The sequence below is a fragment of the Mobula birostris genome, chromosome 6 (genome assembly GCF_030028105.1).
Source record: "Mobula birostris isolate sMobBir1 chromosome 6, sMobBir1.hap1, whole genome shotgun sequence".
Taxonomy (NCBI): domain Eukaryota; kingdom Metazoa; phylum Chordata; class Chondrichthyes; order Myliobatiformes; family Myliobatidae; genus Mobula; species Mobula birostris.
The window spans coordinates 7,779,184-7,901,079 of NC_092375.1; the positions used below are offsets into that span (position 1 = coordinate 7,779,184).

Sequence of the window (121,896 nt, forward strand, 5' to 3'; positions counted from 1 at the left end):
TAACTTAACTGTTTCTCACTGTGCATTTTTTTACCTCAAACATCTTGCTGTGCTTCAACAGGTAGGTGGTCATGTCTGGTTCATTTTTAAAATACCTCGTCGCCACTGTCATGTTTTGTAACTTCAAAACATTAAACTAAGTGAAAGGGAAAGAAGGGAGCCGGGAAATAAGTCATGCACTAGTTTTTACTTTAAGCGAGGCGTGCATGTATATCACATGGTGGAGTGATGACATATTCTGTTCATCTATTTTGTATAAATAATAATAATGAATTATTTAAACAGCAAATTTTAGATTCTATTATTGGGCAATTAATATTTGATATTTAAAATTTTGGCTACAAGATTTGGACGCATCTTTAAACCCTCATTGGGTAAATCTTGAATCTAATTCATTACAAGGGTTTTCCTCGGGTTCGGTTTTAGGAACTTTACTTCCTTTTACTTCTTTTAAATCATATAAACAAATGAATAACCCAATAGTTAAACATACTTTATGTATATGGTTTCAATTCCGAAGATTTTTTGGGTTTAATCAATTCATTCTAGCAAGTCCCATTATATCAAATTTTCTTTTTCAACCTTCCATGATGGATCAAGCTTACTTTGATTGGAAAACCAAAGGTATAATATCTTTTCGCGATTTATTCTTGGATAACTGTTTTATGTCTTTTGATCAACTCTCTAATAAATATAACTTACCCAGATCTCACTTTTTTAGATATTTACAGATTAGAAACTTTTTAATTACTGTCTCTTCTAATTTTCCACACCCATATCCAATGGACACTTTGGAAAAAATCTTAGACTTAAATTTTTCTCAGAAAGGTGTAATAGCAATTGTATATAATATAATTATGAATTTATGTCCTGATGCCTCTAATAAAATTAAAGCTGACTGGGAAAGAGAACTTGAGATTAATATACCGACTGAAAAATGGGAAAAAATTTTTCTGTTGGTGAATTCATCCTCTGTATGTGCTAAGCATAGGTTGATACAGTTTAAAGTAATTCACAGGGCTCATATGTCCAAAGATAAACTATCTCATTATTACTCTTATATTAATCCAATATGTGACAGATGCCAGTCTGAGATTGCTTCTCTAACTCACATGTTTTGGTCATGTCCCTTGTTGGAGAAATATTGGAAAGATATTTTTGATATTATTTCAACGGTCCTAAACATAGACTTACAACCTCATCCAATTACTGCTATCTTTGGACTACCAATGATAGACTCAAATAATTTAACCTCTTCATCACGAAGGATGATTGCATTTCTTACTTTAGTAGCTAGAAGGTCCATTTTGTTGAATTGGAAAGAGATCAACCCTCCTACAGTATTTCATTGGTTTTCACAAACTATGGTGTGTCTGAATCTGGAGAAAATTAGAAGTGCAGTTTATGACTCTTCCATTAAGTTTGAAAAAATTTGGAGGCCATTTATTCAGCATTTTCATTTGATGTAATTTGATCATTTCCAAACTGGTTTTATTTCTCTGTACTGTTGTTGGAGGGGAATGGAATCGTCAACGCTGAGGTTTTCTTCTTTTCCATTTTTAAGTTGTTAGTTTTGCCCAAGTCTTTTAGTTTAGTTTAGTTTTTTTTCTTTTGGGATGGGTTTTTTTTTCTCTTTTTCTTTCTTTCTTTTTTTTTTGCTTTATATTATCTGTGATCAGTTCTACATGTATGGGAGTTTTGGTAATTTCCACTATTTGGTTTTGCAATTACTCTTTTTTTAAATGTAACAATACATCTCATATTATCTGTATTATTGCTATGTTTTGTTTCTATATTTTGAAATTAATAAAAAGATTGAAAAAGAAAGAATTATTTAAACAGCAGAGAATGCCTAATCAAACAATTTACAATATTACTCAAATATTATTGATATATTGCATATACAACAGCCAGGATTGAACTCCAAACTATGAACAAGCTGTATTAGTGTCCTGCTAACCGCTACACTATCATGTATGTGTTAATCTGCAGAATCTCTTGTGGTTATGGAATCTTTGGTGATTCGCTGGGAAAATTGGCAGGAGGAGAAGATGGCGGCACGACGCAGCACGCAGCGGCCACTCCGGTGGTGATATCTGTTATCTGTTAAGTAGGTGCCGTGTACAATCCTGATTTGATGGAGACGGACGTGAGAAGCACGGAGGAACATCTGGTGAAACTTCTGAAATGCCTGCTTCGCTGCTGCTGCTACTGTGTGATCCAGAATCTCCGGAGGAGAAGGCCCCGAGTCCTCGGCTTTGCTTGTTGCTGGGCGGCCGGGGTGGGGTTGAAGCGCTCGGCAGAGGATGGTGCTCAGAGAGGCTGTGTCGGAGGGGCTGGTCGAAGGCTCGAAGTTTTCGGACGGTTCATGGCAGGGAGAGTTTCTCCCTTCTACCGTCTGTGTGAGATGATGGGCTATCGGGACTTGAGACTTTTTTTTTACCGTGCCCATGGTCTGCTCTTATCAAATTATGGTATTGCTTTGCACTGTTGTAGCTATATGTTATAATTATGTGGTTTTGTCAGTTTTAGTCTTGGTTTGTCCTGTGTTTCTGCGATATCTTTCTGGAGGAACATTGTATCATTTTTTAATGCATGCACTTCTAAATGACAATAAACGAGGACTGAGTGTCTTCATAATCGAATCTAATCTAAATTCAGTTTGAACTCGGAACAAAACTGAGTGCCACCACTGAAACACAGTCAGCACACAGGGGTGGGGGGGGGGTGTTCTGCTGTAACTTCTACCTTCACTGTTCCAAACTTTTCTAACAAATAGCAGGCAAATGCAGAATACCTCGCTGATTTGTCTCCATCACTCAATAACACTCCAGGATAGCGTGCATCTTCAGTCACTGCTTCCCGTCAGAACTTACCTGATTGAAACAGTTCTCTGTTGGAGTTCTGAGAGTATTTGTGCTGCCTGCAAGAATGGAGAGGAGGGAGGTTTTATTTTTGCTTGTTGTTGAATGAGTAAATTTCAAATGGTTTTCTGCACCCACTGAGACAGGCTGAAGAGCAAATATTAAAAGAACCTTCACCTTGTCTTCATGGCCCCTCTATTACTGATATTATCATTAAACAGTGAAAGTGCCAGTCTCGTGCAAGGGTTCTGCTCCTCTGAATGTCAGTGAGCAACAACACACAATGCCACAAAATTCTGGAGGAACTCAGCAGGTCAGGTGACATAAATAGAGGGGAATAAACAGTCGACATTTTGGGCCGAGACCCTTCACCAACACTCCTGTTAACCAATTGTTGTAAACGAGAATCAGAATCACAAAAGGGCACCAAAGTTGTTCACGGCTAGCGCAACACTATTACAGCTTGGGGCATCAGAGTTCAGAGTTCAATTCCAGTGCCATCTATAAGGAGTTTGTACGTCATCCTCGTGACCACATGGGTTTCCTCTGGGTGTCCAAAGATGTACTGGTTAGTAGGTTAATTGTTCATTGTAAATTGTCCTGTGATTAGGCCAGGGCTACTGGGCAGTATGGCTCATCGGGTTTGAAGGGCCTTTTTGCGTGGTATCACTAAATAAATTAGCAATTAAATAACATTTTAAAGCACCTCCTTAGATGTAGAAAAACTCCAAAGATACAGGCTGTTCAGGTACAATTTGTTTCAGCCCACAAGGAGGCCAAACTCAAGTTAGAGGAACAACATCTCATATTAATCTGGGTAACCTCCAATCTAATGTCATGAACATCAGTTTATCTAACTACCAGTAATTTTATCGCTTCCTACTTCTTTCTTTTGTCATTCTGCATTCTGCTTCCTCCATCACCCCTTCTCTTCTCCTCACCTGCCCATCACCTCCCTCTGGTTGCCCTCTTCCTTCCCTTTCTCCCATGGTCCACTCTCCTCTCCTATCAGATTCCTTCTTCTTCAGCCCTTTAATTTTTGCACCTATCGCCTCACAGCTTCTTACTTCTTCCCCTCCCCCGCCCACACATCTTCCCCCTCACCTGGCCTCACCTATCATCTGTCAGCTTGTACTCCTTCCCCATCCCACCTTCTTAGTCTGCCTTCTGCCCCCTTCCTTTCCAGCCCTGATGAAGGATCTTGGCCCAAAACATTGACTGTTTATTCCTTTCCTTTGATCTGCCTGACCTGCTGAGTTCCTTCCGCATTTTGCATGTGTTGCAGATTGTTTTTAGTCTTCGGGAAGGTTGTTGGGTGCTTGGATTCCATTGGGCTGCATTGAAACAGCGTTAGCAGTCAGAGTCAGAAAGGTCAGAATGCTGGTGAGATGGGAAATTAATGTCAAAATGTTTGAATATGGCCCAAGTTCGGAGAGAGAGATGTACTGAAGCTGGGCAACAGTTCACTGACTTTAATGAGAACAGTTGCAGAATTTAAAGGGAAAGAAAAAAACAATAAATGCTAGGCCAACAGGGCCGTTAACTAAAACTCTCAGAATGAACGTTAAACGACAATATTCTGGCTGGAAACAATAACTAAATACTAAATGAATACTGCTCTTGACCGTGTCAGTCGAAATGGCAATCCTCTCTCTTAGACAGGGATGAGGGCAAGCAGGGAGGGCAAATGTTGCTGTGCTTTTGGTCAAGTCTCACAAGACCAGAATGAAAAGAAGGGAATTAAATACGAATGGAACTCCAAGCAACACACACAAAATGCCAGAGGAACTCAGCAGGCCGGGGACTGATGAAGGGTTTCGACACGAAATGTTGCTTGTACTCTTTTCTACAGATGCTGCCTGGCCTGCTGGGTTCCTCCGGCATTTTGTGTGTGTTGCTTGGAGTTCCAGCATCTGCAGAGTTTCTCTCGTTTGTAATGACACAGTAATTAACTGGATCGTGCATACTCACAAGCAATAAGCAATTGCCAGAACTGCTATGCCGCCAGCCTGTGGGGGCATATAGACACTGCAGCAGAGTACGTGGCTGTGGCAATTAAAGTGATAAGATATTGGAAATTCAGGATCCACGTCATGGCCTGAACAATGTTGCAGAAGAGCCTCCCTATCATATCCCGAGACCCTTCATGCTTGGCCCGAAACGTCGATTGTTTATTCCCCTCCATAGATGCTGCCTGACCTACTGATACCCTCCACCATTTGCTGTGCATTGCCGTGGCTGTTTCCCCACCAGCTTTATTTATGGAACACAGAACTGAAATACTAAAGGTTAAGCTAACGCAGGCCAGCCTGACACTGATGGAGCATTTCAATGGAATAATTAGCAAGCAACTGGATCGAGCCTTTCTGATAATCAGGGTCCAGGAGGCAGCAGCAGTGGAGGGGAGCAAGGACAAATTAAAATCATTAATCAAGTATATCGGCAACGAACAGATGCTCTACAGAGAGATTTCCCATTAGTAATGACGAGCAATTGAAGAAAAAGATTCTTAATGTATATTTGTTCTTGGAACTTAGGCAAGGCTATGATTTGTTGTCTTTTCCCCAGATGATCTTTTGATGTCTATTTCTTCTTAAGAACAAGAAAATGAGAACCAGGTTCTCAGGATAAGTAACACCAGAGGCAGCAGGAACTTGTATCTCTACCCAACTGGCCCAGATGGAGTCAACCAAGTATTGAAATGAACATTGAGGGTATTGCCACGTTGTTGCCTGAATCTGTACCAGCACTTGTGGGCTGTCACCAGCACATCCTTGAGTGCATTGGTTGTTGATGCAAAACGATGCATTTCGTTCTATGTTTCGATGTACTCTTCAATCTTGAAATATTTAAGTGGCAGTCATGACATCATACAGCATGGAAACAACACGTTCGGCCCATCTGGAGCACGAGACCATAAGACATAGAAGCAGAATTAGGCCCATTCACCCCATTGAGTCTGCTCTGCCGTTCCATCATGGCTGATCCCGCATCTCACTCAACGCTCTCTCGCTATATCCTTTCATGCCCTTCCTGATCAGGAATCCATCAACATTCGCCTTAAATGTTGATGGCCTCCATCACAGTCTGTGGCAGAGCATTCCACAGATTCAATATTCTCTGGCTAAAAAATTTCCTCCTTACCTCTGTTCTAAAGGGTCACCCCTCAATCTTGAGCTGTGACCTCTAGTTCTGGATACCTCCACCTTATCCTCTCCACATCCACCCTATCTAGTCTTTTCAGCACTTGGTAGGTTTCAGTGAGACTCCCCTCTCATTCTTCTAAATTCCAGTGAGTACAGGCCCAAAGATGCCAAATATTCCTGATATGTTAACCCCTTCATTCCCAGAATCATCCTCATGAGCCTCCTCTGGAACTCTCTCCAATAACAACACATCCTTTCTGAGATATGGGGCCCAAAACTGTTGACACAAAAATGAGTATGCTAACCCAGATACCCATCTAAACCAGTTGCATTTGCACAAGTTTGGCCGTATCCATCTGAACATTTCCAAAAATGTATCTGTTGTTAATTCAAGTTCAAATTCAATTTTCATATGATCGTACATGAATACCCATGAATACAACCAAACAAACAGTGTTACTCTGGGGCCAAGGTGCAGAACACAATGCCAACAGTCATACACAACGCAAGGCACATATAGCACAGAAAAGATAGTAATAAACTTATAAGATAACAAGCACATATAAGCTATCAGTAAAATGCAGTTACACAGAACAATATAGTCCAAGACCCTGAGTCCATCAAAGTTGCAGTTGTCAATAAATGAACACAATACAGCTTGTCTTCTGCAAAGTGAACACTGGAGGGCAGCAGTGACTCCAGCCTGGACGCCCCACCACACTTGACGTTCACTGACTCCAATCCCTCTCTCTTGGATGGCTGTAGACAGGTGACATCACAGCGTGAGGGCTTGTTCTCGCTGTGACGAAGGCCATGCAGCTCCCCTGCTGTCTGCCCCCTTGCAGTTCACCAATAAATCAATGAATCGGACTTGCAGCGTTCCATGTAACATTGTCCAACTGTGTCTTGCGATCGCAGGAAAAGTGACTAAGACCATCATTCGCTGTTAGACTGCACGTGCCTTTGTGTACTGACTCCTCCAATGCCTCTCAGGAGCTTGAGGTTGGAACCTAGAACCAAGAACGTGGAACAATGCAGCATAGTACAGGCCCTTCGGCCCACAATGTTGTGCAGACCTTTTAACCTGCTCCATGATCAACCTAACCCTTCCTCCATATACAGCCTATAACTCTCCATTTTTCTTTTATCCATGTGACAGTCCACAAGTCTCTTAAATGTCCCTAATATATTAGCCCCTAGCATCACCCCCAGCAGTGCACTGCAGACACTCACCATACTCTGTGTTTAAAAAAAAACTACCTCTGTCATTCCCCCTAATATCTCCCCCCACTCACCTCAAATGGATGTTGTCTGGTACCAGCCAACACTGGGCTCTGTCTACACTCCTCACAGCCTCAGCAAAGCAGCCAGCATAATCATATAACTCCCTCCCCTTTCCCATTGGGCAGAAGATACAGAAGCAAGAAAAAACACACCACCAGGATCAGGGGCAGCTTCTAACCCACTGTTATAATACTCGTGAATGGACCTCCTATACAATAAAAAAAACTCTTGTCCTTGAAATCTACATTCCTTATACTGTACCATTTTCCATCTGCCACTTCTTTGCACATTGTCCTAATCTGTCCAAGTCCTTCTGCAGACCCCCTGCTTCCCCAACACCCGCTCGTCGTTTGTTCATTAAGTGCTGTATTTTATATTGTGGATGATTGTGGTCTTTCCATAACCATAATTGCTCTTGGCAAATTTTCCAACAGAAGTGGTTTGCCATTGCCTTCTTCTGGGCAGTGTCTTTACAAGACGGGTGACCCCAGTCATTATCAACACTCTTCAGAGGTTATCTGCACAGCATCATTGGTCACATAACCAGGGCTCGTGATTTGCACCAGCTGCTCATACAACCATCCACCACCTGCTCCATGGCTTCATGTGACCCTGCTCGGGGGGCTATGCAGGTACTACACCTTGGCACAAGGGTGACCTGCAGGCTAGTGGAGGGAAGGAACACCTTACACCTCCTTTGGTAGAGACGTATCTCCAGCCTGCCACCCAATTCTCAACAATAACTGCTGTGAAGAGTCACAAATGCAACACCAATCCCTATGATCTTGCACCTGTACTGCACTTTCTGTGTAGACAATAGACAATAGGTGCAGGAGTAGGCCATTCAGCCCTTCGAGCCAGCACCGCCTTTCACTGTGATCATGGCTGATCATCCACAATCAGTAACCCGTTCCTGCCTTCCTCCCATATCCCTTGACTCCACTATCATTAAGAGTTCTATCTAATTCTTTCTTCAAGGCATCCAGAGAATTGGCCTCCACTGCCTTCTGAGGCAGAGCATTCCACAGATCCACAACACTCTGGGTGAAAAAGTTTTTCCTCAACTCCGTTCTAAATGGCCTACCCCTTATTCTCAAATTGTGGCCTTTGGTTCTGGACTCCCCCAACATCGGAAAAATGTTTCCTGCCTCTAACGTGTCCAATCCCTTAATAATCTTATATGTTTCAATCAGATCCCCTCTCATCCTTCTAAATTTCAGTGTGTACAAGCCCAGTTGCTCCAATCTTTCAACATATGACAGTCTCGCCACCCCAGGAATTAACCTCGTGAACCTCTGCTGCACTCCCTCAATAGCAAGAATGTCCTTCCTCAAATTTGGAGACCAAAACTGTGTCAATAGTAGCTGCTATACTTTATTCTGCATTGTTATTGTTTCACTTTATTTTAGTACGATGCACTGTGTAATGACCTGATCTGTATGAACAGTATGTGAGACAAGATTTTCACTGGATCTTGGTACATGTGACAACAATAAACCAATTCCAATACCCAGCTTACAAACACCAGAACTAGGTGTAGCCTATTCACATAAATGAGTGTTTGGGAGACTGACTGGTAGGGTCAATTGCTATGAGGCTGCAGACATCTTCTGCTGTGTAAGACCTTGGTTTGCAGCCACATTTCCAACTTACAAACTCTTCAGGTTGCCAACATTTCAAAGATTCAAGGTATGTATACAGAATGCAACTCTGAGATTTGCCCTCCCACAGGCAGCCACGAAACAAAGAAACACCATGGAACCCATTCAAGAAAACATCAAAGCACCCAACGTCTGAAAAAGAACAAATTGCTCAACTGGCAAAAGCAATTGAACAACTCATAGAATATCAAACATCAAATCAGTAGTTTTGTTCAGTTCAGCACCGCATAGCCATTCTTCACCAAAATGCTCCTTTCTGGGGCCAAACCTCTGGGCGCAGAGCTCAGAAAAAGCGACACAACGGACTTTTAACCTCATAAATCAGGGAGTTGTTTGTTATGTCTCCCCTCTCGCTGTGTAAAGGGGACACCTCGTTTTCCCTTATTTGGGAGGGAGAGAGCCTGTGGTAAGTCGAATTACTGGGTGAACAAGTAGTCTTGGAATATTGCAAGTCTGTGTCTTTATTGATGCTTTGCTGCATGCTTGAGTGCTTGGTGGAGGGTGCTGATGCTATTTTGCTGGTGGGAGAGGGGGTCGTTGCCTTGCTGCTACTTGTACGTGGGGGGGGAGCTGGGGGGGGGCGCTTTGTGGTTCTAACATTTAACTGTCATTCATTCTTTGGGGCACTCCTCTGTTTTCATGGATGTTTGCAATGAAAGAGAATTTCAGGATGTATATTGTATACATTTCCCTGACATTAAATGTACCTATTGAACCTATTGTACCGAGATACAGTGAGAAACTTTGCTTTGCATGCCGTCCATATAGATTATTCTATTATGTTAGCATATTGAGATAGTACAAGAAGTGCAATAACAGAATGCAGAATAATGCAGTTACAGGGAAAATGCATTGCAGGCAGACAGCTCTGTGCTGTTGCACTTTATCCTGCATTCTGTTATTGCTTTACCATGCACTGGGTAATGAGTTGATCTGTATGAACAGTGTGCAAGACAAACTTTTCACTGTATCTCAGAACATGTGAGAATAACAAACCAATTCTAACTCTAATAGAAGATGTAACACTGTGGTGAGGTAGATTGTGAGGTCATGAGTCCAACTTATCAGAGTAAGGAAACATTTAATAGTCTCATAACCGTGGGGCAGAAGGTGTCCTTGAACCTGGTACTTGCTTTCAGGCTGTGGGACATGGAAGAAGACAGAATACTTGAGATGGAAGGGATCTTTGATTACATTGGCTGTACCAAGACAGCAAGAAGTGTAGACAGAGTCCATGGAGGGAAGGTTAGTCTCTGTGATGTGCTGAGTTGCATCTACAACTCTCTAAATGTTTTTGTGGTCTCATGCTGAGAATGGTTTAAGTTCTCTGTCAGAGCCATGTATCTATCTACTGTCTGTCTGCACAGTATTTATGATACACATCTTCACTCTGGATTAAGGGATTTTGTCACGTAGGTTTAGCACGTGGGTTTAGATAGTGGTAAAAATGAATGAATATGGTCACCTGTTCACCTACAAGGTGGCATAGAGAGAGGGTGAGTAGGGAGCACATATTTTCTGTTGATTGCTCATCTTTGTTTTACATGAATTACAGAAGAGTTGAATGATTTTATTGTTGGTTTGTAATAAAGGATTAAATGTACCTCTTCGACTTGGAATTCAGTTGGAAGCAGGTCATACAGTGTGATACTCCCTCACTTCACCTCTCAGCGATGTTTAGCTTGTTTACAAGTAGTCGCTACATTATATAAACATGAGAGATTCTGCAGATGCTGAAAATCCAGAGCAACACACACAAAATGCTGGAGGAACTCAGCAGGTCAGGCAGCATCTATGGAGAGGAATAAACAGTCTACGTTTTGGGCCGAGATCCTTCTTCATGACTCCTGACTCGATGACCTAATGAATGTCCTCGGACTGAAACATCGATTGTTTATTCTCTTCTATAAATGATGCCTGATCTGTTCGGTTAAATTCTGTGCATTTGAGAGAACTTGTGCCCGAGAGGTTTCTCCCTGTAGAGTTTCAATGGTTAATTTATTTCAACTAAATTTAAAGTGTCAGGGAGAAATCTTTAAAATTCGAGTGGGACCTCTGTTGCAATACTGAGGGCCTCGAGCTCAGGCAGCAGAAGCTGACGGCTGATTGTCAGCGTCTGACAACAAGCACCTGATGTACTGTACTGTGCCTTCTGGAGGCACAAACTAATTCTCTGCAAAAACAAGATGGGAATCTTAATTCAATTCTTCCCCTGACTTTTGATCTCAGCCATTGAGCAGATCATTACGAGGTGAGGAATGGTGTGTGTTCACTCACAATTCACTTCTCACTGAAATACCAAACCGAGTAACACATTGGTCAAGGACAATGAAAGCAGTTACATTTAGTCAAGTCAGTTTTTTTGTCATTTAGCAACAGTATATACATGTATATAATGTACTGTATATAACCATATAATGTGTATAGAAACGAGACAATGTCTCTCCAAACCAGGATGTAAAGCACAGGAGTCCACAAACACACATAACACACAATAACTTATGAAAGTAAGGATAAAATCTACAGATGAATCACACATAAGTAGCAAACTAAAGTGTATTAATATTAAATATTGTAAAGTATGGGGCAGATTAACTAGTAACACTTTCAATACGATGCGGCAGAGAGTTCAGAAGCCTAATAGCTTTGGGCAAGAAACTGTTTCTCATTCTAACCATTATTGTTTTTCTGCATCGTAGTCTCCTGCCTGATGGTAGGAAGTCAAAGAGGGTGGATGGGATCCTTCATAATACTAAGGGCCCTGCTTATTCATCGCTCCTGATAAGTGTCCCCGATGGATGTTAGGGAGGCCCCTGTGATCCTCTCAGCAGTTCTCATAGTCCTTTGTAGGGATTTCTGGTCCGATGCTCAATTGCTCCCATACCAGATGGGGGTGCAACTTGTCAAGATGCCCTCAATGGTGCTCCTATAAAATACAGTTAAGAGGAGGCACTGCTGTGCCTTCTTCGGGGAAGTGAAATTAAGCGACCAGGTGGGGTCATCTATAATGTGAGCTCCCAGGAACTTGGTGCACTTAACTCTCTCTACAGAGGAGCCACGTATTCACAAAGGGGGATAGTTTGTTTGCACCTTCCTGAAGTCCACAATGATTAGCTTTCATTGCAAGCGGAACAAATACCACACCTGCCCCTACATCACTTCCCTCACTGCCATTCAGAGCCCCAAATAGTCCTTTCAGCTGAGGCAACACTTCACCTGCAAGTCTGTTGGGCACATAACACCCCACTAGCCTCCACGTCCAACACACAATTCTCTGTAACTTCTGCCATCTACAACGGGATCCTACCATCAAGCACGTCTTTCCCTCCCCCCATCCCACTTTCTGCTTTCCATAGGGATTGCTCCCTATTAGACTCCCTTGGCCACTCATCCTTCCCCACTGATCTCCCTCCGGTACTTATCCTTGCAAGCGGAACAAGTGTTACACCTACCCAACTCCTCCTCCCTTACTACCATTCAGGGCCCCAAACAGTCCTTCCAGATAAGGTGACACTTCACTTCGCCTGTGAGTCTGTTGGAGCCATCCTCTGTACTCGATGCTTCCAGTGTGGCCTCTTGTCTATCAGGGAGACCTGACGTAGATTGGGAGACTGCTTGGCTGAGCACCGACGCCAGAAAAAGCAGGATCTCCCAGTGTCCATCATCTTCAATTCAATGAACATCGATTTCACAAACTTCTCGAACTTCCAGTAATTGCTCCCCCACCCTCCTTCGCCATTCCCCATTCCTGTTTCCCTCTCTCCCTTTATCTCCTCCCCTGCCCATCACATCCCTCTGGTGCTCCTCCCCTTCCCTTTCGACCACGGTCTTCTATCCTCTCCTGTCAGATTCCCCCTTCTCCAGCCCGTTCTTCTTCACCAATCAGCTTTCTAGCTCTTTACTTCACCCCTCCCCCTCTCCCAGTTTCACCTATCACCAACAACCTGGTAATTCTTCCTCCCCTCCCCACACCTTCTTACTGTGACTTCTCCTCTTTCTTTCCAGTCTTGAAAGAGAATCTCGGCCCGAAACGTTGACTGCTTACTCTTTTCCACAGAAGATGCTTGACTTGCTGAGTTCTTCCACCAATTTGTGTGTGTTGCTTCCAGCATCTGCAGGTTTTCTCATCTTTGTGAAAAGTTAGCTTTATTTGTCATATGTACATCAAAACATTGAAGCATGCAGTGAAATGTGTCACTTCAGCCAACAGCCAAGGACGTGCTGGCGGTAGCCCGCTCGGGTCACCACACTTCTGCGGCAGCAACATAGCATGCCCACGTCTTACTAGCCCTAGCCCATATGGCTTTGGAATGTGGGAGGAAACCAAAGCATCTGGAGGAAACCTACGCAGTCACAGGGAGGAAGTGCAAACTGCTTACAGAGATGGCGGGAATTGAACCCTGATTGCTGTTTGCCAGCACTGTAAGACATTAATGTGTTGGCGCATGGCCAAGTGGTTAAGGCATTTGTCTAGTGATTCAAAGGTTACTAGTTCGAGCCTTGGCTGAGGCAACGTGTGTGTCCTTGAGCAAAGCACTTAATCACACATTGCTCTGCGACAACACCGGTGCCAAGCTATATGGGTCCTAATGCCCTTCCCTTGGACAACATCGGTGGTGTGGAGAGGGGAGACTTGCATTATGGGCAACTTCTGGTCTTCCATACAACCTTGCCCAGGCCTGCACCCTGGAAACCTTCCAAGGCACAAATCCATGGTCTCATGAGACTAACGGATGCCTATAATACATTAATATGCCAATTCCAATGCATTATATCCATTTTATTCTTTCATGTTTTGCATATTCCCAATAGCCCAAGCTTCCTCTCGCTTGCTCTGTCTGTGCAGAATCTTACACTCTGAGCGGTCAGTGGAGAACAGGTGAATATGCTAGAACACATCGAGATTACGAAAGAAGCAAACATTAAGACAGATAAGTGCTCGGGTCTGAGCAGGACCTACACTAAGTTACTATGGAAAATGAGAAAAGGGATTGCTGTGGTGTTGACGTGAGGCATGGGACTCATGGAAACTTGACTGTATGGATTCATAGAGTATAGAACATTACAGCACAGTACAGGTCCATCAGTCCATGATGTTGTGCTGACTTTTTAACCTTTTGTAAGATCAATCTAACGCTTCCCTCCTACCTGGCCCTCTATTTTCCTCTCAGCTGTGTGACTATCTAAATTTTTTTTAAATGCCCTTGTAATGTACCCATCTCTACCACCACTATCTTTCAGTGTGTTCCATGCATTCACCACTCTCTGTGCAAAAACAACCTCTGACATCCCTCCCAATACTTTCCTCCAATCACCTTAAAATTATGCCCCTGGTATTGGTCATATCTGGCCTGGGAGAAATTCTCTGGCTGTCCGCTCGATTTGTATCTCTTACCATCCTGTACACCTCTATCAATTCAACTCTCATCCTCCTTTGCTTCAAAGAGAAAAGCCTAGCTCACTCAACCTACCTTCATGAGGCATGATCTTTAATCCAGGTATCATCCAGGTAAATATCCTCTGCACCTGCTCTAAAGCTCTACATCCTCCCTAAAATGAGGTGACCAGATCTGAACACAATATTCTGTGTGGTCTAACCAGGGTTTTATAGAATTACCTTGCAGCTCGACTCATTTTGTAATTAGCTTTCCCGCAGAAGACAGAGGGTTGTGGTATATGGAACGTATTCTGCCTGGAGGTTCATGAACAGTCGTATTCTTTTGAGAATTAATTCATATTGACAGATCAAGAGGAACAGGCCCTTCCAGCCCTCCAAGCTGTGCCGCCAGTGATCTCGCAATTTGATCCTAACCCAATCACAGGACAACCTACAATGACCAATTAACCTACCAACCGGTATGTCTTTGGACTGTGGGAAGAAACCAGAGCCCTCGGAGAAAACCCATTTGGTCACGGGGAGAACGTATAAACTCCTTACAGGCAGCGGCAGGAAATGAACCCGTGTCATCTGTACAGTAAAGCACTGTTCCAACTATTACACTACAGTGTTCTGCAGAGATCAGTTCTGGGACCCCTGCTCTTTATGATTTATGATAACTTGGATGAGGAAGTGGAAGGGTGGGATAATAAGTTTGTAGATGATGCAGAGGTTGGTGCTGTTGTGGTTAGTCAAGGAGGTTGCCAAGGGTTGAAACAAGATACAGAAAGGACGCAGAGCTGGGCTGAGAAATGGAAGATGGGGTTCAATGCAGAAAAGTGCGAAGAAATTCAGAAAGCTTTGGAAGGCCAAACTTGAAGGAAGAGCAGAAGGTTAATGACAGGATTTTTAACAGAACGGAGGAACAGATGGATCTTGGGGTCCAAGTCCATAGATCCTTCAAAGTTGCCACGCAAGTTGATAGGATGGTTAAGAAGGCATATGGTATATGCTTAACAGCCATATCAACCTCTGCTGACCTGGAGGAGAGGTCACCAGCCTTTACAATCCCCACCCTCGCCTGGAACTTGCCACCCTTATGGACCTCCGTTCCAGTACCAGATTAGAACACCAATCACTGCTTTGCATATTTAGCATAATCAACCTGATATGTTTAAGAAGTATGATCTAACCCCTTTAAATATTGCAGATACATTGTCATAATGTACAAAGACTGCACCATTTTAAGGCAAATAGCACCCATTCCCATTAATGTTGGACACTGCTGACTTGGTCCTCTCCATTTCCTGGACGCTGTACTATGGCAGTTCTGAACTTGCCACAGGGAGAATAACCTAAACTTTGAGACTGACACTTTGTCAGAATGGAGTTGTGTAAATTGTTTGAGAATGTGCCAAACAGCCAAAGAGCAATAATGAGAAACCAAATGCATCAAACATAAGGTCTCCACATCTCTGGCTGCTGTTCACAATTTCCATAAAAAAGACAAATCCAAAATTGTACCGGTTTGTAGCTGTGTATCTGTCTCAGTTCCATCTACAACACATTAGTCCACCGCAGAACGCACATTTAGCAGAATAGGGAAAACATTCCGCATTATTAATCAAGAATTAGGTACACTGGGGGGCAGGGCTTGGATCTGGGCTGAATGCAGGAAATTGGGACGAGCTGGGTGAGCATTCTGTTTGGCATAAACTGATTGGGCTGAAGGGCCTGTACTTATTCTGTATTGTTCTATGACTCTATAACGCTAATTTATCTAATTCACTTTTGTAAACTCCTGTTGAATCTGCTTCCATTGCACACTCTGGCAGGGACGTTACAATGTTGATGACGTACTATAAATGCCATCTATCAGTTTTCTGATGACACAACCATTGTTGGCAGAATTTCAGATGGTGAGAGGGTGTACAGGAGTGAGATATATCAGCTAATTGAGTGGTGTCATAGCAACAACCTTGCACTCAATGTCAGTAAGGTCAAAGAATCAATCAATTGTGAGTTCAGAAAGGTAAGATGAGGGAACACACAGCAGTCCTCATCGAGGGATCAGAATTGGAAAGAGTGAGCAATTTCAAGTTCCTGGGTGTCAATATCTCTGAGGATCTAAGCTAGACCCAGCCTATCGATGCAGCTACAAAGAAGGCACGACAGCAGCTAGATTTCACCAGGAGTTAGAGAAGATTTAGTATGTCTCCAAAAATGCTCAAAAATTTCCACAGATATACAGTGGAGAGCATTCTATCTGGCTGTATCACTGTCTGGTATGGAGAGGGGTGGGCTACTGCACAGGATTAAAGTAAGTTGCAGTGTTAGAAACTTAGTCAGCTCTATCATGGGCACTGGCCTCGGTAGTATCAGGATATCTTCAAGGAGTGATGCCTCAAAGAGGTGGGGTCCATCATTAAGGACCCCATCATCGAGGTCATGCTTTGTTCTCATTGTTACTATCAGGGAGGAGGTAAAGACGCCTGAAGGCACACACTCAGTCATTTAAGAACAGCTTCTTCCCCTCTACCATACGATTTCTGAATGGACGTTGAATTCATGAAAACTACCTCACTACATTTTTAAGCAACACACACAAATCGCTGGTGGAACGCAGCAGGCCAGGCAGCATCTATAGGAAGAAACGTTGACTGTACTTCTTTCTATAGATGCTGCCTGGCCTGCTGCATTCCACCAGCATTTTGTGTGTGTAGCTTGAATTTCCAGCATCTGCAGATTTCCTCGTGTTTGCGTCACTACATTTTTACTTCTATTTTTGCACTACTTATTTAATTTGGCTATTATATACATATTTACTGTAATTTACACTTTTTCTCTATTATTATATATTGCATCATACAGCTGCCGCATAACAACAAATTTCACAGCACATGCTGGTAGTACTAAACCTGATTCTGATTCTAGGGAGCCTTTCCTTAACAACCTCCACGTTCATTTGTCAATTGCACCAAGTGTTATCCTGTGATTCCCAAAATGCTCACAAATGGAGGCAATTTCTCCTAATTTATGACATGAAAACCCCTTGATATTTTGAGCACCCCTCTTAAATCACCTGCAGACTCATCTTCTCAAAGGAGAACAATACCCATTTTCAATCATCTTGTTTTATAACTAATGTCCTTCAACTTTAGCATTATTTGAATGAACCTCCTTTAAAGTGTGGTGCCCAGAATTAAACACAATTCTCTAGAGGAAGATGAATCCACACTTAAGTTTGAGGAGCACCATCTCATATTCTGTTTGGGTAGCCTCCAACCTGATGGCATGAACATCAATTTCTCTAACTTCCAGTAATTTACTGGACCTTTTTTCTCCTTTTCCATTTCCCATTCTGGTTGCCCTCTCACCCCTTCTCTTCCCCTCATGTCCCCATCACCTCCCTCTGCTGCCTCCTCCTCCTTCGCTTTCTCTCATGGTCAACTCTCCTCTCCTATCAGATTCCTTCTTTTTCAGTGCTTTACCTTTTCCACCTATCACCTCCTAGCTTCTTACTTCTTGCTTCAGTCACCTCTCCCCCACCCGTATACTTTCTCCCTCACATGGTCTCTCATCTACCACCTGCCAGTTTGTACTCTTTCCCCTCTTCCTACCTTCTTATTGTTGGATTCTGCCACCTTCCTTTCCAGTCCTGATGAAGGCCTGAAACATCAACTGTTTATTCCTCTCCATAGATACGGCCTGACCTGCTGAGTTTCTCCAGTACTTTGTGTGTTTTTGTCAAGAAGAAGGTTTCACAGTGTACTAAAACCAGAGATTTCTTGCTCGTTAATAGACTAAGATTTAAGAGAGGTGTTCAAAATGGCAAGGGAGTAACTGCCTCCTTTTGAATGTGTACAGCACAGTAAAAATGGATAAGGGGATTATTGACACTACAAACTCATCAAAGCCTAGATTTATAAAGCCAAAGATCTTATCTATTTTTGTTAACAGCCTACCCATCCTCATTTATTGCATGTGTACATAAATCCCCTCACCTTCCTCTGTTTGTTTAGTCAGCAGAAGCCACATAGAAGGTTCTGTCAGGGGTTTAAAAGCCCCATCGCCAACTGAATGTTTCCCAGATTTATCCAATCTTGTGCTGTGTCGTATGACGTGGGTGATCAAGGCTCAAAAGACATCATGGTCATCCACTGCAACCACGGAAGACCCCAGTTTGTGACACTTGTTTGTACCATTTGACTTGGACATCTGAGAATCCATTTAATGAGCCTCCTTTGAACCCTCTCCAAAGTCAGCAGATCCCTTCTAAGATAAGGGGCCCAAAGCTGCTCGCAATACTCTAAAAGATGCCTCATCAGCACCTTATAAAGCCTTAACATTATATCCTTGCTTTTATATTCTAATCCTCTCAAAATAAATGCTAACATTTCATTTGCCATTCTCACCACTAACTCAACCTGCAAATTAATTTTCAGAGAATCCTATACAACGATTCCCAAGTCCCTTTGCACCTCAGATTTTTCAATTTTCTCCCCATTTAGAATATAGTCTACAGTTTTATTTCTTCGACCAAAGTGCATGACCATACACATCCCGACACTGTATTCTATCTGCCACATCTTTGCCCATTCTCCTAATCTGTTTAAGTCTTCTGTAGCATCTCAGCTTCCTCAACACTACCTGCCCCTTTACCTTTCTTTGAATCATCTGCAAATTTGTCAACCAGACCATCAATTCCTTCAACCCAATCATGGCATATATTGTAAAAAGAAGTGGTCTCAACACAGACAACACAGACTGCTGTGGAACACCACTGGTCACCAGCAGCCAACCAGTAAAGACTCTATTTATCACCACTCTTTGCCTCCTGCAAATCAAACAGTGCTCTATCCATGCTAGTATCTTTCCTGTAATACTATGGGCTCTTGTTAAGTAGCCTCATGTGTGGTGCCTTGTCAAAGGCCTTCTCAAAATCCAAATACACAATATCCACCAATTCTCCTTTGACTATCCTGCTTGTTATTTCCTCAAGGAATTCCACCAGATTTATCAGGCAAGATATTCCCTTAAGGAAGCATGCTGACTGTGGCTGATTTTATCATATGCTCCCAAGTACCCCAAAACCACATACTTAACAATCGACTCTAACATCTTCTCAACCACTGAGGTCAGACTAACAGGCCTGTATTTTCCTTTCTTCTGCCTCCCTCGCTTCTTGAAATGTGGAGTGACATTTTTAATTTTTCAGTCCTTCGAAACCATGTCAGAATTTATTGATTCTTGAAAGATCATTACTAATGTTTCCACAAAATCTTCAGATACCTCATTCAGAATGCTGGGGTGTAGACCATCTGGTCCAGGTGAATTATCTACCTTCAGACCTTTCAGTTTTTTCAAGCTTCTTCCCCCCATAATGGCAACTTCACTCATTTCTGCCCCTTGACACTCTCGAACTTCTAGCATAATGTTAGTGTCTTCCATAGTGAACACTAATTAAAAATACTTATTCAGTTCATCTGCCATTTCCTTGTCCCCTATTACTAACTCTCCAGCAACATTTTCTTATGGTCAGATATCTACCTTCACCTCCCTTTTACACTTTATATGTCTGATGAAATGTATGGTATCCTCTTTAATATTATTGGCTAACTTACTTTTCTATTCCATCTTTTCCTTCTTTATGACCTTATTAGTTACCTTCTGTTGGTTTTTAAAAGGTTCCCAATTGTCTAACTTTCCATTATATTTTGCTCTATTATATGCCCTTTCTTTGGCTTTTATGTTGGCATTGACTTCTCTTATTAGTCACAGTTGTGTTATCCTGCCTTCTTCTTTGGGATTTATCAATCCTGCACCTTCCAAATTGCTCCCAGAAAACTCCAGCCATTGCTGCTCCACTGTAAACCCTGCTACTGTTCCTTTGCAATAAATATTGATAGACAATTAATTTTGCAGGCTGTATCATTGTCAGGTATGGTGGGGGCTACTGCACAGGATCAAAAGAGGCTACAGAAAGTTGTAAAATTAGTAAGCTCCATCTTGGGTACTAGCCTCCATAGTATCCAAGACATCTTCAAGGAGCAGTGCCTCAGAAAGGTGACATCCATTATTAAGGATCCCATTACCCAGGGCATGCCCACTTCTCATTATCACCATCAGGAAGGAGGTACAGAAGCCTGAAGGCACACATTCAGTGATTCAAGAACAGTTTCTCCCCCTCTGCCATATGACTCATAAATAGATATTGAACCCATGAACACTACCTCACCTTAAAAAAATATATATTTTTTTCTGTTTTTGCACTATTTTAATCTATTTAATATACATATACTGTATATATACTTATTGTAATTGATTTACTTATTTGTTTTTCTGTCTATATTATCATTGTACTACTGCTGCTAAGTTAGCGAATTTCACAACAAATGCCAGTGATAATAAACCTGATTCCGATTTTGAATTTTGCACGGCTCCTCTCTCATGCACCTACTGTTATACTGAAACTTCTGACTTTAGCTTCTCCTTCTCAAATTGCAGGGAAAATTCTAACAGATTATGATTACTGATACTTGAGAGTTCCCTTACCTTAATCTCTCTAATCAATTCTGGTTCATTGTACGACACCCAATCCAGAATATCTGATACCCTATTGGACTCTAACATGAACTGCTCTAAAATGCTATCGTGTCAGCGTTCTACAAATTCTTCCTGTTCGGATCCAGCACCAACCTAATATTCCCATATTGAAATCCCTCAAAATCAGAACCCAATTCCTGTGCACTTGGGTTCTGAAACTGCCAACACACATCATGCATGGAAGGGACGTTGGTTTCTGTGATGGACTAATTTGTGTCGACAATTCACGGAACACAGAACACCACAGTACAGTACAGCCCACGATGTTGTGCCAATCTTATAACCTATTCTGAGATCAATCTAACCCTTTCTTCCCACATAACCGTCCATTTTGCTATCATCTCTGTGCCTATCTACGAACCGCTTAAATGTCCCAAGTGTATCTCTCTTCAATTTCTTCTGGTTACAGGCAGAGAAATTGACATACCAAGCCATGGTCCATCTTCATATTTTATTCAGTACCCTTTCATCGAGCATTTTATTTGAAAGTGGAGCAACATTGGTTACAGACATCAAAATCGTTGGGCAGGACAGAAGACACTGGTGAAAAACAAAGTGGGGGTAGGCACCATGGTACAGATTGGAGTGCTGCTGCTTTACATCCCGATGAGCCAGATTCAATCCTAACATCCAGTGCTGCCTGTGTGGAGTTTGCATGCTCTCCCAGTGAGTGTATGGATTTACTACAAATGTTCTGTTTTCATTCCATATCCCAAAACACTAGGTTGGTGGGTTGGTGGGAATTGTAAGTTGCTTCCAAGTGTACAGATAAATGGTAGATTCATTACGGGGGGGGGGGGAGAGAATAACATAGGCTGGGGTAGAATTTGTGTAAAAAAAAGTGTTAATGGTCAACTTGGACTTGATAAACCAGTTCTCCAGAGGAAGTTTTGTAAAATTAAGAGCGGATTAGATAGAGTAAGACAGCTGGCATCATTCTTATTTATTTTTACTTATTCAGAGATAAAGCACAGTGACAGGACCTTCTGGGTCAACGAACCTGCACCACCCAATTACACTCATGCGACCAATTAACCTAATAACCCATACATCTTTGGAATGTGGGAGGAAACCTACATGCTCAGAGGGAGAACATACAAACTACTTACAGTGAGCAGCAGAAATTGAACCTGTGTCGCTGCTAATCGCTACACCGCCATGCCATTGCACCATGCATTTTCCCGAGGGTTGAAATATCTATTGTTAAAGGCCATGCATTTAAAGTGAAGGGGGAAAGGTCAAAGGAGGTGTTTTAAACACAGAGAGTGATGAGTGCCTGGAATGCATTTCCAGGGGTGGTTGTGGAGGCAAATACAACCGAGGCATTTAAAAGGTTCTTAGGCAAGCACATGAATGTGCGGAGAATGGAGAGATACGGACCCCATCAAAACTGAAGATTCAAATGTATTTACTGTCATTCTTCAGGACACAAGTGTCAAGGAGAATAAAATAATTGCTGAAATCAGAATCAGGTTTAATATCACTGGAATGTGCCACAAAATTCTCTAACTTCTCTAACTTCTGCTAATGCCCCACCTCCCCCTCATACCCCATTTGTTATTTATTTTTATACACACATTCTTTCTCTCTCTCTCTCCTTTTTCTCCCTCTTTCCCTCTGAATATACCCCTTGCCCATCCTCTGGGTTCCCCCCCCCCCGTCTTTCTTCCCGGACCTCCTGTCCCATGATCCTCTCATATCCCCTTTGCCAATCACCTGTCCAGCTCTTGGCTCCATCCCTCCCCCTCCTGTCTTCTCCTATCATTTTGGATCTTCCCCTGCCCCTCCCACTTTCAAATCCCTTACTCACTCTTCCTTCAGTTAGTCCTGACAAAGGGTCTCGGCCTGAAACGTCGACTATACCTCTTCCTAGAGATGCTGCCTGGCCTGCTGCATTCACCAGCAACTTTGATGTGTGTTGCTTGAATTTCCAGCATCTGCAGAATTCCTGTTGTTTGCCACAAAATTTGTTGTTTTGCAGCAGCTGTTCATTGCAGTACATAGTGATAAAAACTATAAATTACAATATGAGCATATATAAAAATAAATTAAATAAGTAGCTCAAAGAGAGAGTGAAAAATAATGAGGTAATGTTCATGGGTTCATTGTCCATTCTGAAATCTGATGGCAGATTTGTTCCTGAATTGTTGAATGTTTGTCTTTAGGCTCCTGTACCTCCTTGATGGTATCAAGATGAAGGGGGCATGCCCTGGGTGATGGGGTCCGTAATGATGGATGTCACCTTTTTGAGACATCACTTTTTGAAGGTGTACTTGATACTGGTGAAGCTCGTCCCCATGATGTGCTGGCTGAGCTTACAACTTTCTGCAGATTTTTCTGATCCCATGTAGTGCCCTCGCCATACTAGACAGAGAGACAATCAATCGGATTGTTACTCCGGATCCGATGCAGCATAAAAAATACGATAAGCATAAAAGACACAAAAATAGAAACCTGAAAACAATCTTATAAAACACAATGTACAGTAACTGTCGAGTTTGCCCATATATACATAATCCCTGTGTAGGGATTAGTTAGGAAATTAATTACGAGTATAATTACTTTGGCACAGCATCACGGAACAAGGGGATTGTTCCTGTTCTGTACTGTTCCATGTTCTGTGTTCTATTAAGCAGGAGTCTTGCTTCTCTGCTGGAATTATGACTGAGGACTCTGCCAATAGGCTTCTATCTTCATAAGGAAAGGGAAGAAAATTGTATTAAATACTGAAAAGAGCTGACCTGACAATGTTATTGCATGCTTTAATACTGAGTTCAAAATCTTTCTTCTGCTTCCTAAACTGCTTGAAGGAGAAGCAGGAGAGGGTAACTCCTGAAATCCCTCTAACTTTGCTGTCATGTCTCATTATTGCTGAGGTGAACTGTGATCTCAGTCTTAATGTCGAGGGATATTCATGGATTCTGAACACACTTAGCTGATATGTGCCTCGTTTATCCCCAAATGTACAGAGAGCATGCAGTCAGCCAGAAGGCTTATCGATCAACTTTTCCCTGAGAAATACCTCATCACAGACTGGTCGCTTTGCCCATTATAACTTCTCTGTGCCTCCAATCACATTGTCCTATCATAACAAAACACAGATGATGGAAATCTTAAACAAAAACAGAAAATGCTGGAAAGACTCAACAGGTCAGGCAGCATCCATACAGAGAGAAACAGTTGCTAACATTTGCTATTTAGTCAGAGGGTGGTGAATGTGTGGAATTCATTATCACAGACACTTCACGCTCACTATTCACAACATTCTTTGCTCCCGTCAGGTTTACAGACTAGCTCTCTGCTCCACATTGATAAATACAGTACTGTGAAAAAGTCTTAGGCACCCTAGCTATATGTATGTGCCAAAGACTTTTTCATAGTATAGTATGCTTACTGTTTTGTTTATTATTGTGTTCTTTACCTTATTGTGATTTCTTGGGCTGCATTAAATCCAGAGTAACAATTATTTCGTTCTCCTTCACACTTGTGTACAGGAAATGACATTAAACAATCTTCAATCTTGTATTATGAATCTCGAAATGTGTCAATTGCATCAGCAGCCAACACAATCTAAGGGTGTGCTGGGACACCTTACAAATGTCGTCACATACTTTTGTTTCATTGTGTTTCACAATGATGTTACCAGTGACTGGAGGACTTAAGTCATAAGGAGACACTAAATAGGCAGCAGTTGTTAGGAAGCTGGGGGAGACATTGTAGGGGTTTATAATATCAGGAGGGCTCTCATGGTGAATGGTCACAGTCTTTCTTTCCCAGGGTAGGCGAGTCCAAAGCAAGCAGGAATAGGTTTAAGTTGAGAGGGGGAAGACTGAAGGGAGACCTGATGGACAAGGTTTTCATGCAGGGGGCGGTGGATGTATAGAACGACTTATGAGAGGAGGTGTTAGAAGTGGGTACAATAGTAACATTTTACAATGGGGGGGTTGGGGCTTGATGTTCTTGTTGCAGTTTGCATGATTTGGTTTTTCTTGTGCATTGGGGAGGGGATTTCATGTTCCTGTTGCCATTTGTGGGACTTGGTTTTTTTTTGCATGTTGGGGGAGGGAGTTTGATGTGCTTTTTGCTGTTTGCGTGATTTGTTTTTCTTTGTGCGTTGGGGAGGGGTTTGATGTTCTTGTTACCCTTTGCGTGAATTGTTTCTTATCGCGTGAGGTGTACTGATGTTCTTCCCTGAACGATTGCCATGGTTTTCTTTGTTTCATGGCTGCCTGGAGAAGTCAAGTTGCAGAGTTGTATATTGCATACATATTTTGATAATAAATGTACCTTGAACCTTGGAACTTAAAGACATCCGGGAGGTATAGTATAGGAATGGTTTAGAGCAGGAATTCCCAACCTGGAGTCCCCAGACCCTTCGGTTAATGGTAAAAGGTTGGGAACCCCTAGTTTAAAAGGGAACAGGTCATATGGGACAAGCTTAGGTAGATACCTTAGTCAACATAGACAAATTGGGCTGAGGGTCTGCTTCTGTGCTTTATAGATCTTTGAATTTATGTGAGAGAGAATAGAGGAGGAGAAGATGGCGGCGCAACACAGCTTGCAGTGGCCACTCCGGTGGTGATGTCTATTATTTGTCAAGTAGGGTGCTGGCACAATCCTGATTTGATGGAGATGGACGTGAGAGTACAGAGGAACATCTGGGGAAACTTCTGAAATGCCTGTTTCACTGCTGCTGCCACTGTGTGATCCAGAATCTCCGGAGAGGAAGGCCCCGAGTCCTCGGCTTTGCTTGTTGCTCGGCGGCCGGGGCGGGGTTGAGGTGCTCGGCAGAGGATGGTGCTCGGAGAGGCTGTGTCGGAGGGGCTGATTGGAGGCTCGAAGTTTTCAGACGGACTCAGAGTCCGCTGCGGTCGGGTGCTTCCAATGGTGCTGCATTGGCAAGTTGGCGGCACTTGGAGGTTCATGGCTGGGAGAGTTCCTCCCTTCTGCCGCCTGCGTGAGATGATGAGTCTATCCGGACTTTGAGACTTTTTTTACCGTGCCCATGGTCTGCTTTTTATCAAATTATTGTATTGCTTTGCACTGTTGTAACTATATGTTATAATTATGTGGTTTTGTCAGTTTTAGTCTTGGTTTGTTCTGTGTTTTTCTTGTGATATCATTCTGGGGAACGTGGTATCATTTTTTAATGCATGCATTTCTAAATGACAATAAATGAGGACTGAGTGTCCTCATAACCTAATCTAATCTAATTCCAAAGAAATAGGTAACTGGATGGGATAAAAGGAATAGGCGTATCTGTTTGATGGGCTGAATGGCCTGTGGTGTTAAAAAATCACATGAATCAGAATCAGAATTAGAATCAGGTTTATTATCAATGTCTTATCATTGCTGGAAACCACTGTTTTTTTTAAAATAATACTTTTCACAGGATTTGTACTTCTTAACGAACTCGTATTTTTCACATGCACTGGCAGAAAACGGTATAGCAATTTATCACCATTGCCATTTTTCATCAGGTAAGTATTAGCTAGTTACCTATGTGATGTAATTGTTTTAATTATGTAGCCTATTAGCTAATTCATCGCTATCTAAGGAATTTTCTTTATCTCGTCTATAAAAATGATAGATTTTTCAGAAATGCCATCTTTATTCCTTTGTCTTACACTCCTTAGCATTAATTCCCCGCTTAGCATGGTTTCTCAGCTCCTTATTTAGTTTGCTTCGTATTTGTATGTTTGTTTGTACTCTAAAATGAACTGAAATCCTGGAATTATGACTGCTCACCATTCTTGACTCCTGGAAGAACCCTAAGGACCAGAAATTAAACAGAGATGCAACATAACGCATTAAATTCATTGTTTTGCGGCAGTAGTACAGTGCAAAGACAAAAATTACTATAAATTAAAAATAACTAAAGAGGGTAAAGAAAAGGAATTGATGAGGTAGTGTTCATGGATTCATGGACCATTCAGAAATCTGATAGTGAGGAGGAAGAAGCTGTTCCTAAGACATTGATTGTGGACATACTCCTCCCTGAAGGTAGCAAAGGGAACGGTCACACAATCTTCAGTGGTTCTGGGGTAGTTCAGATAGAAAATGGTTGCTGAATGTCCTATTGCAGAAATCCTTGATGGTAAAAGAGTTACAAAATCCTCTTATGGATACAAGGAGTCGTAAGATAAAGGTGATTAGACAGAAGTTTGGAGGAATTGTCAGAGCTGTTTTTTTTTTACAAAGAATGGTAGGTGTGTGGAACATGTTGCCAGGGCTGGTGGTAAAATTATTCCCCTTGTATAGCCATTTCTGACTTGGGGAAGAAAAAACTCTGTCTATGCACTCCATCTGTGCCTCTCCGTGGTAGTGTAGTGGTTAGCGCGAGGCTATTACTTGGGGTGTCGGAGTTCAGAGTTCAATTCTGATGTCACTTGTAAGGAGTCTGTGCATCCTCCCTGTGGAATGTGTGGGTTTCGTCCATGTGCTCCAGTTTGTTCACACAATCCAAAGACATACTAATCAGTAGGTCAGTAGACATACTGGTCATTTTCAATTGTCCTGTGATTAGGCTAGTGTTAAGTAAGTGGTTTCTGGGCAACATGGGCTCATTGGGCTGGAAGGGCCTGTTCCACCTTGTATTTCTAAACAGTACATAAATAAATAAGCACCTGTATTAAGTAACCTCTCATCCTCATTCTCTCCAAAGAGAAAAGCCTAAGCTTGCTCAACCTATCTTCATACAACATGCCTTCTAATCCACCCTGGTAAATCTCTTCTGCACCCTGTCTGAAGCTTCAACATCCTTCCAATAATGAGGTGACTAGAACCGAACACAATACTCCAAGCACGAGGAAATCTGCAGATGCTGGTATTTCAAGCAACACACATAAAAGTTGCTGGTGAACACAGCAGGCCAGGCAGCATCTCTAGGAAGTACAGTCAACATCTCTGGCTGAGACCCTTTGTCAGGACTAACTGAAAGAAGAGCTAGTAAGAGATTTGAAAGTGGGAGGGGGAGATCCAAAATGATAGGAGAAGACAGGAGGGGGAGGGATGGAGCCAAGAGCTGGACAGGTGATTGGCAAAAGGGGATATGGGAGGATCATGGGGCAGGAGGCCCAGGGAGAAAGAAAAGGGGGAGGGGGGGAAAACCCAGAGGATGGGCAAGGGGTATAGTGAGAGGGACAGAGGGAGAAAAAGAATATATAAATAAATAACGGATGGGGTACGAAGGGAAGGTGGGGCATTAGCAGACGTTAGATAAGTCAATGTTCATGCCATCAGGTTGGAGGCTACCCAGACGGAATATAAGGTGTTGTTCCTCCAACCTGAGTGTGGCTTCATCTTTACAGTAGAGGAGGCCATGGATAGACATATCAGAATGGGAATGGGACGTGGAATTAAAACGTGTGGCCACTGGGAGATCCTGCTTTCTCTGGCGGACAGAGCATAGGTGTTCAGCAAAACAATCTCCCAGTCTGCATCGGGTCTCGCCAATGTATAGAAGGCCACATCGGGAGCACCGGACACAGTATATCACCCCAGCCGACTCACAGGTGAAGTGTTGCCTCACCTGGAAGGACTGTCTGGGGCCCTGAATGGTTGTAAGGGAGGAAGTGTAAGGGCATGTGTAGCACTTGTTCTGCTTACAAGGATAAATGCCAGGAGGGAGATCGGTGGGGAGGGATGGGGGGGACAAATGGACAAGGGAGTCACATATGGAGCAATCCTTGCGGAAAGTAGAGGGGGAGGAGTGAAAGATGTACTTAGTGCTTTATAAGGCACTGGTCAGGTCTCAGTTGGAGAATTGCAAGCGGTTTTGGGACCCTTAAAGGATGTGCTGGCATTGGAAAGAGCTCAAAGGAGGTTCATGAAAATTATTCTGGGATTGAAAGGCTTATCATATCACTAGAACTCAGAAGAATGAGCGGGGATCTCATTGAAACATTGAATGCTGAAAAGCCTTGATAGATGTGGAGAGAATGTTTCCTATGTTGGGGAGTCTAAGACTGGGGATAGATTAGAGGCAGCCTCAGATTTGAGGGAAGTCCATTTAGAACAGAGATGAAGAGGAATTTCTTTAGTTAGAGAGTGGTGGCACTGTGGAATTCATTGCCACAGACAGCTGTAGAGGTCAAGTCATTGGATATATTTAAGATGAAAGTTGATAGATTCTTGATTGGTCAGAGAATGAAGGTTTACGGGGAGAAGGTGGGAGATTGAGTCTGAGAGGAAAATGGACCAGCCATGATGAAATGGCGGAGCAGACTTGATGGGCCAAATGGTCTAATTCAGCTCCTATATCTTGTGGTCTTATAGAGCTGCAGCGTTACCACATGGCTCTTGAACTGGTAATATCTCACCTGAAGCAGGGAATGGAATGAACAGAGAGCTCTTTGAAATAGTTGACAAAGATATGACAGAGCAAATACAGTAGTTACTCGTTGGAAGCTCCTGCAGCTCCCTGCATTCATGGCTTTTCCAGAGCTCATGTAGTGTGAGCCCCCCACTGTGAAAACCCTGCTTAATATTTCATTGCAGCAATTAACAAGAGCAGAGCCGGGATTGTAAGGAGGAGGGGAGATTGAGGGGTGACCGTGGGATATCAACAGCGGGAGAAACACATTTGTGACGAGCTGGTGATTTGAGGAACAGCTTGTGGTCCTGTTAACTGTCTCAGACCTTACGCGTTGCCACCGATCAGGGACCCGGCAACACACGGCTTCGGCAATTACCAGAATCAATCTTCCATTAGCGAGCAGTCAGGAGGCAGTTTTATAATTGGCAGGCTTGTGGGATTCTTTTGAACAAAAATGAAGCAGTTTATTTGGTGAGTTTCGCATTCTCCCCAAGGTCTCCCACACACCAGTCGGAGCCCCACAACCCCATCGCCGTCGAACACGGTCATCAGTGCCAGCAGTCACCAAGCCCTAGAGGGGTTAATAATTGCATTAAAACCTAAGATCATAAACAAAGGAGCAGAATTAGGCCATTTGGCCCATCAAGTCTGCCTTGCCATTCACTCATGGCCGATTTATTATCCCCCTCAACCCTACTCACCTGCCTTCACCCTGTAACATTTAACTCTCTGACTAATCAAAAACCTATCAATCTCCACTTTAAATTTACCCAGTGACTTGGCCTCCACAGCCGTCTGTGGCAATGGCTTCCACGGATTCACCAGCCTTAAACAACTTATGTTTTAGGTTTAAGAGTTAAAGACCACCACACTGTTGGAAGAGCAGTACTGAGGGAGTGCTGCAGAGTGCAAGAGACAGTTCTGAGGGAACGCAGGGCTGTACGAGGGCCGTAATGAGGGAGTGTTGCTTTGTCAGGTTTCAAGATTCAATAGTCAAATTTATTTATCATATGTACATTATAACACACAATGAAATACATTATTTGTGTTAACAACCAACCCAAGGATGTGCTGGGGGCAGCCGTCAAGTGTTGCCACACATTCCAGTACCAACATAACATGCCCACAATGGCCGGCAGCTCAGCACCAAACAAAACAAGGCTCTTTCTTCCCTCCCACCGCCGCACATACAGGGTCCTCCAACCCCACAACAGGCTGCTCTCAGCCTCAGCCCTCCAGCCTCCATCAGGCTTGGGCTCATAGACCAATGGCGTGGAGGCCAAGTCATGGGCCTTCCTTCTCCCCAGAGGGCTTGCAGAGATTCACAGACTCGGGCTCCCGCTGAGCATAGTACTGAGGGAGCATCACACCACTTAGGCAGAAGGGCAAGAGCAGCATAAATAAAGGGAGCACCATCACCGAGAATTTGCCCTCCAAGCCACGCACCATTGTGACTCAAAACTCTGTCACCACTCCTTCACTCTGAAAGCCTGCACATGTTCCTCAATTGCACTTTATTTACTTGTGCACACGGAGAACAGCCCGGACCCTGTCACCACATGATGGATCTGTATGCTATCTTTTGGAGATTCACATTCCAGAATTCCAAGAACAGTGTAAAATCCCACAGATACTCAGAGTGAGCCCTTGAAGGCAAAAGACTAGCCATTGATTAGAGCTTGGAATTGGATAGTACTCCATTTCTGTTTTCCAATTGTTCTGATTTGCTCAGGATTCCTTAGAGACATTGATATTGAACATAATTAGCCTTTTATAATCCCTGGTAGCCTCCCACACTTGGGAAGCAGCTCCCTTTATACTTTCGTACCTGCAGTCTGCAGTCAAAAACACTTGTCAATAAGGATTCTGTTGTTCAAGTGCCTATTGATTTTACCTGGATATGACTTTTGTGCAGAGGAGCCTCAGACTGGAATCAATAGGATAAATATAGAAACGGTGATGTGAGGGCAAGAGCTCTACATAGATGGATGAGATGCTATTGTCCAATTACGCTGATTATTCATTCTCCACATGTGAGCTTCACTGGGAAGGCCTTTAACTATTGCCTACACAAAGGCAAGAGATTCTGCAGGTGCTGAAGATCCAGAGTAACTAACACACACACACACACACACACAAAATGCTGGAAGAACTCATCGGGTCAGGCAGTGTACATGGTGGGGGATAAATAGTCAACCTTTCAGGCCAAGACACTTCATCAGGACCCTATGCAATGAGTGACTTTCCAAGGCAGGTGGCAGTCAACCACTTTGATCTGGAAAGGAGTCACATATCGGCTGTCCCTAAAGGGAAGGGATCCAGTGGGAATTGTGGGGCAGGTCAACTTCCCTTCTGAGACAATAGTCAGAAGCTCCAGTGAAGTATGGAGGGTGCACCACAAGATCGGAGATGTCATATGTTGGACAAGACAAGATCTCCACTGTTCTCCCTAGTGGACATCCCTCCTGCTTTTCCACAGTTGAGCAGGGAAGCTCTCTCTAGTACTTTGTGGTCAATATACACGAGTCAATATCGCATGTAAGTATTTTTTAATTTGGGAAATTGGTTTATTATTCTCATATGTACCAAGGGAAGTGAAAAACTATTTTGCATGCCATCCGTACAAATAATTTCATCCCATCAGTACACAGATGTTGTACAGAATAAAATAATAACAGAATGCAGAGTAGAATTTTATAGCTACAGAGAGAGTGGAGTGCAGGCAGACAAGAAGGTGAAAGATCATAACAAAGTAGATTGTGAGGTCAAGAGTCTAACTTATCGCACGGTGGGGTAGAAGTTGTTCTTGAGCCTGGTGTTTTGTGGTTTTAGGCTTTTGTATCTTCTGCCCTATGAGAAAGGGGGAAGGGAGAATTCCAGGTGGGTGGGGGTCTTTGATTATGCTGTCTGCTTTACTGAGCAGTGAGAAATGTAGACAGAGTCCATGAAGGAGAGGCTGGTTTCTCTGATGTGCTGACCTGTGTCCACAATTCTCTGCAGTCTCTTGAAGTCGCGTGTTGCCACACCATGCCAGGTAGGATGCTCTATTGGGCATTGATAAAAATTGGTGAGGGCTGATGGGGACATGCCAAATTTCTTTAGCCTGTTGAGGAAGAAGAGGTGCTGGTGAGCTTCCTTGGCCGTAGTGTCCACATAGTTGGACTGGGATTCAAAGGTTCAAAGTATATTAATTATCAATGTATGTATGCATGCAGTGGGCACGTGGCCAAGTGGTTAAGGCATTTGACTAGTGATCTGAAGGTTGTGAGTTCAAGCCCCAGCCGAGGGAATGTGTTGTGTCCTTGAGCGAGGCACTTAATCACACATTGCTCTGCGACGACACCGGTGCCAAGCTGTATGAGTCCTAATGCCCTTCCCTTGGACAACATTGGTGTCGTGGAGAGGGGAGACTTGCAGCATGGGCAACTGCTGGTCTTCCATACAACCTTGCCCAGGCCTGTGCCCTGGAGAGTGAAGACTTTCCAGGCGCAGATCCATGGTCTTGCAAGACTAACGGATGCCTTTATTTATTTATTCAGTATACAACCCTGAGATTCATCTTCCCAGAGACAGCCACGAAACAAAGAAACACCGTGGAAGCCGTTCAAAGAAGAACATCAAACACCCAACACGCAAAAAAAAGAACAAATCACGCAAACAGCTAAAAGCGAGTGGGAAAAGAACGGAATATACAACATCAAACCACAGAGTAATTGAGACAGTCTAGGAATGTTCAGCTGAGTTCCGTGTCATTCGCTGACTGCTGGCTGCAGAGCCAGTCCGCCCTGATCAAAATCACACAAAATAGCGATAAAAAAAGGAGAAACCAGAAACAAGAAACACATAAAACATGAACTATAGAGTCCAATCCACAAACTGCTTTGATTAAACCTTTCCCAATACCTAAGACACTGGCACCATCTTCCGGCAGCATCGAGCGAGAGGCTATTGATGATGTTCATTCCCATCTACTCTGAATCACGTTTATTATCACAGATTATGAAATTTGTTGTTTTGCAGCAGAAATACAGTGCAATGCATAAAGAATTACAATAAATTACAATAAGAATATATTAAAAATAAATAATTCATGCAAAAAGAGAGGAAAATAGTGAGGCAGTGTTCACTGGCCATTCGGAAAACTTTAACCCAGTGATTCCCAATGTCTGCGGGGCAGTGTTCATCAGCCATTCAGAAAACCTTAACCCACTGATTCCCAATGTTTGCAGTTACGTAAGGGGGTGTTAGGGAAAACAGAAGTCATCGGGGAGCATTCAAGATTCTTCCTGGGGGCGGGGGGGTGCAGTAAGTGGCACCCCGACTATGGCACTATAATTATGAGACCTTACGTGATTAGTCAATCACGCCAAATGGAATAGTTTAATCGTAGCTTGCGAAACACCAATGCTATCCCAACTAATGTTCAGAATCCAATTTGAATCCTTGCCAGTGTAAAGTTCGCTGTTGTGATCATCTTCATCGTTGTCTCGCTATTCCTTTGCGTACCACTACCATTGTTCCATCCAGGTCAACTCACTGCCATCATCAACATGCAATAGGCTTTCCCAGTTTGTGTTAAAGCTGGATAAATATGTACGGCATAATCTCCATGAGTCTGAAGGCAATGAAGCCTTGAATTCTAATCCTGCTAAGAAACAGAAACTATAGAAAGTGCATCAATACAATGTTACATACCTGGAGTATGGTTTTATTCCATTCCCATCAGATCAGCAACACCCCATGTGTCTTATTTGTAATACTGTAGTGTCTAATACAGCCATGAAACCATCAAGATTGCAGGAACACTTCTGTAAAAGGCACCCTGAAGAGGCTACTTATGGTATTACTCAGTTTCAGAAGGTGAAAGCAGCATTTGAAAAATGTTGCACTCTTAAGACATTTGCCAAGAAAACTAAAAATTACCTTGATAGTGGTCTAATTGCTTCCTATAACATCTCCAAAATGATAGCAAAGTGTGGAAAATCTCATACAATTGGTGAAAGATTACTAATGTCTGTTGTATCAGAAGTGCTCACCACCATTCTCAAAATGGATACCAGTATTTTAAAATCAGTTCCTCTGAGTAATAATTCTGCAGCTCATTGTATTGACAAAATGAGTGAAGACATTGAGTATCAATTATGCACAGAGCTACAAAAAACAGAATTTGAGAATCAACTGGATGAGTCAACTGTGCAAGATAACGAGATATTACTAATGGCATATGTAAAGTTGATCAAAAATGGAAAAGTTTATAAAGAGATTTTCTTTTGTAAAAAGTGAAAATCAAATATCAATGGAGAATCAATCTACGATGAGCTTAAAATGTATATGGAGGATAAAAGTATTCCGATTAGGATCATGCTTTCTTGTGCAACAAATGGAGCACCATATATGACAGGTCACCATGCTAGTTTAGTGGCATTTACGAAAAAGAAATTGCAAGTCAGTTTGCAAACCATTGTGTAATTCATCATCAACATCTCGCAGCCAAAAACTTCAGCCAGTGACATTTTTCAAGCATGACTCTTGTAATATCTGCTATCAAGAAAATTAAAGCCTATCCATTAAATAGCAGAATATTTCACTAGTTATGCCAAGATAACGATGAAGAGTTTGAACACTTGCTTCTTCAAACTGATGTGCATTGGCTGTCAAAAGGCTACTGCTTAAAATGTTTCTTTGATCTTTTTGACACTGTGATTGATTTTTTGCTCAAAATTGATAAGAGCTTGGGCAACAAGATAGAATTTTTACTTGGAGATATGGCATACCCAGCCAATCTGTATGACAAAGTGAATATCCTAAATATGAAACTGCAGGGTGAGAATTTTAACTTAATTCAGGCAAAAAGTTCAGTGTCCTCTTTTATAGAAATATGTAAGCAAAACATGGAGAGAAGAATGTTCTCACATTTTCCCTGCATGGAAGATATGGTATTCTCTTTCACAGACAGTGATTTGCAAGAGTACTGCTTACACCTGTGGTCACTGAAGAAGGATTTTCAGAATTGATTCAAGGATTTGAACAACCTGGAAATTCCAGACTGGGTAATTAACCCATTTCTTTACAGGGTGGAAGAACAAGAAGAGAGCTTGCAAAAAGAAATTATCAAAATTCAGAATGATGACGAAGCATAAATGCTTTTCAAAAATGTTGGCTTTTGGGTTATGTGGCTACACTGTCACAGAAGTTTCCTGGTCTTTGGAGAATAGCCAAACTGCTTTTCATTTCATTTCCATCCTCCCACCTTGTTGAAAGAGACTTCAGTGCAGTGAACCACATACTCACAAAAAATCGAAACCGCTTGGACATTGCTGTGTGTGGGGACTTAAGGCTTTTGCTGTTACAACTTGAATCAGATATTTCAACTCTTGCTACAAACCATCTAATTTAAGAATCACATTGATATCAAAGCTGCTATACAGTGCACAGGTACTAGGTTTAAAGACAAATAAAAATTTAAAGCAGAATCATTTTCTCCTGTTAGCATGTAATAGACATGTTTTTACACTACCCAAGTGCTGGAAAGTATATTGTGCCTCAGAGTGGAGTTGGAAAGTATGAAGGTGCTTTAGGGGGTGTTGGTAAGTATGAGGGTGCCTTAGAGGAGAATAGGTCTAAAAAAGTTTGGGAAAAACTGATTTAACCAGACCCATCGCGTTTCAATTACTGCTCCTGGGAAGCGCCATTTTCCTCCGAAGTGCTATTGCAGCCAGCAGTGCAGGAAATGGGAACAACATGTCCTGCAACATCTTAGACTGCATGGCTGGTATCAGATAAACACCAAACTTGCTGAGGGGAATTCAATGACTCAGAAATTAACCTAAGTATGAGGACTTCAACGTTCATTTTTATTCAAAGTTTGGGCGTTAAAATGGATGCCTTTGTCTACAAGTGTAAATAAAATGAACGACACAGTAATGTAGCGGTTAATGTACTCTATTACAGCACCAGTACCCCGGTTAAGTTTCCGCCACTGTCTATAAGAAGTTTGTATGTTTTCCCTGTGACCACATTGATTTCTTCCCATGTTCAAAAGACTTACGGGTTAGTAGGTATTTGGTCACATGGGTGCAACTGGGTGGAGTGGGCTTGATGGGCTGGAAAGGCCTGTTACTCTAAAAGGAAACGTGCGGTCCAATATTTATTGCTTGCAAGTGATTATCATCATGACTATTGGCAATGAATTGGCGTGTATGGGATGTCAAGGCAGGGCTAACACCTCTGGTAAATGGGCTTGCCTTGTCCATTCTGGGACAGCTCACTCACCTTCAGTTACCATGGACACCCTGCTCTCACTTGTGGCTCCAAGTAGCTATTTCTATGTGACAGCAAAGGGCATGACGAGGCACAGAAGGTGCCATGGTCATCCACTGCAACCAAGGAAGTCTCTAGTCCATGGGACACAGCATAGGATTGTAGGAAGAAGTAACACAAAACTGGCCCTTCAAACACACAATGACCATCAATCACTCATCCCTATAGATGTCCAGTGGAGGGTATATTGACTGGCTGCATCATGGCCTGGTATGGAAAAGCATACAAAAGGTAGTGGATACTGCCCAGTCCATCAAAATAAAGCCCTCTCCACCATATAACCATATAACAATTACAGCTTGGAAACAGGCCATCTTGGCCCTTCTAGTCCATGCCGAACTCTTACTCTCACCTAGTCCCACTGACCTGCACTCAGCCCATAACCCTCCATTCCTGTCCTGTTCATATATCTATCCAATTTAACTTTAAACGACAACATCGAACCTGCCTCAACCACTTCTGCCGGAAGCTCGTTCCACACAGCTGCCTTTCTCTGAGAAAAGAAGTTCCCCCCTCATGTTACCCCTAAACTTTTGCCCTTTAACTCTCAACTCATGTCCTCTTGTTTGAATCTCCTCCACTCTCAATGGAAAAAGCCTATCCACGTCAACTCTATCAATCCCCCTCATAATTTTAAACACCTCTATCAAGTCCCCCCTCAACCTTCTATGCTCCAAAGAATAAAGATCTAACTTGTTCAACCTTTCTCTGTAACTTAGGAGATGAAACCCAGGCAACATTTTAGTAAGTCTCCTCTGTACTCCCTCAATTTTATTGACATCTTTCCTAGAATTCAGTGACCAGAACTGTACACGATACTCCAAATTTGGCCTCACCAATGCCTTATACAATTTCAACATTACATCCCAACTCCTATACTCAATGCTCTGATTTATAAAGGCCATCATACCAAAAGTTTTCTTCATCACCCTATCCACATGAGATTCCACCTTCAGGGAACTATGCATCATTATTCCTAGATCCCTCTGTTCTACAGCATTCTTCAATGCCCTACCATTTACCATGTATGTCCTATTTTGATTAGTTCTACCAAAATGTAGCACCTCACATTTATCAGCATTAAACTCCATCTGCCATCTTTCAGCCCACTCTTCTAACTGGACTAAATCTCTCTGCAAGCTTTGAAAGCCTACTTCATTATCCACAACGCCACCTATCTTAGTATCATCTGCATACTTACTAATCCAATTTACCACCCCATCATCCAGATCATTAATATATATGACAAACAACATTGGACCCAGTACGGATCCTTGTGGCACACTACTAGATACTGTCCTCCAATCTGACACACACCACTACTCTCTGGCGTTCTCCTATCCAGCCACTGCTGAATCCATTTTACTACTTTAATATTAATACCTAACGATTGAACCTTCCTAACTAACCTTTCGTGTGGAACCTTGTCAAAGGCCTTACTGAAGCCCATATAGACAACATCCACTGCTTTACTCTCGTCAACTTTCCTAGTAACCTCTTCAAAAAATTCAATCAGGTTTGCCAAACGTGGCCTTCCACGCACAAATCCATGTTGACTGTTCCTAATCAGACCCTGTCTATCCAGATAATTATATATACCATCTCTAAGAATACTTTCCATCAATTTACCCACCACTGACGTCAAACTCACAGGCCGATAATTGCAAGGTTTACTCTTAGAACCCTTTTTAAACAGTGAGACAACATGAGCAATACGCCAATCCTCCGGCACCATCCCCGTTTCTAATGACATTTGAAATATTTCTGTCAGAGCCCCTGCTATTTCCACACTAACTTCCCTCAGGGTCCTAGGGAATATCCTGTCCGGACCCGGAGACTTATCCACTTTTATATTCCTTAAAAGCGCCAGTACTTCCTCTTCTTTAATCATCATAGTTTCCATAACTACCCTTCTTGTTTTCTTTACCTTACACAACTCAATATCCTTCTCCTTAGTGAATACCGAAGAAAAGAAATTGTTCAAAATCTCCCCCATCTCTTTTGGCTCCACACATAGCCGTCCACTCTGATTCTCTAAGGGACCAATTTTACCCCTCACTATCCTTTTGCTATTAATATAACTGTAGAAACCCTTTGGATTTACCTTACTTGCCAAAGCAGCCTCTTAATCTTCTTTTAGCTTTTCTAATTTCTTTCTTAAGATTCTTTTTACATTCTTTACATTCCTCAAGCACCTCATTTACTCCAAGCTGCCTATATTTATTGTAGATCCCTCTCTTTTTCCGAACCAAGTTTCCAATATCCCTTGAAAACCATGGCTCTCTCAAACTTTTAACCTTTCCTTTCAACCTATCAGGAACATAAAGATTCTGTACCCTCAAAATTTCACCTTTAAATGACCTCTATTTCTCTATTACACCCTTCCCATAAAGTAAGTTGTCCCAATCCACTCCTTCTAAATCCTTTCGCATCTCCTCAAAGTTAGCCTTTCTCCAATCAAAAATCTCAACCCTGGGTCCAGACCTATCCTTCTCCATAATTATATTGAAACTAATGATATTGTGATTACTAGACCCGAAGTGCTCCCCAACACATACCTCCGTCACCTGCCCTATCTCATTCCCTAACAGGCGATCTAACACTGTCCCTTCTCTAGTTGGTACCTCTATGTATTGCTGCAAAAGACTATCTTGCACACATTTCACAAACTCCAAACCATCCAGCCCTTTTACAGGATGGGCTTCCCAGTCTATGTGTGGAAAATTAAAATCTCCCACAATCACAACCTTGTGCTTACTACACATGCTTACTTACACCAATGAGCACATCGACAGGAAATGCTGTTGCAGGAAAGCAATATCTATCATCAGGGACCCCCACCATGCATGCCTTTTCTCTTTTCTCATTGCTGACATCAGGAAGGAGGTGTGGTACAGGAGCCTCAGGATCCACCAGGTTCAGGAACAGTTATTACCCCTCAACCATCAGGATCTTGAACCAGATCCACTCAATTTCACTCACCCCATCACTGAACTGCTCCCACAACCTAAGCTCTCACTTTCAAGGACTCTTTATTTCACATTCTTGATATTTATTGCTAGTTTATTTATTATTATTATTAATTATATTTTTTCCTTTTTGTATTTTCACAGCTTGTCTTGTCCATCCTGTTGTTTGTAGTCTTTCATTTATTCTATTGTGTTTCTTGGATTTTTTGTGAAAATAAATCTCAGGGTTGTATATGGAGACACACGTATGCTACAGTGATAATAAATTTATCTTGAACTTTGATTTACAATGAACCTAGACCAGTCCTTTGACCAGGCAATGAGGATAGGTTGAGTGAGCTAGGACTTCTCATTTTTGAGAAAAGGAGAGTGAGAGGTGATTTGATAAAGGTAATAAGAGGATAATCTAAGATATTTTCCTGGGTGGAAATTGTAATACAAAAGGGAATAATTTTGAGGTGATTGGAGGAAAGTACAAGGAAGATGTCAGAGATAAGTTTTATTTACTTACTTGAGAGTGGTGGGCACATCCTACCGGGGTGGTGGTAGAGGCAGATACATTAGGGCTATTTAAGAGACTGTTAGATAGACACATGGATGAAAGAAAAATGGAGGGCTATGTTGCAGGGAAAGCTTAGATTGACCTTAGAGCAGGCTAAGAGTTCGGTACAATATTGAGGGCCTAATCTATGCCGTATGGTTCTATGTTCGATGTTCTAACCCCATTTCTTTTATTTTCCCCAAATTTTCATCAATATTCCTTCAGATTCCACCCCTCACCCTCATATTAGGATCAACTTACAGCAGCCAATTAACCTACAACAGACACACATCTGGGATGCAGGAGAAAACCAGAGCGCCTGGACGAAGTTCAGGTAGTCATGGGGAGAACATGCAGACTCCACATAAACAGCACCTCGGGTCAGGATCAAACCCAATTCTCTGGTGCTGTCAGCTGACCTACTAGCTGAACCACTGTGCCACCTCAAGTGCCAGAAGGTGCTGATTCTCCCTGAGTTCCTTAAGGATTCTCAGAGATATACAGCACTGAAATCAGGAGCTTTGGGAGCCAAGTCCTGGGGAGACCAAGCACCAGGAAGAGTTAGAATCAGAATCAGAATCAGGTTTATTATCACTGACTTATGTTGCGAAATGTGTTGTTTTGTGGCAGCAGTACATTGCAATACATAAAAGTTACTGTGGTTGGTTGGTGGTTGTCCATTGTGTCTGACAATGACAGGAGTTTTTAAAGAAGTGGAAAAGCCATTGCAGTGGGACAGCTCCACTCTCTCAACCTCAGAAGTCCAGGTCCATAGGTACAGACTGGCCAGGGTCATCCTTGGCTGCAGCGGATGGACCACGAATATTCTATGCTTTGCAATGAATGCCCTTCACTCTCCACGGGGTCATTGTAGAACCACATTTGTGGCCACTGGATCTCACTGTAGATCTCACCTGCCCAGTCCACCGGAGGTGATTTCCCATGATTGTGTAGGTTTTCACCAGTAAAATGGTGAAGGTGTTTTATGTTTAAGACAAACCGTAACAACTCATATATTGAACAGCAAAAACTGAACACCGAGCGGTAAAAGACTTTTACGTAATTACATCAGCACGTCAGACCACTCTGAACCCCAACCTCCAACCCAATGTCAGTGGTTGTGAATTCTGAACGTTTTCACCCTTTACACAGGATATTTATAGAAAATACTATGAAAGACAGACAGATCTGATGACAGTGTTCCTAAAACATTGAGTGTGAGTCTTCAGGCTCCCTTATTTCCTCCTTGATGATAGTAATGAGAAGAGAGCATATCCCAGATGGTGAGGGTCTTTAATGATGGATGCTGCCTTATTGAGTGACTGTATTTGAAGGTGTCCCTGATGAAGGGAGGGTTGTGCCGTGGAGAGAATCTGCTCCTCTAGGGTCTGAGACTTAAGTCCATTCTATCCATTAAGTACACAACCCTAAACCCAACGCTGCAAACGAGGAGGGTAGACCATCCCATAAACACCTAGTGCTACAGGCATGTCACCAGAAACTCCAAGGGCATCATCACAGGGAGAGGAAGGAGAAGATGGGATGACCTGAAAGACTGGCCCAGGACAGAGGACTCTGGCAAGCTGCTGTTGGCAGCCTGTTCCCCAGTACGAGTGATGGGTTTAAGTAAGTACATAATCTCACACAGATCCCAGTTTACTCTCCCCACGTTCCCAACAACTCTCCCAGTCACCAGCAGAAACTGTTGGACCAGTCATTTACCCACTGGAGGTTAACCATTGCAGCCAGTTAATCTAACAACTGACATGTCTTTGGAACATGAGAGGAAACCAGAGGACCCAAAGGAAACCCAAACTGTCACAGGGAGAGCATACGTACTCCACACAGACAGAGCCAGTGATCAGTATTGAACCCAGCCCATCAACATGGTGAGACAATGACTTACCCACCGGGCCACTCAGATTCAGATTTACTTGTCTCATGTACATCGATACACACAGTGAAATGGTCCATTTGCGTAAGCAGCCATCACACCCAAGTATGTGCTGGGGGCAGCCCACCAGTGTCACCACACATTCCAGTGCCAACTTAGCACATCCACGTTGCTCGGCAGAACAATACAAGCAACAAATCAAACCCCACTGCTGCCTGTGAAGAGGTTGTACGTTCTCCCCATGAACGTGTGAGTTTACATAAATAAAAGAAGACAGCTTCAGAAAATTAAGCCTCTTTCCCAGCCACTCACACACACAGACAGTCATCCAACCCCAGGACAAGCCACCTCTGTCCCCGGGCATCCCGACCTCTCATACATTGGGCCTCTAGGCTCCAGTCGTTGATCCAGTCCAACCTGGGCCCCTGATTCTGCCAGTGACGCAGGTCCTTATGGTCCACTCCCAGTGTCTGTGTGACAGGATCTGGGAGGGTTTTTCCGTAAATAATCTCAACATTGAACGGCCTGTCACCACTAAATGCCATCGATCCTCCCCAGCAGAAACTCCATCTATCATTGCAAGTGGATTAATTTTTCAGAGATTATTTTACCAGCTAACAGTTGGAGGCCAGGTTGAAGATCTTCTCCCAGTACCCAGGGGAAATCGATTTATTGAACATTGTTGGCAAGCTGGAGTGAGAGTAGTCACGTTATCAATTCTCAGAGACCATTCTTTAATTGGCTGCCTCGTGTCAATCAAACTGCAGAATCAGAGTATGGATCAACCCCTCACTGAATATTCCCTGTATCAATAGTTACCGTGAGATGACAGTTTTCTGCCACTTTATCCTTATCTTGTTCAAGCTGCAGAATTCAGAGAATGACTGAGAGTGTTTGAGAGATTTTTCTTAACCACATATCAAACATAGAACAGAACCATACTGCACAGGTATAGGTCCTTCAGCTCACAAGGTCTGCCCCCAAAAATGATGATGCATTGAACTAAATCTCTTTTACCTGCATAGGATCCATATCTCTCCACTCCTGCATATCAGGTTCAAGTTTAATTGTCATTCAACCATGCACAGGAATACAGCCAAACAAAACAGTGTTCCCTTGGGGCCAAAGGTGCAAAACACAGGACACACCGGTACAGTCACACATAGCACAAGGCACAAATAATCATAATAGCATTAAAACATATGAGCACAATAAATAAATAATATAGCCCAAGTCCTTGAGTGGCATGTCCTGCAGATTGATGGTACATGGCATATTGTCCTGGACCCACGCTTCTGCAAAAACAAGCCTGCAGCAGTTCCAGAAATGAACGCTATCTAGCTTGCATTCCACTGAGTGTAAACACTGGAAGCCAGCTCTGATGGGAGGGGCCTGTTCCCCAAACCAGCACAAAATTGTACTCGTACGACTCGTACGGCCAGATTCGGGAACAGCTTCTTTCCAACTGTGATAAGACTGCTGAACGGATCCTGACCCGGATCTGGGCCGTACCCTCCAAATATCCGGACCCGCCTCTTCGTTTTTTGGCACTACCTTACTTTCCATTTTTCTATTTTCTGTTTATGATTTATAATTTAAATTTTAATATGTATTAATTTTTACTATTTTTAATATTTTAATATTTAATATTTGTAATCCAGGGAGTGGGAAGTGCAGAATCAAATATCACTGTGATGATTGTACGTTCTAGTATCAATTGTTTGGCGACAATAAAGTATAAAGTATAAGTATCTCCCACACAGCCTCTGTTCTCCTGGGAAGGCTCCCTTCCCCTTTTCCCAGCCATGATTCCCCTCTCTGTGCCCCATTCCCACTCTCAGTCCACAACAGAGACCCATATCAGAATCAGGTATATTATCACTGGCATATGTCATGAGATTAGTTTTTTTGTGGTAGCAGTACAGTACAATACATATACTACATGCACCCTAACTATATATCTACACAGTACCTAAGACTTTTGTACAGTACTGTATATGTTTGGAGGTGAGTTAAGGCTAGAATCTTAGTGTTTATATGGTTTACATACTGAATAATAGGTACCTGAGAGTAAGTTGCTTGCTGGAATTGAATCAAAGATTCAGAATCGTAGTGGTAGTGGTGAAATCACTTGAGTTGAGTATGATGTTCTCCTAAGGGGTTGTCTATTGTTGGGTTGTCATGGTGGCTGTAGAGCTCGCTCTGGGATCCACGTATTCTGGGGCAATGTGAGTAAGAGTAGGTGGTGGCTGTGTTTAATGGTTGGGTCTTATGATTGTTTAGTCTCTCACAGCTGCCACTTGTTCTCTGTAATGAGTCCTTCAGACCTATGGAGTCACAAGAGAGTGTTGGGCTCTGAGGGTTTTAGAGCACCTGAATTGGTTAATTGTTGTTCAATGAGAGTCGTTAATCCATTAGAGTTTGTGATTTTCTTGAATGAGTTACTCTTTCTAATGTGGCCTTTTGTTTAAACCTGCTAAGTTTATTTTGATAAGCTCAGGGTTTCTGCGTGACTTGCATTATTTAAGTGGATGCCCGATTAGTGCTAATCGCGGGGCCCTAGTTTTGAGAATGTTACTTCTTGTGGTGTCAGTCGGCTGAGCCACCGATATTCTTTTGGAATTATGAATAAACTTTTTTTGCTGTTTCTACGTCAGGAGTTGGTCTTTCCTCCACAGATGGGCTCCAGTATTGCCAGCGAACATCGTGGCAGTTTTTCTGTGTGCCACCCCAGCGTCAAAAGCATCTTCAAAACGCGTTGCCTCAATAAGACAGCATCCATCATCAAGGACCCCCGTCACCCATGACATCCCCTCTTCTCATTGCCACCATCGAGGAGGAGCTACGGGAGTCTGAAAACACTTTATACTTTATACTTTATTGTCGCCAAACAATTGATACTAGAACGTACAATCATCACAGCGATATTTGATTCTGCGCTTCCCGCTCCCCGGATTACAAATCGATAGTAAATATTAAAAATTTAAATTATAAATCATAAATAGAAAATAGAAAAATGGAAAGTAAGGTAGTGCAAAAAAACCGAGAGGCAGGTCCGGATATTTGGAGGGTACGGCCCAGATCCGGGTCAGGATCCGTTCAGCAGTCTTATCACAGTTGGAAAGAAGCTATTCCCAAATCTGGCCGTACGAGTCTTCAAGCTCCTGAGCCTTCTCCCAGAGGGAAGAGGGATGGGGGGGTTGTGTCCTTGATTATCCTGACACACAACATTTCAAGAACAGCATCTTCCCCTCTGCCATCAGATTTCAGGATGGACAATGAACCCATGTACACTACCTCATTGATTTTGCGCTACTTAATTAATTTATTTTTATATGTATTTCTTATTGTAATGTATAGTTTTTATTATTATGTACTGCAATGTACTGCTGCTGCAAAAGAACAAATTTCATAACATATGCCAGTGATATGAAACCTGATTCTGATTTCACTGCAGTGTGTAAGGTGTTCCTACATTTCCCCTTATGGGTTACCTCCGGGAGCTCAGCTTTCATCCCACATTCCAGAGCCCATAAGACCATGAGACATAAGAGCAGAATGAGATCTTTCAGCCCATCGAGTCTGCTCTGTCGCTCTCAACCCCATTTTACTGCTTTCTCCCTGTAACTTTTGACGTCCTTAATAATCAAGAACCTTTCAACCTTCACTTTAAATAAACCCAATGACTTGACCTTCACTTGGCCTCTTATGGTCTTATGGTCATAACTTCCTGCCATTTCTTTAAAGTTCAAAGCAAATTTTATTATCAAAGTACGTATACGTCACCATATACAGTCCCTGAGATTCATTTTGTAGGCATATTCAACAAACCTATAGAAAAATAACTGTAACAGAATCAGTGAAAGACTGCCCAACTAGGGTATTCAATCAGAGTGCAGAAGACAACAAACTGTGCAAGTATGAAAAGAAAGAAATAATGAGTATATAAGCAATAAATATTGAGAAAGTGAGATGAAGATTCCTTGAAAATGAGTCCATTGGTTGTGGGAACATTTCAATGATGGGCAAGTGAAGTTATCCCCTTTGGCTCAGGAGCCTGATGGTTGAGGATTAGTAACTGCTCCTAAACCTGGTTGTGGAGTTCTGAGCTCTTGTACCTTTTTCCTGATGGTAGCAGTGAGAAGAAAGCATATCTTGGGTGGTAAGGGTCCCTGATCAAGGATGTTTCCTGTAGATGTGCTCAATAGTTACAATCTTGTACAGATCAGTTGTCACACCAAGCTCTGCTTCTTCAGAATCAGATTCTTTCTCAGGGCAACAATAAGAATTGGTGAGGATCAACTAATAACACATGTCCATTATACTCTATAATCCTTTAGTATCCACTGAAAGAGTGTTGCTGGGAGGAAGTTTGAATGAAGTTGAGTGAAGTTATCCCCTTTGGTTCAAGAGACTGATGACTGAGGGGTAGTAACTGTTCCTAAACCTGGTGGGATGAGTCCTGAGCCTCCTGTACCTTCTTCCTGATGGCAGCAGTGAGAAGAGAGCATGACCTGGATGGTGGGGGTCTGGATAATGGATGCTGCTTTCCTGTGACAGCACTTCATGTAGATGTGCTCAATGATATCAAATCATTAGAAAGAGGTGACATCGGGTCAGAACATGTTGAATCATTGTGGACAGAGCTAAGGAACTGCAAGAGTGAAAAGACCTCAGTGGGAATTGCATACAGCAAGGATGTGGTCTACAATTTACAATGGGAGACAGAAAATGCATGCTAAAAGGGCAATGCTACAATAATCATGGAAGATTTCAATATGCAGGTAGAGTGAAAAAATTAGGTTGGTGCTGGATTACAAGAGGAAGAATTTCTAGATTGCCTATCAGATGGCTTTTCAGCTCAACTCCCAGTTGAGCTCACTAGAGGATCAGTCATTCTGGATTTGCTGCTATGCAATGAACGAGAACTGATTAGAGAGCTTAAGGTAAAAGAACCCTTATGGGTATGTGATCATAATATGATTGAATTCACCTGGAAATTTGAGAAGGAGAAGCTAAAGTCACATGAACCAGATGGTATCCAAGGGTTCTGAAAGAGGTGGCCGAAGAGATTATGGAGGCATTCATAATGATCTTTCAAGAATCACTCGATTCCGTATTAGTTGGAAGACCGGAAAATTGCAAATACTACTCTACTCTTCAAGAAGGGAGAGAGACAGAAGAAAGCAAACTATAGGCCAGTTACTCTGACGTCAGTGGTTGGGAAGATGTCGGAGTCGATTTTTCAGGATGAGGTCTCGGAGTAGTTGAAGGTGCATAATAAAATAGGCCATACTCAGTGTGGTTTCCCCAAGAGAAAACCTTGTCTGACAAATCTGTTGGAATTCTTTGGACATCAGGATTTCTCTATGGTGGATGTATGGACAGAGGACTCTGTAGTCGAGCGGTTGTACTCTCTCTCTCTCTCTCTCTCTCTCTCTCTCAATGGTGGGAGAGTTTGCTGCCGATTCTAAAGTTGGAGTAAAAAGTAACAGTGACTGCCAGTCTCCCCTTTCACTGTGAGATGAATATATCTCTCTGCCTCTTGTTAGTGAGAGAGAAATGTCAAACTGTCAGATGAGCAATAGTTTTGTTGATGGTCTCTCTTCGGGGTGCTCTGTTGCATGGTTGGCGATGGACACTGAGGCTTTTTGTTGAAATGGGTGGGGAGGGTGGGAGATCAATGCATTGATGCTTGTGCATGGAGGGGGAGAGGGGGCTTCGGGGTTCAAACCCTTTTCCTTTGTTCATTCTTTTGGGGTTCTGCTTTTCACGGATGTCTGCAAAGATAAGTATGATTGTATACAGTATACATTCTCTGATAATAAACGGAACCATTTGAACCATTTCCAGAGGCTGGTAGACAGCACTGAACACCCACCTCACCTTCTGCGCTCTCCTCGATGATTTCAATCATCTTCGACACTTTAATCAGTGAGAAATGGAGATCGGCAAGCCCTGTCTCCAGGCTGCACAAAAGGCCCTCAGAGACAGGAAAGTGCCAGATTGCTCAATCGACCTGAAAACACATCACCAAAACAGCAGATCACAGGCTCCAACAGTAGCAGAACCACACCTGGAAAAAAAGATGTAAAAGAACCAGAAGAAGTCGTTTTGTGAATTGTCTGAAGGATATTGCCCTTGGTTGCGTTGTAAGCTGGTGTCATCTTCTCCCTTCTATGTCACCAGCTTTGACTTGGCCTACGGCAGTGCTGTCATTCTCCGATCGCAAGACCCTGCAGCGGAGAGTGAGGTCAGCTGAGAAGATCATCAGGGTCTCTCTTCCCACCATTACAGACATTTACACCACACGCTGTATCCGTAAAGCAAACAGCATTATGAAGGACCCCACGCACCTCTCAGATAAACTCTTCTCCCCCCCGCCATCTGGCAAAAGGCACCGAAGCATTCGGGCTCTCATGACCAGGCTATGTAACAGTTTCTTCCCCCAAGCCATCAGACTCCTCAATACCCAGAGCCTGGACTGACACCAACCTACTGCCCTCTACTGTGCCTATTGTCTTGTTTATTATTTATTGTAAAGCCAGCACTGTTTTGTGCTCTTTATGCAGTCCTGGGTAGGTCTGTAGTCTAGTGTCGTTTTTGTGTTGTTTTGCATAGTTCAGTGTAGTTTTTGTATTGTTTCATGTAGCACCATGGTCCTGAAAAACGTTGTCTCGTTTTTACTGTGTATTGTACCAGCAGTTATGGTCGAAATGACAATAAAAAGTAACTTGACTTGACTTGATTAGCGCACTTAAATATGGCACTGGAGTTGTGCTTAGTCATAGTTTTAGTTATTAATTAACAGGTTTATTAGTCATTGTAAATTGTCCTGTGGTTATCCCAGGAGTTAAATTGGTGGGCCCGAAAGGCCTGTTCCAAGCTGTATCTCTAAATAAATCAATCAATCAATCAATCTGCAGCCAACAGGACACCTCAGGGCAGTGAGCAACACTGTGGAAAGGCATAATTCTGTAGGCAGGCATCTGGCGCCACCTAGTGGTACAGGGAGCTCCCAGCACAATTGCAGGGGTTTCTCACCTGTTTGAAGACAGGTCTTTCAAATATGCCAGGGATATTTGGCAATGTGATCAAACAATACTTAACAAGCGGCGCTGGAACAGGCCCAATGTTTGTTTTTGAGATTGAGTGAGATCTGCGGAGATGCAGAGACACCACTGAGCACACTTACAAGGAGTGTTTTTCAGGTAAGTACCATCCATGATCAAGGACCCCCATCACCTAAGGCCTGCTTTTGCTCACTGCTGCCATCAGGAAGGAGGTACAGGAGTCTCAGGACCCACACCACCAGGTTCAGGAACAGTTATTACCCTACAACCATCAGGGCTCTTGAACCAGTGTGGACAACTTCACTCACTGCAACTCTGAACTGATTCCATAAACTATCGATTCATTTCCAAGGACATGTAATCTCATGTTATCAATATTTATTGCTTATTTATTACTATTATTTAGTTTTTTTGTACTTGCACAAGTTGTGTTCTCTTGCACATTGTCAGTCTTTGTGTGCAGTTTTTCATTGATTCTATAGTGTTTCTTAATACTTACTGTGAATGCCCACAAGAAAATGAATCTCAGGGTAGTATATGGTGACATATATGCATTTTGATAATAAATTTACTTTGACTTTGACAGAGGTGGAGAGACCCAGGTTCATTGGGATGCAGATACATAGAAATGCAGGGACACTGACACACAGAGAAACATTTCTGAATTGAGGATTTCACTACCATTAGTGGGGTGATGAAATTCAAGGACAGCCAAGCGGTTTGTGATGGATGATCTCTCCATGCTGTACATTCTCCCCATTACCACTGGGTTCTCTGCTTTTCTCCCACATTACAAAGATGAAGAAGTTGGGGTTAGAAGCTGAGGGAATGCTACGTTGGAGCAGGAAACCTGTTGACATTTGTGAGCTGCTCCCAGCACACCCTCAGACTGTGCTTGCACAAATGACGCATATCACTGTATGTTTCAATATCGTTCATTTGGTATGTGTTGCATCGTATGATGTGGACAATCACGGTCTTTCCATGACCATGATAGGTCTTGCCGAATTTTTCTACAGAAGTGGTTTGCCATTGCCTTCTTCTGGGCAGTGTCTTTACAAGATGGGTGACCCCAGCTATTATCAATACTGTTTAAAGACTGTCTGCCTGACATCAGTGGTCACATAACCAGGACCTGTGATATGCACCAGCTGCTCGTATGACCATCTACCACATTCCCATGGCTTCTCATGATCCTGAACGGGGGGCTAAGCAGGTGCTACACCTTGCCCAAGGGTGCCCTGCAGGTCAGCAGAGGGAAGGAGCACCTTACATCTCGTTTGGTGAAAAGTATCTCCAACCCTCCACCCTTTCAATATACTTGTGACAAATAAAGCTAATCCTTAAAATCTAAAGACAATCTAAGATTTTGAGGAAGATAAACAACACACATCAAAGTTGCTGGTGAACGCAGCAGGCCAGGCAGCATCTGTAGGAAGAGGTGCAGTCGATGTTTCAGGCCGAGACCCTTCGTCAGGACTTTTGAGGAAGATACATGACTTCTGAGAAAGAAAACACTTCATCTCCCTCTTATTTGAGGACCAGAGGGCACAACCTCAGAATACAAGGGTGCCCCTTTGGAACAGCAATGGTAAATCTGTGGAATTGGTTGCCACAGACGACTGTGGAGGCCAGGCCACTGGGTATATTTAAAGCGCAGGTTGATAGGTTCTTGATTTTTCAGGTTCAGGGCATCAAAGTTTGCAGGGAGAAGGCAGGAGAGGGTTAATAAATTAGCCGTGATGGAATAGCAGAACAGGCTCGATGGGCCGAATGGCAAATTCTGCTCCTATGTCTTATAGTCTTTGCCTCAGTCTCAATCCTGCAGGAGTTACCTGTTTAAGGATTGAAGAGTATTTTACGTTCAGTGAGGCAGAAGTTGGGAGTCATGGGCCAAGCTGAGCCTGCCCCCTGGTGGATGCAAGTAGGTCTGACTGATCAGGGAAACGGATGGGGAATTAAAAATTCGATTTAAAGTTCAGACTTCAAAGTACATTTATTATCAAAGTATGTATGTGTAATGCCCTGGTTCACATCTTTACTACTATGCTGTAGGTATTTCGTTTAGCAGTTCTGTAAGAGCTGTTTGTTCTGCTTTCAGCCTGGTTGGGTTACTGTTGAAGATCAGGGATGAAGTGGAATGCGTGCCATCCAATTAGCGGGAGGCTTTCTTGGTGAGGGACAATTAAATTGGTCTTGGGTTTTTGTTCGCCGGGAGATGAAGAGAGAGGACGCTGGGGTAAACCAGTCGTAGGATCCGATCCGATGGGAGACCGGTTTGTTTGAGATGGATTGCGGACGGCGCTCGGAAGGCGGTGTGGGCGTTCACGTTGACCGAGGGCCCAGTGTGTGAGTGATGGAGAAGTTCAAGGTGACCTCCAACTTGTGCACATTTGACTGTTTAATTAGAATGGGCCCTTTTCTTTTTGTTATTCTTCACTAAGTTAAGATTCATAAATATAATTCCTTTAATCGCATGCAGTGTGCTGTCTGTTGTTTTGTGGCACTAATTTGTAACAGGATAGCAAATTACACAGCATCCACACAAACCGGGGTTTGGCGTGGGACGAGCCGTCTCAATCTCACCAGTTTGCCAGGTCTTGAGAGTGTCTTCCCTGGACTTATGCAGCCAAGGAAACCAGGGGGATTCACATACTTTACACAGCCTTGAGATCTGTCTCCTAAAAGGCAGGCACAAATCAAAGAACCCATTAAAATGAGGACCATAAAACACTCAAAGTGCAGAGAGGAAAAAAACACGTCTTGCAAACAATAAACGCAAGCAGGTGGCATTTTGAACTGTTCCACAAAGAGGGTTCATTCACAGACTCTCTGTGATTCACCAGTGCCATTTTACGCCCTTTAGGTCAGTGGGCCAAGGACTAGCAAATGGCTTTCACTATTCGAGAATTAGTGGAGGCCTGCAGTGAAGGTGGGACTAGGAGGATATTCCAGTAAGCATGAAATTAGCAGGACTGGGAAAAATGTTCCTGGAAAATATGGGGCTAGGGGATCTTCTGTTTAATTCGGTTGCAGGGAAAGGTTGCAAAATTAGATCAGTTTAGATCAGCTTTATTTGTCAGATGTACATTGAAACATCAAGCACACAGTGAAATATATTGTTTTGCATCAACAACCAACACAGTCCAAGGATGTGCTAGGGGTAGCCCACAAGTGTCTCCATGTTTCTGGTGCCAGCACAGCATGCCCACAGCTTATTCTCCATTTGTCTTTAGGCAATTAGGGGTGGGCAGAATACTGGGAATTAGAGAGTTGCAGTAAATGGTGAAATTGAAGAGGTTCCAAGTATTTTAGGGAACTCAGGGATGTAAAATCTGGAAAAACTGGAGTACAGTACATTTGTGTTCCAAGGGCGCCTGGGGACTTTCATCTCCGTATTGTTTCCATTCTGTCCATGTCATAAGTCCTGCGGCTTGCTGTACGCGTTGGGCTTCAAATACCTTATTTACTAGTCATTGTCTTAACTAGAGTCATTAAGCCCTTCTGCTTTCTGTTTAATCTTGACAAGTTAATTGTGACTGGTACCAGTTTTCTGCATGTTATAAAGGAGTCCTTGTGTTTGTGGAGAATGATTTGTCTCATATTGTCTCTGTTGTTATTCCTCCGTCTAAACTCCAGTCTTGGTCTCTTCATGGGGTGTCTGCCGTTCCTCTGCTCCTGGGGCCGAGTCGTTGCCAGTGCTCACTGTGAGAGTTTGTCATTCCTCTGCTCCTGGGGTCGAGTCGTTGCCAGTGCTCACTGTGACAGAGTCTGTTGTTCCTCTGCTCCAGGGGTTGAGTCATTGCCAGTGCTCACTGTGAGAGTTTGCTGTTCCTCTGATCCCGGGGCCGAGTCATTGCCAGTGCTCACTGTGACAGAGTCTGTTGTTCCCCTGATCCCGGGGTCGAGTCGTTGCCAGTGCTCACTGTGACAGAGTCTGTTGTTCCTCTGCTCCAGGGGTTGAGTCATTGCCAGTGCTCACTGTGAGAGTTTGCTGTTCCTCTGATCCCGGGGCCGAGTCGTTGCCAGTGCTCACTGTGACAGAGTCTGTTGTTCCTCTGATCCCGGGGTCGAGTCGTTGCCAGTGCTCACTGTGACAGAGTCTGTTGTTCCTCTGATCCCGGGGTCGAGTCGTTGCCAGTGCTCACTGTGACAGAGTCTGTTGTTCCTCTGATCCTGGGGTCGAGTCATTGCCAGTGCTCACTGTGACAGAGTCTGTCGTTCCTCTGCTCCAGGGGTCGAGTCGTTGCCAGTGCTCACTGTGAGAGTTTGCTGTTCCTCTGATCCTGGGGTCGAGTCATTACCAGTACTCACTGTGACGGGGTCTGTTGTTCCTCTGCTCCAGGGGTCGCGTCGTTGCCAGTACTCACTGTGACGGGGTCTGTTGTTCCTCTGCTCCAGGGGTCACGTCGTTGCCAGTGCTCACTGTGACAGAGTCTGCCGTTTCTCACATTTGGGTCCAATCCTGCCAGCGATCACAGACAGTCTGACCAACAGGGCCATAGGAAGACGTTCCTCCCTCCTGGAATAAGGGGTGGCACGGCGCTGTAGCAGTCAGTGTAACACTTTACAGTTCCAGTGACTGGGGTTCAGTTCCCCTCGCTGTCTGGAAGGAGTTGTTCATTTTTCCAGAGACTACATGGGTTTCCTCCGGATGCTCCAGTTTCCTCCTACATTTCAAAGGGCTACGGTTTGAGTCATTAACTCGTGGGCATGCGATGTTGGCGCCGGAAGTGTGGTGACACTTAGCGTATATTTGAACTCTGTTGGTCATTGACGCAAATGATGCGTTTCACTGTACCTGTGACAAGTGCCAGGCCAGGTCGACAAGGTCAGGGTGTTTGGGGCTTGAGCTGAGGGACGGGCCGGTTCAGCTCACTGCTCCATGATGTTTACCAAACTGTGCATTGAACTGAGGCCGTGGCCTGCTCCTGAATCAGTTACAGAGCGATGACAGTGGACGCGCGCTCACTTTGGTAAGCTTGAGTTCTGAGTGCTATTTGCTTACTTTAAAAGTAAAGTCCTTAAAAGTGAGTCTGTCGGTTGTGGAATCAGTTCAGTGTCAGGGTGCGTGAAGTTATCCACGATGGTTCAAGAGCCTAATGGTTGAGGGATAATGAATGTTCCTGAACCTGGTGCTGTGGGACTTGAGGCTCCTGTTCCTGTTCCTCCTTCCTGATGCCAGCAGCAATGAGACAGCATGGCCTGGGTGGTGGGGCCCCTTGATAATGGACACTTTCCAGTGGCAGCGCTCTGCATAGACGTGCTCAATGGTGGGGAGAGGTGGGTGGGGGGGGGGCTTTATCTGCGAGGGACTGGGCCATATCCACTACTTTTTGTATATCAAATCATTTTAAGTAAATTGCGAACAACCAGATCCCAGCACTGACCCTTGTGGAACTCCACTAAGCACAGCTCCAGTCTCAGAAACAATTCTCAAGCAACAACCTCTACTTCATACCACAGAACCAACTCTGAATGTAATCAGCTTTCTCCCCTTGAATCCTATGTGATCTAACCTTTCAGACTAGCCTGCCATGAAGGATCTTATCAAAGAACTTGCTAAAGTCCACAGAGACAACATCCAGTGCCCTATCCTCATCTACCCATCAGGCAGAGGAGCAGAACTTGGCACATCGATTCTGTTCTGTCATTCAATCATGGCTGATCCTCTTCACCCCTCCTCAGCCCCACTCCCCAGCCTTCTCCCTGTAACCTTTGATGCCGTGTCCAATCAAGAACCTCTGCCTTAAATACAACAAATGACCTAGCCGTCACAGTTGCCTGTGGCAACAAATTCCACAAATTCACCACCCTCTGGATAAAGAAATTTCTCTGCAACTCTGTTTTAAATGGACACCCCTCTATCCTGAGGCCGTGCTCTCTTGTCCTAGACTCTCCCACCATGGGAAACGTCCTTTCCACATCTACTCAGTCTAAGCCTTTCAAAATTTGAAATGTTTCAATGAGATCAAAAGGGCTCTGATGATGTCTTCTCCTATGGTCACAAACCATTTGCAAGTAAATTGCCACGATCAGAGAACACCACAAACCAACTATCAACCACCCGAGCTACACATCGTCCAAATTATTTCCAATATGGCGACAGATATGTACTTTCATAATTTATTTTGAACTTTGAACATATTTGTGGGCCAAAGGGCCTGTTCCTGTGCTGTTCTATTTGATAATGCTATTGGAATTTGCTCTACTCTTTCCCTGATCCCCAGGGCAAAGAATTCACATTGTCCCTGATTTTCACCCTCATATTTTCCCATTACAAATGAATTGCTGTGGATTTTGCGGCAAGCCAGCCAACAATGGTGGGTGAATATTTCCATAATGCAGTGCACTGCAGAACAGGCCCTGTCAAAGGGCTGGCACATGCCCTGCAGCACTCCAGAAGGATGGAAGCATCTGACCTTCTAGTCACTTGCCACATTGATCATGAGGTGGGGTACAGAGATGGTCTACAACGGCCCTGTGGTATAGAAACATAGAAACATAGAAAATAGGTGCAGGAGTAGGCCATTCGGCCCTTCGAGCCTGAACCGCCATTTATTATGATCATGGCTGATCATCCCAACTCAGAACCCCGCCCCAGCCTTCCCTCCATACCCCCTGACCCCCGTAGCCACAAGGGCCATATCTAACTCCCTCTTAAATATAGCCAATGAACTGGCTTCAACTGTTTCCTGTGGCAGAGAATTCCACAGATTCACCACTCTCTGTGTGAAGAAGTTTTTCCTAATCTCGGTCCTAAAAGGCTTCCCCTCTATCCTCAAACTGTGGCCCCTCGTTCTGGACTTCCCCAACATCGGGAACAATCTTCCTGCATCTAGCCTGTCCAATCCCTTTAGGATCTTATACGTTTCAATCAGATCCCCCCTCAATCTTCTAAATTCCAACGAGTACAAGCCCAGTTCATCCAGTCTTTCTTCATATGAAAGTCCTGCCATCTCAGGAATCAATCTGGTGAACCTTCTTTGTACTCCCTCTATGGCAAGGATGTCTTTCCTCAGATTAGGGGACCAAAACTGCACACAATACTCCAGGTGTGGTCTCACCAAGGCCTTGTACAACTGCAGTAGTACCTCCCTGCTCCTGTACTCGAATCCTCTCGCTATAAATGCCAGCATACCATTCGCCTTTTTCACCGCCTGCTGTACCTGCATGCCCACTTTCAATGACTGGTGTATAATGACACCCAGGTCTCGTTGCACCTCCCCTTTTCCTAATCGGCCACCATTCAGATAATAATCTGTTTTCCTATTTTTGCCACCAAAGTGGATAACTTCACATTTATCCACATTAAATTGCATCTGCCATGAATTTGCCCACTCACCCAACCTATCCAAGTCACCCTGCATCCTCTTAGCATCCTCCTCACAGCTAACACTGCCACCCAACTTCATGTCATCCGCTTCGTGTCACTTCTGCCGTAGATCAGGATTCACCATATCATTGCATAGGGACACACAGAAAACAAATCAGACTCAGACAGAAATTACTTGCTCTTTAATTTTTCAGAATGGCAGGCAGTGACTAGTGGGGTACCGCAAGGCTCAGTGCTGGGACCCCAGTTGTTTACAATATATATTAATGACTTGGATGAGGGAATTAAATGCAGCATCTCCAAGTTTGCGGATGACACGAAGCTCTTGTAGTTTATGTTTAATCTTGTCAAGGTCATTGTTACTGGAATGGGTTTTCTACCTACTGTGATTATTTAAAGTGGACTCCCAATTAGCACTCATCACAGGGTCCTGGTGTTGAGAATCAGCTGTCTCACAGTGTTGCTCGGTTGTGCCACTGATGTTCCATTGGAATTCTTAAGCATAACCTCTTGTTTCTGTCTCTACATGAGAGTCTGTTGTTCCTCCACACCTGGGTTTAGTCGTTGCCAGCGCTCACTGTGACAATGATACATTTTAGTGAAGGGACACTGTTGCTCCTCTTTAAAACTCTGATGCTTTCTTTCCTTGAATACAATTGGGACTTGAATCCATAACCTACTGATTGACCGACCAATGAAGAAGACCCATCATCAATAATATCTCCACCCCACTGAAACCCATACCAAAGACCTTCACTACTTGAGATGATCAAGTCTACGCAATAAGTGATTACTCAATAGAGTATGACTATGAATCTGATTGTGAGATGTTTACCCTCACTACAACTTCAAATGGACACATCAGAATATTGTGAAAAACCCTACTTAATCACATCCAAAAATCTGAAGAAAAGCAATAGACAAAGAAAAGGGGGTGGCAGCTCAATCTCTTGAATCCAAGGTGCAGAAATTCAGTTGCAGTCATAATGCGGTTTCTCCATGACCATTTTCTAAGGAAATCCCTCTTCATCCGAAATTAATTCATCATCTACGAGCACACTGAAATGAAAAATAAACAGAAAATAGATACAAACATGAGTAAGTCTGCAGACACTGGAAATCCCGAACAACACACACAAAATGCTGGAGAAACTCAGCAGTCAGGCAACATCTACAGCACACAGACCTGCACATTAAGCTATTGGCATTTAGGACAGCAATGAACATCCTCCATCTCTGTCTGTACAGACAGATTCTTCATTGCTGTTTCTGTAACAGTTTTGTTTTTTGACCATTTAGGGTTCTTAGCCATGAACTGAACCCCCAAACCTGGACCAGCAGTGACCACTCTTAGTCTGGCCTCTCCAACCTTTAACCTTTTCCAAGTTAAGGTGTGAGAGGGTCTGGGAACTGGGTGCTCAATAACAAAACAACAAAAAACAATAACAGAACACAAGCAACACACATCAACATTGCTGGTGAACGCAGCGGCCAGGCAGCATCTCTAGGAAGAGGTACAGTCGTCGTTTCAGGCCGAGACTCTTCGTCAGGTCACAAGAGTTGCTGGAAATCCAGAGCAACACACACACAAAATGCAAGGGGAACTCGCAGGTCAGGCAGCATCTATGGAAATGAATAAACAGTCAATGCTTTGGGGCAAGACCCTTCATCAGGACTAGAAAGGAAAGGGTAAAATGCCAGAATATAAAGCTGGAGGGGATGGGGAGGAGGCTAGCTAGATGGTGATAGTTGAAGCCAGGTGACTGGGAAAGTAAAGGGCTGGAGAGGAAGGAATCTAATAGGAGAGGAGAATGGTCCACGGGAGAAAGGGAAGGAGGAGGCGCACCAGGGGGAGGTGACAGGCATGTGAGAAGATAAAATAAATGAGGACACAATAATTGTATCTCCTTGATGTCACATCCCATAATTCGGAAAATCATACAGCAAGTTAATACGAGGGAAGGTGTGAGAGGTTGGTGAACTGGGTGTTCAATTACAGAACAACAAAAGCAAGTTAGTTGGATAGTTTGAAGCGAGTGTATTTTAATGCTAGGAGTATTATGAGTCAGGGTGATGAGCATGCATCAGTACATGGAACGATGATGTTGTAGCCATTACTGAAACCTTGCTGAAAGAGGGGCAGAATGGGTGATTAATTTACCAGGTTTTCAAGGTTTTAGAAAGGAGAGAGGAGGTAAAGGGTTGAGAAGATGCAGTATCAGGGACATTTCAGGAATAGGAAGGGCGCAATCACACTGATGAGATTCTACTGCGGACTCCCCAACAGCCATGGGGACATTGAGGAACAGATATATAATCACATTAAGGAAGTGTGTAGAAGTAATAGGGTTGTTGTCATGGGGGATTTCAACTTCCCTATTATAAACTGGGACCTTATTGCAAGGGGTTTAGATGGGTCAGAATTTGTCCAGGAATATTTCTTAAATCAATATGCGTTTGGTCCAATGACAGGGGAGGTGCCCTACTGGACCTGGTGTTGGGCAGTGAGCCTAGATAGGTGACTGACCTTTCAGTGGTTGAACTGTTAGGGAACAGTGAACACAACTCCTTAACTTTCAGGATAGCTATAGATAAGGATAGGTCCGGTCCTTGTGGGAGAGTTTTAAATTGGTTTTTGGCAAATTATGAGGGCATCAGTCAGGAACAAAGAAGAGTTAATTGGGAACACCTTTTTTATGGGCAAGTCCACATTGGGCATGTGTAGGGAGATTGAAGATCAATTGCACAGAGTACCGGAGAAGTATCTTCCTGACAGAAGGAAGGACTGAGAAGGAAAGATAAGAGAACCCTGGATGTCCAAAAGGAGATGAATTTAGTCAAGAAGACAAAGGAAAAGTGTGTAAAGCTTCTGAAGTTTGGATCAAACAAAGCACTCGATGAGATTAAAGAGGCCAGAAAAGGACTAAAGAAGGGAATTAGGAAAGCTAGGAGGGGCCATGACAAGTCTTTCGCAAGAAGAATTAGGGTGAATCCCAAGGCGTTTTATACATACATCAAGAGCAAGAGGGTAACTAGAAACAGGGTGTAATCACTCAAGGATAAAGGGGTGGGGTGCTTGGATGCGGAGAACATGAGTGAGGTACTGAATGAGTACTTTGCTTCAGTATTTACCACTTTGATTAGTGCTGAGTGCATAAATATGTTGGGGCATTTTAGAGGTCAAGGAGGAAGTGTTGGGTCTCCTAGTGAGTAATTCATATACATCAAAAACAGCAGAGATCCCAGTACAGTACCCAGCAAAACACCACTAATTACAGACCTCCACTTGAGAAGTCTCCAGCGCATGATGGGATTTATCCCATGTTATTGAAGGAGGCAAGAGATGAGATTGTTGGGGCTTTAACCAGTATCTTCACATCCTCTCTAGGCACAGGTAAGGTACCAGAGGACTGGCCAGTGGCCAATGTTGCAGCTTTATGTAAGAAAGGAACAAGGGAAAATCCTGGGAACTATAGACTGGTGAGTCTCAGGTAGGCTGTCAGGATATTGCTGAAGAAAATTCTTAGGGATAAGATATATTAGCATTTAGAAACCCGCGGCCTAATTGGGGAGAGCCAGTAGGCTTTATGAAGGGCAGGCTGTGTCTTAACAACTTGGATGAGTTTTTTGACAAGATGATGAGAGAGAATAATGAAAGTAGGACACTGGATGTTGTCTACATGGATTTCAGTAAGGCATCTGACAAAGTCCCTCACGGGTGGTTAATCCAGAAGACTAAGATGGACTGAGTTTGCAGTGAATTAACTGTATGGATTCGGAACTGATGCGCGTAGAAGACAGAGGATAGTGGCTAAAGGGGCTTATTCAAGTGGAGGTCTGTAATTAGTGGTGTTTCACTGGGTACTGAACTGGGACCTATGAATGACCTGGATGATATGCAGACGGGCGGATTAGTAAGTTTGCGGATGATACCAAGATTGGTGGAGTTGTGGATAGTGTGGAAGACTGTCAAATAACAGCATGAAATAGATCAGTTGCAGAAATGGGTTGAGAAATGGCAGATGGAGTTTAACCAAGATAAATATGAGGTGCTGCACCTCGATAGGGGAAATACAAGGACATAGTATACTGTTAAGGGCAAAACCCTTAACACTGTTGCTGAGCAGAGAGATCTTGGGATCCAAGTTCATATCTCCTTGAAAGTGTCCACACTGGTCAATAAGGTGATTGCCTATGGGGAATGCCTGGTTTTATTTGTCGAGGCACTGAGTTCAAAAGTCACAAAGTTATGTTGCAACTTTATAAAACTCCGGTTAGCTCGTATCTGCAGTATTGTGTACAACTTTGGTCGCCTCACTATAGGAAGAATGTCGAGGCTTTGGAGAGGGTGTAGAAGAGGTCTACCAGGATGTTGCCTGGTTTAGAGGTTGGATAAACTTGGGTTGTTTTCTCTGGAGTGTCAGAAGCTGAGAGGAGGTCTGATAGAGTTTGAAAAGATTATGAGAGGCATAGATAAGACAGAACAGGGATTATCCATCTCCTAGGGTTGAAATGTCTAATACCAAAAGGCATGCATTGAAGGTGGCAGGGTGTAAGTTTCAAGGGGGATGCGAGGGTAAGTTTTTTTACTCAGAGAGTGGTGGATGACTGGAATGTGCAGCCTGGTACAGTGGTTGAGGCAAATACATTAGAGTCTGTTAAGAGATGTTTAGATAGGCACATGGATGTAAGGAAGATGGAAGGATATGGACCTTGTGTAGGTGAGAAAGATTAGTATCTGGGTGCTTTTGATATTCTTTTTAGCTGCTTTGGCACAATACTGTGGGCTGTAGGGCCAGTTCCTGTGCTGTACTGTTCTATGGTCCTTCATTAATGACAGGACACAGAAGACAAAACTTTCTGCAGACGCTTGAAATTCCAAACAACACGCAAAAAATTCCGGAGGAACTCAGTAAGTCAGACAGCATCTATGGAGAAGAATAATGAGTTGATGTTTTGGGCTGAGATCCTTCTTCAGTTCTGGAAAGGAAGCGGGAAGAAAGCAAAATAAGAAGGTGGGGCAAATGGGAAGGAATATAAACTGGCAGGTGGTAGGTGAGAGGCAGGGTGGGTGAAGTAAGAAGCTAGGAGGTTTCCGGTGGAAATGGTGAAGGGCTGAAGAAAAAGGAAGAGGAGAGTGGACCACGGCAACAAGGGGAGCAGGAGGGGAATCAGATGGAGGTGATAAGCAGGTAAGAAGAGATGGGTAGAGAGTGCGGCCACAAAGTGAAATGGGAAAGGAGCGAAGGGGGAAAGGGTGAAATAACCAGAAGCTGAAGAAAACGATGTTCATGGCACTAGTTTGGAGGCTACACAAACAAAATGTGATGTGTTGCTACTCCAACATGAGAGAGGTCTCATCATGGTATTGGAGAAGAACGTGGAAATGGTTGGCACTGAGAAATCCTCCATGTTACAGACACAGTGAAGGTGCTCAACAAAACGGTCCCCCAATCTACATCGGACCTCAGTGTTGCACAGAGAGGGGTTGACACTGAGAGAGGGGTTGCACTGAGTCAGGGTTACAGTGAGAGAGGGGTCGCGCCGAGAGAGGGTGACACTGAGAGAGGGGTTGCACTGAGAGAGGGGTTGCACTGAGTCAGGGTTACAGTGAGAGAGGGGTCGCGCCGAGAGAGGGTGACACTGAGAAGGGGGTTGCACTGAGTCAGGGTTACAGTGAGAGAGGGGTCGCGCCGAGAGAGGGTGACACTGAGAGAGGTTTAGACCATAAAACATAGGAGCAGAATTAGACTGTTTGGCCCATTGAGTTTGCTCCACATTCAATCATGGCTCATTCTTTTTTTTTTTGTCCCTCCTTAGCCTCACTCCCTAGCTTTCTCCACATAACCTTTGGTGCCATGGCCAATCAATCTATGCCTTAAGTACACCCAACAACCCGGCCTCCACTGCTGCCTGTGGTAACAAATTCCACAAATTCAGCACTCTCCAGATAAAGAAATTTCTCCCCTCCCTGTTTTAAATGGACACCCCTCTATCCTGAGGCTGTGCCCTCTTGTCCTAGACTCTCCTACCATGGGAAACATTGTTTTTTCATCTACTCCGTCTAGGCCTCTCAACATTTGAAAGGTATTCATGAGATCTCCCCTCATCCTTCTAATTTCCATTGAGTGTAGGCACAGAGTTACCAAATATTTCTCAAATAACCTTTTCATTCCTGGAATCATCCTTGTGAACCTCCTCTGAACACTTTCCAATGCCAGAACATCTTTTCTTAGATGAGATGTCCAAAACTGTTCACAATACTCAAGGTGAAGCCTCACCAGTGCCTTCTTAATCCTCAGCATCACATCCCTGCTCTTTCTAGACCTCTTGAAAGAGGAGGAGCTTAGGAGAACGATGGCACTTAATGGCAACTCCTCTGCTTGCATCTTCGGAAACAGCCCTATTTCTATCTTTAATATTTCTATTTTCCCCTTTCAGGGTTGTTTTGAAGACCCTGACCTGGAGTTACACACTGACCACGGTTCTTTGCGGGAGTGGGACCCGCTCTTGTGGTCTCACGACTGGCCACTATTCGACATGCCAAGGACGCGGCCTAGAAGACTAGAGTGCTTTCAGGGTTCTGGGATTTCATGGCTCTGGAGGCGGGCACACTCGAGGTCAGTGTCACCGCAGGAAACTGGTGTGTCGTGGGAGGCAGAAGATTGAAAGCAGCAAGCTGACTGCTGGCTGTGTGCCCAGAGACCCGAGTTCCTTGGGTACAGAGCTCGGAAGAAGCGACGCAACAGACTTTTTACATCGTAAATCAGTGAGTTGTTTTGTTATGTCTCCACCTCGCTGTGAAACAGGGACATCTCTTTTTCCCTTGTTAGGGGGAGAGAGAGCCTGTGGCATGTTGAATTTCCAGATGAACAAGTAGTCTTTGGGGTACTGCAAGTCTGTTTCTTTATTGATCTTTGCTGTACACTTGAGTACTCAGTGGGGGGGGGGGGGCGGCGCAGATGCTTTTTTTGCTGGTGTGGGGGTCGTTGCTTTGCTGCTGCTTGTGCGTGGATGGGGGGAGTTGGGGGGACTTCGGGGTCCTAACATTTAACTGTCATTCATTCTTTGCGGCACTCCTCCGTTTTCGCGGATGTTTGTGAAGAAAAAGAATTTCAGAATGTACAGTATACTTGAAAAATCTTTTTTCATCCATTTTGATATTGTTTGCTAGCTTACTTTCATTTTTCATCTTTTCCCTCCTAATGATTCTTTTAGTTGCTTTCTGTAAGGTTTTCAAAAGCTTCCCAATCTTCTATCTTCCCATTAATTTTTGCTTCATTGTATGCCCTCTCTTTTGCTTTAACATTAGCTTTGACTTCCCTTGTCAACCACGGTTGTACTATTTTGCCATTTGAACATCGCTTTGTTTTTGGAATACATCCATCCTGTACCTTCCTCATTTTTCCCACTAACTCCAGCCATGCTGTTCTGCTGTCATCCCGGCCGGCATCTCCTTCCAATTTCCTTTGGCCAACTCCTCTCTCATACCACTGTAATTTCCCTTACTCCACTGAAATACTGCTATGTCATACTGCTTTCTCCTTACCAAATTTTCATATTGTGATCACTGTCTCCAGAGGGTTCCTTTACCTTAAGCTCCCTAATCTCCTTTGGTTCATTGACTAACACCCAATCCAGTATAGCTGATTGCCTAGTAGTCTCAATGACAAATTGTTTCAAAAAGCTATCTCTTAGGCATTTAACAAATTCACTCTCTTGGGATCCATTACCAACCTATCATAACATTACCCTTTAGGCATGCCTTTTCTATTTCCCATTATATTCTGTAGACCACATCCCATCCCAGCTACTGTTTGTAGGCCTTTATATAACTGCATCACAGTCCTTTTACCCTCAGTTTCTTAACTCAACCCACAAGGATTCAACATCTTCTGATCCTATGTCACATCTTTCTAATGATTTGATGCCATTCTTTACCAGCAGAGCCACACCACCCCCTCTGCCTATTTTCCTATCCCTCTGATACAATGTGTAACCTTGGGCATTCAGTTCCCAACTGCAGCTATCCATCGCGATTTAGTGATGGCCAAATCATCCTACGTGGAATCTGTAATAATGCAACAAGATCATTCATCTTATTTCTTATACTCTGTGCATTGAGATATATCAGGTTGATTTATGTATTTGCTACCCTTTTTGATTTTGCATCCCTAATGCACTGATACTTACCCTGCTGGCTGCAATTTTGTCCTATCATCTGCCTGCCTTTCCTGACAGTCTGACTGCACGCTATCTTTATTTTTTTAACTATCCGTTCTGTCCTGAATTGCTTCACTCCCGTTCCCACAGCCCTGTCAAATTAGTTTAAACCCTCTCCAACAGCTCTAACAAACCTGCCCATGAGAATACTGGTAACGCTGAGAGGAGTTTCACTGAGGGAGGAGTTACACTGAGCAAGGGGTTATACTGAGACAAGAGCCACTCTGAGACAGGAGTTACAGAGGATGTTGAAGAAGAATTTGAAAGTAAATTTGTTTGGGTTGTTGGTTACTGATTAATTTGTTAAATTACTGCAGTCGACCTGCAGCCGTTACCCATAATAGGGCTGCAGGGAGTGAACTTTTAAAGCTAATGTGCCTTAATTTTCCTTACCTAGTGCCTGCAATATGGTCGACTGGTACTTCTGGTATTCCCAAAATTTATTCTGCATAGCAGTCCTGATAGCAGACACATTCAGGATTATGCGCTGTGGCTTTGTAGCTCTGTAATGCAAGAGTAAACACTGCTTTCATTAACAGTTCACTAATCTACAGACACTGAAAACGCCGCACAAACTTCTGTCTATGTTCCATCGCCAGTCTCTTAGCAGATGGAGTAACCAGGGAAGATTATTTCATGTATTCCTTTCTGAGAGTATCCTGACTGTTTGTGTCACAGCCTGGTCTGGAAACACCAATGTCCATGAACAGAAAAGCCTATAAAATGTAGTGGATACAGCCCACAAGTAAGCCCTTCCACCATTGGGCACATCTGCAAGAAGCGTTGTTGCAGGAAAAGCAGCATCCATCATCAAGGATCCCCACCATCCAGACCATGCTCTCTTCTCACTACTGCCATCAAGAAGGTACAGGAGCCTTTGGTCACACACCACCGGGTTCAGGAACAGTTTGTACCCTTCAACCATTAGACTCCAGTACCTATACCTGCATGGATAACTTCACTCACCTCAACTCTGAACTGATTCCACAGCCTATGGGCTCACTATCAAACCCTCTACAACATATTTTTGTATTAATTTGCATGATTTGTCTTATTTTGCATATTGGTTATTTGTAGATCTTTGTTTAAGTATAGTTGATCATAAATTTTATTGTGTCTCTTTGTTTTACCGGATATGCCTGCAAGAAAATGAATCTCACGGTAATATCTGGTGACATTTCGGTACTTTGATAATAGAAACATAGAAATCTACAGTACATCACAGGCCCTTCAGCTCAGAATGTTGTGCTGACCATGAAACCCACTCTAGAAACTGCTTATGATTTCCCTACTGCATAGGCCTCTATTATTCTAAGCTCCATGTACCTATCTAAGAGGCTCTTAAAAGACTTTTCTATGCACCCATCACTCTGTGTGAAAAACTTACCCCTGACATCCTCTCTGTACCTACTTCCACACATCATAAAATTATGTTAGCCATTTCTGCTCTGGGAAAAAGCCTCTGGGTATCCAACAATCAATGCCTCTCATCATCTTATACACCTCTATCAGGCCACCTCTCATCCTCCATCACTCCAAGGAGAAAAAGCCAAGTTCACTCAACCTGTTCTCATAAGGCAACATCCTTGTAAATCTCCTCTGCACTCTCTCTTTTTCCCTCTGACGTAAGAATAGAGGGTATTACTGCAGGCCCAGTGTTCTGCTCTGGGTGCCAGATGTCGGATATCCAGCCTCCCTGATGGCCACACCTTGGCCAGGTGCTTCGAGCTGCAGCTCATTAGAGCCCATGTTCAGGAACTGGAGCTGCAGCTCGACGAGCTTCGGCTTGTTAGGGACAGTGAGGTGATAGACAGGAGTTATAGGCAGGTAGTCACACTAGAGCCACAGGAGACAGCTAAGTGGGTGACTGTCAGGAAAGGGAAGGGATATCGTTACTGAAGAGCATCCCTGTGGCTGACACTTCAACAATAAGTACTCCATTTTGAGTAACGTTGGGGGAAGTAACAGTGGCCGTGCCTCTGGCACAGAGTCTGGCCCCGTGGCTCAGGAGGGTAAGGAATGGAGGAGGATGGCAGCAGTAATAGAAGACCCTATAGTTAGAGGGACAAATAGGCGATTCTGTGGGCACGAAAAATAAACACAGATAACAATTTGCCTCCCAGGTGCCAGGGTCCGTGATGTTTCTGAGTGCATCCACAATATCCTGAAATGAGAGGGTGAGATCGTGGTACCTATTGGTACCAATGACAAAGGTAGAAAAAGGTAGAAAAAGAGATCTTGAAAGCAGAGAGGGAGTTAGGAAGGAAGTTGAGAGGCAGGACCTCAATGGTAGTAATCTTAGGATTGCTGCCTGTGCCACGCGACAGTGAGTATAGGAATAGAATGAGGTGGAGGATTGGAGCAGGGGGCAAAGATTCAGATTTTTGGATCATTGGGACCTCTTCTGGGGCAGGTGTGACCTGTACAAAAAAGGACGGGTTGCACTTGAATCCGAGGAGGACCAATATCCAAGCGGAGAGGTTTGCTAATGCTACTGGGGAGGGTTTAAACTAGATTTGCAGGGGGATAGGAACTGAAGTGAAGAGGCAGAGTACAAGTAGCGACAGCTTAAAGGGAGTTTGTGAGGAAGGATAGGCAGACGTTAGAGCAAAGCCACACTCAGCCTGATGGTTTGAGATGTGTCTATTTTAATGCAAGGAGTATCATAAACAAGGCGGATAAGTTTAGAGCGTGGATCAATACGTGGAACTATGATGTTGTGGCCATGAGAGAGACTTGGATGTCTCAGGAGCAGGAATGGCTGCTGAGTGTTTCAGGCTTTAGATCTTTCAAAAAGGACAGGAAGGGAGGCAAAAGAGGTGGGGGCATGGCATTGCACATTAAGGACAGTGTCACAGCTGCTGAAAAGGAGCATGTCATGGAAGGATTGTCTACTCAGTCATTGTGGGTAAAACTCAGAAAGAGGAAGGGGGCAATAAATCTACTGGGTGTTTTTATAGACCCCCCAACAGTAATAGCAACATTGAGGAGCAGATAGGGAGGCAAATTCTGGAACAGTGCAATAATAATAGAGTTGTTGTAATGGGAGATTTTAACTTTCCTAATATTGATTGGCATCTCCTTAGAGCAAAGGGTTTAGATGGGGTGGAGTTTGTTAGGTGTGTTCAGGAAGGTTTCCTGATGCAGTATGTAGATAAGCCAACTAGAGGAGAGGCTGTACTTGGTCAGGTGTCACATTTCTTGTTGGGACAGCATTTTGGAGGTAGTGATCACAACTCTATCTCCTTTACCAGAGCACTGGAGAGAGATAGGAGCAGACAATTTGGGAAAAACATTTCATTGGTGTAGAGGGAAATATGATGCCATTAGATAGGAACTTGGGAGCATATGTTCTCAGGGAAATGCAGGGCAGAAATGTGGCAAATGTTCAAGGAACATTTGCATGGCATTCTGCATAGGTACGTTCCATTGAGGCAGGGAAAGGATGGTAGGGCAAAAGAGCCATGGTGTACAAAGTATGTAGAAAATCTAGTTAAGAAGAAAAGGAAAGCTTACGAAAGGTTCAAGAAACCAGGTACTGATAGAGTTCTGGAAAATTACAAGGTTGCTAGAAAGGAGCTTAGAAATGAAATTAGGAGAGCAAGAAGGGACCATGAGAAGGCCTTGGAGAGCAGGATTAAGAAAAACCCAAAGGCATTCTACAAGTATGTAAGAGGATGGAAGAGCAAGAGGATGAGCGTGTGAGAATAGGACCAATCAGGTGTGATAGTGGAAACGTGTGCATGGAGTCAAGGAGATAGCGGAGGTATTTAGTGAATATTTTGTTTCAGTATTCACCAGGGAAAGGGACCTTGGCCATTGTGGGGATGACTTACAGTGGACTGAAACACTTGAGCATATAGACATTAAGAAAGAGGACATGCTGAAGCTTTTGAAAGGTGTTAAGTTAGATAAGTGGCCGGGACCAGACGAAGTATACGCCAGGCTGCCGTGGGGAGGAAGGAGATTGCTGAGCCCCTGGCAACCATCAATAGGGGCAAGGGAAGTACCGAGGATTGGAGGGTTGCAAATGTTGTTCCCTTGTTCAAGAAAGGGAGTAGAGATAACCCAGGAAATCATAGAAAAGTGAGTCTTACTTCAGTGGTGGGCAAGTTGTTGGAGAACATCCTGAGAGGCAGGATTTATGAGCATTTGGAGAGACATAATCTGATTAGAAATAGTTAGTATGGTTTTGTCAAGGGAAGGCCATGCCTTATGAGCCTGATTGAATTCATTGAGGATGTAACAAAACACATTGATGAAGGTAAAGCAGTGGATGTAGTGTATATGGATTTTAGTGAGGTATTTGATAAGGCTCCCGATAAGAAGCTCATTCAGAAAGTAAAGAGGCCAGGATCCAAGGAGACTTTGCTTTGTGGATTCAGAATTTGATTGCCCACAGAAAGCAAAGGTTGGTTGTAGATGGTTTGTATTTTGCATGGAGGATGGTGACCAGTGGTGTTCCACAGGAATCTGTTCTGGGACCCCTCCTCTTTGTGATTTTTATAAATGACCTGGATGAGGAAGTAGAAGGGTGGGTTAGTAAATTTGCTGATGACACAAAAGTTGGGGGTGCTGTAGATAGTTGGAGGGTTATCAGAGGTTACAGTTGGACATTGATAGGATGCAGAACTGGGCTGAGAAGTAGCAGATGGAGTTCAACCAGATAAGTGTTTTTGACAGGTCCAATTTGAAGACAGAATATAATATTAGTTGTAAGACTCTTGGCAGTGTGGAGGGTCTGAGAGATCTTGGGGTCCATGTCTATAGGATACTCAAAGCTGCTGCGCAGGTTGACAGCATTGTTAAGAAGGCGTGTGATGTGTTGGCATTCATCAACCATGGGATTGAATTCAAGAGCCATGAAGTCAAGTTACAGCTATATAAGACGTTAGTTAGTCCCCTCTTGGAGTACTGTGCTCAATTCTGGTCACCTCATTACAGGAAGGGTGTAGATACTGTAGAGTGCAGAGGAGATTGACAAGGATGTTGCTTAGATTGGAGTGTGTGCCCTATGAGAATAGGCTGAACGAACTTGGCCTTTTCTCCTTGGAGCGACGGAGGATGAAAGGAGACCTGATAGAGGTGTATAAGATGTTGAGGGCATGTAGATAGACAGAGGCTTTTTCCCAGGGCTGAAATGACTAACACAAGGGGCATAGTGCTTAGGAGTAGGTACAGAGGTAAGTTTTTCACACAGAGAATGATGGGTGCCTGGAATGCACTTCTGGCTACGTTGGTGGAGGTGGCTACAATAGGTATTTTAAGAGACTCTCAGATAGGTACATGGAGCTTAGAAAAATAGAGGGCTATGCAGTAGGGAAATTCTAGGCAGTTTCTAGAGTAGGTCATATAGTCAGCACAACATTGTGGGCCGAAGGGTCTGTAATGTGCTGTAGGTTTCTATGTTCTATGTTCACTTGTCCTATGTACGTAAAAACTTACAGTGAAATGTGAAATTTGTGTCAAGTCAAATCAGTGAGGATTGTTCTGGTGCAGCCCACAAGGGTCGCAACACATCCGGCGCCACATTGCACATCCACAAGTCACTAACCCTAACCCATGCACCTTTTGAATTTGGGAGGAAACGAGTCGCTTGTAGAATGTACAAACTCCTTATAGACAGCAGCATGAATCAACACCTGATCTTATGGTTGGCGTTGTAAAATGATGCGCTTACCGCTACTCCACTGCATTGCCCTAGTTAGAAATCAGATGAAAATGTAGGCAGAGAGGTGGCAAGATGGCACCAGTGAACAACGATCCCTCTGGCAACATCTTTCAGATAGCTAATCTCCCCAATTATTTCACGTTTTCTGCTTGTTCTTGTTGTCTTGTTTCTGTTACAGAAACTGTTGGAGCCTGTGACATACAGTTCGGATCTCAATCGAAGGATCCAGCGCTATGCTGTGTCTGGAGAGCTACCTCATGGAGATTAGAGACAAGAGACCAAAAAGGACACAAGCTGACCAGAGACGAGGAGTGGAGTCATGAATGACTCCATTCATTCATGAATGACTCCACCTCAAAGCAGCAGGGAAGATTGAAGCATCAAGGTGAATGCGGAGGGGGTTAACGATGACTCCCAATGGAGGCCACTGGGGCGACGATGGTCGGCAGTCAGATCGACGTGTTCGGACGCAGGTCAGTGGTCACTCTTTGAGGAAGGACTGAGTTCATGCAGCCACTCGGCTTGTATACAGACGAAAAGATGTTTCCAATATTCAGAGACTTATTTGATTATTGGACTGTACTTTACATTGGCTTCCTTCAGTTCTTCAGTGTTTTCTTCATCGAGGCCAATTCGCGGGTGGGTGTCAGGTAATTTTTTGTGTCAGTGCTCTTGTCTGTCAGTGACGTAATCGGGGATTGTTATTACTGTTTTTTTGCGAGTGAGGGGATCAGTGACTGTCAGCGTTACTGATTTTTTTCCGCGTGTGAGGGGGTCAGGGATTGTTATTGTCACTGTTTTGCTGCGAGTGAGGGGATCAGGAATTCTTACTGTTGCTGATTTTTTTCTGTAGGGAGGGGGTGGGGGATTTTGGGGTCTGCAAATTTTGTTTCTTTTCTTTTTCAGGCCAGGGGAGGGGGGAGTTGATGTCTCTTCTTTCATCAACCCCCATGGTCTTTCTGTATTTCATGGCCATCTAGAGAAGACAAATATAAGAGTTGTATTGTACATGCATACTTTGACAATAAAATAAACCTTTGAACTGGTCAAGGGTGAGGTCAGGTGTACAGTAAATGACAGGACCTTTAGGAGCATCAACATGGAATCGGGTGGCAGGGTGGAAATATATCTCTACCAGAGGAGGTGTGAGATGCTCCTTCCCCACGCTAGCCTGCAGGTTACCCTTGGGCAAGATGTAGCACCTGCATAGCCCCATCCTCGATCAGCATCACCTGAGGCCATGGGCGCAAGTAATGGATGGTTATATGAGTAGCTGGTGTAATCACAAATCCTGGTTATGCAACCACTGATGCCAGGCAGACAATCTCTGAAGAGTATTGACAATGGCTGGGGTCACCCATCTTGTAAAGGCACTGCCCAGAAGGAGGCATGGCAAACCATTTCTGTAGAAAAAATTGGCAAGAACAATCATGGGCATGGAAAGACCATGATCATCCACATCATAAGGTGGGGGTCCTTGATAATGGATGCTGCTTTCCTGTGACAGTGCTCTATGTGGGCACATGGCCAAGTGGTTAAGGCATTGGACTAGCGACCTGAAGGTAGTGAGTTCAAGCCCCAGCCGAGGGAATGTGCTGTGTCCTTGAGCAAGGCACTTAACCACACATTGCTCTGCCACGACACTGGTGCCAAGCTGTATGGGTGTTAATGCCCTTCCCTTGGACAACATTAGTGTCGTGGAGAGGGGAGACTTGCAGCATGGGCAACTGCCAGTCTTCCATACAACCTTGCCCAGGCCTGCGCCCTGGAGACTTTCCAGGCGCAGATCCACAGTCTTGCAAGACTAACGGATGTTCTATGTAAACATGCTCAGTGATGGGGAGGGCTTTACCCATGACGGACTGGGTTGTATCCACTACTTTCTATAGACTTTTCCGTTCAAGGGCATTGGTGTTTCCATACCAGGCCATGATGCAGCCAGACGATATATTCTCCACCACACATCTTCAGAAGTTCGTCAAAATTTTAGATGACGTCAAATCTTCACAAGCTTCTAAGAAAGTAGCGGTGCTGCCATGTTTTCTTATGTGCTGGTCCAAGGACTGATCCAATGAAAGTATGCAGTACCATTCCATGTTCTATAGCATCATAGAGTAATAGAGCACTGAAGCAGGCCTAACTCAGCCAGCCTGATCGAGTTGTCCATCCGAGCAATTACCATTCCCCTGCTATTGACCCATATCCCTCAAACTTATCTACACATGTTAGGACCTGGTGTCGTAGTTCCACTGAAAGTCACAATACTGTAATCTAACAGCAAATGATTGTCTTGGATGTTTCTCTTGTGATCGCAAGACCCTATTGGACATTGATAATGTAAAGTCCTACAAATCTGTCTCTTATGTGCAATGGCGCAAAAGTCTGCAGGCGAGCTGCCTGACCTCAGTTGTAGCAAGGGCGAGGCCTCAAGCCATGGCTTGCCTGTTGGACCAATCCAGGAGAGAAGCTGTTGGAGGCGGTGCAGTGTGTCACCCTTGCTGGGCTGGAGGGTTGGTGCCCCCCATTGGTGCTGCCTTCTGCTATTTGATTGGTGTATTTACGTGTGTGTGTGTGGACTTAGAAACTTGGGTTATGTATATGTATAGTAATTTAGTTTTTTTTTGAATTATGATATATTGTAATGCACTGCTGCCGCAAAACAACAAATTTCACAATGTATATCAGTGATATTAAACCTGATTATGAAGAAAGCTCTTTGGAAACATGATGAATGTCAGTGATCGCTATATCTTTGTGTATTAGGGGAATTTAGAAAAAGAACCATAAGACCATAAGACAGTAAGATATACTGTAGGAGCAGAATTAGGCCACTCAGCCCATTAAGTCTCTCCACATTCAATCATGGGTGATTTATTTTTCCTCTCAATCACATTCTCCTGCCTTCTCCCCATAACATTTGACACCCTTACCAATCAAGAAACTACAACTTCCACTTTAAATATACCTCATGACTAAGCTTCCACAGCCATCCGAGGTAACGAATTCCACAAAGTCATCACCCTCTGACTAAAGAAATTCGGCCTGATCTCTGTTCTACATGGACGTCCTTCTGTTGGGAAATGAAGTGGGAGGAAATGGGATTACTCAGAACCAACTTTGACCAAATGGACCAACTGGAATCCATCTGTGTCAAATTAACTGACAGCATGGATGAGACGTGTGTGCATGTAGGTGTCTGTGTCTGTGGGAGACAAGACGAACAGTATCATTATGTTTGATGACAGGCAGAGGAATATTATCTTAGTGCTCACAATACTTCAAAATGGCTTCAAATGACTCTCCACATGGCATTAGACCACCTGGACAACACAAATACCTATGTCAGGATGCTGTTCATCGACTATAGCTCAGCACTAAATACCATCATTCCCACAATCCTGATTGAGAAGTTGCAGAACCTGGGCCTCTGTACCTCCCTCTGCAACTCAATCCTCGACTTCCTAACCAGAAGACCACAACCTGTGTGGATTGGTGATAACATATCTTCTTCACTGACGATCAATACTGGCGTATCTCAGGGGTGTGTGCTTAGCCCACTGCTCTACTCTCTGTATACACATGACCGTGTGGCTAGGCATAGCTCAAATACCATCCGCAAATTTGCTGACAATACAGCCATTGCTGGTAGAATCTCAGGTGGTGATGTACAGGAGTGAGATATGCCAACTAGTGGAGTGGTGCCGCAGCAACAACCTGGCACTCAATGTCAGTAAGACGAAAGAGCTGATTGTGGACTTCAGGAAGGGTAAGATGAAGGAACACATACCAATCCTCATAGAGGGATCAGAAGTGGAGAGAGTGAGCAGTTTCAAGTCCCTGGGTGTGAAGATCTCTGAGGACCTAACCTGGTCCCAACATATCGATGCAGTTATAAAGAAGGCAAGACAGCGGCTATACTTTATTAGGAGTTTGAAGAGATTTGGCATGTCAACAAATACACTTAAAAACTTCTATAGTTGTACCATGGAGAGCATTCTGACAGGCTGCATCACTGTCTGGTATGGAGGGGCTACTGTACAGGACCGAAAGAAGCTGCAGAAGGTTGTAAATTTAGTCGGCTCCATCTTGGGCACTAGCCTACAAGTACCCAGGACATCTTTAGGGAGCAGAAAGGCAGCATCCATTATCAAGCTTCTGTATCTCCTACCTTTTCTCACTGTTACCATCAGGCAGGAGGTACAGAAGCCTGATGACACACACTCAGTGATTCAGGAACAGCTTCTTCCCCTCTGCCATCCGATTCCTAAATGGACATTGAAGCTTTGGACACTACCTCACTTTCTTAATATACAGTATTTCTGTTTTTGCACTTTAAAAAAATCTAATCAATATATGTAATTGATTTAATTGTTTATTTATTATGGTTTTATTTTATTTTTCTCTCTCTACTAGATTATGAATTGCATTGAACTGCTGCTGCTAAGTTAACAAATTTCATGTCACATGCCAGTGATAATAAACCTGATTCTGATTCTCCCTGATTCTGAAAAGCGATTTGACCAATACCTCATAACACTTCAGCATTACACCCTGGCTTTTACAGTCTAGTCCTCTCAAAATGAACATTAACATTGCATGTGCTTTCCTTACTACCATCTCAACCTGGAAATTAACCTTTAGGGAATCCTGCACTATGGCTCCCAAGTGCCTTTGAGCCTCTGATTTCTGAATTTTCTCCCCATTTGGGAAATAGTCTACATCTTCTGCAAATGTGCAAGACCATACACTTCCCTACACTGTATTCCTAGCGCTGATGATACCAGTGACCAACATCACCCAGTGGCATACACATCTACTATAATTAAATGCTTTGAGAGGTTGCTCATGGCCAGAATCAACTCCTGCTTAAACAAAGGCATGAACCCGCTGCAATTTGCCTGTCACCACAATAGCTCTACAGTGGTTGCAATCTCATTTGCCTTGGATCACCTGGAAAACAGTAATACTTATATCAGGCTGCTGATCATTAACTACAACTCAGCATTCAATACACTCATACCCTCAGTTCCAATTAACAAGCTCCAAAATCTGGGCCTCTGTATCTCCCTCTGCAATTGGATGCTTGACTTCCTCGCCAGGAGAGACCACAGTCCGTACGGATTGGAAATAACTTCGTGACATTCAACACTGGCACACCTCAAGGACACATGATTAGCCCACTGTTATACTCTCTCTACACCTACGACTCTGTACCTAGAAACAGGTCCAACACCATTCATAAATTTGCCAATGACACAACTACTGTTGGCAGAGTATCAGATGGTGACAAGGTGTACAGGAGAAGCAGTCTTGCACTCAGCATCAGTAAGACCAGGGAACTGATTGTGGACTGCAGGAAAGGCAAGTCAAGGGAACACGCACCAGTCATCATCGAGGGATCAGAAGTGGAAAGGATGAACAGTTTCGAGTTCCTGGCGTCAGCTTTTCTGATGACCTATCCTGGTCAACATATTGATGCAATTACAAGGAAGGCACAGCAGTGGCTATATTTCCTCAGTAGTTTCAGGAGAATTGTTGTCGCATAAGACACTTGCAAATTTCTACAGATGTACCGTGGAGAGCATTCTGACTGGCTGCATCACTGGAATGAACAGGTGCCTGCACAGGATCTGAAAAAGTTGAAAACTCAGCCAGCTCTATCATGGGCACTAGCCTCCCCGGGATCCAAAGCACCCCCAGCAGGTGATGCCTCAAGAATGCAGCAGCTATCAACAGGGAACCCCATCACCCAGGACATGCTTCCTCTCATTGCTACCATCAAGGAGGTGGTACAGGAGCCTCGGGACATACACTCACTGTTTCAGGAAGAGCCTCCTCCACTCCGCCATCAATTTTCTGAATGGATAATGAACCCATGAACAGTTCCTCAGTATTTTCCCCTTCTATTTCCACTACACATTTAATTATTTTAATATATACTTTTGTATTGTAATTTATAATTTCTATTTCACCCAGTCTTGGTGTTATAGAAAATAGAAAACCTACAGCACAACACGGGCCCTTTGGCCCTCAATGCTGTGCCAAACATGTACTTTAGAAATTACCTAGGGGTACCCATAGCCCTCTATTTTTCTGAGCTCCATGTACCTATCCAGGAGTCTCTTAAAAGACCCTATCATATCTTCCTCCACCACCGTCACCGGCAGCCCATTCCACGCACTCACCACTCTCTGCATAAAAAATTTACCCCTGACATCTCCTCTGTACCTACTTCCAAGCCCCTTAAAACTGCGCCCTCTTATGTTAGCCATTCCAGCCCTGGGAAAAAGCCTCTGACTATCCACATGATCAATGCCTCTCATCATCTTATACACCTCTGTCAGGTCACCTCTCATCCTCTACCGCTACAAGGAGATAAGGCTGAGTTCACTCAACCTATTCTCATAAGGCATGCTCGCCAACCCTTGTAAATCTCCTCTGCACCCTTTCTATAGTTTCCACATCCTTCCTGTAATGAGGCGACCAGAACTGAGCACAGTACTCCAAGTGGGGTCTGACCAGGGTCCCATATAGCTGTAACATTACCTCTCCGCTCTTAAACTCAATCCCATGGTTGATGAAGGCCAATGCACCGTATGCCTTCTTAACCACAGAGTCAACCTGCACAGCAGCTTTGAGCATCCTATGGACTCAGACCCCAAGATCCCTCTGTTCCTTCACACTACCAAGAGTCTTACCATGAATACTACATTCTGCCAACATATTTGGTGGTGCATGGCCAAGTGGTTAAGTCGTTGGACTAGAGATCTGAAGGTCGTGGGTTCGAATCTCAGCCAGGGCAGCGTGTTGTGTCTTTGAGCAAGGCACTTAACCACACACCGCTCCAGTCCACCCAGTTGAGAATGGGTACCGGCAAAATGCTGGGGGTTAACCTCGCGATAGACTGGCGTCCTATCCGGGGGGGGGAGTCTCGTACTCTCAGTCGCTTCACACCACAAAAACCAGCATAAGCACCGGCCTGATGAGCCTATAAGGCTTGGGACAGACTTTAACTTTAACTTACTGTCATCATATTTGACCAACCAAAATGAACCACCTCACACTTATCTGGATTGAACTCCATCTGCCACTTCTCAGCCCAGTTTTGCTTCCTATCAATGTCCCGCTGTAACCTCTGACAGCCCTCCACACTATCCACGATACCTCCAACTTCTGTGCCATTATCCACAACACCCCCAACCTTTGTATCATCTGCAAATTTGCTGATCCAGTTTACCAGATCATCATCCAGATCATTGATATAGATGACAAACAACAAAGGACCCAGCACCGATCCCTGTGGCACTCCCACTAGTCAAATGCCTCCAGTCAAATAGGCAACCATCTTCTACCACTCTCTGGCTTCTCCCACAAAAACAACGTCTATTTCGATTTACTACATCATCTTGACCAACTTCCCATGCAGGACCTTGTCAAAGGTCTTGCTAAGGTCCATGAAGGCAACATCCACTGCCTTTCTTTCATCAACTTTCCTGGTAACCTTCTTGAACAACTCGAAGATTGGTTGGACTGGCCACAATGCCACGCTGGCATCAGTCCCCGTCTCTTCAGCTACTACCTCCTTCAGAACCCTGGGGTATAGTTAATCTGGTCAGGTGACTCATCTACCTTCAGACCTTTCAGCTTCTCAAGCACCTTCTCTTTGGTAATAGCAACTACACTCACTTCTGCCCCCTGACACTTGAATTTCTGGCATACTCCTGGTGTCTTACTTGGAGTTCATTCACCCAGTTACTACTTCTCCAGCACCATTTTCCACTGATCTAAATCCACTTGTGCCTCTCTGTATCTGAAAAAAGAACTTTTGTAAACTCTTCTATATTATCAGATAGCTTAACTTCATGTTTCATCATTTCTCTCCTTACTGGTCATTGCCGTCTGTTGTATTTTTAAAAGCTTTCCAGTCCTCTAATTTCCCACTAATTTTTCAATATTACAGTATATGCCCTCTCTTTTGCTTTTATGCTGTCTTTGACTTCCCTTGTCAGCCATGGTTGCCTCCTTCTCTCTTTAGAATATTTCTTCATCTTTGGGATGTATCTATCCTGTGCCTTCTGAATTGCCCCCAGAAACACCAGCCATTGCTGTTCTGATGGACTGCCTGCTTGTGTTCCCTCCTAATCAATTTTGGCCAGCTCCTCTCTTATGCCTCTATAATTCATTTTACTCCACTGTAATACCAATACATCTGATTTTAGCTTCTCCCTCTCAAACTGCAGGTGAATTCTATCAGATTATGATCACTGACTCCTAAGGGTTTCTCTACAAATTCTTTCTCTTCGAATCCTGCAACAACCTGATTTTCCCAATTCTGCTGAAGGGTCTTGGCACAAAACCTCAGCTGTACACTTTACCATCAATGCTGCCTGTCCTGCTGAGTTCCTCCAGTATCTTGTGTGTGTTTGCTTGGATTTCCAGCATCTGCGGATTGTCTCTTGCTTGTGACTGGAGCTATAGGGAGGTAGTCACCCCTAGGTTGCAGGGGACAGGTAACTGGGTGACTGTCAGGAGAAGAAGGGGGAATGCACAGCCAAGGCAGAGTACACCTGTGGCTGTTCTCCTCTATAATATGTATACAACTTTAAATACTATTGAGGGGGTTGACCTACTAGGGGAAGCCACACTGACAGGGTCTCTGGCACTGAGTCTGGTGCTGTGGCCGTGAATAGCGGAGAGGTGAAGAGGAGTGCACTGTTGATAGGTGATTCCTCAGTCAGAGGTACAGAGATGAGGTTCTGTGGGCGCAATAGAGACACTTGGATGGCATGTTGCATTCTGGTGGCAGGATCAGTGACGTCTCAGCTGGGGTCCAAGGCATTCTCAAGAGCTAGGGTAAGCAGCCAGAAGTCTTGGTGCGTATTGGCACCAATGACATAGGCAAGCAAGGTGAGCAGGTCCTAAAGAGAAATTTTAAGGAGCTAGGCAGAAAGCTGAGAAACAGGACCTCCAGAGTAGTAATCTCTGGATTGTTGCCTGTGCCATGTGCCAGTGAGTGTAAGAATAGAATGATTTGGCAAGTGAATGCATGGCTTAGGAAATGGGCTTCAGATCTATGGATCATTGGGATCTCTTCTGGGGAAGGTATGACCTGTACAAAAGGGATGGGTTACACCTGAACCCAAGGCCATCCAGTATCCTTGTGGATAGGTTCGATAGGGCTGTTCGGATGGGTTTAAACTAACTTGGCAGTGAGACGGGAACCAGAGTGATATTGCTGAAGATGAGGAAGTTGGTTTACAAACAGAGGCAATGTAGTGAGACTCCTAGCAAGGAGAGGCCAATCATAGGACAAAACTGCAGTCAAAAGGATGAGTTGCAACGTAAAATGTGGACAAAATCAAAAAGAGTGACCAGAGAATCGAGGGTGCTATATTTGAATGTGCGCAGTATACGGAATAAGGTAGACGAACTTCAAGCACAACTACAGATTGGCAGGTATGATGTTGTAGGCATCACTGAACCATGGCTGAAAGAATATTATTCCTGGTAGCTTAATGTCCAAGGATACACATTGTATCAAAAGGACAGGCAGGAAGGCAGAGGGGGTGGTGTTGTTTTGTTGGTAAAAAATGAAATCAAATCATTAGAAAGTGGTGGCATGGGGTCAGAAGGTGTTAAATCATTGTGTATAGAGCTAAGGCACTGCAAGGATAAAAAGACTCCGATGGGAGTCATATACAGACCCCCAATTGTAAGGATGTTGCCTACAGATTTGCAATGGGAGATAGAAAATGCATGCTAAAAGGGAAAAGTTTACAATAGTCTTAGGCATTTCAATATGCAGTTAGATTGGGAAATTAAGGCTGGTACTGGATTGCAACAGGGCGAGTTTCTAGATGCCTACGAGATGGCTTTTTTGAACAGCTCATGGCTGAGCCCACTAGGAGATCAGATATTCTGGATTGGGTGTTGTGCAATGAACCGGAAGTGATTAAAGACCTTAAGGTAAAAGAACCCTTAGGAGCAAGTGATCATAATATGATCCAATTCATCTTGAATTCTGAAAAGCAGAATCTAAAGTCAGATGTATCAGTTTAAAGGGAACTACAGAGGCATGAGAGAGGAACTGGCCAGAATTGATTGGAAAAGAACACTGGTGGGGTGACAGCAGAACAGCAATGGCTGGAACTTCTGGGAGCAATTCGGAAGGCACAGTATATATACATCCCAAAGTGAACAGAGACAGGTTCATGAATCATTAGGACATCAAAGAATGGGGTTGAGACAGATAATAAACCAGCATGATAGAAAGTCAGAATAGATTTGATAGGCTGAATGGATTGGCTCCTCAGCCATATGGTCTTTTAAATGGCATTAAGCAGAATGCTTAACATTAATACTTCTGCAAAATGAGAGGAAATCGCTTTGAAAGATCCTTAACTCTTTACTGACTTGATATAATAGCTGTGGGGATATTGCAACTGAGTGGTATCAACCTTTGATTTAAATATACCCAATGACTTAGCTTCCACAGCCATTTGTGGCAATGAATTCCACAGATTCTCCACTTTCTGGTTAAAGAAATTTCCACTCAACTCTGTTCTAGATGGACATCCATCTATTGGGAAATGAAATGCGGGTGGGGCTGGGGGTGGCGGGGGGGAAGGTGATTGCTGTGGGCCAGCTTTGACCAAATGGACCAACTAGTAACTATATAATGTTACCAAATGGTATTGAATTAAATTGAATTGGCTTTATTTCTTACATCCTTCACATATATGAGGAGTAAAGATCTTTACGTTACGCCTCCGCCTAAATGTGCAATCATAGTAATTTATAATTATAATAAATAGAACAGTCAATGTAACATAAAGTACACTCAGATCAGCATGAGTTAATCAGTCTGATGGCCTGGTGGAAGAAGCTGTCCCGTAAGTGTTGGTCCTGGCTTATTGCCGCGGTACCGTTTCCTGGATAGTAGCAGCTGCAATAGATTGTGTTTGGGGTGACTCGGGTCCCCAATGATCCTATGGGCCCTTTTTACACACCTTCCCTAATAAATGTCCTGGATTATAGGAAGTCCACAACTACAGATGCGCTGGGCTGTCCGCACCACTCTCTGCAGAATCCTGCAATTGAGAGAAATACAGTTCCCATGCCAAGCACTGATGCAGCCAGTCAGGATGCTCTCAATGCCCCTGGAGAAAGTTCTTAGGATTTGGGGGCCCGTACCAAACTTCCTCAACTGTCTGAGGTGAAAGAGGCGCTGTTGTGCCTTTTTCACCACACAGCTGGTGTGTATAGACCACGTGAAGTCCTTGGTGATGTGGATGCCGAAGAACTTAAAGCTGTTTACCCTCTCAACCCCAGATCCATTGATATCAATAGGGGTTAGCCCATCTCCATTCCTCCTGTAATCCACAACCAGCTCCTTTGTTTTTGCAACATTGAAGGACAGATTGCTTTCTTAACACCACTGTGTCAGAGAGATGGCTTCTTCCCTGTAGGCCACCTCGTTATTGTTTGAGATTAGGCCAATCAATGTAGTGTTGTCAGCAAATTTAATTAGCAGTTTAGAGCTGTGGGTGCTGACACAGTCATGGGTATACAACGAGTAAAGGAGGGGACTTATTACACAGCCCTGAGGGTCTCCTGTACTGAGAGTCAGAGAGGTGGAGGTGAGGGAGCCCACTCTTACCACCTGCCAGCGATCTGACAGGAAGTCCAGGATCCAGCTGCACAAGGCAGGGGCAAGGCTGAAGTTTATGAGCTTCTTGTCAAGCCTAGATGGAACTATGGTGTTGAATGCTGAACAGCATCCTCACATAAGCATCCTTCTTCTCCAAATGTGTAAGGACAGGATGTAGAGCAGTGGCTATTGCAACGTCTGTCAATCCGTTGTGTTATATAATTAATAATCCAGAGATCTGGAATAGGAATCAGTGGATCTGAGTTCAAATTCCCACACAGAAAACGAGGAATTTAAATTTAATTATTTGAATAATCTGGATTTATAACGTGACATTAACAAAGACTCGTCTAGTTCCCACACTATGGATTATCTTTGCCACAAACACTGCAGTATATCAAGATACTGTCTCAACCTCCAGCTGATCAAATCTCTTCCCACCATCCTGCAAACTATTTAGAAATAACAAATGTTAGACAGGTTGGTCATACCCAGATCCTGTAATTAAAATTTAACCCTGATCTGTTGAGCTTGTTCTGTGGTGAGCCATGCACAAAGGATTTTCCAAACCCATGAGAAATTAACTGACTCTTATCACATTGAATTTTTCTCATTGAAAAAATTGCCTTCCTATTTCATTTTCTGCTCCCTTGTGGATGGAACTAAATCTTCATTCCACCTTTATTCTTGGTTAAGATTTGTTTAGTCCATCATTAATTATCTGAATGAGTACTTTAGTATTCTCAATCAAGATTAGAGAAATCTTTCCTACCAAATGCAATAAGCATATATAACAGTTTATCTCTGTCTTGCTTCAAAGATTTTGAAATTTAATGAATGAGATGTAAGTAGTCGGTTAAAATAACCACAGGCGCCACAGTAGTGTAGAGGTTAGCGCAACACTATTACAGCTCAGTGTGTCAGAGTTCAGAGTTCAAGCCCGATGTCCTCTCTAAGGAGTTTTTATGTCCCCTCACAGAGTGTGTGGGTTTCCTCCAGGTGCTGCAGAGTCCTCCCACAGTTCAAAGACGGACCGATCCGCGGGTTAATCAAACATTGTACATTGGCCCCTGATTAATCTGGGAAGGGATTTATGGATGGATGGAGTACCTGTTCGGCTCCATTGGCGGTGGACTGAGTACGATGCAATAATTATCAAATGGCATCTGAGCATTTCCCTTCTGGTGCAAAGCATGAAATAGTGAATGTCTGTAACGATAAAAATAACACAAACTGTTATCTGGAATAAACAGGATAGATGAAAAGCAGCAGTTAATTAACAAATAAGAGTCAGTAAAATTAGGTAATTAGATAACAGAATCATGTTTAATATCACTGACATAACGTCATGAAATTTGTTATTTTGCATCAACAGTGCTTTTCCACGCATTAAAAAAGTATGAATTATATATAAATTAAATTAACTAAGTAGTACAAAAAGGGAGCAAAAATAGGGATTTCTAGGGATAACAGGGAATAAACTTAGTTGAAGACATCAGTGTTTATGAATACTTAAAAGAGGAAAGAGAAAGATGGAACACTCACAACACACTGGAGGAACTCAGCAGGTCAGGCAGCATCCCTGGAAAAGGTGAGTGTTGCTTTGACCCCAGCATCTGCAGATTATTTTGTGTTTAAGAGAAAGATGGAAATGTGGAGATGGTGAAGAATGGAATTTCAGACCAAACACTACAAACAATGTGAGGATAATGTTGCCGAGAATAATAAAGATTGAGAATATGCAGAAAGACTGGGTCTGTCCTTGGCTACAACCTCGACTCTTTTAAATTAGTGGTGGAGAGGAAGTTACTAAACAAACTGTTACCTGTTATAGACAATCTGGCACATCCTCTCCATGACCTACTGAATAAGCAGCGGAGCACCATTTCAAACAAAATCATTCAGCTCCACTGTCACAAGGATCGTTACAGAAAATCTTTCCTACCAAGTGCAATAAGCATATAGAAACATAGAAACATAGAAAATAGGTGCAGGAATAGGCCATTTGGCCCTTCGAGCCTGCCCCACCATTCAGTATGATCATGGCTGATCATCCAACTCAGAACCCTGTACCAGCCTTCCCTCCATACCTCCTGATCCCTTTAGCCACAAGGGCCATATCTAACTCCCTCTTAAATATAGCCAATGAACTGGCCTCAACTGTTTCCTGTGGCAGAGAATTCCACAGATTCACCACTCTCTGTGTGAAGAAGTTTTTCCTAATCTCGGTCCTAAAAGCCTTCCCCTTTATCCTCAAACTGTGACCCCTCGTTCTGGACTTCCCTAACATTGGAAACAATCTTCCTGCATCTATTCTGTCCAATCCCTTTAGGATTTTATACGTTTCAATAAGATCCTCCCTCAATCTTCTAAATTCCAGAGAGTATAAGCCTAGTTCATCCAGTCTTTCATCATATGAAAGTCCTGCCATCCCAGGAATCAATCTGATGAACCTTCTTTGTACTCCCTCTATAGCAAGGATGTCTTTCCTCAGATTAGGGGACCAAAACTGCACACAATACTCCAGGTGTGGTCTCACCAAGGCCTTGTACAACTGCAGTAGTACCTCTCTGCTCCTGTACTCGAATCCTCTTGCTATAAATGCCAGCATACCATTCGTAACAATTTATCTCTGTGCAGCAGGAGACCAGGCATCATAGGACAATAGTCTGCTTTATTATTTTGTACATTATTATTGCACATTGGTACATTATTATTGTTATATTATTATTTTGTATTTTTATTATTAGTTAAGTCTGCATACTGCTAAGTATGTTTTTAATGTTGTAATGAAATAATTTCTCACTTGGGTCAATAAAGTACTATTATTATTATTGTTATTATTATCTTTAAAGAGATATTAACTCAAAAGAAATGGCACAGCTTTGAGGGAGACGGATGATATCTTTGGTGTCCAGGGGATAAGACATCATTAAGCTGGAAGGAATTCAGGGCTGTGCTTTAGGTCCAGTAGAGGTTGATAAGAATGATTCTGGGAGTGGAAGGGCTAGCATATGAGGAGCGTTTGATGGCTCTGGGCCTGGACTCGCTGGAATTTAGAAGAATGAGGGGAGAGCTGAACATTGAAAGGACTATATAGAGAAGATATTTTCTATAGTGAGAAACTAGTATGTTTCCTCGTGGTCACAACATACAAATGCAATTGTTCATTGTCTTATTGGTATAATTCTGGAAAGCTCTGGAAGCTTCTCTTGGTATTGCATTATTTAAATAGGAGCGATCTGTTTGATTGACTCGTATCTGTGAAATTGAATGGAACGAGCTGACCACACAGTGCCCCCATCGCTTTTGTATCCTGTCTGCCTACAGCTCCTAGCCTCTGTTACTGCCCATCTTTTCAACTTCCTTTGCTCTATTACTGCTTAATAAAACTATCATGAAGCAACAGATTTTGTGCCTCTTTCCTGATATCCAAAAGAACCCTGGTTTAAAACATCACAATCCAGCACCTGTTTAAAAAAAAACTATGATTGAGCTGAGATCCTTCAAGAGGACCACAACCTTGTCGTGGTTTGAAAACTTGTGTGCCTCACTGACCCAGAGAGCTACGCTGGTTGGAGTTGGGGCTATATGATTAGGCTCTTAGAGATTTTAAAAATATGCCTTGCTTCAAAGTTTCTGAAATTTAAAGAATGAGATGTTAGTAACCATGGGCACCACGGCAGTGTAGCAGTTAGCACAACACTCTTACAGCTCAGAGTGTCAGAGTTCAGAGTTCAAGCACGATGACCTCTCTAACGAGTTTTTATGTCTCCTCAGAGAGTGTGTGGGTTTCCTCCACGTGCTGCAGTTTCCTCCCACAGTTCAAAGACATACCGATCTGCCGGTTAATCAAACATTGTACATTAGTCCCTGATTAATCTGGAAAGGGATTAATGGATAGATGGAGTACCTGCTCTGCTTGGTCTGCAGTGAACCGAATGAGAAGCCAGGTGCTGTGCTAGCATTTATCTCCTGTTTATTGATGGTAGCCTGGGAAAGTTGAAGTTGTGAATATCTGTAATGATAAAAATAACACAAACTGTTATCTGGAAAGAATCTGTAAAATGTAGTAATTAGATATCAAAATCGGAATCATGTTTACTATCACTGGCTTATGTCATAAAATTTGTTGTTTTGCAGCAGCAGTATAGTGCCATGCTTTAATAAAAGTATAAATTACTCATATACACACACACATACATATATATATATACACACACACACACACACACATGTATATACATACATACATATATATTAAAGATATGCAGTGCAAAAAGAGAGCAAAAATAGTGATATCATGTTCATGGGTTCCTGTCTGTTGAAAAATCTGATGGTGGAGGGGATGAAGCTGTTTTTAAAGTGTGGAGTGTGTGTCTTGTATCTCCTCCTTGATGGTAACAATGAGAAGAGGGCTTGTCCTGGGTGACGGGAGTCCTTAATGATGGATGCTGCCCTTTTGGAAGATATTCTCAATGCTGGGGAGGCCAGTGCCCATGATGGAGCTGGCTGAGTGTACATCCTTCTGCAGCCTTTTCCAATCCGTTCAGTTGTTCGTCCACAGCAGACAGTGATTTTAGCAGTGTGTCATATTGCATCTTTGCACCCCATGCACAGGATCACGCAGAGACTCAGAAGGGTTAAACAAAACCAGGAAAGTTATGAACAAAAGAGACAAAAGAGTAGGACTGCCAAAGTCTTGAATAACTCAGGACCTATTTTCAAAGGTCAAAAAATAGATTTATTATCAAGGTGCGTACATGTCACCATATCCTACCTTGAAATTCATTTTATTGCGGGCATTCACAGTAGGAACAAAGAAACACAATAGAATCAATGTAAAACTATGCACAAACATAGGCAAACAACCAATGTGCAACTGAAGTCAAACTATACAAAATACATTAAAAAGCAGATCATAATAATCAATAAATAACTGATAAATAAATCCCAGCATGTTCCACACAATGAGACTCACCTCGAAAGAAGCTGCTTCACATCCTGTCAATAAAAACAAGAAGTCAATTAAAATCAATGAAAAGAAGTGGATCTGTAATTCAGAGCGGAGAACTTTCAGAGTGAGTCTGTGTCACTAAATGCAGCAGCTCAGTTCTTCTTCTGAGGTTTTATGGCGGTTGGCAAACAGTTTTAAGGTGCATTACTGCCTCCTTCTGAATTGCAGTGAGAGTCAGGATATTGAAATCCTACATATTGTATCAAATTCTATAAAAAGGCCTGTATTCTGCATTACCTGTTTAAAGCAATGTTCCTGTGATCTTTTGTGCAAAATATCATTAATGTTAAATTGTGTTTAATTCCATGATAACTTTAAAATCAACCATCCCCTCTCTTAATTATACCTTGGACACCTCACCAGTACATGCTCAACGGTTTCTAGTTGATTACAATACTCATGCCTCCTATTATATGTGTTTCTTCATTAAAAACAATGTTCTATTTAACCTTGTGTGCCAAATTTCAATCTTGATATTATACCATCACCTCCTCTCTCCTGCTCTTTCCTGCATTCCTCGACCACCCCACTTCTTTCTGGATAGTATAAAGATACCTTCCTGTTCTCTCTTCATCCAATTTTCTCCACATTTTTGACTCCACTTTTAACAGTATTTTTCAATTCTCCTTTACTGTAATTTATTTCAATATCCCCATCTGCTCATCTAGTTGTCTCTTTCCTGATTTACTCTCTTGCCCCTTACCTCCAATACCAACATGTGCTGGAATCCACATAGAACATATAGAGTCCCAGCATTGAGTCTAACTAAGGTTTGTATTGTCTCACACATAATGTCTGGTCCTGCCTCAGGATGGAAACCTTCTAGACTTCTGATTGTTGTGCTTGAAAGAGACAATTTTACAACTCTCATCAGTCTCACTTCCTCCACGCTCTCTGTAAGGGTCACAGTCCAGCTGTCATTTCACCTGTACACACTGAGAAATCATCATGCATCCTCACCTGCTTTTTCAGGCACTACAAATCCTACCCCTAATCTACTATTACCATTTTTGAAGCATCTGTGTATATTTGTAAATATCCATAATAATTATTATTTGCATACAATATGACTACATATTGATTTAAACTCACTTTATTTTTCTGTCTCCTTTCAAATAATTTAAGATCTGTGGTGCTTCATACAGCCATGAGGCACCCCAGGAAAAGGCAGTGTCCTACTCACCAGCAGGTCAGTTGACCATGTCTGCATGCTTTTATGCACTGAGTTGCTGCCACATGATTAGCTGATTAGATATTTACATTAACAAACAAGTGTACAGATATACCTAATACGGTGGCTACTGTGTGTAGATGGGTAGATCACAATGAGTACCTGAATGAAGGAGAGAGGATCCTCCTGCACTTGACCCTGGGCTTCCTTGTCTATTATTTGAATTTCTTCCATTTTCTTCAACAGTGAATCAGAGGAGCTCTTGATCTGGGAGAGTACCCGGTTCTCTTCTTCATCAATCATCTTCAGCGCCAATTTCTCATCATCTTCCAACTGCTTCCTCCATTCGGAGAAAGCTGCCGATAGTTTTTCCTTCATTTCCTTGCTGTGTCTCTGAAGATCCAACCATAACAACAGCTTATGATTATAAACATAAGAAATTCTACAGACGCTGGAAAGCTAAAGCAACAAGCACAAAATGCTAGAGGAACTCAACAAGTCAGGCAACATCTATGCAAAGGGATAAACAGTTGACATTTCAGGCTGAGACCCTTCTTCAGGACTGGAAAGGAAGGGGGACGAATTACAATTACAGTGTTTAAAATGTACTAGGACATTGTTGGGTTGGTCCATATAATTGTTATTTTCGACGCAGTTCAACTTTCTTATGTTTGTTTGTATTTTTATATAATTACCTATGCATACGTAATTGTTCAGTGTGTTTTTTAGTGATTACAGTTCCTCTGTAACTTTCTGGAAGCTTCTTAGGTATCACATTACTTGAATAAGGACTCTTATTGGCTAATTTAAGTAATGAAATTTGAATGGTATGCTAGCAATTTGATACAAGAGGTCCAAACCATGTTGGTTCAGTCTCTGTGTTCCTCCGTTCTTTCTCCTGCCACTCTTTCTCTCTCCCACCCCCGCACCCACCCTCGCATGTGCTTCATCTTTTTTTTCATTTTGTTCTTGTAACACTTAATATATGTTCATAAGCAATGCGTTTTATGCCCCCGATCAAAAGCATCAACATTCAACAATATCCTAAAATTTTGATAACTTCACGACCGCCACACAAGCTGATGGGTTTGTAAATAAGCCATACGGCATGCTTGACTTTATTAGTCAAGGCACTGAATTTAAGAGTCAGAAAGTTCTGTTGCAGATTTGTAGAGCTCAGGTTAGGCTGCATCTGGAGTATTGTGTTCAACTTTGGTCATCCCCATTATAGGAAGCACGTGGATTACAGGGAATAGGCTATAAGGAAAGGTTGGATAAACTACACTTGTTTTCACTGGAGTGTGGGGTCTGAGGGGAGACAGGAGCAAAGTTAACATGAATATAAAATGAAAAGATAGGCTATTAATAGCTTTATTAATACAGTTGTGTTTGATATTGAGGGAGAGTGCAGAGAGCACACCAGCATAGCAGCATGCAGGCTAATCAACTGAAATTTATTGATAACCTTGTTTGTACAATATGTGAAATCCTCCCGAGTTCCTTGGGCACAGAGCTCAGAAAAAGCGATGCAACGGACTTTTAACATTGTAAAACAGTGAGTTGTTTGCTATATCTCCCCTCTAGCTGTGAAACGGAAACACCTCTTTTTCCCTTAATAGGGAGAGAGAAAGCCTGTGGTATGTCGAATTACTGGGTGAACGAGCAAACTTTGGGGTACTGCCCGTGTCTTTATTGATACTTTGCACACTCTTGAGTGCTCGGCGGGGTGTGCTGATGCTTTTTTTGCTGGTGGGGGAGGGAATTGCTTTGCTGCTGCTATGTGTGGGGGTGCTTTGGGGTTCTAACATTTAACTGTAATTCATTCTTTGGGGCACTCCTCTGTTTTCGTGGATGGTTGCGAAGAAAAAGAATTTCAGGATGTATATTGTATACAATTCTCTGACATTAAATGTACCTTTGAATCTCTTGTCTGCATTGAAATTATAGTCAGTGAAATTGAGCGATTTTGTTCACTTTACCCATAGCACTTAATGTATGCTCGTTACATAAACATAAAAACGATTTGCCAACCTAATAACTGTCTTTCTCTTTGTTTTTAACAGCCTCTCTCTGTTTTCCTCCTTTTTTTCCACCAATTCCCTTTTTTAAGAACAGTCTCACTTTGTGAAATGTTCTCAACATTAGAATTCTTTAAAAATAACACTAAATCTAATGGAGGTCACGGTAGACTACCTGAACACTGGAGCAAAGTGAGAAGACTATTCTGCCTCTTTAGTCACTTCCCCTAAGCCACTGGGTCGGCCTCAGAGTATATCTCTGTAGTGAAACAGATAAACGACCATTTCTGGTTTAAGTTCCTGAAAGTGTTGGAGCAGACGGAGATTCTAGAACGGATGCATCCACCTCATTTAAGTGATCCTCATCATAAGTTTGGGAATTCAGTAGGACAAAGAGTTTCAGCATGATTTTTATACAGTTTTCTACATGCTTCACATTACTTTACATAATCTCCCAGCTGTGTGCACAGGCAAGGTCACCACATGGATTGTGTTTCTCTTAGGTGACATTGTTCAACACCTTGATGCCCCTGATAGGTTTGACTGATGATCTTGGCGTGCATAAAAGCATGACTGATGAGTCTGGAGCCCTCTAGCAGCAAACCATGTAGAATGGTGAGTGTGTCCCTTTCAAGCCAGTAAGGTCTGAGTTCATGAGCTCCTTTTGGATCAGCTGGCCATCCATGCTTAGAGTATTGCATGACCTTGCTGCAGATTTGGTCCTTTCTCAACGGCACGAATTTCATCCAGTTTACTCTGTGATGCAGGAAAGCTTTCACGTCTCTGAGCTAAGAAGATTTTGTCATCTTCCAAGAGGGCGCAGTCAACTTTCATCCACTCACTTCTGCATGGCATCCTTGTCGGAGTGTTTGGTGTTGTGAAAGATTTGCCGGGGACATGTTCAATGTCATAACTGTATCGCATAAGCCTCATTCTTTGCAGAAGCTGAGGAAAGTCATCCAAGTTAATTGAGCTGAGGAGGCTGACAAGTGGCTTGCGGTCTGTTTCAAGTAGGAATTTAGTGCTTGTCAGGTAGCAGCTGAAGTGTTCGTGAGCCCAGGTGAGAACTGGTGAATCCTTTTCGATTTGGGCATAACACTGTTCAGTGGAGGTCAGTGCTCTTAATGCATATTCCGCCAGTTTCCATACCCACTGCAGTATTGCATGAGCACTCCCCCTAGGCTAACTGGACTGGTCAAAGAGCACTGAGGCTGTCTACAAGAAGGGTCAGAGCTGTCTCTATTTCCTGAGGAGACTGAGGTCCTTTAACATCTGCCAGACGATGCTGAGGATGTTCTACGAGTCTGTGGTGGCCAGTGCAATCATGTTTGCTGTTGTGTGCTGGGGCAGCAGGCTGAGGGTAGCAGACACCAGCAGAATCAACAAACTCATTCGTAAGGCCAGTGATGTTGTGGGGATGGAACTGGACTCTCTGACGGTGGTGTCTGAAAAGAGGATGCTGTCTAAGTTGCATGCCATCTTAGACAATGTCTCCCATCCACTACATAATGTACTGGTTGGGCTCAGGAGTACATTCAGCCAGAGACTCATTCCACCGAGATGCAGCACAGAGCATCATAGGAAGTCATTCCTGCCTGTGGCCATCAAACTTTACAACTCCTCCCTTGGAGGATCTGACACCCTGAGCCAATAGGCTGGTCCTGGACTTATTTCATAATTTACTGGCATAATTTACATATTACTATTTAACTACTTATGGTTCTATTACTATTTATTATTTATGGTGCAACTGTAACGAAAACCAATTTCCCCCAGGATCAATAAAGTATGACTATGACTATGAAATGAAAAGGCATCTGCTGAGACCTTGGTTGCTTTGTTTGGATCAAAGAACACCAATGCTGGCAGAAAGATAAGTTCTGCTTTAAGTGATGAGAATGACTTCTCCTGTGGTGCATCCCAGGGCCAAATGTTTCTCTGAGAAAGGATGTCTCAGAGTGGCTATGTTTTCTACACCAAATCTGGAATGAACTTTCCCAGGTGGTTTACCATGTCAAGGAAACTGCAGATCTCTGGTACATTCGTACGTTGTTCCATGTTCCCAAATCCTGCAAGCCTGTCTGAATCCAGTTGTACTCACTCTGAGGACATTTGGTGGCCAAAGAACTTTACCTCCAACTTTGAAAATTCACATTTCTTTTTGCTTAGGGTGATTCCAGCCTGTTTCAGTTTCTTCAAGACAGCTTCCACTCTGTTGTCATGTTCCTTGCTTGAGCCTCCAAAGATGAGTATATCATCCATGTGGCAGACTACTCCTCCCAATCCATCCAAAACTTGATTCATCCTCATCTGAAAGAGTTGAACGGCTGATGAGATGCCAAAAGGGAGTCTCTTGAAGGCTTAATGTCCATATGGCATGATAAAGGTTGTGAGCTTCTGGGACTCAAGGATTTAAACGGATCTGCCAGAACCCTGAGTTTGCATCTCGTTTGGTGAAGAACTTTGCTGCACCCAGCATAGCCAATGTGTGCTCATCAGAGGGCAGAATAAACTTCTCCCACCTCACTGTGTTATTCAGTTTTGTTAGATGATCAACACAATTCCTCACTGTGGCATCTGGCTTGGGGACAGGAACAATCCCCGCACACCATCAACAGTTCCATTCACTCTAGTTAAGGTGTCAACTGCTCCATTCCCTCAAGTTTTGCTTTGACTTTGTTCATCAGCGGAACTGGTATACACCTCGCTGTGGTCAGAGAGTAGGGTCTCTCTCCTGGCCTCAGTTGGATAAAGCACTCATCTTTCAGTACCCCCTGGCTAGTGAACAATTCTGGGTATTTCTCCTTTCATTGAACATTGTTTAGCAAATCCAACCTTGCAATGAAGTTAAACTTCTTGATGACATGTTGTCCCAATAGTAGTGAGAAGATACTCTGAACAATTTAGACATCCTCTTTTAACTGTTTCTCATTTCTACAGATGGAAGTAATAACATTCTTTCTTTGTTGGGTTTAGTGTAATGCCTGTTTTCTTTTGTGAACAGATACTTGGGGATGACCCAGTGTCCATTTTGAACATCACTGCCTCATTTTGCAAATGAACCACAGTACACCAGCCTTGTCTATTTGAATATAGTGCCCCAAAGAAAGCTCTCTCTTTCTCTGAATCTTGGTCTTCTTTAACCTACTTAAAATTTTTTTTTGAGTGAAACAGGTTTTTATAATGGCCAAATCTAATGCATTGGAGACATTTTACTTCTTTTGCTAGATCCTTGACACATCTCCTGCAGTTGGACAATTTACCTGCTCTTTATTTTGCTTCTCTGTTTTGTTTGAGCTAAGCTCTGCTGTCACCTCTTTCTGTAGTTTTCTAACTGCAACTTGTTTGTACCCTTCTTTTCGTACACTTTTTACCTTTACCTCAGCATCATATCCGTTCCCAAGTTCTGCCTGCTGCTGATAAACATTGTCACTCTTCCCATCATAATAACTTTCTCTAGTGTGACATTTGCCTGCAACTGAAGTCTCTCTTCCAATTTGGTATCTAGTAGCCCGACAACAATCCTGTGTCCAAAGTTGCACACAAAATGTTACAGGAACCCAGGAGGCCAGGCAGCATCAGGTGTTGCTTTGGATTTCCATCATCTGCAGATTTTCTCGTGTCTGTCTCTAATGAGCTCATCTCCCAGATTTCCATACGAACAGCTGCCTGACAGGGCAGACAATGCTGTGATGAAGTCACTTACACTTTCATCTGGCTCCTGTTTTCCGGAGTTGAACTTTGCCCTTTGCCACTTCATTGTGAAATTTTCTCTGAAGTTTCCTGAAACATTTTATACTCCTTTTTTGGAGCATCTGTCAGTCCTAATCCATCCATGATGTCATATGCTTTGTCTCCCATGCAGTATATCAGCGTGCTTACTTGATGCTGTTCTGAAGTCAGAGTGGACTGCTTGCAATCCGAAATCTCTCAAAGTGTTTGAGCCATCTCTCAAGATCCCCTGATTTAGAGAAATCCAAAGCCTCGCAGAGCTTTATTAGGTAGGTAGACATAGGTACTGGAGATATTTGCTCCATTTACCTGATCTTCGTTACTTTAGTATTTTATTTTTATTTGGACTACAAAAGACTTCTTTTCTCTCCCTGAGAGTCTGATTGACTTCTCTGCTGTATCTGTGTCTCTGTGTACTTCCGCAGGCTAGTGGCCCACAGATTATTACACTTTCGGGGGTAGACTGAAGGAGTTGCCTAGCAACCCTGGCCAGATCTCAGTTTAACCTCGGTGCTTACAATTAGCAACTAGCATAAGCAGTTCAGGCCGACAAGTCCCTGGACACCTCCCACAGATATATGCGAATAACAACTGGCTTACTCATGGGGGTCTCCTATGGTCTGTAGTCCAAATTCATTGACAATCATCCACTTCTGACACCATGTTGTGACTGACATTGAGGGACAGTGCAGAGAGACACCCAGACAGCAACTGATCACTCCCATGGCAAACAGATGATGATCACAATTATCACCCAGGATACAGACCAAGGTGGTTCAGCCTTCCCATTCTCTCCACTTCGAGACTCAGCCAGCTCCATCATGGCAACAACCCTCCTCACCATTGAGCCGGCATCCATCACTAAAGACCCTCATCACCTGGGACATGCCCTCTTCTCGTTACTACCACCAAGGAGCAGATAGAGGAACCTGAAGACACACACAATGATTCAGGAACAGCTTCTTGCCCTCTGCCACCAGAATTCTGAATGGTTCATGAACAAATGAACACTACCTGATTATTCCTTTCCTTGCAATATTTATTTTGTAATTTGTAATAATTTTGTATTTTTGCACTGTACTGCTGCCTCAAAACAACAAATTTCACATCATCTATGTCAGTTGCAATAAACCTGATTCTAATTCTGATATCCACCACTCCAAAGAAAATCCTCTTTAAATCCAGTTGGTGCGCAATTTTCCCTACCTTTATTTCAATTTCTGATTGCTGCAGATCTTCCTGTTCACATGACCATTCTTTCTGAATCGTTTGAATATTCTCAACATTATTCTTCAATTTCTCCTGGAAAATAAAAAAAAAACAGAAGTATTTCAGTAGGCAAGTTTCTCTGAAGGAACTCAGAACGAAAGTTGGCACACTCTCATGTGATACTTTGACGAGGACATCGTTGAGACGAGGACAGCATGAATCACATCTTGGTAAGATGGCGGTGCACTCAGATGCAGCAGCTTCTATGGAGCCAACCAAAGGTGTTACTATCTTTTTTAGGCATATTTTTTACAGTCAGAAGTCCCTGCTGGACTTCAGGTACATAAGGTAATGCGGGTCTAGCCCATCAGCGAGTTGCTCATTGGTGGAGAACCTTAAGGAGCTGGACACGGTGCAGTTCGTGCTGTTGTCTGCATCAGAGAGACGTCAGAGTTAGTGTGTAAGGGGAGTGTACAGTCTAACAGTGAGTACTTGTCTTAGTCACTTGTCTTGTGACCAAAAGACCCTATTGGACATTGGTAATGTGGTACACTGAATGTCTGGTTCAATAATTTATTGGCGGGCAGCGGGGGAATGGGGCCTCAGATTAGGGCTCAAGCTGTGATATCGCCTGTCTGCGGCTGTCCAGGAGAGAGAGGCACAGAGGCGGTGGGGTGCAGCATCCATGTTGGCAGCATCAGTGCTGCCCCTAGTGTTCATTCAGCAGAAGACAAGCTGTATTGTGATCGAGTGCAGACTGTTGCAATGTTCATGGGCTCAGGGACTTGGACTATACGTTTTCTCTCATGGCTACATTTTACTGCTGTCTTATATGTGCAATATGTGCCTTGTGCCATTTACGACTGCTGGTATTGTATGCTGTACCTTCGTCCTGGAGTAATATTGTTTTGTTTTGCTGTATTCATGGGTATTCATGGATGGTTGAATGACAATTAAGCTTAAAATTAGCTTTCTTTATTAAAGCCACTAATCTGCATGCTGCTGGTGAAAAATCTAATGTTGATGAGAGTGACACAGGACTAAGTAGCCTTTAGATTTAAGGTGTGAAAACAACAACAGACAAGCAATATGGCTTACACCAGAAGTGAGCAGCAAATTAACGAAAATGGAACTGGACACTGACTCAGCTGTTTCAGTCATTCGACAAAATGAATGTGATCAGCATTTCAAAGAAACTAAACCGAAGCTTGTAGGTATCCAACAAAGGACTTACACTGGAGAAAAGGTAACTCCAGTGGGAATGGCATTTGTCGCAGTGAAATATAATAAACAACAAACCAAAGCTTGTATGTGGTAAAAACGAGGGGGCCAGCAATGTGGGGTAATGAGTGGCTGGGACCACCACCGTAAGACCATAACATACAGGAGCAGAATTAGGCCATTTGGCCCATTGATTCTGATCCACTGTGTCATCATGGCTGATTCAATTTTCCTCTCAGCCCCAGTCTCCTGCCTTCTCCCCGTATCCCTTCATCTCCTGAGCAATCAAGAATCTATCAACCTCTGCCTTAAATATACATAAAGACTTGGCCTCCACAGCTGCCTGTAGCAACGAATTCCACAGATTCACCACTCTCTGGCTAAAGAAATTCCTCCTCATCATTCGAAAAGGACACCCCTCTATTCTGAGGCTGTGTCCTTTGGTCTTAGGCTCTCTCACCATAGGAAACATCCTTTGCACATCCATTCCATCATGGCCTTTTACCATTCAATAGCTTTCAATGAGGTCATCCTTCATTCTTCTGAATTCCAGTGGATACAACCCCAGAGCCAACAAACACTCTTCGTATGACAAGCCATTCATTCCTGGAATCATTTTTGTGAACCTCCTTTGAACCCTCTCCAGTTTCAGCACATCCTTTCTATGATAGAGGGCCCAAAACTGCTCACAATACTTCAAGTGAGGCCTCACCAGTGCTTTGTGAAGTTTCAAATTTACATCCTTGCTTTTATATTCTTGTCCTCTTGAAACCAATGCTAACATTTGCCTTCCTCACCACAGATTCAACCTGCAAATTAACCTTTAGAGAATCCTGCACAAGGACTCCCTAGTCTCTTGGCACCTCAGTTTTTTTGTATGTTCTCTCCATTTAAGAAATAGTCAATCCTTTCATTTCTTCTACCAAATGCATGACCATACACACTTCCCGACAATATATTCCATCTGCCATTTCTTTGCCCATTCTCCTAATCTGTCCTTCTGTAGCCTCACTAATTCTTCAAAACTACATGCCCTTCCGTTTATCTTCATATCATCTGCACACTTTACAACAAAGCCATCAATTCTATCACCCAAATCATTAACATACAACGTAAAAAAATTAGTCCCAACACAGACCCCTGTGAAACACCACTGGTCACCAGCAGCCAGCCAGAAATGGCTCCCTTTATTCCCACTCTTTGGTTCCCACCAATCAGCCAGTGCTTTATCCATGCTAGAATCTTTCCAGTGATATCATGGGCCCGTAGCTTGTTAAGCTGCCTCATGTGTGGCACCTTGTCAAAGGCCTTGTGAAAATCCAAGTACACAACATTAATCGATTTTCCTTTGTCTATCCTGTTTGTTATTTCTTCAAATAATTCCAGTAGATTTGTCAAGCAGAATCTACCCTCGAGGAAACCATGCTGACTCTGACCTGTTTTATCATGTGCCTCTAAGTATCCTGAGACCTCACTCTTATTAATCGACTCCAACATCTTCCTAACCACTGAGATCAGACTAACAGGCCCATACTCTCCTTCCTTACGCCTCTCTCCCTTCTTGAAGAGTGGAGTGACATTTGCAATTAAAACTTGATTGGAGATCCATCCACCATTTGCATGCCACATCCCCTGCAATAGATTCAACTGAAAGTGACTGAAGAAAAGTACTTGATGATACCACAGCAGTGTTCAAGGATGGCACTGGAAAAATTAATATAAGAATCAACCAACTACCCTCGGCCACCACCATCCTCCTTCTTGCCAAACTGGCCCTCACCCCTCAACGATTTTTCCTTCAGCTCCTCCCACTTTCGTCAGACCCAAGTGGTAGCTATGTGCACCTGCATAGGCCCCAGCTAGGCCTACCTTTTCATTGGCTACTTAGAACAGTCCATGTTCCAAGCCCTTCTCGCCATTGCTCCACAACTCTTCCTCCACTACATTGACAACTGCATTGACGCTGCTTCATGTGCAAAGCTGAGCTCATCAATTTCATCAGCTACGCCTCCAACTCCCACCCTGCCCTTAACTTCTCTTGGTCCATTTCTGACATCTCCCTCTTCTTTCTCGATCTCTCTATCTCTATCTTTGGAGACAAACTGTCAACTGATATCTTTTATAAACTTACCAATTACCATGGCTAAATTCTTCTAAAATTGTCTCCTGAAAAATTGCTTTTCCCTTTTCACAGTTCCTTCATCCTAGGATGAGGCTTTTCTTTCCAGAACATCAGAGATGGAACCATTGATGCAGTCCTCACCCAAACATCATTTCCCAAACATCCACGCTCACCCTATCTTAACATAGAAACATAGACACATAGAGAATCTACAGCAAAATACAGGCCCTTCGGCCCACAAAGTTGTGCCAAACATATTCCTACCTTAGAAATTACTAGACTTAACCATAGCCCTCTATTTTTCTAAACTCCATGTACCTATCCAAAAGTCTCTTAAAAGACCCTATGGTATCCACCTCCACCACCGTCGCCAGCAGCCCATTCCATGCACTCACCACTCTCTGAGTAAAAAACTTATCCCTGACATCTCCTCTGTACCTACTGCCCAGCACCTTAAACCTGCGTCCTCTTGTGGCAACCATTTCAGCCCTGGGAAAAAGTATCTGACTATCTGCACGATCAATGCCTCTCATTATCTTATACACCTATCAGGTCACCTCTCATCCTCTGTCGCTCCAAGGAGAAAAGGCCGAGTTTACTCAACCTGTTTTCATAAGGCATGCTCCCCAATCCAGGCAACATCCTTGTAAATCTCCTCTGCACCCTTTCTATGGCTTCCACATCCTTCCTGTAGTGAGGCCACCAGAACTGAGCACAGTACTCCAAGTGGGGTCTGACCAGAGTCCTATATAGCTGCAACATTACCTCTTGGCTCCTAAATTCAATTCCACGATTAATGAAGGCCAATACACCATATGCCTTCTTAACCATGGAGTCAACCTGCACAGCTGCTTTGAGCATCCTATGGACTCAGACCCCAAGATCCCTCTGATCTTCCACACTGTCAAGAGTCTTACCATTAACACTATATCCTGCCATCATATTTGACCTACCAAAATGAACCACCTCACACTTATCTGGGTTGAACTCCATCTGCCACTTCTCAACCCAGTTTTGCATCCTATCAATATCCCACTGTAAACCCTGACAGCCCTCCACACTATTCACAACACCTCCAACCTTTGTGTCATCAGCAAACTTACTAACCCCTCCCTCCACTTTCTCATCCAGGTCATTTATAAAAATCACAAAGAGTAAGGGTCCCAGAACAGATCCCTGAGGCACTCCACTGGTCACCGACCTTTATGCAGAATATGACCTGTCCACAACCACTCTTTCCCTTCTGTGGGCAAGCCAGTTCTGGATCCACAAAGCAATATCCCCTTGGATCCCATGCCTCCTTATTTTCTCAATAAGCCTTGCATGGGGTATCTTATCGAATGCCTTGCTGAAATCCATATACACTACATCCACTGCTCTTCCTTCATCAATGTGTTTAGTCACATCCTCAAAAAATTCAATCAGGCTTGTAAGGCATGACTTGTCCTTGACAAAGCCATGCTGACTATTCCTAATCATATTTTATCTCTCCAAATATTCATAAATCCTGCCTCTCAGGATCTTCTCCATCAACTTAACAACCACTGAAGTAAGACTCACTGGTCTATAATTTCCTGGGCTATCTCTACTCCCTTTCTTGAATAAGGGAACAACATCCGCAACCCTACAATCCTCTGGAACCTCTCCCGTTCCCATTGATGATTCAAAGATCATCACCAGAGGCTCAACAAGCTCCTCCCTCACCTCCCACAGGAGCCTGGGGTACATCTCATCTGGTCCCGGCAACTTATCCAACTTGATGCTTTCCAAAAGCTCCAGCACATCCTCTTTCTTAATACCTACATGCTCAAGCTTTTCAGTCTGCTGTAAGTCATCACTACGATCACCAAGATCCTTTTCCGTAGTGAATACTGAAGTATTCATTAAATACCTCTGCTATTTCGTCCAGTTCCATATACACTTTCCCACTGTCACACTTGATAGGTCCTATTCTTTCACGTCTTATCCTCTTGCTCTTCACATACTTGTAGAATGCCTTGGGGTTTTCCTTAATCCTGCGCACCAAGGCCTTCTCATGGCCCCTTCTGACTCTCCTAATGTCCTTTTTAAGCTCCTTACTGTTAGCCATATAATCTTCTAGATCTCTAACATTACTTAGCTCTCTGAACCTTTTGTAAGCTTTTCTTTTCTTCTTGACTAGATTTATTACAGCCTTTGTACACCACTGTTCCTGTACCCTACCATAACTTCCCTGTCTCATTGGATCGTACCTGTGCAGAACTCCACACAAATAGCCCCTGAACATTTGCCACATTTCTTCCGTACTTTTCCCTGAGAACTTCTGTTCCCAATTTAAGCTTCCAATTTCCTGCATGATAGCCTCATAATTCCCCTTACTCCAATTAAACACTTTTCTGATCTAACTTGTCTGTTCCTTTCTCTCTCCAATGCTATCGCAAAGGAGATAGAATTATGATCACTATCTCCAAAATGCTCTCTCACTGAGAGATATGACACCTGACCAGGTTCATTTCCCCATACCAAAACAAGTACAGCCTCTCCTCTTGTAGGCTTATCTACATATTGTGTCAAGAAACCTTCCTGAACACACCTAACAAACTCCACCCCATTTAAACCTCTTGCTCTAGGGAGATGCCAATTGATATTTGAGAAATTAAAATCTCCCATCACGACAACTCTGCTATTATTACACCTTTCCAGGATCTGTTTCCCTATCTGCTCCTTGATATCCCTGTTACTATTGGGCAGCCTATAAAAAAACACCCCGTGAAGTTATTGACCCCTTCCTGTTCCTAACCTCCACCCACAGAGATTCCGTAGACAATCCCTCCATGGCGTCCACCTTTTCTGCAGCCGTGACACTATCTCTGATCAACAGTGCCACACCCCCACCTGTTTTGCCTCCCTCCCTGTCCTTTCTGAAACATCTAAAACCCGGCATTTGAAGTAACCATTCCTGTCCCTGAGCCATCCAAGACTCTGTAATGGCCACCACATCATAGCTCCAAGTACTGATCCACGCTTTAACTCATCCGCTTTGTTCACAATACCCCTTGCATTAAAATAGACACTTCTCAAACCATCCGTCTGAGTGCATCCATTCTCTATCACACCTACCTATACTCCCTCACAGACTGTCTCCAAGCTTTTTCAATTTGTGAGCCAACCGCCTCTTCCTCAGTCTCTTCAGTTTGGTTCCCACCCCCCAACAATTCTAGTTTAAACTCTCCCCAGTAGCCTTAGCAAACCTCCCGCCAGCATATTGGTCCCCCTGGGATTCAAGTGCAACCAGTCCTTTTTGTACAGGTCATGCCTGCCCCAGAAGAGGTCCTAATGATCCAGAAATCTGAATCCCTGTCCCCTGCCACGCATTTATCCTCCACCTCATTCTATTCCTATACTCACTGTCACGTGGCACAGGCAGTATTCCGGAGATTACTACCTTTGAGGTCCTGCTTCTCAACTTCCTTCCTAGCTCCCTGTAGTCTGTTTTCCTTTTCCTACCTATGTCATTGGTAACAATATGTACTATGACCTCTGGCTGTTCTCCCACCCACTGCAGGATATCTTGGACATGATCTGAAACATCCTGAACCCTGGCACCTGGGAGGCAAACTACCATCCGAGTTTCTTTCCTGCGTCCACAGAATCGCCTGTCTGACCCCCTAACTATAGAGTCCCCTATCACTACTGCCTTCCTCTTCCTTTCCCTACCCTTCTGAACCACAGAGCCGGACTCTGTTCCAGAGGCACAGCCACTATTGCTTCCCCCAGGAAGGCTGACCTCCCCCAACAGTACTCAAACTGGAGTACTTATTGTCAAGGGGTACAGCCACAGGGGTACTCTCCAGTACCTGACTCTTCCCCTTCCCCCTCCTGACTGTTACCCACTCATCTGTCTCCCGCGGCCCCGGTGTGACCACCTGCCTATAACTCCTTTCTATCACCTGCTCATTCTCTTTAACCAGACAAAGGTCATCAAGCTGCATCTCCAGTTCCCTAACGCGGTCCCTTAGGAGCTGCAGCTTGACACACCGGGTGGAGCTATGGCCGTCCAGGAGGCTGGGCGACTCCAGGACCTCCCACATCTGACACCGAGCACAGAAAACCACTCACTCACATACTACTTCCCTTCCACAATTAACACAGGTAGACCTACCTCGCCTCATTACCAGCTAAGCCCGTTGAGCCAAAGCCCTATCACTCTGCTACCCTCTCTCTCCGCTACCCGCTCTGAATGATGCCTGCTGGATATAGTGGTCTTCTTTTTAACCCTTCCTGCTCTACTGGCCGACGCCACGCGCCTGCACAGTCTTGCCTCTCTTTTACTCCGAGTAGTAAAATGCCTGCGTTCCCGCTGCCTAAACAGTGTAAGAGTTCCTCTTGTCCTTACCACCACCCCATGAGCCTCAAGGTCCAAAACATCATTCTCTGCAACTTCTGCAATCTCCAACGGGATCCTACTCTGCCCTCCCTCTGTGATTCCCTTCTCCATTAGTCCCGTCCCACTAACTTCCCTCCCAGCACTTATCCCTGCAAGCGGCCAACATGCTACAACTGCCCATTCACTTCCTCCCTCACCTCCATTCAAGGCACCAACTGTCCTGCCAGATGATGCAGCACTTCATCTGCAGGTCTACTGTGGCCGGTGCTCCTGAGGTGGCCTTGGTGAGACCTGTCGTAAATTGGGTGACCGCTTTGTCGAGCACCCCCACCCCATACACCAAAAGCAGAAAATACTGGTGGCTAAACATTTTAATTCGTGTTTTCCATTCATGTTCCATTATGTCAGTCCAACTCTTGTGCCACATTGAGGCCAACCTCAGGGACAACAAGCAACATCTTACATTCCATCTGGGTAGCCTCCAACCTGATGGCATAAACATAGATATCTCCATCCAGTAAATCTATACTTTCTATCCTCCTCCCCTCTTCTTCTTTTCCACACTCTGGTCCCTTACCTTTTCTCACCTACCAATTAACTACTCTTGGTGCCCCTCCTCCTTCTCTCTATCCTATGGTCCTTTCTCCTCTCCTATCAGATTCCTTCCTCTCCAGCCCTATACCTTTCCCTGGCTTCAACTATCACCTTCTATCTATTGTCCTTCCCTCCCCCTACCTTTATACTCAGGTGTCTTCCTCCTTCCTTTCCAGTCCGGTTTATTCATTTTCACAGATGCTGGCTGACCTGTGGATTTTCTCCAGCATTTGTGTGTACTGCTTTGGAAAACTCAAACATATTAAAGGTAAAATAGTGTTAAATGAAAATGCCACACCCAAGTTCTAGATAGATAGATAGACATACTTTATTGATCCCGAGGGAAATTGGGTTTAGTTACAGCTGCATCAACCTAGAACATAAATATAGCAATACAAAAACCACAATCAAGCAACAAAATGCAAACTATGCCAGATGGAAATAAGTCCAGGACAAGTCTATTGGCACAGGGTGTTTGACCCTCCACAGGAGGAGCTGCAAAGTCCGATGGCCACAGGCAGGAACAACCTCCCATGATACCCAGTGTTGCATCTCGGTGGAATATGGCCGGAGTCCAACAGCAAAAAGTTCAATATCCGGGCTACAAACACGTTCCTCGATCGTAATATGACCCGGATTGCACCATCTGTTGTTAACTAGAACAGCAAGCCCCCAACTCCTTTACGCTTACCCCTCTCAGTGCACTTCCAGTCAGCCCGAACGGTCTGGAAGCCCTCCATGGAAATGTTTTGGTCAGGTATGTCCTCGGGCAGCCACGTTTCAGTAAAGCACATAACACTGCACTCCCGAAATGTTCTCTGACTCCTGGCTAGCGCCATCAACTCGTCCATTTTATTACCCAGCGACCTCACATTGCCCGTAATGAGAGAGGGAAGACATGGCTTATAACTCCTCTTCTCCATAAGTCTCTGTTGTCTCAACCCGGTCCTCTTTCCTCGTCTTTTTGATCCCCCTCTGCATCCTCTGTGTGTTTTCCTCCTGATTTCAGCCAGGGTATCCGCCACTCTGCCCATCCAGTTCCTTATACAATCTATGACAAGTAACCAATGAACTAGATCCCATGGAAGCTGAAGGTATTCTCTCCAAGTCTGAGTAGAGCCCATGGGCAACACTAGTGGTCCCAGCAACCAAGAAGAACTGATCTGTCAGGATCTGTGGTGATTTTAAGCTCACCATCAACCCAGCACTGAAAGTAAAACTATACCCTCTGCCCAGGATCAAGGATCAAATCTTTCAGGAGGGAAACACTTCAGCAAAGTGGACTTAGCTGAGGGCAACCTACAGATGGAGATGGAAGAAGAGCACAAAGTGTTTCTCACCATAAACACTCACAAAGGGCTTTATCGCTATTATAAGCTTAATTTTGGAGAAGCATCTGCACCTGCACTCCGGCAGAAAGCTATGAACTAGGCACTGCAAGGCTACCCAGGCACCTGGTACTACCTGGATGACAACATTGTCACCAGTAAGGATGACAAGGAACATCTCCAAAGTCTCAAAACGGTCTTAAAAAGATGAGAAGATTATGGGCTCAGGGCATGACACGACAATTATGAATTCTTTAAAAAAAGCATTGCTCAATCTGATCACACCATAGATGCACAAGGATTATGTAAGTGCGCTGAGAAAATTCAAGCAGTGCTGGATTGCCTAAGGCCAAAGGATCAAGCTGCTTGCCGTGCACTGTTCAGGATGCCAACATGTACAGAAGATGCCAAGAGCCTCTCTACTCCTGGGAATAGCCTTCAACTCCTTGTAAGAGGGTTCATGTGAATTTTGCTGGACACAAATTTCTTGGTAGTAGTGGATGCCACTACAAAGTGACCAGAGGTGTTCCCAATAGCCTCTACTACAATCTCGCACACTATTGATGTGCTGAGAAGCCTCTTCTCAAGGACCAGTGTTTCGAAACAATTTGTCAGTGACAATGAACCATCCTAAGTGCACACTTCACTAAAACTATAAATGAAGTAAGCACATTTATCCCCCGGTTCTTTGGGTTTTTCATTCAATTAGTTTTATGTTTTGGAGTTACAAAACATAGCACCCACATATTCAGGCTCCACACTCAAGACTGATGAAGCCACACACAAAGGTGGGCCACTGTTATCCAGCGACTTGGGCATTGGAACACGCCTGATCCACAACATCTGGATCCCCAGATAAATGTGAAGACAGCTCAGGTGATTCCAATACTAGAGGATTGGGGCACTGGCCACAGCTGCGCCAGGTACAACAGCCCTGAGAGCACTCCAAACCAGGTTCACGTAGTTTTTTGTAGGAAGTGCACTCCCGTCCCAATTTCTGTTTTACTTTCCTAGTCCGCTCCAGCCAATTGCACCTGTCGACCAACCCAGGCCAGTTCCCCAGCACCTTCACGTAATCTGAGCAGATGGTGAAGGGGACACTGGATCAGTCAGAGCAGTTACTGAAGGACATGATCTTCCTCTTCGTGCGGTTAACTTCCCAATCCTAATGCTGACGTCTGGGACGCAGAGGCTAGGAAAGTAAACTATTTACTCTTGTTTCCCGTTTCTCAGAAACTTGACTCACCTTCAGTTTGTCCTTTGCCTGCTCCAGACTGATCAGACTGTGGGACCTGTGATCCCCGACGATGGTACAGGACACGCAAACACACACCTCTTCTCGCTCACAGTAGAACTCGAGGGCCTTCCTATGACTTGGGCACTGCCTCCTTGTGAGGTCGGCTGTGGGCTCGATCAAGCAGTGCTCTTTGTAAATCTGCTTCGTCAAGTGCGGTTGCAGGTGGAGGGAACAGAAGGAGGTTTCACATTTGAGGCAAGTCTTCACGGCTGGTGTTGGTTTGTCAATACAGTACTCACACATCACGGGAGCCGTCGGGGCAGAAGCGGCAGCGACGGGCGGTTGCGTGTTGTATTTCTCCACGATGTTCTGCAGCGTGTGGTTTTTCACCAGGCTGGGTCTGGGGCTGAAGGTCTGACGGCATTGCGGGCAGCGGACTTCACCCTGAATCTCCGGATGGTCCCAGGCATCGTTGATACATTTTGCACAGAAACTGTGCAGGCAGGGCAATGCCACGGGGTCCTGGAACAACCCCAGACACACACTACAGGTCAGCTCTTCTGCCAACACCCCTGTCTCCATTCTGCCTGCACGAAGAGGGAAACAATTTTGCTTAGGTCGAGTCAGGAGTGCATAAACAGACCAGGAAGGACAACCATTGCAGGAAGTGATTCTACTTACTTTCAGTTTCAAGATTAGTCTGAAATTTAACGCATTGAGGTCTGTGATAATGTACCCACGTCACCCGCGTAAATATGGAAGTTCGTTTGAGAGTCATAAGACCATAAGGCATAGGAGCATAATAAGGCCATTCAGCCCATCGAGTCTCCTACGCCATTCCATCATGGCTGATCCTTGGATCCCACTCAACCACACACACCTGCCTTCTCACCATATCATTTGATGCCCTGACCAATCAGGAAACGATCAACTACTGCCTTAAATATACGCACGGACTTGGCCTCCAGTGCAGTCTGTGGCAGAGCGTTCCACAGATTCACTACTCAGACTAAAAAAAAATCCTCCTTCCCTTTGTTCTAAAGGGTCGCCCCTCAGTTTTGAGGCCGTACCCTTCAGTTCTGGATAGCCCTACCACACAAAACTTCTTCTCCACATCCTTTCAACATCTGGTAGGTTTCAAAGAGATCGCCACGCATTCTTCTAAATCCCAGTGAGTACAGGCCCAAAGGTACCAAACGCTCCTCCTATGACACAGGGAAAGGATGGCAGGGTACAGGAACTGTGGTGTACTAAGGCTGTTGAAAATCTAGTCAAGAAGAAAAGAAAAACTTACAAAAGGTTCAAAAAACTAGGTAATGATAGAGATCTAGAAGATTATAAGGCTAGCAGGAAGGGGGTTAAGAATGAAATTAGGAGAGCCAGAAGGGGCCATGAGAAGGCCTTGGTGAGCAGGATTAAAGAAAACCCCAAGATATTGTACAAGAATGTGAAGAGCAAGAGGATAAGACGTGAGAGAATAGGACCAATTAGGTACGACAGTGGAAAAGTGTGTATGGAACCAGAGGAGATAGCAGAAGTATTTAATGAATACTTTGCTTCGGTATTCACTGTGTAAAGGATCTTGGCGATTGTAGGGATGATTTACAGCAGATTGAAAAGCTTGAGCATATAGACATTAAGAAAGAGGATGTGCTGGAGATTTTGTAAAGCATCAAGTTGGATAAGTCTCTGGGACCAGATGACATGTACCTCAAGCCACTGTGTGAGGCAAGGGAGGAGATTGCTGAGCCTCTGGCAATGATCTTTGCATCATCAATGGGAGTGGGAGAGGTTCTGGAGAATTGGAGGGTTGCAGATGTTGTTCCCTTATTCAAGAAGGGGAGTAGAGATAGCCCAGGAAATTATAGACCAGTGAGTCTTACTTCATCTTAACTGATGGAAAAGATCCTGAGAGTCAGGATTTATGAACATTTGGAGAGGCATAATATGATTAGGAACAGTCAGCATAGCTTTATCAAAGGTAGGTTGTGCCTTACAAGCCCCTGATTGAATTTTTTGAGGCTGTGACTAAACACGTTGATGAAAGTAGAGCACTAGATGTAATTGGCTTGCCCACAGAAGGCAAAGAGTTGTTGTAGAGGGGTCATATTCTGCATGGTTTTTCTTTGGCTTAGTTAGTAGGGGGTCTTTTTCCTTCTTTCTTTTTTCCAAAAAAAAAGTATTAACATTTTGTTTTTTCTTATTATTAATGGTATACTGTTTAGCTTGGTTAATCAGTTATTTGATAGCTTAACTCTTATTGTACATATTGATATGTTGATTTGATTACTTTAATGTATTTTTGTTGATTTTCAATAATAGTTAATAAAAAGATTTAAAATGGAAGTCAGTGACCAGTGGTGTGCCTCAGGGATCTGTTCTGGGACCCCTTCTCTTTGTGATTTTTATAAATTACCTGGATGAGGAAGTGGAAGGATGGGTTAATAAGTTTGCTGATGACACAAAGGTTTGAGGTGTTGTGGATAGTGTGGAGGACTGTCAAAGGTTACAGCTGGAAATCGAAAGGATGCAAAACTGGGCTGAGAAGTGGCAGATGGAGTTCAACCCAGATAAGTGTGAGGTGGTTCATTTTGGTAGGTCAAATATGATGGCAGAATATAGTATTAATGGTAAGACTCTTGCAGTGTGGAGGATCAGAGGGATCTTAGGGTCTGAGTTCATAGGACGCTCAAAGCTGCTGTGCAGGTTGACTCTGTGGTTAAGAAGGCATACGGTGCATTGGCCTTCATCAACCATGAGATTGAGTTTAAGAGTCAAGGGGTAATGTTGCAGCTATATAGGACCCTGGTCAGACCCCACTTGGAGTACTGTGCTCAGCTCTAGTCACCTCACTACAGGAAAGATGTGAAAACTATAGAAAAGATGCAGAGGAGATTTACAAGGATGTTGCCTGGATTGGGGAGCATGCCTTATGAAATAGATTGAGTGAACTCAGCCTTTTCACCTTGGAGTGATGGAGGATGAGAGATGACCGGACAGAGGTGTATAAGATGACGACAGACATTGATCATGTGGATAGTCAGAGGCTTTTTCCCAGGGCTGAAATGGCTCACACAAAAGGGCACAGTTTTAATGTGCTTGGAAGTTAGGTACAGAGGAGATGTCGGGTAGGTTGTTACGCAGAGAGCGGTGAGTGCATGGAATGGGCACCGGCGATGGTGGTGGAGGCGGAAACAATAGTATTTTCTATATGTTATCCCCTTCATTCCCTGAATCATCCTTATGAACTTTCTCTGGACTCTCTCCAATTACAACACATCCTTTCTGAGATATGGAGTCCAAAATTGATGATAATACTTCAAGTGTGGCCTGACTAGTGTCTTACGAAGGCTTGGCATTATCTCTGCTTTTATATTCTACTCCCCTTGAAATAAATGCCAAATGTTGCACTTGCCTTCTTTACCACAGACTCAACCTGCAAATTAACCTTCTGTGAGTCTTGCGGGAGGACTCCTAAGTCCCACTGTTCCTATGCTTTTTGAACCTTCTCCCCATCATTCCTGTTCCCATCCCCCTGCCAAATTAGTTTAAACTCTCCCAATCCTCAGAGATACTGACACGCAGGAACATTCCGCTTCTGATCCCTCTATGAGGACTAGTGTGTTTTTCCTCATCATACCCTTTCTGAAGTCCACAGTCAGTTCTTTGGTCTTACTGATGTTGATGACGATGGAGCAACAATGGTTGGACTTTTTGGGAGCAAATCGGAAGGTGCAGGATACATACATCCCAAAGAAGAAGCAGTGTTCTAAAGGCAAGATGGCGCAACTGTGGCTGACAAGAGAAGTCAAAGCCAACATAAAAGCCAAAGAGAGAGCATAAAAGAGAGCAAAAATTAGGGGGATTTAGAGGATTGGGAAGCTTTTAAAAACCAACAACGGGAAACTGAAAAAGTAATAAAGAAAGAAAAGATGGAATATGAAATAAAGTAGCCAATAATATTAAAGAGGATGCCAAAAGTTTCTTCATATATGTGAAGTGTAAAAGAGAGGCAAGAATAGTTATAGGGGTGCTGGAAAATGATGCTGGAGAGGTAGTAATGGGGTCAAGAAAATGGCAGAAGAACTGATTACGCACTTTGCATCAGTCTTCACTGTAGAAGACACTGGCATAATCCTGGAAATTCAAGAGTGTCAGGAGGTAGAAGTTGCCATTACTCGGGAGCAGGTTCTTGGGAAACTAAATGGTCTGAAGTTAGATAGGTCACCTAGAACAGATAGACTACATCCCAGGGTTCTGAAAAAGTTGGCTGAAGAGATTGTGAAGGCATTAGTAATGATCTTTCAAAAATTAATGGATTCTATCATGGCTCTGGCAGATCTTTGCAAATGTCATGTCACGCCACTCTTCAAGAAGTGAGAGAGGCAGTAAAAGGAAATTATAGGCCAGTTAGCCTGACCTCAGTTGTTGGGAAGATGTTGGAGTCAATTGGTAAGGATGTGGTGGCTGGGTCTTGGAGGTAAGTGATAAAATAGACCAAAGTCAGCAGGGTTTCCTGAAGGGAAAATCTTGCTTGACGTATCTGTTGGAATTCTTTGAAGAAATAACGCGCAGGATAGACAAAGGAGAATGAGTGGTACTTGGATTTTCACAAGGCCTTTGACAAAGTGTCACACATGAGGTTCCTTATCAAGCTACGAAACTATGGAAAGAATCTAGCATCAATAGAGCATTGGCTAATTGGCAGGAGGCAAAGAGTGGGAATGAAGGGAGCATTTCCTGGCTGGCTGCTGGTGACTAGTTCCATAGGGTCTGTGTTGGCACCGATTCTTTGTACATTGTATGTCAGTGATTTGGCTGATGGAATTGATAGCTTTGTGGCCAGGTTTACTATTGATACAAAGATAGGTGGAGGGACAGTAGTGTTGAGGAAGCAGAGAGGTACAGAAAGACTTAAACACAATTGGAGAATGGGCAAAGAAGTGGCAGATGTAATAGTGTTGGGAAGTGTATGCCCATACACTTTGGTAGAAGAATAAGAAGGGTAGACTATCTTATAAATGGAAAGAAAATTTGAAAATCTGAGGTGCAACTGGACTCGGAATCCTCATGTAGGATTCACTAAAGGGTAATTTGCAGGTTCAGTCAGTGGTGAGGAAGGCAAATGCAATATTAGCATTCATTTTGAGAGGATTAGAATATAAAAGCAAGTGCAGGTGTCCCCCGCTTTTTGAACGTTCGCTTTATGACACCTCGCTGTTACGAAAGACCTACATTAGTTATCTGTTTTCGCTAACAGAAGGTGTCTTCACTGTTTCGAAAAAGGCAGCGTGTGAAAAAAGGCAGCACGCGTCCCAAGCAGCCAAGCTCCTCCCCCAGAACTGCATTCTCACCGGCATTGCTTAAACACGTGTCTGTGAGCATCTGTGCTTTATGTCGATTTATTTTGAGCATCTGTTAGCAAGATAAGTTCTAAGGTATCGGAAAAGCCTAAAAGAGCTTGTAAGGGTGTTACACTTAGCGTAAAACTAGACATAATTAAGCGTTTTGATCGTGGTGAACAAAGTAAGGACAAAGTGAGTTTGGCTTGTGGAAGCTGACAAAGATGATGTTGAAGAGGTTTTGGCATCCCATGACCAAGAACTCATAGATGAAGATCTGATGCAATTGGAAGAGGAAAGGATAACAATCGAAACTGAATGCAGTAGTGGACGGACCGAAAATGAAGTCGTCCAGGAACTGAACGTGAAGCAATTCTGTGAGATTTTCGCTGCAGTTGACAACAATGATTGCAGAAAAGTACGACTTTAATTTTGAAAGGGTACGTAGGCTTAGGGCATATTTGCAGGATGGTTTGAGTGCTTACAAAGAACTGTATGATAGAAAAATGCATGCGGCTAAGCAGTCAAGCATACTGCCGTTTTTCAAGCCTTCCACATCAGCCACAGCAGACGACGAACCTCGACCTTCGACATCGAGGCAGGCAGACATAGAAGAAGATGACCTGCCTGCCCTGATAGAAACAGACGACGATGAGATGACACCCCAGTGTCCCACCACCCCACCCTCTGACAACTCAGCCTAACACACCATCATCAGAGTGCTCGCTGTCTTCCCGTTTCCGGTAAGTGATACTACGCTGTACATACATTATTTCTACTTTATATAGGCTGTGTATTTTTATGTGTTATTTGGCATGATTTGGCAGCTTCATAGCTTAAAGGTTACTGGAGAGAGTATTTCTGCCGAGGGCACTTGCGTGAGATTTTTGCTACGGTGGACTGTGCAGCAATGATTGCAGAAAAGAGTTTCTACTTTATATAGGCTGTTTATTTATCATATAATTCCTGCTTTTACTATATGTTGCTGTTATTTTAGGTTTTATGTGTTATTTGGCATGATTTGGTAGGTTATTTTTTTGAGTCTGCGAACGCTCACAAATTTTTCCCATATAAATAAATGGTAATTGCTTCTTTGCTTTACAACATTCCAGCTTACGAACCATTTCATAGGAACGCTGTACCTTCGGATGGCAGGGGAAACCTGGTATGTAATGTCAAGGTTTTATAAGGCACTGGTCAAGCCTCAATTGGAGTATTGTGAGCAGTTTTGGGCCCCTTATCTAAGAAAGGATGTGCTGATATTGTGGAGGGTTCAAAGGAGGTTCACAAAAATGATTCTGGGATTGAAAGGCTTATCATATAAGAAGCATTTGATGGTTCTCCACATGTATTCACTGGAATTCAGAAGAACGAGGGGAATCTCATTGAATCCTATTGAATGTTGAAAGGCCTCAGTCAAGTAGATGTGGAGAGGATGTTTCTGATTGTGAGGGTGTCTAAGTCCAGAGGTCACAGCCTCGGAATAGAGGGATGTCCATTTGGAACAGAGGTGGGGAGTAATTTCTTTAGCCAGAGAGTCGTGAATACATGGAACTCATTGTCTCAGGCAGCTGTGGATACCAAGTCGTTGGGTACATTTATGGCAGATGTTGATAAATTCATGAAAGGATATGGGGATAAGGCAGGAGAGTGGGACTCAGAGTGAAATGGATCAGCCATGGTGAAATGGCAGAGCATATTCGATGGACCAAATGACCCATTTCTGCTCCTATGTCTTATGGTCTTCTCTGTCTGGGGAGAAGTAAGTTAGGCATTCGGATGACATGAGCTATCGATTGGAGTTGGTGTTGTTTATCGTGCTGGAGATGCTATTCACAAATACCAACACAGACAACATATACAGAATAATATTTCCCAAGTTAACATTACAGGAAGGCTCTGTGATGGGAAACTAAAACTGCATATTGCAATATGATCTACCTGCCATCAAAGACAAACTATATACAGAAATGTGATGGTAAATGGCCAGCAATATCATGAAGGATATTATCAACAGTTAGTCCCTCTCCAATTTGGGAAGAGGCTATGCTGTATCCACAACAGGATTGCTGGACTCAAACATAGTTACTTCCCTAAGTTGTCAGGCTGATCAATACCTTCAGCCATTAAGCCATCTTCCCCCCTCAACATACATATCAGCTACTCCTTTCCAAAGCCCCTCACCGCCCTTTATCCCCCTCACCCTTGCCCCCCGCCCCCCAAGACCAACGTGGTCTTCTGCTGCTGTAGCCTAAAAATAGAGGGCTATGCGGTAGGGAAATTCTAGGCAGTTTCTAGAGTAGGTTACATGGCCGGCACAACATTGTGGGCCGAAGGGCCTGTAATGTGCTGTAGATTTCTATGTTCTATGTTCTAGGTATCTGGGAGGGATGGTAGGTAGAAATGTTGATGTTACACTGTTGCAGTGCAAGTGACCTGGGTTCACAGGATTGGAAATAGCTACAGAAAGTCGTAAGCTCAGCCAGCTCCATCATGGGCACTAGCCTGCCCAGCATCAAGGGTATCTCCAAAAGGCAATGCCTCAAGAAGACAGCATCTATTATTAAGGACCCCCATCACCCAGGAAGTGTCCTCTTCTCATTGCTACCCTGAACGAGGTACAGGAGGCTGAAGATACACACTCAATGTGTCAAGAACCATGTTTTCCCCTCTACCATCAGATTTCTGAACAGACAATGAACCCATATACACTACCTCACTGATATTTTTTGTTCTCTTTTTTAATTTATTTATTATATATATTGCTTATTCTAATTTAATTTTTAAAATTATTATGTATTGTAGTTAACGGCTGCTACATAACAAATTTCATGACATATGCCACTCATACGGAGATGCAGAGATTCAGCATGCCATCAAAAACCTTGGCGAACTTCCATTGGTGTGTGGTGCAAAGTGTGCTGACTGGCTGCATTATGGCCTGATATTGGAAAATATAACCATATAACCATATGACAATTACAGCACAGAAACAGGCCATCTCAGCCCTTCTAGTCCGTGCCGAACTCTTACTCTCACCTAGTCACACCGACCTGCACTCAGCCCGTAACCCTCCATTCCTTTTCTGTCCATATAGCTGTCCAATTTAACTTTAAATGACAACATCAAACCTGCCTCAACCACTTCTGCTGGAAGCTCGTTCCACACAGCCACCACTCTCTGAGTAAAGAAGTTCCCCCTCATGTTACCCCTAAACTTTTGCCTTTTAACTCTCAACTCATGTCCTCTTTTTTGAATCTCCCCCACTCTCAATGCAAAAAGCCTATCCACGTCAACTCTATCTATCCCCCTCATAATTTTAAATACCTCTATCAAGTCCCCCCTCAACCTTCTACATTCCAAAGAATAAAGACCCAACTTGTTCAACCTTTCTCTGTAACTTAGGTGATGAAACCCAGGTAACATTCTAGTAAATCTTCTCTGTACTCTCTCTATTTTGTTGACATCTTTCCTGTAATTCGGTGACCAAAACTATATACAACACTCCAAATTTGGCCTCACCAATGCCTTGTACAATTTCATCATTACATCCCAACACCTATACTCAATGCTCTGATTTATAAAGGCAAGTGTAGCCCCCTGGCCACCCTCAGGGTCGCTCGGCTCGCTGTCGTCTAGGGAAACAGCCTCGGCCCCGCCAAACTGGGTAATTCGTTTGTGTGGATGCTGTATGAGGTACCCCACCCCGCCCAAATAACAGACATTACACCAGATGCAATTAAATGATTTACAGTTTATAGATATTACTGGAACTATATAATTAAAAGAGAATAAAATATAAAAGGAAAATAAAAGGCGCCACACTTATCAAAGTTCAACCTCCGTGCACAAAAACCGCTGGAGCTCAAGGACCTTCTTCTTCACCCTGTGACCCCCTCGGACCACCTCGACCGGCCGCCTGGGACCAACAACGGTGGTCGACCAGACGCTCCACACGAGTCCGTCTCCGTCTCCTAGCCGAACGTCCCGCTCGGGGTCCGACCCCGTTAGCAGACTCACAGCACCTGGTCCATCCTCTGTCTCGCTCTCCCGCCTTCTGCCCCAAAACCCCGCGCATACAGTATCTTCAAATACACCAAAACCATAACAACTATCCCAATTGGTTAATAGCACCCTCTTATCACCCTCTAAACCACAATAAGCTGCTAGCGCAAACTTTCTCAGCGTTAAAGCACAACAAAGCTGCATTCCCCAGATTGACATAACAAAAACGCCACTTTAATTAGCCTCCGCAGTAACATAAAAATCGAGACCCCCTTACACAAGCATACCAAAAGCTTTCTTCACCACTCTATCCACATGAGATTCCACCTTCAGGGAACTATGCACCATTATTCCTAGATCCCTCTGTTCTACTGCATTCTTCAATGCCCTACCATTTACCATGTATGTCCTATTTTGATTAGTCCTATCTTTTGCAAGGAAGAATGGGCGAAAATCCTCCAAACTAGAATTGAAAGACTCTTAGAAGCCTACAGAAAGCGCTTACAAACTGTGATACTTACCAAAGGGGGTGTTACTAAGTACTGCCATGCAGGGTGCCCAAACTTTTCCTTTTTTGTTATTTTGAAGCTGTAAAAGATGGAAATAAAAAAGTTTTCTTGGGGAAGTGGTTTAATGTGTCACTGACAGATGGGGCCAATGTCACCAGTGCTGTGAAGCAGACAGACGAATGGCTGAAGAAGATCGACAAATCCAGACTTCCTGGTAAATTCAAGACCTGGCTGTACCAATACGGCATTCTGCCCAGGCTTCTCTGGCTCTTCACACTTTATGAGTTCCCCATGACTGCTGTAGAGGGCATCGAGAGGAAAACCAACAAGCTCCTGCGGAGATGGTTGGGAGTTTCCCCAAGCTTCTCTTCAGTGGGCCTCTACATTCGTTCTGGGCAACTGCAGCTTCCCCTGTCATCTTTTGTGGAGGAATTCAAGGCGGCAAAATGCAGAGCCTTATTAAGCTTGAGAGATTCCAATGATGTCTTGGTAAAGCAAGCAGGTGTTATAACCAGATCCGGGTGCAAGTGGGCAGCCAACGCAGCTGTGGAGGAGGCAGTGTGTTCTCTGAAGCTGCGAGATATCATTGGCAACCCCTGCATCGGACGGCAAGGCCTCGGCTCAGTCTTACCAAAATGTAGCACCTCACATTTATCAGCATTAAACTCCATCTGCCATCTTTCATCCCACTCTTCTAATTGGCCTAAATCTCTCTGCAAGCTTTGAAAACCTACTTCATTATCCACAACTCCACCTATCTTAGTATCATCTGCATACTTACCCATCCAATTTACCATCCCATCATCCAGATCATTAATGTATATGCATTTTGGGAGGTCAAGTTTTTGAGCAGAAAATCTAACAAAAGGTAGTAGATTCAGCCCTGTGCATCACGGACAAAACCTTCCCAACCATTGAGCACATATTTATGAATCAAATCATCTATCATCACAGATCCTCACCACCCAGGTCATGCTCTTTTCTTGCTGCTGCCATCAGGTAGAAGACACAGGCACCTCAGGAAACACACCACCAGGTTCAAGAAAAGTTACTACCCCTCAACCATCAGGCTCTTGAACAAAAGGGGATAACTACACTCAGTCTATCTCTGGTGTTTCCAGTATCAATGGCCTCACTTTAAGGACACTTTATCTTGTTATTTCATGCTCACTATTTATTGTTATTTATTTATAGTTGTATTTGCAGTTTGCTGTCCATTGATCCTGTTTACAGTTATTGTTCTATAGAATTGCTAAGTATGTCCGCAGGAAAAGAATCTCAGGTTTGTATGTGGTGACATGTATGTACTCCGATAGTAAATGTTCAACCAGAAAGCAGAAGAAAACAAACTGTGCAAATTCAAAAAGATTGATTGATTAAATAAATAAATAGGTAGATAGATAGATAGATATTGTGGACATGAGATAAGGAGTCCTTGAAAGTGAGAGCATATGTTGGGGGAACATTTCAATTAAGGGGCAAGTGAAGTTGAATGAAGTTAAAAACGCAAACAACAGGAATTCTGCGGATGCTGGAAATTCAAGCAACACACATAAAAGTTGCTGGTGAATGCAGCAGGCCAGGCAGCATCTCTAGGAAGAGGTGCAGTTGACGTTTCAGGCCGAGACCCTTCGTCAGGACTAACTGAAAGAAGAGCTAGTAAGAGATTTGAAAGTTGGAGGGGGAGGGGGAGATCCAAAATGATAGGAGAAGACAGGAGGGGGAGAGATGGAGCCAAGAGCTGGACAGGTGATAGGCAAAAGGGATACGAGAGGATCATGAGACAGGAGGTCCTGGAAGAAAGATAAGGGGCAGGGGGGACCCAGAGGATGGGCAAGACTTGCCCATCCTCTGGGTCCCCCCACCTTGTCTTTCTTCCCAGACCTCCTGTTCCATGATCCTCTCGTATCCCTTTTGCCTATGTGACGAAAGAGGATTACAAAAAGTACACATAGATTAAGATGTTAACTGTCCTGTGCTGGCACCAGTGGGATCAACAGTTGATCTGCCACCTGTCTTCAGGAGAAAGAGAGATAAATAAGACAATGGAGCAGCATTTGGAAATGTTAATGAAGAGACGAGAGAGTTTAACGGAAGGAGACACCAGTCTGGGTATAGTCAAGATCGGCTCCGTTTGAACCCTGAACTGTTTGAAGTGTGATGGACAGGCGATACCCCAGCAGGGGGATAAAAAGGGACAGGTTCGCTAAGGCAGGAGACACACGACACCACGAGGTAACAAGACCCTGGAAGCGGTGCGCCTCCCACAAGTCGGTGGGAGTTTTTGGAGGGCTAGTAGCGGGACCAAGCCATAGACGCACAGGGTAGAAAGGTACGTTCAGCAGGAACCTTGTGTATGTCCGCCCTTGCCTGGGTGCCAGGTTCACTGCAGAGGAACGATCGTATCTGAAACGGAGGGGTCACAGTCGGTGACCTCAGAAGACATTACAAAGGGCTCACCCGAAAGCTGACTGTGAGGAATATCGAAGATCTGTTTGGAATCCGATTTGAATATTCATTCGCTCGCTCGCTCTCTCTCTCTCTCTCTCTCTCTCTCTCTCTCTCTCTCTCTCCCACGGCACGGCAGTGATTACTGTGAACTGAACTGAACTCAATTGAACTGAACTTTGCGTCACTTTGAAACTGGTCATTTACCCCTAGACGACGATAGAGCTTGATTGATCCTATTATCCTAGTTCTGTGGACATGTGTGTTTATCATTGCTGAACTGTTGCATTTATAATTCTTTCGATTAGAGTGCTGTGTTGCTTATTTCTTTAATAAAACTTTCTTAGTTCCAGTAATTCAGACTCCAACTGAGTGGTCCATTTCTGCTGGTTTGGCAACCCAGTTACGGGGTACATAATACCTATCACCTGTCCAGCTCTTGGCTCCATCCCTCCCCGTCCTGTCTTCTCCTATCATTTTGGATCTCCCCCTCCCCCTCCAACTTTCAAATCTCTTACTCACTCTTCCTTCAGTTAGTCCTGACGAAGGGTCTCGGCCTGAAACGTTGACTGTACCTCTTCCTAGAGATGCCGCCTGGCCTGCTGCGTTCACCAGCAACTTTGATGTGTGTTGCTTGAATTTCCAGCATCTGCAGAATTCTTGTTGAATGAAGTTATCTCCTTGTTTCAAGAGCATGATGTCTGAGAGGTAGTAATTGTTCCTGAACCTGATGGTGTGAGTCCTGAGGCTATCGTATCTTCCTGCTGACAAGGGCAATGAAAAGAGAACATGTTCTGGGTGGTGGGGGTCCCTGATGATGAATACTGCTTTCCTACGACAGAGTTTCACAGAGATGTGCTCAATGGTTGCCATCTTGGGCAGGTCAGTTGCCATACCAAGCTGTGTTTCTTTTAAGCCAGATTCTTTCTATGGTGCATCAATAAGAGCTGGTGCAGAGCAACTAATAACACATGTCCCATATGCTCTATAATACCATAGTGTCCACTGGAACAGTGTTGCTAGGAGGAAGTTTGTACTGTATGTTCTTCCTGTGAAAGTGATTTTCCTCCAGGTGCCCTGGTTTCCTCCTTCAGTCCAAAGACATAATGCGTAGTAGATTTAAAGTTTAAAATTCAATGGAAATTTACTATCAATGAACATACATGTCCCAATATACAACACTGAGATTCTTTTTCTTGCGGGCATACTCAGTAAATCCAAGCATCATAATAGAATTGATGAAAGACTGCACCCAACAGGGTGGTCAAACTACCAAAGTCCAAAAGACAATAATCTGTGCAATGTCAAAAGAGAAAAAAAAAATAAACGTGCAATAATTATCAAGAGCATGAGATGAAGAGAGCTTGAAAGTGAATCCATAGGTTGTAGGAACATTTCAGTAATGGGGTAAGTGAAGTTGAATCAGCTTTTCCCCACTGGTTCCAGAGCCTGATGGTTGAAGAATAATAACTGTTCCTAAAGCTGATGGTGTGAGTTCTGAGGTTCCTGTGCCTTTTTGCTGATGGCAGCAGTGAGAAGAGAACATGTCCTGGGAGGTGGCAGGGGGGGTCCCTGATAATGGACGCTGTTTTCCTGTGACATTGTTTCATGAAGATCTGTTCAATCATTGCAAATGCTTTACCCGTGATAGACTGGGACACTCTTTTGTAGGATTTTCAGTTCAATGACATTTGCGTTTCCATATTAGGCTGTGATACTCTCTACCATGCATCTATAGAAGTTTGTCAAGGTATTAGATGTTATTCCAAATCTTTGCAAACACCTAAGGAAGTACAGGTGCTGCTCTGCTTTCTTCATAATTGCAGGTCATCTCAAATGATAACACCAAGGAATTTAAAGTTGCTGAACCTCTTCCCCTTTGATTTCCCCAATGAGGTCTGGATCGTGGACATCTGGCTTCCTCTTCCTAATGTCAATAATTATCTCCTCAGTCTTGCTGACATTGAGAGAGAAGTTGTTGTTGTGATACCAAAGATTCAAAAGTTCAAATACATTTATCGTCAAAGTATGTATGTAGTATACAAACTGAGATTTGTCTTCCACATAGACAGCCACAAAATAAAGAAAAAACATTCAAAGAAAACCTCAACACCCCCCCACACTAAAGAAACAAATCATGCAATGGCAACAACGAGCGAAAAACATAGAATATAAAATTGAAAAGAATCCAGTAATATTCAGTTCAGTTCAGTGATCGTTATCTGCAGGCTGCCCCAATTCAAAATCACCCAAAATAACAACTCAATAAAGGAATGACCAGAAACTAAAAAGAGATTGTAATGTGAACTACAGAGCCCACTCTACAAACCTCGTCAATTAAACCTTCCTCCGGCACCATCCTCCGACAGCATCAAGGGAGAGAGGGAGCTGTCATTGAAACGCAAGGACCTGCCCTTGGGAGCAGCAAGTGAGAGAGAGAGAGAGAAATCATCACATGCAGACACCGACCTCCAGCAGCAACGGGCAAGAGGCTGGTAGACAGTACAGAACGCTCGCTTCGCCTTCTGCACTCGCCTCGATCATTTCAGTCTCCCTCAGTGCTTTAATCAGCAGGATGGGTGAGAAATGGAGGTGATTATGCGCAGACACCCCATCTCCAGGCTTCTTGGCCTCAAGGCTGCACATTTCACTCGAAGCTTCCCGGGACACCCTCGGAGACTGCAGAGCGCCATATCGCTCAGTCAAACCAAAACCAGACCAGAAGAGCCCAGATCACCGGCACAGAACAGTAGATCACAGGCTGCAACAGTAGAAGAACCACAACTGAAAGAAAAAGAAGATATAAAAGAAGTGAAAGAAATAGTTCAGTAAAGTCTCTGAAGGATGTCGCCCTTGGTCGCCTTGTTCTCTCACGCCATCTTCTTCCGGATTTTCAATCTCCCTCCGATATGCTGATTTGGCATCACCTTTGTTTCGGCCTAAAACAGTGGTGTCGTCTGCAAACCCAAATATGGCAGGATTTTGTGTGTGTTGGAGCTGGCATTTGGTGCCACCTGGTGGTACAGCGAGCTCCCAGCACAACTGGAAGCGTTTCACATCTGTTCAGACAGCTCTTTTAAAATATCCCAGGATTATATGGTGAGGTGGTCGAACAATATTTAACATGAAGTTAACAGACCCCCACTCAGCCCTCCATTTTTATATCATTAATGTTCCTATCTAAGAGAATTTCAAATATCCCTAATGTTCTTACGTTGTGTTGGTTGTTAGCACAAATATTGCATTGGCCTTAGGGTTGCCAACTGTCCCGTATTAGCCGGGATATCCCGTATATCGGGCTAAATTGGTTTGTCCCATACAGGACCATCCTTGTCCCGTATTTCCCCTGATAAGATAGAGCGTTCCTATGAAACTGTTCGTAAACTGAAATGGCATAAAGCGAAGAAGTAATTACCATTAATTTATATGGGAAAAGTTTTTGAGCGTTCCCATACCCAAAACAATAACCTACCAAATCATACCAAATAACACATAAAACCTAAAATAACACTAACATATAATAAAAGTGGGAATAATATGATAAATACACAGCCTATATAAAGTAGAAATAATGTATGTACAGTGTAGTTTCACAACAGAATTGGGAAGATTAAACTAAAACCGATTTGTAGAAAAAAAATCGGC

The 121,896-nt window shown here is 43.6% G+C and overlaps 1 protein-coding gene across 1 annotated transcript; it reads right to left on the reverse strand.

The window, feature by feature from the left end:
- Positions 1 to 56,361: 56,361 nt before the first annotated feature.
- Positions 56,362 to 106,636, reverse strand: LOC140199719 (E3 ubiquitin/ISG15 ligase TRIM25-like). The gene is made up of 8 exons (XM_072262198.1): positions 105,957 to 106,636; positions 95,077 to 95,172; positions 88,283 to 88,513; positions 86,914 to 86,936; positions 85,846 to 85,950; positions 83,043 to 83,141; positions 65,005 to 65,114; positions 56,362 to 57,447 (listed from the first exon to the last, which is right to left on the reverse strand). The coding sequence occupies exons 1-8, from the start codon at positions 106,527 to 106,529 to the stop codon at positions 57,437 to 57,439; spliced, it is 1,248 nt and encodes a 415-aa protein (XP_072118299.1). The 5' UTR covers positions 106,530 to 106,636; the 3' UTR covers positions 56,362 to 57,436.
- Positions 106,637 to 121,896: the final 15,260 nt, after the last annotated feature.

Bases quoted from the DNA above. Each gene is read 5' to 3' on its own strand.
- LOC140199719 (XM_072262198.1), bottom strand. From the start codon at position 106,529: ATGGAGACAGGGGTGTTGGCAGAAGAGCTGACCTGTAGTGTGTGTCTG. The intron at 95,173-105,956 runs GTGAGTCAAGTT...TTTATTTTCCAG, and splicing joins AGGCAAAGGACAAACTGAAG to GAGAAATTGAAGAATAATGT. The intron at 86,937-88,282 runs GTACTCATTGTG...TTTTATTGACAG, and splicing joins ATCCTCTCTCCTTCATTCAG to GATGTGAAGCAGCTTCTTTC.